Raw genomic sequence first — 144,179 nt, 5'->3', positions numbered from 1 at the left:
TATTGAATACAGTTCCCTGTGCTGTACAGGAAGACCTTATGTATCCATCCTATATCTAATAATTTGCATCAACTAATACCAAACTCCCAATCCATCCCTCTCCCCTGTCTTCCCCTTGACAACCACAAGTCTGTTTTCTATATTTGTGAGTCTGTTTTTGTTCTGTAGATAGGTTCATATGGGTCTCATTTTATAATCCACATATAAGTGATATCATATGGTATTTGTTCTCTGTCTGACTTACTTCACTTTGTATGATAATCTCTAGGTCCATCCATGTAGCTGCAAATGGCATTATTTCATTCTGTTTTATGGCTGAGTAATACTCCGTTGTATATATGTACCACATCTTCTATATCCATTCCTCTGTTGAGGGACATTCAGGTTGCTTCCATGTCTTGGCTATTGTGAATAGTGCTGCTGTGAATGCTGGGGTGCATGTATCTTTTTGAATTATAGTTTTGTCTGGATATGTGCCCAGGAGTGGGATTGCTAGGTCATATGGTAATTCTAGTTTTAGTTTTTGAGGAACCTCCATACTGTTTTCCATAGTGGCTGCATCAATTTACATTCCCACCAGTAGTGTAGTAGGGTTCCCTTTTCTCCACACCCCTTCCAGCATTTCTTTCTAGACATTTTAATGATGGCCATTCTGACCACTATGAGGTGATAACTCGCTGTAGTTTTGATTTGCGTTCTCTAATAATTAGCGATGTGGAGCATCTTTTCATGTGCCTGTTGGCTATCTGTATGTCTTTGGAGAAATGTCTGTTTAGACCTTCTGCTTATTTTTTGATTTTTTTTTCTTTTTTGAGCTGTATGAGCTGTTTGTATATTTTAGAATTAAGACCTTGTTGGTCGCATCATTTGCAGGTATTTTCTCCCAAACAGTTAGCACAGGTAGTGGAACAACTGGATACCCACATGCAGAAGAGTAAAGTTGGACCCTTACCTCCCCCCACCCCACATACAAAATCAACACAAAATGGACCAAAGGCCTAGGTGCAAGAGCCAAAATTATAAAACTCGTAGAAGAAAACATGAGAATAAATCTTCATGACCTTGGATTTGGTCATGATATCTTAGATCTACCAAAAGCACAAGCAACAAAAGACAAAATAGATGAATTAGACTTCCTCACAATGAAAAAGAGTTGTGTATAAAAGGAGCAAGGAATAAGATAATCCACTATCCAAAGTGGCACAGGATGTTTGCAAACCATGTATCTGATAAAGGACTGTATGTAGCCCACCGGCCAAGCCCCCGGTGGTCCAGTGGAGTGTCTGTGTGGCCCCTCCCGTCCTCGGTGATCAGGGAATTTCAGGCCCCACGGCACCCGAGGGGTGGTCACTGGTCATCCTCGGCACCCTCAAGGAGTGAGTGAGTGCTGGATGGTTTTGAGCCCCGATGCACTCCCATTACTGCCCTCAAAGGCTGAAGCCTTCAGCATGCCTCCAGAAGGACACAGAGTATTTGCAAGTCTTTGAGAGCCAAGAGAACAGTCTTCACTTTTCTGAAAAGGGCATCTTACTATCTCTCAGCATGACCATTTTCAATCTGGCTCTCGGGGTGCCCTCCCACCTTCCTTATTTCTCTGAGAGTGGCCATGGTGGTTTGGCTGTCCCCAGTCCCCACACCAGGTGACAAAGCCAATGGGGCCAGATCCTGGTGGTCCTTAGCTTCGTTGGAGATTAACCCAGACCCTCGGCCTGCGATTGAACGGGGATGCCCCTGCTTCTCCCCATCACCGATTCTCATCTCCTCCTCTATCTCTTTTCCTCTTGCTTTTCAGTCTCAGATTTACCTGATGGTCACCACTCACAGCTCCCGCAGAGCCCAGAGATTTCTCCTTGAAGGAAAGGTTCTGGAAAATCAGAGGGATAAATAAAGGATGCAGCTGATTCCCGCCTTGTGCTGACGCCCAAGAGGGTGAGGAGAGTGAGTGTTTTCTCATTAGAATTTTAAATCATGCAAGTAATAGATCATTGGGGGTGGGGGGTATCCAGTGTTTTCCTGCTCATTCTAATAATGTCATTCCTGAATTTTTATGTGGTAAATAATTTATATTATTTATCAGTAATTTGATTATTGATATAATCAAATTATTATCAAATTATCCTGAGGGGGATATCCATTTAAAAAATGTTAGAGGTAACTCCAAGGGATTTACAACAAACAAGGACACAGAACCCGTTCTCCAGACACTGGCTGAGAGATTCCTACCCTGAGCCGCAGTCCCCTGGAGGGCGGAGTGGCCATGACTCTCCTCCCACAGGTGAGCCTACACAGGCACATCCCACGTGGGACCACTGCATCGCAGAATCTTAGAGTGGCCAATGGCAGGCCGCTGGCCAGAGATGCGGACAAGAGAAAACTGCCCAGCAGCCTGGGACAACCCCGGGGTGAGGCCTTAGGAAGGGCCAGTGTCAGAGCCTCAGAGATAACTTGAAGAGAGTTCAGGCTGTTAAGGACATCGTCAGAGAGGCACTTAGGGACATATTCAGGGCCTTAGTTATGGACAGGATCAGGGCATTATTTAGTGACAGCTTAGACTGTAGGGGACAGCATCAGGGCCTAAGTTAGGGACAGTGTCAGTGCTTCAGTTAGAGAGAACGTGAGAGCCTTAGCTAGACACAGTTCGGGCTGTTACTTAGGGATCTCTTCAGGGCCTTAGAGCCAGCATCGTGGCCATAATTAGAACCAGTGTGAGGGCGTTAGGTAGGGCCAAAACTGTGGTGTTAGTTAGGGAAAGAGGTCATTAGTTACAGACAGTGTCAGGGTTTTAGGTAGGGACAGCGCCAAGTCCTCAGTTAAGAAGAGTGTCAGGGCCTCACTTAGGGGCAGCGTCAGGATGTTAGGGAGAGTCGGGACATGAGAATTTCAGATTCTGAGGTAGAGACAGCATCCGGGCCTTAGTTAGGAAGAGGGTCAGGGCCTTGGTGAGGGACAGGGTCAGGACAACGGTGAGGGACATCTAAGACTATTAGGGACGTCGTCAAGGCCTTAGATTGGGCCAGCATCAGGGCTGTGGTGTCGACCAGTGTCAGGGCATTAATGAGGGACAAAATGAGGGTGTTAGTTAGGAAAAGAGTCAGGTCATTAGTTACAGACAGTGTTAGGGCCTCAGGTAGAATGGGCATCAAGGCCTCAGTTAGGAAGAGCATCAGGGCCTCCGTTAGGTTCAGCATCAGGACGTTCGTTAGGGCCAGCAACAGGGCCTTAGTTAGGGACAGTGTTGTCAGGCCCTCAGAGATCACTTGAGGGCCTTCGTAAGAGACAGTTCAGGCCGTTAGTTAGGGACACTTCAGAGACTTTCTTGGGGATATATTCAGGGCCTTAGTAATAGAATCAGGGTGTTATTTTGGCACCACTTAGGCACTAAGGGACAGCATCAAAGCCTCAGGGAGGGTGTCGGCGTCCTGGGGATAGTGTTAGGGACTTTGTAAGTTATAGCTTAGGCCATTAGCTAGGGACAGTGTCAGGGGCTTATCAAGGGCAGTGTCAGAGACTTCATGAGGGACATCTTCAGGGCCTTAGTTATGGACAGGACCAGGTCCATACTTGGGACCAGTGTCAGGCCGTTACTTAGGGGCAGTGTCAGGGCCTTCTGTAGAAACAGCGTCATCCAGGTGTGAATGTCCATGTTGCCTTGCAAAGATACTTTCTAGGAATTGAAAGCAATGAGGAATGAACAAGTAGCAACAAGGTGCAGGATTTTGCCAAAGAATCATTTTTTTTAACATCTTTATTGGAGTCTGATTGCTTTACAATGGTGTGTCAGTTTCTGCTTTATAACAAAGTGAATCAGTTATACGTATACATATGTCCCCATATCTCTTCCCTCTTGCGTCTCCCTCCCTCCCACCCTCCCTATCCCACCCCTCTAGGTGGTCACAAATCACCAAGCTGATCTCCCTGTGCTACGCGGCTGCTTCCCACTAGCTATTGGTTTTTAATCCTGAGCAATCCTTAAAATCAAGATGCTGTTTACTAAGATAGGGAAGACTCAGGAGGAGCAGATTTGGGGCAAGGAAATCGAAATCAATTCTGGACATATTCATTTTGAGATATCCATTAGATCGAAAATGAAGATGTCAAATAAGTAGTTGGGTTTAAAAGTTCTGAGTTCAGAGGAGAGACCGAAAAATTTGGGACTCATCAATATATAAATGGCATTTAGCCATTTACAGCAACATGGATGGAACTAGAGATTATCATATTAAGTGAAGTAAGCCAGACAGAGAAAGACAAATATCATATGATATCACTTACATGTGAATCTTAAAAAAAAGACACAAATGAACTTGTTTCCAGAACAGAAAGAGACTCACAAACAGAGAAAACAAACTTATGGTTACCAAAGGGAAAAGCGGGGTGGAGGGGGGAGGGATACATTAGGAGACTGGGATTAATATAAACCCACTACTACATATAAAATAGATAACCAGCAATGATGTACTCTATAGCATGGGGAACTATACTTAATATTATATAATAACTATAAGGGAAAAGAATCTGAAAGAATATATATACATATAAATATATATGTGTGTGTGTGTGTGTGTGTGTGTGTGTGTGTATATGAATCGCTGTGCTGTACACCTGAAACTTACACAATATTGTAAATCAACTATACTTCAATAATAATTATATATATATGTATATATATATATATATATACACATATATATATATAGCATTTAAGCCATGGGTCTGGATGAGATAATCTAGGAAATGAGGATTCTTGAAAGGAGAGAGAGAGATTCCCAAGGCCTGGGACACTTAGATATTTAGAGATTGGGGAGATGACAGAGAGCTGACAAGGGAGTTAAGAGGTGGCCAGCGAGATAATTCCTCCGCTTAGGCAGTATCTTTCCATCAAGAGCCAGGGGCTGGTGGGAGCTTTTGAATTCTTTCGACTGGAAAGTTTCCTATCAGTTTTCCAAGGAGACTTGGCATTCTTCAAAGTGCTGGTCACGATCTGTGAGTGACTTCTATTGTGACTCCAGCCTGACATGTGTTCAAAGAACCCACCCACCATGGAGAGTGCAATGTTGTCCAGAACAGCCTCCCCAAAACAACTCCTGCTTTGCCCAACTTCCTCCTTTTTCATTCCTGTATGTGTTAAACACCTGACTCTTAGCTGTTTCCATGTGTAGCCCTTATGTAGATCCTTGCTTTGGCCTTCCTAAGTTGTTTCTAATTCTTCCCCCAAGAGGCTTGGCTTATTTTTTCCTACCATCAGTGGCTAACAATGTCTCATATTGAGTTCAGTCAGCATATTGAGTTCTGAAAACAAATGCACAATGTGAGAGTTGTGGGTTAGGTTTACTTTGGGACAAAATGAGGACTGCAGCCTGGGAGAGAGCATATCAGATAGCTCTGAGGAGCTGCTCTGAGGAGGTGGGCGGGGGGTAAATAGTACATACGATTTTAGTGAAGGGGATACATGAAATCCGCACAACACATTTTTGCAGAAAGTTGCTGCCATCTCATGAAGGTTACTGCTAGTCATGAGGACCAGCCGTCTGCATTAATGGTTTTAGTGCTTTTCTAGGTATGAGAAGATGCAAGAAGTTGGGCTCATAAAATATTCTCCTGAGAATGTCTAATATTCTCCTGAAGGCCTGTTCTGCCACTTTTTCCCAGAGCACAGAGAACCTCATTCCTGATCCCCACAGCAAACACCTTTCAGGGTGTGTTGAAGGTCAGTGACTGCAATGGCTAGTGACCTAATCCTTATAAAGGCAGAGGGCAAGTGCCAATTTTTAGTTGGCAGTTCTCTTCTCCCATGAGGGAGAGGACCCTGTTATAAAGCAGGAAGTAGGGGCAAACAGAGGCAACCAGGTAAGAATTCACATCCATCAGTGGGCACAGCCTACCCACTGGTTCTCAGAACTTACACTTTATCTAGTGGGGACCTCTTCACACATGAATGTCCAAGGTAAGCAGTGTCAAAGAAACCAAGACCAGAAGTTATGAGAAAATGGGAAACCATAGAGAATTAACTTTCAATAAAATCAAGCTATTTCCTTGCTGCCTGTTGAACTGAAAGTAAGAGTAATGTGCCTCCAGATTTATACCAAGTGGATTTCAAGACAGCAAATATCTTTGAAGATAAGGTCCTGATTCAGAAGATTACACACACCAAGTTGGACCAAATAGATGTTTATTGGAGATGAATGGCCCGCTCTGAGGACAAAAGACCATTAATCAAAAGACCAGTCCCAAACAATTCAACAAGGCAGGACACATTGTATATTAATTCTACACTAATAAATTTTTAAAATATTGATGAACTGTGATATTTAAAGTATAAATGATAATAATTAGCTAAGACATAGTAGAAACTTGAATTACATGAGAAATAATGATAGAAGACATGTTTAAAGTTTGACAGTCATATCCAAAAAATGCTCTGAACCCAGATAATTGTATTCTTTTATCCTTTCAACTCTTTAAGAAACTCTTTAAGAAAGGTGCAACCCCCATGCTCTTTAGAGAATATCTTGGATCATATACTGAGATAAAATCTACTTAATTCACTGTAGTAAGATAGGATAACTTCTCCTAGTGACATTTGAGAAATTTAACTTTTAATGTATAGGCTCCATCCTTTATGTTAATACATTTGAAATACAAATAATAGAGTGACCCAGTATCATTGAAGCAGGTTCTACTGAACAAAAGTGATATCTTTGATCACTCCCTGGGTACCTGGCATCCTAGACCCATGGGCTACATTAAGAACACAGGTGGGCCCAACTGTTACGAGGTTACTTACAGGTGGGGCTGTGCCTCCCAGAATTCTCTCCCAGTCCCACTCCCATTAGGGCTTAATCATTTTCTAGTATGTTTGTCCCTCAGTATCTACAGAAGATTGGGTCAAGGATCCCCTGTGAACACCAAAATCCATGGATGCTCAAATACCTTATATATTAACGGCATAGTATTTGTGTGTAACTTATGCACATTCTCCTATATACTTTAAATCATCTCTAGATTACTCATAACAGCTAATACAATGTAAATGCTATGTAAATAGTTGTAAACATAATGCGAATGTTATGTAAACAGTTGCTGGTGCACAACAGATTCAAGTTTTGCTTTTTGGAACTTTCTGGAGTTTTTTTTTCCCCAAGTACTTTCTATCTGCCTTTGGTTGAATCCCCAGATGCAGAACCAGTACATATGGAGGGCTGACAATAGTTGCTGACAGTAGAAAGTTTAGTATGATGATGTTAGCACAAGTTTGTGTGCCCGATGCACAGTGAAGCCAAACAAACCAAAATGTAGAAGTTTGGAGCAGAGAAAGGTTTATTGCAGGGCCATGCAAGGAGACAGGTGGCTCATGCCCCCCAAAAACCTGAGTTCCCCAAAGGGTTTCAGCAAAACATTTTTAAAAGCCAGGTGAGGGAGGGGAGTCACAGGGTATGTGATCAGCTCAGGCACAATTCTCTGATTGCCTCTGATGGTGAGGCAACAGGGTGGTGTCACAGGGGTTAACATCATCAGTCCTTAGGCTCCACGAGGTCTGGGGTTATGTGCTCATGGTCATCCAGTGGTTAACATCTTACATTTGATGGGTGGGGGGGGGGCAGTTTACATCTGTAAAACAAATCAGGAAATGTGCATCAAATATTGTTACCTAGGTACTTCAGAGTGTAGCTAAAGCAGAGGATATGGGGGAAGGACTTGTCTCGGGAAGGGGGCCTGTGCTGGGAAGGCCCCATAAGGTCCTGCTCAGTTACCATGATGGAAGGGTAAAGGGTGGGAAGGACAAGAATGCTCAGGCCACCTCAAAACCCACATCCATGGGTTACAGACTCTGGTTGTGAGACCAGGAACAATAGAGGAACTGCTGTTCACTGCCATTTTGAACTGGAAGTTGAAGCCACTGGATTTCTTGACTGAACTGACTCACCAGTACTAATCAAAGCCACTCATTTCTGGGGGCTTAGTCCTGACATCAGAGGCTGCAAGGGGGACAGGAGGTAGTAGTTCAGGTCTAAGTGTGATTTCCGTCTGGCTTACAAATCTTTCTCCCTGATCTTGTCAGGAGCCTGGCACTTCACACTTCCTTCTTATTTATGACTTGGTTGTTTTCTGAGCTCAACTTATTGAATCAGTGTTTTCACTCCCTTCCTAGTTATTTGTTACCATTTCTCCAAAGGCCATGGCTCATAACAGAATTAGAGTTGGAAATGTGTTCTCAAGCAAGAATATAACCAAGGATATCTTCTGTCAACTGCAAAATAAATATGTCTCCTGCCTGTGTCAAGATCTTTTATTTCTTAGAAAGACCCGAATTCCTGGAGAAAATGAGCCAGGTTTGAGCAGACATTTTAATTTAGCTAAGAAGAATTAACCAAAGTGCATCTTGTTTCTACAAACAAGATCTGGCAGAGATGCTAATACCTTAATAACACTCTGGATATAATCCAGAGGAAAGGGGGAGGGCTATTTATCTTGGGGACCCTGTGGTTTCTCTGACCTTTGAGGTATGATCAGGCTGCTAAATACACGAATTTGATACTTCTTAGATTAGCCTTGAGCAGGCACACAGAGCAGAGAGCAGTGTGAGTGAAGAAATCAGCAGAAGAATTTTCAACTCACTTAAGCCTAGGTATTTGCATTTCTGGTTGAAAGGGGCTGCTATGTCTGCTGTGAATGGTAAGGGAAAGCTGCCTTCTTCCCTCAGCCTCCCTGTAGCCTTCATTTGCTCTGCAGCTGGAAAACTATTCAGCATATAATCTACAGCAGCCAGTGGCTGCTTGGGTGGTCCTCCAGCCCCTGTGAGCATTTGGCAGCACTAATCAATGCTGTGCTCTTTTTTATGCAGAGAGACATCTGCACTTGATTGCCCCAGTACAGAATGACAGTGTCTTCTTGTCCTGCCACTTGTGCTCCAGGAAGCTGCTGCTCATAGACAGCACCTTGCTTATGTTTATGTACTGTCCCCTCCCTGACCCCCACCACTTTTTAGCTTTACTTTTTTTGATACCTAGAGAAAGCGCTTTTTGCTACTTGCAATCTGTAGTCAGATGCCTTTGTAATGAGACAACACAGAAGGGCTGTGCAAACTGAAAAGCTGCACCTCTGTAGGAATCAATGTTATCTCTAACAACGTGCAATCCTTACTACTGTCTTGCATTCCATCTCACCTCTTTTCCTGGCCAGACCTCTCTGTATCTAAGATGCTGGGTCTGGTAGTTCAGCTAGTCACTCTTGCTTCTTATTTGAAAGATGGTATCCCAATAAGTAAAGAAGAGATGTGGTGTGATATGGGGTAAAGCACACAAATTTTGGAAGCATCACAGTTGGACTTCAGACCTGACCCTACAATCCACTGTATAGGAACTTGGTGAAGTTATTGAACCTTTGTGAACCTCGTTTCCCCTATTTGTAAACTGGGACACAAATCCTTGCAATGCGGGGTCATTATATTAGAGGTAATCCATGTAAATTGCCTACTAAGATATGGCACTTAGTAGGTGCTTAATAAGTGATTTCTATTATCATCACCAACTGATTTGTATTATGTTCCTTTTCCGTAAAAACTGAAGTGTGAGTGTACTTTGTATAAATTGCTAAATAAATTCTAAAATATTTTCCTAATTTTTACACATAGTAGTGTCACACACATTGTAGTGTCACACACATTATGGTAGCTTTTAATCTCTCATGGCATTCTGTGTATAACCTCTTTAAAAATAATGGCAGAATTATTTAAATGATACAAGTTATAAGAAGGCTGTACATTTTGGAGGGTTATTTTGATCATTCTATTGCTAATAATAGAATTCAAGTTTATATTGCATGGTAATTTTTTTTAGTTGCAAGTGAAGGAAAATAAATTTATATATATATATATTTAGAATTCTATATAGAATACGTATGTATAATTATAAATATTCATATAAATAAAATATTGATAGATAGATAGATAGATGATAGATAGATTGGTAGATCCAGAGTTTAGCTCACAAAAATTTTGGAAGAACTATGGAAACCAGGAATGAGGGCCTCAGCATCGGAAATTGTGTACTCCACACTATGAGTATTGTCACTGTTCAGTTCTTATCTCTTCTCCATGTGGTGGGGACCATAGTTTACCAAGTCACCATCAGCAGGGAACACATTTCTCCCCATGTCTACTTGAGTCATGTGACCACACCAGAAGGAATCACTTCACTGGACAATGGGGGCTTTTGATTGGCCAGGCATTGTCTCACTGGTTGCTTTGGTGACATGGAAGCAGAAGCTCTCAACAGAAGAAAAGGAAAGTTTGTTAGGCAGATAAATGCAGCTACCATAGTCTGTTACATTCCACCTCATGGCTGCCCAGCGTTTATACTAACCTTTATTCCCATACTCACAGTACCAGAATTCCTGATGTAACAACTGTCTCATGTGAAATCACATACACATTCACCACCATCCCCTGAAAAGGAGATCACCCCAAATCACATCCAGTTCTTCATCTAGCTCTAAGACCAAAACCCCTAGGTGATGGGTATAGTCTGTTTATGGCTTCTTTTTGTCTGCCACTTTATGGCTAATTCATAAATTTAATCACCCCCAACTCAATGAATAACCAATAGTGGAGAGAAAGCAGGATAACCCTAACAGGAGCTCCCATCTATGAAGGGGGAAACAGAAAATGCATGATCTGTACCAGACTGGTTCATAACATACCCTCTCCTCCTGTGCCTATTCCCTGAACTCTCATCCTTGTGAAGTTTCCCATATATGTTTGACTTCTCGGACTATGATTAAGAAACATGGATAGAAGATTCCTCTTAAGGGAGCTGCTTCAACAGTCCCCTCACTGTTGATTTTGGAGCCTGGGATTTGTTTTAGGAATTGGGTATTATGGGCTTTTTTTCTAAGCTGGGTTTTCTTTGTCAGTTTAACTTGCCCTCATAGATCCTGGATTACTGGTCGCAGAGAAAGTTCAGCTGCATTCTAATCTCTTTCTGCTCTTATCAAATGTGTCAACTTGGACAAGAGCTTTTTTCTTGAAGGATCTTCCTGAAGGCCAGAAGTAAAATTTAATTAGTTTACCTTTAAGATCACAACTACTGTTAAAGCACTGTAAGGACCATAGCTTTAAGCCTCTTCTTAGTAGCTTTACTATCCTCCACTCTTTCCAGGCCCCTCCCCAGGAACACATATAGGACACCATGGCCAAAAACTAAAGGGTGCTGTGGGGCTCAACAGGGCTTCAGCTCCACACCCAGCATCCATTCTGATTGGTGGGCCTGGGGATACACCTGTTGTTAACCCTATCGTGAATAGTACCCTTTCTGGAAGCCACAAGAAGTAGCCAATAGCTCTTAATAATGCAACATTTTCTGCCAAGTCCCATGGAGTTTTATGTTGAGGTATATGATCTGAATCCCCAAAAATTGTTGAATCCCAGTAAACAGCTAAGAGTTTAACCATTTTTTTTTCTATAGTGCATTAAATGGATCTGAGACAGAATAGAATGAACCACGCTGCATGCTTTGAGTAATCTGGGTTTTATATTTAAGGTCATATTTTAAGGTCTGTCATATGAACTCTTATTTCAGGTTCAAAATTGTGTATTAATTAGTATTTTTTATTGTAAGTAACATAAAGCCACTCTGTCCAGTTTAGGCATAAAGCAATACTTATTGGAAAGGTGAGGATAGTTTTCAGGTACTAAAAAAATAAGAAAATGAAGTTTTTAATAACATGCCAGAAAATTTGTATTCAAAGGAATGTTGAATTTTAACACGGTCGCTTTGAAAGACTTTGTATTTATTCCAACCATGCCATCATTGCTCAGACTTTATTTTTAAACTAACCTTTAATTGCTTTCAGAATATACATCCTATTCCTTTGACTATCTGAATTATGCCAAACTTTTGTCCTTTAAAAGTTGATTTGATTTTCTTAGAAAATCATTTGAAATTGTATCTACTGAGATGACTTATCAAAGTGAGTAATACTGGTTTAAGTAAAATTTTTTTTTAAGTTTCTTTTGTGACAGAGACTGGAAAGTAGAGGAAAACTTTTCTCCCCTGAATATTGTCGCTGAAACGTCGACGTCTTACACTGGCGCTGACTAGAAATACAGAGACAGAATCTAGGAGGAAGGAAAAAGAGTGGCTTTATTTCTTCGCCACGCAAAGAGGGAACACAGCAGGCTAGTGCCTCCAAAAACGGTGTCCCCCTTGGAGAGGGTAGTGAGAAGTTTTTATAGTAATGGTTCAAGGAGTGGTCAGCTCGTGGACATTTTTCTGATTGGTTAGTGGTGAGGTAAGTGGGAGTCAGCATCATCAACCTTTAGGTTCCCACTGGTCTGGGATCTATGTGCTTGTCGGCAGCATGCCATCATTAATTGTTAACTTTTCCTACCTAGAGGTGGTTTCAGCATCTGCAAAACAACTCAAAGATATTGTTGTGTGTGTCCTTGATGGGGAACAAGGACCTTGCCTCAAGGCTAAACACTCTTTCTCTTGACTTTGTTTCTCCCTTGTCTCGTATCCCCTCCCTTCCATACTTAACAACTGCTTGAATCTGCCCTTGGAACTCAAGGAGGTCATGGAGGCTAAATGAAGGCTACTTCCTGTAATCAAAGAAATGGGGGACACAGAAAACCTTGGTGCCCAGGAGCCCCACAGGGCCCTGCTTGGTATCAATATGACCTTAATATTCTTCGTCTGGTGAATTGCTATCAGGATGATGATAATTGGTTACTAATTGTCTGACAATCACCAGCCAATTGTGGCTGGTCCAAATGAGAGAATGTGTGCCAAGGAAAAAGTGAATTTCAGAGTACAGGCTCAAATAGGCATAGTAAACTGACCCAAAAATTAGAAAAGGAAGCTATTAAGGGAAATAACTAAGGACAATAATTCTGCCTAAGACATCTGCCTAAGACATCAATTTAACCAGAAGATAGAGAAGTGGGAATGTGTTGTTTTGAGAGCATATGGTTATGACAGAAATGGCTTGGGAATAAAGTAAACCTGAATTCAAATCCTGACTTCTCCCCATTTTCCAACAGCTGCATCTGATTTCCCTGATGGCTGCTGCCTTCTCCCTGCCAGCCTCTGGGGTAGACAGGTTGACTCACTGACACTCAGCAGGGGCTTCTTTGTTCCTACGGAGTGTTAAATTGCAGATGTTGATACTGAGCAGGACCCTTTGGTGATCCCGGACACAAAACATTTCTGTGTCCCCCATTTCTTTGATTACAAGAAATAGCCTTCATTCAGCTTCCATGACCTTCCCTGAGTTCCAAGAGCAGATTCAAGCAGTTGTTAAGTATGGAAGGGAGGGGATACGAGACAAGGGAGAAACAAAGTCAAGAGAAAGAGTGTTTAGCCTTGAGGCAAGGTCCTGGTTCCCCATCAAGGACACACACAACAATATCTTTGAGTTGTTTTGCAGATGCTGAAACCACCTCTAGGTAGGAAAAGTTAACAGTTAATGATGGTGTGCTGCCCACAAGCACATAGACCCCAGACCAGTCAGCCTGAACTTCCTACTCCAAGGGATTATTTTGGGGAATGAGAAAGATAGTGTCTGAAGTCGGTTGTGACACCTCTACCAGAATCTGGGGAAGTCCCCAGGATTGCACGCCCAGCCTCCTTTGATCTTGTCCATCTGAGGAATTTTAGATTCTGTCTGGGGAACATTTGATTCCCTTTTGTGGATTCTTCATTTTGGAAATCCCGTTTGTAAGGTGCCACTTGGTCTTGGGCTTAGTGGGACTTGGAAGCGGCCACTCTGAGCTTTGTGCTGTCTGGGTTTTTTTTTTTTTTTTTTCTGGCATAAGGCTTCTGTCTGTTGGTGAGGGTTCTGGTTTGTTTTCATCCACACAGGAGTGTTTTTTCACATGTTTTTCTATCAGATATGGGAAGTGCTTCTTCAGTTCCATCTGATAGCTTCCTGGGGAAAATTAAGGCAGACTGGTCGACCTATAGCTATGAACCTAAGACGAAAAAGAATGAGATTCTACTGTAATTCTGTTTGGCCACTGTATAGTATTAAAAGTGAGGAGAGGTGTCCTTCATATGGTAGCCTAAATTATTAACTTCAGCTAGAGCTGTATTGTCACTGGAATAGAAAGACTGGGAATTCTCTCCACTCTATCTGGGCTATCCATCCTGGGCTCACTCCCTTGTGGGAACTGAGACACTCTGGGCTCCCTGAGAGCCAACTGTGAGTTTGTTTTCTTTCAGGAACTGAGCCAATCTGTTTGGAAACCTTTGTCTGGGAATAGAAATGGAATTTTTAAACTATATCTCCTCTGATTTTCTGTCTGTGCAGCCATACCTTATCTGTGTGTATTGTTTTGGGGTGAGCCACTCAGGCTTGTGCAGGGTGGGAGAATTCTACCCGTTCACTGCAAGGCACTTTGAGTCTCAGTTTGGGAGTGGAAATGAAATCTCTGGGCTACACCTTGTCCGATATTTTGTTTGTGGGACCACGTTTGTTGTTTGTATGTACATGTGTCAGTACTTACATTGGTTGACTGGTTGAGACGTCTTTGGTAAATAACAGGGCCCTGCTCAGTACCAATGTTAAGAGACTGAGCATAGTGTTCAACCTCTGACCCCTGGAATCTTCTGGTTTGTCAATTTACACTCAGATACCTTTTAATTTTTAATTCTGTTTCCTATAGCAACTAATTTGCAAATATTTACTCTTTCTGCATCTACAAATGATTTTCTTTACCTGAATTATTCTTAGGACCTTCACTTGCTAATTTTATCATATGACTATTATATTTTAGTTAACTAATGCTTTAAGAAGGAGCTACCCACAGAATTTTAGTGGGTATTGTTTAGGGAGTGCCTGGCCCAAATTCTTGAGCTTGGTCAAAAATGTCCCTAAGGAGTTCTACTGGACTGAGATGGACCATCTCCCCTCAAGTTGTAACTGAGCAGGACACTACGGGGCTTTCCTAGGACAGACCCCTCCCCAATATCCTCTGCTTTAGCTCCTCTCTGATGTACCTATCTAACAGTATCTGATGCACATTTCCTGAGTTGTTTTACAGATACTAAATCCCCCACCTATTGGAAGGCTGTTAACTATTTGATGACCATAAGCACATAGCCCCCAGGCCTAAGGACCCTAAGGATTGATAATGTTAAACCCTGAACCACCACTCAGTTACCTCACCGTCAACCAATCAGAGAATTGTGCAGAAGCTGATCACATACCCTAAGTCTCCTCTCCCTCAACTTGCCTTTTAAAAAAATAGTTACCATATGATCCAGTGATCCCACACCTGGGCATATATCTGGAGAAAACTATAATTCAAAACAGATACATGCACCCTAATGTTATTGCAACACTATTTACAATAACCAAGACATGGAAGCAACCCAAGTGTCTATCGACAGATGAATGGATAAAGAAGATGTGTGTGTGTGTGTGTGTGTGTATACACTATGTATAATATTTCATTGTGTGTGTATATATGTGTGTATATATATATATATATATATACACTATAATATCCCATTGTGTGTGTATATATGTATATATATATACTATGTATAATATTCCATTGTGTGTGTATATATATACCTTGCATATATATAGCATATATATAGTGTATATATATATAATATTCTGATACAAGTGAATATTACTCAGCCATAAAAAAGAATGAAATAATGGCATTTGCAGCAACATGGGTGAACCTAAAGGTTATCATACTAAATGAAATATGTCAGAGAAAGACAAATAACATATGATATCACATATATGTGGATCTAAAAAATGATATAAATGAAATTATTTACAAAACAGAAACAGACTCACAGACATAGAAAACAAACTTATGATTACCAAAGGGGAAAAGGGAGAGGGATAAATTAGGAGCTTGTGATTAACAAATACACACTACTATATATAAAATAGATAAACAACAAGGAGTTATTGTATAGTATAGGGAATTATATTCAATATCTTGTAATATGCTATAATGGAAAAGACTATGAAAAGGAAAATAAAATGTGTGGTGAGTGTGTGTTTGTGTGTAACTGGATCACTTTGCTGTACAACAGAAACTAACAAAACATTGTAAAACAACTATATTTCAATTTAAAAAAAATAATTAATTTAATGACTTCTCTGGTGGTGCAGTGGTTGAGAGTCCGCCTGCCGATGCAGGGGACACGAGTTCGTGCCCCAGTCTGGGAAGATCCCACATGCCGCAGAGTGGCTGGGCCCGTGAGCCACAGCAGCTGAGCCTGCGCATCAGGAGACTGTGCTCTGCAAAGGGAGAGGCCCGCGTACCGCAAAAACAAAAAAAAAAAATTAATTTAAAAAACGCTTTGCTGAAACCCTCAGCGAGTTCTGGCTTTTTGAGCACTAGATGTCCTGCTCTCCTTGTGTGTTGCGTTACAATAAACACTGCACTTTCCTTTACCAAATCCTAGTGTCAATAGATTGGCTTTACTGCATATGGGTGAATGGACCCAAGTTTGGTTCAGTAACAAAGTTATCTAAAGATGGAAAAGAGTCAGCTCTAATCTGCAGCTCTTGTTTTTATATATGTGATACACATATATTCATAGTTCCCAGGCTTTTCTGAGATGACTACATATCCCAGAAACAAGGGGAATAGTCAGTTCTCTTACCTGTGCCCTTTTATCAAAGTTGGGTCTGAATGGAGATAGACATGCTGCTGTGTGGTGGGTGCAAGGGAGGGGACTGGGCCCTGGCCCCTTAGAAGGAAGTGCCCATTGTGTGGTCAGTGGTGGGCTCCCTGGGTTTCTGTCCATCAGGGTGTATGGTGGGGATGAAGTAAGGCTGGGTATATGCAATTCAATATTGTGTTTCTCAAGCTAAAACCATTAATAAGGTAATCGTTAGAAATTCTCTAGACTATGTCATACGGATTTCTCTAACCTCCAGATTTAGTGCTTTTGCTAGATTTTCATCCTTGAAATATGTCTCCTTGGGTATTAAAATACAATGGTATCATACAGAGTGAAGAAAGTCAGAAAGAGAAAGACAAATACCGTATGCTAACACATATATATGGAATTTTAAGAAAAAATGTCATGAAGAACCTAGGGGTAAAACAGGAATAAAGACACAGACCTACTTGAGAATGGACTTGAGGATATGGGGAGGGGGAAGGGTAAGCTGTGACAAAGCGAGAGAGAGGCATGGACATATATACAATACCAAACATAAGGTAGATAGCTAGTGGGAAGCAGCTGCATAGCACAGGGGGATCAGCTCTGTGCTTTGTGACCGACTGGAGGAGTGGGATAGGGAGGGTGGGAGGGAGGGAGACGCAAGAGGGAAGGGATATGGGAACAGATGTGTATGTATAACTGATTCACTTTGTTATAAAGCAGAAACTAATAAAAAAAATTGTGAAAGAAAGCAGTATTAACCTATTACCACGTTATAATGCAAGATGTTAACTTCAAATGTGTTTCCTTTCTTTGATTTGGAGTCACTATATCTTAATTTCCTAAACATTGGTATAAAATTCAGCCAATCTGTTACCCATTTTATCTTTTAGAGCTCTCTGTTCAGAAAAGTTTTGAACTCACATCATATTTCTTTTTTTTTTTTACAACTTTATTGGAGTATGATTGCTTCACAATGGTGTGTTAGTTTCTGCTTTATAACAGAGTGAATCAGTTACACATATACATCTGTTCCCATATCCCTTCCCTCTTGCATCTCCCTCCCTCCCACCCTACCTATCCCATCCCTCCAGTCGGTCACAAAGCACCGATCTGATCTCCCTGTGCTATGCGGCTGCTTTCCACTAACTATCTACCTTACACTTGGTAGTGTATATATGCCCAGGCCTCTCTCTCGCTTTGTCACAGCTTACTCTTCCCCCACCCCATATCCTCAAGTCCATTCTCAAGTAGGTCTGTGTCTTTATTCCTGCTTTACCCCTAGGTTCTTCATGACATTATTTTTTTTTCTTAAATTCCATATATATGCGTTAGCATACAGTATTTGTCTTTCTCTTTCTGACTTACTTCAGTCTGTATAACAGACTCTAGGTCTATCCATCTCATTACAAATAGCTCAATTTTTTTTCTTTTTATGGCTGAGTAACATTCCATTGTATATATGTGCCACATCTTCTTTATCCATTCATCTGATGATGGATACTTAGGTTGTTTCCATCTTCGGGCCATTGTAAATAGAGCTGCAATGAACATTTTGGTACACGACTCATTTTGAATTATGGTTTTCTCAGGGTATATACCCAGTAGTGGGATTGCTGGGTCATATGGTAGTTCTATTTGTAGTATTTTAAGGAACCTCCATACTGTTCTCCATAGTGGCTGTACCAATTCACATTCCCACCAGCAGTGCAAGAGTGTTCCCTTTTCTCCACACCCTCTCCAGCATTTATTGTTTCTAGATTTTTTCATGATGGCCATTCTGACTGGTGTGAGATGATATCTCATTGTAGTTTTGATTTGCATTTCTCTAATGATTAAGGATGTTGAGCATTCTTTCATGTGTTTGTTGGCAGTCTGTATATCTTCTTTGGAGAAATGTCTATTTAGGTCTTCTGCCCATTTTTAGATTGGGTTGTTTGTTTTTTTGTTATTGAGCTGCATGAGCTGCTTATAAATTTTGGAGATTAATCCTTTGTCAGTTGTTTCATTTGCAAATATTTTCTCCCATTCTGAGGGTTGCCTTTTGGTCTTGTTTATGGCTTCCTTTGCTGTGCAAAAGCTTTGAAGTTTCATTAGGTCCCATGTGTTTATCTTTGTTTTTATTTCCATTTCTCTAGGAGGTGGGTCAAAAAGGATCTTGCTCTGATTTATGACATAGAGTGTTCTGCCTATGTTTTCCTCGAAGAGTTTGATAGTTTCTGGCCTTACATTTGGGTCTTTAATACATATTGAGCTTATTTTTGTGTATGGTGTTAGGGAGTGATCTAATCTCATACTTTTACATGTCCCTGTCCAGTTTTCCCAGCACCACTTATTGAAGAGGCTGTCCTTTCTCCACTGTACATTCCTGCCTCTTATATCAAAGATAAGGTGACCATATGTGCGTGGGTTTATCTCTGGGCTTTCTATCCTGTTCCATTGATCTATATTTCTGTTTTTGTGCCAGTACCATACCGTCTTGATTACTGTAACTTTGTAGGATAGTCTGAAGTCAGGGATTCTTATTCCTCCAGCTCCGCTTTTCGTTCTCATGATTGCTTTGGCTATTCAAGGTCTTTTGTGTTTCCTTACAAATTGTGAAATTTTTTGTTCTAGTTCTGTGAAAAATGCCAGTGGTAGTTTGAGAGGGATTGCATTGAATCTGTAGATTGCTTTGGGTAGTAGAGTCATTTTCACAATGTTGATTCTTCCAATACAAGAACATGGTATATCTCTCCATCTATTTGTATCATCCTTAATTTCTTTCATCAGTGTCTTATAATTTTCTGCATACAGATCTTTTGTCTCCTTAGGTAGGTTTATTCCTAGATATTTTATACTTTTTGTTGCAGTGGTAAATGGGAGTGTTTTCTTGATTTCAATTTCAGATTTTTCATCATTAGTGTATAGGAATGCCAGAGATTTCTGTGCATTAATTTTGAATCCTGCTACTTTACCAAATTCATTGATTAGCTCTAGTAGTTTTCTAGTAGTATCTTTAGGATTCTCTATGTATAGTACCATGTCATCTGCAAACAGTGACAGCTTTACTTCTTCTTTTCCAATTTGGATTCCTTTTATTTCCTTTTCTTCTCTGATTGCTGTGGCAAAAACTTCCATAACTATGTTGGATAAGAGTGGTGAGAGTGGGCAACCTTCTCTTGTTCCTGATCTTAGTGGAAATGGTTTCAGTTTTTCACCATTGAGGATGATGTTGGCTGTGGGTTTGTAATATATGGCCTTTATTATGTTGAGGAAAATTCCCCCTATGCCTACTTTCTGCAGGTTTTTTTATCATAAATGGGTGTTGAATTTTGTCGAAAGCTTTCTCTGCATTTATTGAGATGATCATATGGTTTTTCTCCTTCACTTTTTTCATATGGTGTATCATGTTGATTGATTTGCATATATTGAAGAATCCTTGCATTCCTGGAATAAACCACACTTGATAATGGTGTATGATCCTTTTAATGTGCTGTTGGATTCTCTTTGCTAGTATTCTGTTGAGGATTTTTGCATCTATTTTCATCAGTGGTATTGGCCTGTAGTTTTCTTTCTTTGTGACATGCTTGTCTGGTTTTGGTATCAAGGTGATGGTGGACTCAGAATGAGTTTGGGAGTATTCCTCCCTCTGCTATATTTTGGGAGAGTTTGAGAAGGATAGGTGTTAGCTCTTCTCTAAATGTTTGATAGAATTCACCTGTGAAGCCATCTGCTCCTGGGCTTTTGTTTGTTGGAAGATTTTTAATCACAGTTTCAATTTCAGTGCTTGTGATTGGTCTGTTCATATTTTCTATTTCTTCCTGATTCATTCTTGGCAGGTTGTGCATTTCTAAGAATTTGTCCATTTTTTCCAGGTTGTCCATTTTATTGGCATAGAGTTGCTTGTAGTAATCTCTCATGATTTTTTGTATTTCTGCAGAATCATTTGTTAATTCTCCTTTTCCATTTCTAATTCTATTGATTTGAGTCTTCTCCCTTTTTTTCTTGATGAGTCTGGCTAATGGTTTATTAATTTTGTTTATCTTCTCAAAGAACCAGCTTTTAGTTTTATTGATCTTTGCTATCATTTATCAAGGCTTGATTTGTGACCCAAGAGATGATCTATACTGGAGAATATTCAATGAGCACTTGAGAAAAATGTGTATTCTGTTGTTTTTGGATGGAATGTCCTATAAATATCAATTAAGTCCATCTTGTTTAATGTATCATTTAAAGCTTGTGTTTCCTTATTTATTTTCATGTTGGATGCTGTGTCCATCGGTGAAAGTGGGGTGTTAAAGTACTCTACTATGAATGTGTTACTGTCAATTTCCCCTTTTATGGTTCTTAGTATTTGCCTTATGTATTGAGGTGCTCCTATGTTGGGTGCATAAATAGTTACAATTGTTATATCTTCTTCTTGGATCCATCCCTTTATCATTATGTAGTGTCCTTCTTTGTCTCTTCTAATAGTCTTTATTTTAAAGTCTATTTTTTCTGATATGAGAATTGCTATTCCAGCTTTCTTTTGGTTTCCATTTGCATGGAATATCTTTTTCCATCCCCTTACTTTCAGTCTGTAAGTGTCTCTAGATCTGAGGTGGGTCTCTTGTAGGCAGCATATATATGGGTCTTGTTTTTGTATCCATTCATCAAATCTGTGTCTTTTGTGGGAGCATTTAGTCCATTTATATTTAAGGTAATTATCGATATATGTTCCTATTCCCATTTTGTTAATTGATTTGGGTTCATTATTATAAGTCTTTTCCTTCTGTTGTGTTTCTTGCCTAAAGAAGTTCCTTTAGCATTTGTTGTAAAGCTGGTTTGGTGGTGCTGAACTCTCTCAGCTTTTTCTTGTCTGCAAAGGTTTTAATTTCTCCATAAATCTGAATGAGATCCTTGCTGGGTAGAGTAATCTTGGTTGCATGTTTTCCTCCTTCATCAGTTTAAATATGTCCTGCCAGTCCTTTCTGGCTTGCAGAGTTTCTGCTGAAAGATCACCTGTTAACATTATGGGTATTCCCTTGTATTTTATTTGTGGTTTTTCCCTTGCTGTTTTTAATATGTTTTCTTTGTATTTAATTTTTGACAGTTTGATTAATATGTGTCTTGGCATATTTCTCCTTGGATTTATTCTGTATGGGACTCTCTGTGCCTCCTGGACTTGATTAACTATTTCCTTTCCCATTTTAGGGAAGTTTTCAACACTAATCTCTTCAAATATTTTCTCAGTCCCTTTTTTCTTTTCTCTCTTCTTCTTCTGGAACCCCTATAATTCAAATGTTGGTGCATTTAATGTTGTCCCAGAGGTCTCTGAGACTGTCCTCAGTTCTTTTCAGTCTTTTTTCTTTATTCTGCTCTGCAGTAGTTATTTCCACTATTTTATCTTCCATGTCACTTATCCGTTCTTATGCCACAGTTATTCTGCTATTGATTCCTTCTAGAGGATTTTTTATTGCATTTATTGTGTTTTTCATCAATGTTTGTTTGCTCTTTAGTTCTTCTAAGTCCTTGTTAAATGTTTATTGCATTTTCTCCATTCTATTTCCAAGATTTTGGATCATCTTTACTATCATTATTCTGAATTCTTTTTCAGGTAGACTGCCTATTTCCTCTTCATTTGTTAGGTCTAGTGGGTTTTTATCTTGGTCCTTCACCTGCTGTGTTTTTTTGTCCTCTCATTTTGCTTATCTTACTGTGTTTGGGGTCTCCTTTTTGCAGCCTGCAGGTTTGTACTCCTGTTGTTTTTGGTGTCTGTCCCCATTGCTTACGTTTGGTTCAGTGGCTTGTGTAGGCTTCCTGATGGAGGGGACTAGTGCCTGTGTTCTGGTAGATGAGGCTGGATCTTGTCTTTATGTTGGGCAGGTCCACGTCTGGTGGTGTGTTTTAGGGTGTCTGTGGACTTATTATGATTTTAGGCAGCCTCTCTGCTAATCGGTGGGGTTGTGTTCCTGTCTTGCTAGTTGTTTGGCATAGGGTGTCCAGCACTGTAGCTTGCTGGTCGTTGAGTGAAGCTGGGTGCTGGTGTTGAGATGGCGATCTCTGGGAGATTTTTGCCATTTGATATTATGTGGAGCTGGGAGGTCTCTTGTAGACCAGTGTCCTGAAGTTGGCTCTCCCACCTCAGAGGCACAGCACTGACTCCTGGCTGCAGCACCAAGAGCCTTTCATCCACACAGCTCAGAATAAAATGGAGAAAAAGTAGAAAGAAAGAATTAGTAGAAGTAGAAAGAAAGAAAGAAAGAAAGGAAGGAGGGTGGGAGGGAAGAAGGAGGGAAGGAAGGGGGAAGGAAGGAAAAAAGAAGATAAAGTAAAATAAAATAAAGTATGATAAAATATAACAAAGTTATTAAAATAAAAAATAATTATTAAGAAAAAAACAAAAAACGGATGGATAGAACCCTGGGACAAATTGTAGAAGCAAAGCTATACAGACAAAACCTCACACAGAAGCATACACATACACACTGACAAGAAGAGGAAAAGGGGAAAAAATCATAAATCATTCTCTCAAAGTCCACCTCCTCAATTTGGGATGATTCATGGTCTAAAGGAGGGAAGGAAGGAAAGAAAGAAACAAAGAAGATAAAGTAAAATAAAATAAAGATAAAATAAAATAAAGTTATTAAAATAAAAAATAATTATTAAGAAAAATATTTTAAAAAAACAGACGGATAGAACCTTAGGACAAATGGTGGAAGCAAAGCTGTACAGACAAAAATCTCACACAGAAACATACACACTCACAGAAAGAGGAAAAGGGGAAAAATAATAAATCTTGCTCTCAGAGTCCACCTCCTCAATTTGGGATGATTCGTTGTCTATTCAGGTATTCCACAGATGCAGGGTACATCAAGTTGATTGTGGAGCTTTAATCCACTGCTTTTGAGGCTGCTGGGAGAGATTTCCATTTCTCTTCTTTGTTCTCACATCTCCCGGGGCTCAGCTTTGGATTTGGCCCCGCCTCTGCGTGTAGGTCACCGGAGGACGTCTGTTCTTTGCTCAGACAGGACGGGGTTAAAGGAGCCGCTGATTCGGGGGCTCTGGCTCACTCAGGCCGGGGGGAGGGAGGAGCATGGAGTGCGGGGTGAGCGTGCGGCGGCAGAGGCTGGCGTGACGTTGCAACGGCGTGACGTTGCACCAGCACGAGGCGCGCCCGTGCGTTCTCCCGGGGAAGTTGTGCCTGCATCCCAGGACCCTGGCAGTGGCGGGCTGCACAGTCTCCCCAGAAGGGAAGTGTGGAGAGTGATCTGTGCTCACACACAGGCCTCTTGGTGGTGGCAGCAGCAGCCTTAGCATCTCATGCCCGTCTCTGGGGTCCGTGCTGATAGCCGCGGCTCGCGCCTGTCTCTGGAGCTCCTTTAAGCAGTGCTCTTAATCCCCTCTCCTCACGCACCAGGAAACAAAGAGGGAAGAAAACGTCTCTTGCCTCTTCGGCAGCTCCAGACTTTTCCCCGGACTCCCTCCCGGCCAGCCGTGGCGCACTAACCCCTTCAGGCTCTCTTCCCGCCGCCAGCCCCAGTCCTCTCCCTGCGCTCCGACTGAAACCCGAAACCCGAGCCTCAGCTCCCAGCCCCGCCCGCCCCGGCGGCCGAGCAGACAAGCCTCTCGGGCTGGTGAGTGCTGGTCGGCTCCGATCCTCTGTGCGGGAATCTCTCCGCTTTGCCCTCCGCACCTCGGTTGCTGCGCTCTCCTCCGTGGCTCCGAAGCTTTCCCCCTCCACCACCCACAGTCTCCGCCCGCGAAGGGGCTCCTAGTGTGTGGAAACCTTTCCTCCTTCACGGCTCCCTCCCACTAGTGCGGGTCCCGGCCCTATCCTTTTGTCTCTGTTTATTCTGTTTTCTTTTGCTCTACCCAGGTACGTGGGGAGTTTCTTGCCTTTTGGGATGTCTGAGGTCTTCTGCCAGTGTTCAGTAGGTGTTCTGTAGGAGTTGTTCCACATGTAGATGTATTTCTGGTGTATCTGTGGGGAGGAAGGTGATCTCCGTGTCTTAGTCTTCCGCCATCTTCCCCAGAAGTCTCCCAAATTTCTTTTTAAAATAAAGGTACATGTTATATATACAAGGGTATATTGTGAAAATACGGTATGTTGTTAAAATAATGGTACTATATTTATATGTTTATTTATTTATAGAAATCTTTATTTATTTATAACTGTCCATGACTCATAGACAATGACTCATGGCCACTAGACCCACCACTGGATATCTGGATATCAATATTTTAGAGCTAACTTGATCGTTTGAAAGCAGACATGCACTGGTTTATGTATGATAAAGATTTTTATTTTTCACTTGGACATTCTGCTGCCTTCTCCCTGCTAATTTCCTAGTGCCTGCCTGAGAATTAGGTACTAAATCACAGTAATTAAATATAGCCTTTGGCTCACCATGTTTGACTCTAATGTGACCCAGTTTTCAGATGTCTGAATATTTCTTAGAGATATCTCTTGTTTATACACTAAGAAATGGTTGAAAATGAGAAATTCATTATACAGAGGTTGTTCTGAATAATTACAGAGCACAGGCAGATTGGAATATTTATCAGCCATGAGGCTTTTACAATTTATCTGTTACAGCTCATTTTGGATAGAGGATTTTTAAAAGCCTTGTATCCATTTAACTCATGATAAAATGGTTCCAAGACTGTTATCACAAATTTGCTCAATTCTGTTGTCATCCATTCTTGCTTGAAACCCACATAATCCTTTTGTATGAGGTACTTTTTCTTCTGGAGTAGCTCTCTTAGATTTAATTATGTGCTAGCTCATTTATTCTCTAAGCAAAAATGAGCCAAGCATCCAAAGATCTGTCAAGCACCTTCACAATGGTCCATTAAATGAGCAAGCTCTTAGACATTAACACATCCCAGCAACAGTGTTCATGAATTAGCTCATCAAATGTCTGGCAACAGGATGAAGCCATCTGGTGAAGGATGAATTGTAATTATAACCCATACGAATGTTCCTTCTCATCAACAACACTATCATCTCCCTTATCCTTGTAATCAGTCATGAAACCCTAGAGAAGAAAAATGAAAAATAAAAGATCTGATCACCAGTGTTGTGTGTGTAAGTTGGTAGCATCCAATCACACTCAACTCTGAGATGAAGACAAATTTAACTTATGGAAATTCCCTCAGTCGTTGAAGACTAATATCTCTCAGCTCAAAGTTTTCCACATGGGATATTCCAGATCACTGTTATACCTCCCCCTCAGCAAGAAGTCCTTCAAAGATCAAGACAAGGCTGTTCAACAGTTCAACAGGAATTCCATGGAATAACCCTTCCTTAGTGCATTTGGTGACCTTCCAGACATCCTCATGCCTACAGGAAATTGCAAGAACCACAAAACCATGCTGAAATGTGAGTAACATATCAGTGATGATTTCAACAGAACTCTAATCTGATTGCTTGTACTGCCATTCCTGTGAAAACACTGCTCCAATCATATGGCTAAACAGTATGAAGATGAACCAGTGTTAGGACTGGTTGTACATTGGGATTGCTTGGTGCCTGAGTCTCACTCCCAAGGCTGTTTGGCTCTGTTGTGTAGCCAATGTTGACTCTAAGTAGAGTTAGCAGACTAGCAACAGAAGCATCATATGGGAGCTTGTTAGATGTGCAGAATCTCAGCCCTACCTCAGACCTATGGAATCAGAATCAGTTTTTACAAGATCTCCAGGGGATTTGTGGGCACATTGCTCTTTGAGAATCACAAAGATAGAGTACTTCTTCCCAAAACATGCTGTTCATCAGAATCAGTAAGGGAGCCCAGAATTATAACATCAGAATCTCCAAGGATGAAACCTGGAAATTTCTATTTATAATAAGTTTTCTAGGTGCTTTATATTCCACCAACCTGGCACAGACCTGTGGACAGCAGCATAGTACAGAGTCTCTCTAATTTCTTTGATTATTCGAATCACCTGGAAGAGGATTTTTAAATTTTTTTTAATTTCCCAGTACACTTCCCAGAGATTCTGTTTCTATTGGAACTTTGAGTGGGGCTTGGGGCACATGAGAATCTGTGCCCCCTTTCCACACACATATACACAAAAGTAATTCTTAAAAGCTGGTGTGTAACAGAATTATCTAGAACCTGGGAAAATAAATAAAGAGAACAAACAAAAGTTATTTGTTCAGAGTTTGCTATAGTAAAGAAGTTAGCCATCGTCATTTGCATTTGGCAGAAACACAAAGGCAGGCAGGGCAGTATAAAAGGTTACAGTGGAAAAAGAAAAGATTCTGGTATGCCCTGATTAAAGGTTGTTGGCACAGGGAAGTTGGAGGCCAACTAACTAGAATTGGGGCATCCTATGAGGTTAATTAGGAGAGCATATTTGGCTTTCCTGGGTTAGTACTAACTTGGAAGCAGGGACAAAAGATGTCATGGCTTGGCTTCCTGGACTAGTTGCTGCAGAGGTTGGAGGTCAGAGCTCTATTTTTATATATGGTGGCTGATGCTGATTTGCCGGTTTGTCTCTCAACATCCACACAGAATTACTAGCAGAAAACAATGATATGAGGCCTGGACATTGATATTTTAATAAGCTCCTCAGGTTCGCAAATTTTTGAACCACCCATCTAGAGATATCCTGTCTGGGAGCTAACCGTTCTAACACATTTTCTAAGGTGTCAGGAAGTCTTTGCACCAACCTTAACTCCCACATACCATTTCAGCAAGAACTTCACAGTCAGAAGTCTTCTTGGCAGCTTCTCACCATATATACACAGAACTTTAGCCCTATTAAGGGTGTTGGGCATAATGCTTGAACTCTAGGGATGTCAGACATTTTATATGGGGATGGACAGGGGAGAGAAATTATAATAAAAGCATAATGATGTCTTTCAATATACCAGATGTGGAGTTCTCCACTAGATAATCATATCAGTGTCTCCTAGACAGCTTTTGCAATTAGATGAAGTCTCCAGGAGGGGTTGGCTTCCCAGAAATGCCCATGTGGAAGGATGTGTATTTTGAAAAATGCACTCTATGATTCTGATATTCCTCTACTCCCCATTGTTGAGAACCACTGATGAAGAGAATGTAATAATTCAGGGGTTCCAACTCCAACACCTACATAGGGCATGAGGGTAACACAAATTAATATGATGGGTTGGCAACTTAAGTTTTCTTACAAATCAGATCCTTGTTTGCTTATTAAACATATGGATATTTTTCACTTGCACAAATAAACATGGTCCATTGTTTATCTTGGGGAAAAAAACAGTTCTTAGCCTGCCTTTCATTTTCCCACTCTCAAGATTTATTTTACTATTACTAAGAAAAAACAAGCACAAGCATGATGCTAAATGACAAGTGAAACTCAACTAAAGGATAGAGTTGTGAATGATGAGACTAGCACAGACTGGGGTAGACAAGTGCTACTCAGCTTTATGCAATTAGAATTTGGGGGAAATACAGGCCATTGTTTTCTTATCAAATTTTATCTTATTTTTATTTTTCAAGAAAGCTAGAAATGAGAATTTTTATATGAAATCATCTGATCTTTAAAGTGTTGGCTCAGTTTTTTTAAGACTGTGAATGTCAAACAAGCAAGTCTGATGGGCTGGACAAAGACCACAAGACACCAAGTTTGCATCCTTGGCATTACAGTATCACTGGTAAACCATCTTAGCAAGAGGACTTGATTTTTGCAGAGAACCAAAATGTTCCCCAAACAAACACACACCAAGAGCAAGACCACATCAACCCCACCCAACCCCAGCTCCATTGACAGTTTATCATAGTGATACTCAATCTTGCTCAACATGTGATCAGAAAGTAAAAATGTCAACCAGATCAACTCAATAAGACTCCATTTCAATGATGAGATAAATCTCTATTTTCTTTCCATTTTCTCCTCTTTATTTATAAAAGCCAGTGGTTAGGCAGCCTAAATAGGGACAGTATGGGAGTAAGAAGTGGCTGGTTCCTTGTCAGCACTCACTGAGGTAGCTAAATTTTTTATATCTTTTTAAAAATCTATTTATTTTGGGCTGCTTTGGGTCTTTGTTGCTGCCTGTGGGCTTTCCCTAGTTGCGGCAAGCGGGGGATACACTTTGTTGTGGTGTGTGGGCTTCTCATTGCAGTGGCTTCTCTTGTTGTGGAACATGGGCTTTAGGCGTGTGGGCTTCAGTAGTTGTGGCACTTGGGCTCAGTAGTTGTAGCTCATGGTCTCTAGAGTGCAGGCTCAGTAGTTGTGGTGCATGGGCTTAGTTGTTCTCTGGCATGTGGGATCTTCCCAGACCAGGGATCGAACCCATGTCCCCTGCATTGGCAAGTGGATTCTTAACCCCTGCATCACCAGGGAAGACCTAAATTGTTTATATATTATATTTAGTTTAAAATGGATGCAGAATCAACAGCTTCTAATTCCTCTCTGGGCTAAAGAAAAAATGTTTATATTTCCAAGAGATTTAAGCTTTATTTGGAATCAATGTACTCACACTTGGGTCAGGATCAGGAGTTGTTGATTTGGGGAACCAGAAAGAAAGGGTGGAGAAATTTTCAAATATTTTCATGAACTCTTTCTATAAGAGATGCTGAAATTGCTGAATATTTCTAGTCTTTTCAAAATCAATCAGTGTCGAGGGAGAGGGGGAAGATGGCGGAAGAGTAAGATGCGGAGATCACCCTCCTCCCCACAGATACATCAGAAAGACATCTACACGTGGAACAACTCCTACAGAACACCTGCTGAATGCTGGCAGAAGACCTCAGACATCCCAAAAGGCAAGAAACTCCCCACTTACTTGGGTAGGGCAAAAGAAAAAACAATAAACAGAGACAAAAGAATAGGAACGGGACCTGCACCAGTGGGAGGGAGCTGTGAAGGAGGAAAGGTTTCCACACACTAGGAGCCCCTTCGCGGGCGGAGACTGTGGGTGGCAGAGGGGGGAAGCTTCAGAGCCGTGGAGGAGAGCGCAGTCACAGGGGTGCGGAGGGCAAAGTGGAGAGATTCCCGCAGAGAGGATTGATGCCGACTGGCACTCACCAGCCCAAGAGGCTTGTTTTCTCACCCGCCGGGGCGGGCGGGGCTGGGAGCTGAGGCTTGGGCTTCGGTCGGATCACAGGGAGAGGACTGGGGTTGGCGGCGTGAACAGAGCCTGAAGTGGTTAGTGCACCATGGCTAGCTTGGAGGGAGTCCAGGGAAAAGTCTGGACCTGCGGAAGAGGCAAGAGACTTTTTCTTCCCTCTTTGTTTCCTGGTGTGCGAGGAGAGGGGATTAAGAGCGCTGCTTAAAGGAGCTCCAGAGACGGGCGCGAGCTGCGGCTAACAGCGCAGACCCCAGAGACGGGCATGAGATGCTAAGGCTGCTGTTGCCACCACCAAGAAACCTGTGTGCGAGCACAGGTCACTATCAACACCTCCCTTCTGTGGAGCCTGTGCAGCCCGCCACTGCCAGGGTCCTCGGATCCAGGAACAATATCCCTGGGAGAACACACGGCGTGTCTCAGGCTGGTGCAATGTCACAATGGCCTCTGCCACTGCAGGCTCACCCCGCATCGTGCCCATCCTTCTCCCTGGCCTGAGTGAGCCAGAGCCCCCGAATCAGTGGCTCCTTTAACCCCGTCCTGTCTGAGTGAAGAACAGACGGCCTCAGGCGACCTACACACAGAGGCAGGGCCAAATCCAAAACTGAGTCCCGGGAGTTGTACGAACAAAGAAGAGAAAGGGAACTCTCTCCCAGCAGCCTGATGAGCAGCAGATTAAATCTCCACAATCAACTTGATGTACCCTGCATCTGGGAAATGGTTGAATAGACACCGAATCATCCCAAATTGAGGAGGTGGACTTTGAGAGCAAGATTTATTATTTTGCCCCTTTTCCTAATTTTGTGAATTTGTATGTGTATGTTTCTGTGTGAGATTTTTGTCTGTATAGCTTTGCTTTCACCACTTGTCCTAGGGTTCTATCTGTCCTTTTTTTTTTTTTACTTAAAAAATTTCTTTTCTTAATAATTATTTTTTATTTTAATGACTTCATTTTATTTTATCTTTAGTTTCTTTTCTTTTATCCTCTTCTTTCTTTCTTTCTTTCTTTCTTTCTTTCTTTCTTTCTTTCTTTCTTTCTTTCTTTCTTCCTTTCTTTCTTCCTTTCTTTCTTATTTTTCTCCCTTTTATTCTGAGCCGTGTGGATGAAAGGCTCTTGGTGCTGCAGCCAGGAGTCAGTGCTGTGCCTCTGAGGTGGGAGAGCCAACTTCAGGACACTGGTCTACAAGAGACCTCCTAGCTCCACATAATATCAAATGGCGAAAATCTCCCAGAGATCGCCATCTCAACACCAGCACCCAGCTTAACTCAACGACCAGCAAGCTACAGTGCTGGACACACTATGCCACAAAACTAGCAAGACAGGAACACAACCCCACCGATTAGCAGAGAGACTGCCTAAAATCATAAGTCCACAGACACCCTAAAACACACCAACAAACGTGGACCTGCCCACCAGAAAGACAAGGTCCAGTCTAATCCACCAGAACACAGGTACTGGTTCCATCTACCAAGAAGCCTACACAAAACACTGAACCAACTATAGACCCTGGGGACAGACAACAAAATCAACGGGAAGTACGAACCTGCACACTGCAAAAAGGAGACCCCAAACACAGTAAGATAAGCAAAATGAGAAGACAGAAAAACACAGCAGGTGAAGGACCAAGATAAAAACCCACCATACCTAAAAAATGAAGAGTAAATAGGCAGTCTAACTGAAAAATAATTCAGAATAATGATAATAAAGATGATCCAAAATCTTGGAAATAGAATAGACAAAATGCAATAAACATTTAACAAGGGCTTAGAAGAACTAAAGATGAAACAAGCAATGATGAACAACACAACAAATGAAATGAAAAATACTCTAGAAGGGACCAGTAGCAGAGTAACCGAGGCAGAAAAACGGATAACTGACCTGGAAGATAAAATAGTGGAAATAACAACTGCAGAACAGAATAAAGAAAAAAGAATGAAAAGAACTGAAGACAGTCTCAGAGACCTCTGGGACAACATTAAATGCCCCAACATTCGAATTATAGGGGTTCCAGAAGAAGATGAGAAAAAGAAAAGTACTGAGAAAATATCTGAAGAGATTATAGTTGAAAACTTCCCTAATATGGGAAAGGAAATAGTTAATCAAATCCAGGAAGCACAGAGAGTCCCATACAGGATAAATCCAAGGAGAAACACGCCAAGACACATATTAAATTTAAAAAAGAAGAAAAATTAAATACAAAGAAAACATATTAAAAGCAGCAAGGGAAAAACAACAAATAACACACAAGGAAATCCCCATAAGGTTAAAAGCTGATCTATCAGTAGAAACTCTGCAAAACGGAAGGGACTGGCAGGACATATTTAAAGTGATGAAGGAGAAAAAAATACAACCAAGATTACTCTACGCAGCAAGGATCTCATTCAGATTTGATGCATAAATTAAAATACTTACAGACAAGCAAAAGCTGAGAGAGTTCAGCACCACCAAACCAGCTTTACAACAAATTCTAAAGGATCTTCTCTAGGCAAGAAACACAAGAGAAGGAAAAGAACTAAAATAACCAACACAAAACAATTAAGAAAATGGAAATAGGAACACACATATCAATAAGTACCTTAAATGTAAATGGATTAAATGCTCCAACCAAAAGACACAGACTGGCTGAATGGATACAAAAACAAAACCCATATATATGCTGTCTACAAGAGACCCACTTTAGACCTAGAGACACATACAGACTGAAAGTGAGGGGATGGAAAATATATTCCATGCAAATGGAAACCAAAAGAAAGATGGAGTAACAATTCTCATATCAGAGAAAATAGACTTTAAAATAAAGACTATTAGAAGAGACAAAGAAGGACACTACATAATGATCAAGGGATGGATCCAAGAAGAAGATATAACAATTGTAAATATTTATGCACCCAACATAGGAGCAACTCAATACATAAGACAAATACTAACAGCCATAAGGGGAAATCAACAGTAACACATTCATAGTAGGGAACTTTAACACCCCACTTTCACCAATGGACAGATCTTCCAAAATGAAAATAAAAAAGGAAACACAAGCTTTAAATGATACATTAAACAAGATGGACTTAATTGATATTTATAGGACATTCCATCCAAAAACAACAGGATACACATTTTTCTCAAGTGCTTATGGAACATTCTGCAGGATAGATCATATCTTGGGTCACAAATCAAGCCTTGGTAAATTTAAGAAAATTGAAATTGTATCAAGTATCTCTTCCGACCACAATGGTATGGGACTAGATATCACTTACAGGAAAAGATCTGTAGAAAATACAAACACATGGAGGCTAAACAATACACTACTTAGTAATGAAGTGATCACTGAAGATATCAAAGAGGAAATTAAAAAATACCTAGAAACAAATGACAATGGAGACACAACGACCCATAACCTATGGGATGCAGCAAAAGCAGTTCTAAGAGGGAGGTTTCTAGCAATACAATCCTACCTTATGCACCAGGAAACATCTTGAATAAACAACCTAACCTTGCACCTAAAGCAATTAGAGAAAGAAGAACAAAGAAACGCCAAAGTTAGCAGAAGGAAAGAAATCATAAAGATCAGATCAGAAATAAATGAAAAAGAAATGAAGGAAACGATAACAATGATCAATAAAACTAAAAGCTTGTTCTTTGAGAAGATAAACAAAATTGATAAACTATTAGCCAGACTCATGAGGAAAAAAAGGGAGAAGACTCAAATCAATAGAATTAGAAATGGAAAAGGAGAAGTAACAACTGACAGTGCAGAAATACAAAAGATCATGAGAGATTACTACAAGCAACTCTATGCCAATAAAATGGACAACCTGGAAGAAATGGACACATTCTTAGAAATGCACAACCTGCCAAGAATGAATCAGGAAGAAATAGAAAATATGAACAGACCAATCACAAGCACTGAAATTGAAACTGTGATTAAAAATCTTCCAACAAACAAAAGCCCAGGAGCAGATGGCTTCACAGGGGAATTCTATCAAACATTTAGAGAAGAGCTAACACCTATCACTCTCAAAATCTTCCAAAATATAGCAGAGGGAGGAACACTCCCAAACTCATTCTACGAGGCCACCATCACCCTGATACTAAAACCAGAGAAGGATGTCACAAAGAAAGAAAACTACAGGCCAATATCACTGATGAAAACAGATGCAAAATTCCTCAACAAAACACTAGCAAACAGAATCCCACAGCTCATTAAGAGGATCATACACCATGATCAAGTGTGGTTTATTCCAGGAATGCAAGGATTCTTCACTATACGCAAATCAATCAACGTGATACACCATATTAAAAAATTGAAGGAGAAAAACCATATGATCATCTCAATAGATGCAGAGAAAGGTTTTGACAAAATTCAACACCCATTTATGATTAAAAAAACCCAGAAAGTAGGCATAGAGAGAAGTTTCCTCCACATAATAAAGGCCATATATGAAAAACCCACATCCAACATTGTCCTCAATGGTGAAAAACTGAAACCATTTCCACTAAGATCAGGAACAAGAGAAGGTTGCCCACTGTCACCACTCTTATCCAACATAGTTTTGGAAGTTTTAGCCACAGCAATCAGAGAAGAAAAGGAAATAAAAGGAATTCAAATTGGAAAAGAAGAAGTAAAGCTGTCACTGTTTGCAGATGACATGGTACTATACATAGAAAATCCTAAAGATGCTACCAGAAAACTACTAGTGTTAATCAATGAATTTGGTAAAGTAGTAGGATTCAAAATTAATGCACAGAAATCTCTGGCATTCCTATACACTAATGTTGAAAAATCTGAAAGTGAAATAAAGAAAACATTCCCATTTACCATTGCAACAAAAAGAATAAAATATCTAGGAATAAACCTACCTAAGGAAACAAAAGACCTGTGCGCAGAAAATTATGACACTGATGAAAGAAACTAAAGATGATACACATAAATGGAGAGATATACCATGTTCTTGGATTGGAAGAATCAACATTGTGAAAATGATTCTATTAGCCAAAGCAATCTACAGATTCAATGGAATCCCGCTCAAACTACCACTGGCATTTTTCACAGAACTAGAACAAAAAATTTCACAATTTGTATGGAAACGCAAAAGACCCCGAATAGCAAAAGCAATCTTGAGAATGAAAAACGGAGCTGGAGGAATAAGACTCCCTGACTTCAGACTATACTAAAATGCTACAGTAATCAAGACAGTATGGTACTGGCACAAAAACAGAAATATAGATCAATGGAACAGGATAGAAAGCCCAGAGATAAACCCACGCACATATGGTCACCTTATCTTTGACATAGGAGGCAGGAATGTACAGTGGAGAAAGGACAGCCTCTTTAATAAGTGGTGCTGGGAAAACTGGACAGGTACATGTAAAAGTATGAGATTAGAATACTCCCTAACACCACGCACAAAAATAAGCTCGAAATGGATTAAAGACCCAAATGAAAGGCCAGAAACTATCAAACTCTTCGAGGAAAACATAGGCAGAACACTCTATGTCATAAATCAGAGCAAGATCCTTTTTGACCCACCTCCTAGAGAAATGGAAATAAAAACAAAAATAAACAAATGGGACCTAACGAAACTTCAAAGCTTTTGCACAGCAAAGGAAACGATAAACAAGACAAAAAGACAACCCTCAGAACGGGAGAAAATATTTGCAAATGAAGCAACTGACAAAGGATTGATCTCCAAAATTTACAAGCCGATCAAGCAGCTCAATAACCAAAAACAAACAACCCAATCCAAAAATGGGCAGAAAACCTAAATAGACATTTCTCCAAAGAAGATATACAGGTTGCCAACAAACACATGAAAGAATGCTCAACATCATTAATCATTGTAGAAATGCAAATCAAAACTACAATGAGATATCATCTCACACCTGTCAGAATGGCCATCATCAAAAAATCTAGAAACAATAAATGCTGGAGAGGGTGTGGAGAAAAGGGAAAACTCTTGCACTGCTGGAGGGAATGTGAATTCGTTCAGCCACTATGGGGAACAGTATGGAGGTTCCTTAAAATACTACAAATAGAACTACCATATGACCCAGAATCCCACTACTGGGTATATACCCTGAGAAAACCATAATTCAAAAAGAGTCATGTACCAAAATGTTCATTGCAGCTCTGTTCACTATAACCCAGAGATGGAAACAACCTAATTGTCCATCATCGGATGAATGGATAAAGAAGCTGTGGCACATATATACAATGGAATGTTACTCAGCCATAAAAGGAAGTGAAATTGAGTTATTTGTAGTGAGGTGGATGGATCTAGACTCTGTCATACAGACTGAAGTAAGTCAGAAAGAGAAAGACACATACCGTATGCTAACACATATATATGGAATCTAAGAAAAAAAATGTCATGAAGTACCTAGGGGTAAAGACAGGAATAAAGACACAGACCTACTAGAGAATGGACTTGAGGATATGGGGATGGGGAAGGGTAAGCTGTGACAAAGAGAGTGGCATGGACATAAATACACTACCAAACGTAAATTAGATAGCTTGTGGAAAGCAGCTGCATAGCACAGGGAGATCAGCTCAGTGCTTTGTGACCACCTAGATGGGTCGGATAGGGAGGGTGGGAGGGAGGGAGACGCAAGAGGGAAGAGATATGGGAACATATGTATATGTATAATTGATTCACTTTTTTATATAGCAGAAACTAACACACCATTGTAAAGCAATTATACTCCAATAAAGATGTAAAGAAAAAAAAAAAAAAGAAGCCAGTTCAGAAAGGTTATCATCCCATTGATTTGAAATATCCAGAATAGACAAATCCTTAGAGACAGAAAGCAGATTAATGTTTGCCAGGGGCTGGGATGGGTGCGGGATAGAGGGATAAAGGGGTGATAGCCAAAGACTGGGGTTTCTAGTTGGGGTGATGAAAATGTTCTAAAATGAATTGCAGGGGATGGTTATGTTACAGAGAAGAGCACACGTTACTCCATATCAGATCTGTTCCTTTAGTTCTTACCTTTGTGCTCTGTTGCCTCTGCCTAATAATGCTGGCTCTGTACCTTTGGTAAAGGAATGTTGCCTTTAGCTTGAGATACACATAGTTGCTCATTCTCAAAAAAAAAAAAAAAAAAAAAAATCAGTGTCACCAAAGGTGTGCTGGTAAAGTGGAGGTGAGTGGCTTAATGAGACTAATATTTTTGGCCGAGTATTTAATTAAAACTGATATTTTGGGCAAGAGAGTTGATTGACAAGCAATATTTTGACAGGTAATATCTTTTTAAAAAATCCGTGGTGCAAATCTGAATAATGATGTCAATTATTTCAGATTCCCAAGTAGTGAAATCTAGATTGGAATCTCTTTCTACATACCTTCATATAAAGTTTTGGAAAAGTGTTCCTCACCAGCACCTTCTCATTTGGTTTTCTATTTCTATAATGCAGTATTTAAGTTGCATGGTGCAACCCAAGGCTGCATCACTAACTCAGAGACCAAGCCAGCAGTCAGGTGAACTGCAAGTCTGAAATTGATTCATGCCTTATGTTAAGGTGATAATTTGTATTAACTAAAATCATAGTAGGCCTAATATGCAAATGACTTGCAATAAATTTCTTATTTTTTAAATACAAATGGGGTACAAAATCTTTATTAGTGGTAAATTTATCTCATCTTCATTTTAAGTAATTGAATAAATATCTGCATATAAAAAGTGCTTTGGTATGCTTCCTCAAAGTTTAATTGGTCATGGTTTCACATGATTACTCAGACACTCATGCCTGTTCATCACCAAGCACTGAAAATAGTGAGCCAGTGAAGACTAGAACGTGGTGATAAAATGACACTGTAAGATAGTTAGGGTGGACTGGAAATGCTAAAGAACAACTGAAACTGGGAAGAATCACCAAAGGTGGTGAGCTGATTCCAATGAGAACCAATAAGTTATTAACTGTAATCAACAAGAAGAGCAAACAGAAAAGTGCTGGAAGAACAAAAACTGAGGTGAACTTGGAGAATGTTTTCCTATCACATGAACTTTTCATTTCAAAATATGATACAAAAATGTTTGTTTTATTCAAAAGAACATCTTATCTGCTTAGCTTTTTCAATGATCATCAAGTCACAAAGGTAGACTTTTGAAGGAATTTGCTGAAACCTATAATTAGCTCTCTGTGGGGTTTTCAAGAGCTGTCATTGGCTTTCTTGGGAGTTGTAACTGAGGAAAAAAAGGAGGTTGAGTGTACAGTGAAATTGTATATATAAAGTTAAGTGTAATTTGTTGATATGTTATCAAGAGCTATGAAGTTCAGCCAGAATGGATTATGTTACATCCGGGTGAGCTAAAGCAGGCACATTCATTTGAAGGTGTGCCAAATTATTAGCCCACCTCAGGGACTCCATGAATTTTCTCACTGTGGTCTGGAGTTTCCTCTCAACTCCTCATTCCTTTTATTTATCTCCTTCCATCCCAGTTATACTGTCTACTGGGTTCCAAAACTTAGACCCCATTCTCTGTGTGTCTTCTCACTTCTGTGTCAGGGTTTTCCCTGAGTTCCTCACATCTCTAGCAAGCACTTAAATACCCACTAACCGAATGGCCTACTTCCTGCTTCCTGAAGCATATTCTGTTGCAGGTGGATGGGAGGGAGGAGCAAGAGGAGAAAGAAAGAGCCTTGAACCCAAATCTCTTTTGTGTCTCTGAGGAGCTCTAGGATTCAAGAGATTTGGGTACTTGCGAGATTAGGATTTTAGGTGTTTATTACTGATTTCTTATTTAAACTGATTTTTCCTTATTTGATTAAGCTCTTTTTTTTCTTACTAACGTGTGTTAGTTACCTGCAAGGATAGAATGGGAATGAAAAATATATATCAGAAAGTTTTATCAGAGATATCTTCCCATGTCTTTGTATTTAGGCAGGAGTTAAGTACAAACCCTGCAAATGATAGGGCCCCCATGTATCCCTGACCAAAGGTCACAGATATTTTATCTGTCATCTGCAGTGAAGAAAACCAGAAGCCTCTTAGATGAAGGCACTTCATGCTTACCTACAGCATTAGAGTATGCCAAAGGTAACTTGTCCACTAGCAGATAGGGATAGCAGGTCAAGTCAACACAGAACTGTTGGACATAAAAAGAAATCCTTTAAACAATAGCAATCCTTTAGGAATTAGGGTATTTAATGGTTTAATTGTTATAATGCTTTAACTCATAGCTGTCTCATGATTTTTTGTTATACAGCAAGCATGTTTCTAAGCACCTTTTGAATTTCTGAGACCCAGTTTTAAAAAAATAAAAAGGCTGATCCTTTATAGAGACTTCTTTGTTTATTATGATTACTCTTTCATATAGAAAACAACATTCAAAGTAAAACTTTTCTTTCATTTTCCTGTAGCTTCTAGATGCTTGGTATTACGTTATTTTCTATGCAAGTTTACAACATTTTCAGTAGACTAAGCTAATTTTTCAACCTTAACTAGAGCCATTAATAGTAATAAAACTCTATACTTAACTAGATTTTTTAAACATCTTTATTGGAGTATAATTGCTTTACAATGGTGTATTAGTTTCTGCTTTATAACAAAGTGAATCAGTTATACATATACATATATCCCCATATCTCTTGCATATCCCTCCCTCCCACCCTCCCTATCACACCCCTCTAGGTGGTCGCAAAGCACCGAGCTGATCTCCCTGTGCTATGCGGCTGCTTCCCACTAGCTATCTATTTTATATTTGGTAGTGTATATATGTCCATACCACTCTCTCACTTTGTCCCAGCTTACCCTTCAGGAATTGGAAAATGGATTCTAAATTTGTGTTTTGGTTCTTTGCTCTTGGTTGTACAGATGGAACCAATTATTCCCTCTAGCCCTGGGGAGGATCAAATTTGTCTTTACTCCTCAAACAATTCTCATTCAAGTTAGATTTGAAATTGCAGATTCTACTGGCTGCTGTAACTTCCAGGTCACTTTTCCATGGGGAAATAAAAGGAATAGGAATAATACAAAATGCAACCTACCTCCATGTGTCCATTTATCAGGCTTGTATTTTAGGTCTTGCCCAATTGCTGTGTTTTACTCTCGTCTCTTTCTTAGAAATTAACTACTAGGTGATATGCTTATGCTACTTCTCTGTGCTGAGGATCCTGCCCAGACCTCCTTCCTCAACAAGATCTCCCTTCTGCCCTTGGGAATATTCCAAAAAGGAAGTCTCTGATAAAGTGTTTATTTATAAGATGTTGATGCCTGAAGTCTCCCAAAACAAGAGTTCAATTTTAATAAAGATATCCTTACTCCAAAGGAATTTAGGGCCTGTTGAGGAAATACTCTTTTCAGGGAGGCAGAGAGACCCGTTATGATATCATCATTGAAAGTGTATTCCACCTACATCAATCCTTTAGTCAGTGCCCTTTCACCTAGAGTGGATACAAAGACTCCCTTGTGCATCCCTATGCACTCTTGCAGACTTCCTTCTCTGACCCTCTCTACCAATAGCCATTGGTACCATTCCTCCAATACAGAGGTGGCCCTATTCCATGTTCATTAACTGGCACACACACTCCCATTTTCTGAGCACACACTTCATGTCAGGATCATGTAAGACACTAAGAAATGGAATATAAATAAAAATAGTTCATTCTCAAGGAGCTGTGAATAAAACAAGAGTGCAAACAAATAATAATTGCAATGTAATAAGCATCATAATAAGGCTTGGACAAATGTTTGACTGAAGCTGGAGAGGTCAGAGAATTCTTCCCTGAGGAGCTTTCATTGCCTGCTTCACCATTATTGATTTTGTTTTTGACAGTGTTTCTTTCCAAGTAGATTATAAGGAGTTGTTTTGTCCCTCATAGTTCCCGGCACAACACTTCACGTGTATTAAGCACTCAATAAATCTTGGTCAACTTATTGAATAACCATAACTACACGTATCTTTCCCCAGCTATTCATTAACCACCTCATGAGAATCAAAGGGCAGCAATGAAGTGCATAGCCCAAAGGGGCAGACTCTAATTTAAACTTCCAACCCAGACTTTGCTTGTTTAGTGCTTCAGTTTGACAACTCCCTAAGCTGTGCCACATTGCTCCCACACTGTCCACCACACACAACCACAGACAATGCACTATATTTTTCTGACACGTTGGAATGTTGAAAAACCTGAAAATCAGAAATTGCATCTCAAATAAAACAATCTCTCATCAGCTCATCTTTCCCCCCTGCAATTTCCCCAGGAGGTGGCTCTCTGGCATTTGTCGTAAACAGAATGGAGATCATTAAAGCCGGGAAAAACCTAAAAACATATCTAATTATGGATTTGAAATTGCAGAACCAAGCAGTGATGACTGGGCATGCTGTGTTTAGTTACTTCTGAACATGCTTTATTGCTTTGCTTTTCGATTCCCCATAAAAAGAAATGATTTGTTGCATTGTCTCCAAAGGGGCAGTCAGTAGGATAACATCCTGAGGCAGAAACAGATTTTAAAGTTTTCTAAGTAGACTCTTTAACATAGCTGAATGGAAAGTGCAAACTTTATCAAATGAAGCAGGCAAAACGAAGCTTAAGGACATATAGAAAGAGTGACAATTTACATTTATCTCATAATTCTGTCCCTCTCTTCAAGTTCTTACAAGCCTTGAGAGAGTTGCCAATATTTCTTTAAATTTCTGGATGAAACTGAGTACTTTGGTCAGAGGAAAAAAAAAAGAATAAAATCATGGTTATGGTTTCTGTCTGTACTTTGATTCTTTAAAAAAATTATGTAAACATATATGTAAAAATATGTTTTATTCTAAGCCTTTCAAAGTATTCAGAACATGAAAATCTTATAACAATGCCTATGTTGCTGTTATCAAATATAAGATATGAAAAATTTAAAGGTCTTTAAAACATTAATAAAACAATAACATGTTGCTTAAATCAATTATACTGATATAAATGTAAAATTTGCTATTGGATTAAATGATCTTTCCTATAGTGTATATAGATTACTGGTAGATTAAAAAAAATTTTTAACCCATAAAAATAAGTCTATTTAAAAGAACTTTTTTTGTTTTATAAGCCAAATCATTTTACTAGTTTTCTTTTCAAAATGTTACTAGATACTCTTGCCCTTTTTTTTCTTCAGAAATATCTAAGTATGTACATTAAATTTCTAAAATCTCCCTTTAGAATTTCAACTGAAAAATATGGGTATAAATAAATTTGGGAAAAAATGTTAACTTTACAAAATTAAATCTTTTCGCTGTATTTTTAATTCCAAGTCTTCTTTTCTATTTTTATTTTATTTATATTCTTCCAGTTTTACTGAGATACAAATGACTTAAAGCACTGTATAAGTTTAAGATGTATAGCATAATAATTTGACTTACATACATCATAAAATGATTACCACAATAAGTTTAGTGAACTATCATCTATGTAGGCACAAAATAAAAGAAAAATAAAAAAATATAGTGTTTCCATGTGATAAGAACGCTTATAATTTACTCTCTTAACTTTCATATATAACAAACAACTGTGTTAATTATACTAATCTTGTTGTATATTACATCCCTACTACTTACTAACCTTCTAACTGGAAGCTTGTAACTTTTGACCACCTTCATCCAGTTCCCCTTTCCCCACACCACACCTCTGGTCTGATCTCCATTTCTCTGAGTTTGTTAGTTTGTTTGTTTGCTGAAGTATAATTGACCTATAACATTATGTTAGTTCTTGGTACACAACATAGTGATTCAATATTCCTATACGTTACTAAATGATAACCAGGTTAAGTCTAGTTAAAACAATGTCACCATACAAAAATACTATATTATTATTGACTATGTTCCAAATGCTGTGCATTTCATCTCCATGACTCATTTGTGTTGTAACTGGAAGTTTGTACCTCTTAATCTAGCTTACCTAATTCATTCATCCCTCTAACCCATCTCTCTAACAATACCTGTTTTTTCTCTGTGTCTTAGACTCTGTTTCTGTTTTTTTATGTTTGTTCATTTGACTTATTTTCTATATTCCACATATAAGTGAAATCATATGGTATTTGTCTTTCTCTGTCTGACTTATTACATGTAGCATAATACCCTCTATGTCCATCCATGTTGTTCCAAATGACAAGATTTCATTCTTTTTTATGGATGAGTAGTATTCTTGTTTATATCTATGTATCTATGTATATCTCACATATTCTTTATCCATTCATCTATTGATAGGCAGTTAGGTTCTTGCCATATCTTGGCTATTGTGAATGCAGTGACAAAGTGATGCATATATCATTTGGTATTAGTGTATTTGTTTCTTTGGAAAAATACACTGAAGTGGAATTGTTGGATCATATATTAGTTCTGTTTTGAATTTTTTGAGGAACTTCATGCTCTTTTCCAGAGTGGCTGTATCAATTTACATTCCTGCCAACAGTGCAGAAGGGTTCCCTTTTCTCCACATTTTCTTCAACACTTGTTATTTTTTGTCTTTTTGATAATAGCCATTCTGACAGGTTTAAGCTGATATCTTATTGTGGTTCCAGTTTACATTTCCCTGACGATTATTGATGTTGAGCATCTTATCGTGTTTCTGTTGGTCATCTGTATGTCTTCTTTGGAAAAATGTCTATTTGGGTCCTCTGCCGATTTTTTAATTGGGTTGTTCAGGTTTTTTGATGCCTGTATATTTTGGATATTAATCCCTTGTCAGACATATCATTTGAAAATATTTTCTCTCATTCACTAGTCTGCCTTTTCATTTTGTTGGCAGTCTCCTGTTCTGTGCAAAAGCTTTTTAGTTTGATGTAGTCACATTTGTTTATTTTTACTTTTGTTTCCCTTGCCTGAGGAAATATATTCAAAAAGTTATTGCTAAGACTGGTTTCAAACAGCATACTGCCTATGTTTCCTTCTAAGAGTTTTATGATTTCAGATTTTACCTTAGTTCTTTAAACCATTTTGATTTCACTTTGGTATATGGTGTAAGAAAGTAGTCCAGTTTGATTCTTTTGCATGTTGCTGTCCAGTTTCCCTACAAGCATGTATTGAAAAAGCTGTTTTTCCCCATTGTATATGCTTGCATCATTGTCATAGATTAATTGACCATGTAACTGAATTCATTTTTGAGCTCTCTATTATGTTCTATTGATCTATGTGTTTGTTTTTGTGCCAATTCTATACTGTTTTGATTACTGTAGCTTTGTAGTAGAGTTTGAAATCAGGGCTCATGATATTTTCAACTTTGTTCTTCTCTCACAAGATTGTTTTGCTCTTCAGGGTCTTGTTTTTCATGTAAATTTTAGAGTTATTTGGTTTAGTTCTGTGAGAATTCCACTGGTATTTTGAAAGGGTTTACATTAAATCTGTAGATTGCCTTGGGTAGTGTAGTCATTTTAATAATATTATTTATTTCAATCCATAAGTATATATATATATATTTCCATTCATTCTTGTCTTCTACAATTTCTTTCATTTGCGTCTTATAGCTTTCTGAGTACAGGTGTTTTACCTCCTTAGTTTTATTCTTAGGTATTTTATTATTTTTGACTTGATTGTAAATGGGATTGTTTTCTTAAATTCTCTTTCTAGTAGTTCATTATTAGTATATAGAAATGCAACAGATTTCTATATATTAATCTTGTGTCCTGCAACTTTACTACAGTCATTTATTAGTTTCAGTAGTTTCTTTTTGTATGTGTGCAGTATTTAAGGTTTTCTATATATTCTATATGTTTTCTGTAAATAGTGGCAATTTTACTTTTTCCCTTCCCACTTGGATTCTTTTTATTTCTTTTACTTGTCTGATTGCTATGGCAAAGATTTCCAATACTATGTTAAATAGAAGTGATGAGAGTTGTAATCCTTGTCTTGTTCCTAATCTTAGAGGAAAAGCTTTCAGTTTTTCACCATTGAGTAAGATGTTAGCTATGGGATTGTCTTATATAGCCTTTATTATGTTAAGGTATGTTCCCTCTAGACCCACTTTCTTGAGAGTTTTTATCATAAATGGATGTGGTGTTTTATCGAAAGCCTTTTCTTCATCTATTGAGATGATTATATGATTTTTATTCTTCATTTGTTAATGTGGTATAGCACATGAACTAATTTGTGGATATTGAATCATCCTTGCATCTATAGGATAGACCCTACTTGATCATGATGTATAATCCTCTTAATGTATTGTTAAATTCAGTTGCTAATATTTTGTTGAGGATTTTTTATCTATGTTCATCAGTGATATTGCCCTATTTAATTTTTTGTGTGGTATCTTTGTCTGATTTTTATATCAGGGTGATGTCAGTCTCACAAAATGAGTTCAGAAGTGTTCCTTATGCTTCCATTTTTTTGAATAGTTTGATTAGGGATAGGCATTAACTCTTCTTTAAATATTTGGTAGAATTCACCCATGAAAAGCTTTCTGTTCCTACACTTTGGTTTTTGGGGATTTTATTACTGATTTAATTTCATTACTGGTAATTGGCCTGTTCATATTTTATATTACTTTCTGATTCAATCTTGGGAGTTTGTACATTTCTATGAATGTATCCATTTCTTCTAGGTTGTCAATTTATTGGTGTATAATGTCTGTAACTGCTTATGATCCTTTGTATTTCTCTTCTGTTTTTCTAACTTCTTTTTCATTTATTATTTCATTTAACTCACCCACTCTTTTTCTTGATGAGTTTAGCTAGAGTTTTTTCAATTTTGTTTATCTTTCTAAAGAACCAGTTCTTAGTTTCATTGGTCTTTTCTACTTTTCTTTTTTTTATTTTTAGTCTTCATTTCATTTATTTCTGCTCTGGTTTTTATTATTTCTTCCCTTATACTAATTCTGTGTTTTGTTTGTATTCCTTTTTCTAGTTCCTTTAGGTGTAAGTTTAGATTGTTTATTTGAGATTTTTCTTGTTTCCTGAGGTAGGCTATTATAAATTTCCCTCTTGGAACTGCCTTGCTTCATCCCACAAATTTTCGATCATTATGTTTCCATTTTCATTTGTCTCCAGGTGTTTTTTAATTAAAGTATAGTTAATTTACAGTTTTATATTAGTTTCAGGTGTACAAATAGTGATTTTTATAGGTTATACTCAATTTAAAATTATTATAAAATATTGGTTATATTCCCTGTGCTGTACATTACATTTCCAGGTAGTTTTTGATTTCCACCTTGATCTCATCAGTGATTCATTGCTTGCTTATATATAGGTTAGTCTCCCTGTGTTTGTGTTTTTTGCAGTTTATTTCTTGTAGTTATTTCTAGTCCCATACCTCTGTGGTCAGAAAAGATGCTTGATACAATTTAAATCTTACTAAATATAAATATATATTTATAATAAATATATTTATAAATATTAATTTAACATTGAGATATTTTGTGGCTTATCATGTGATTTATAATAGCTAGTGTTCTATGTGCACTTGAAAAGAATGTGCATTCTTCTGTTTTTGGTTGAAATGTTCTGTATATATGTATTTATTTCATCTGGTCTAAGGTGTCATTTAATGCCAGTGTTTCCTTATTGATTTTCTCTCTGGATGTTCTGTCCATTGACGTAAGTGGGATGTTACAGTCCCCTACTATTATTGTATTGCTGTAAATTTCTCCCTCTATGTTTGTTAAATCTGCTTTATATATTTAGGTGCTCCTATGTTGGGTGCATACACATTTACAATTGTTATGTCTTCTTATTTGATTGATCCCTTTATCATTATGCAATGTCTTTCTTTGTCTCTGGTTACTCTCTTTGTTTTAAAGTTTATTTTGTCTGATACAAATATTGCTAACTCAGCTTTTCTTCATTTCTATTTCATAGAATACATTTTCCCAGCCCTTTACTTTCAGTCTGTGTGTGTGTCTTTAGTTCTGAAGTGAATCTCCTGTAGGCAGCATATATATGATTCTTGCTTTTTACCCATTCAGCCACTCTATGTCTTTTGATTGGAGTATTTAATCCATTTACACTTAAAGCACTTATTGATAGGTATGTACAATTGCCATTTTGTTAACTGGTCTTTTGTTCTTGTTTTTCTTTCGTTCTTCTTTTGCTCTCTCCCCTTGTGATTTAATGACTATCTTTAGTGTTGTTTAGATTCTTTTCTCTTTTAATGTGTGTATCTATTATAAGTTTTTGGTTTAGGGTTGCCTTGAGGTTTATTTATATATAATTCATATATAATATAAATTTGGTTTCTCTTTATATTTTCTAGCTCTTTGTTAAACTTCTCATTGTGTTCATCCATTCTTTCTTATAGTTCAATGAGCCTCTTTGATTATTATCACCTTGAACTCTGTATCAGGTAGATTGCTTATCTCCCATTCATATAGTATTTTTTTCTGATGTTTTGTCTTGTTCATTATTTTGGAGCTTGTTATTATGTCTCCTCACTTTGCCAAATTCCCTGTGTTTGTATCTTTTTGACCTACATAAACATTGGTTAGTTACAATTCCTGATTTTGGAGAAGTCAGCTTATGAAGGAGACATCCTATGGGGCAGAGCATTACATTTTACTCTGGTCACTAAAGTTGTATGCTTTAGGGGTGTCTCCTATGTCGGCTGCATGGGCCTTTCTGATGTGGATGGCTGACTATGGTGTGTGCACTGGTGGGCCTGGCTAGCCCCTAGTTTGGTAGGCTTCCAGATCCTGCTTCACATGGTGACTGTTAGCCTTCTGGTTGGTGGAGCTGGGTCCCAGCACAGCTGGCTGTGCAACCTGAGGGACCCAGTACTGGTGCTGATGTACTGGTGGTCAGGGATGGGTCCTGGAATTGTTGGCTGTGTGATCCAGGGTCCCTGGGGCTAGTTCTGGCATGCTGGTGGGTGGGGCCTAGTCTTGGCATGGCTGGCTGCTTGACATTTTGGACTCCAGGACTGGTGCTGACCTGCAGGTGGGAAGTTGAGACCCTGGCATGAATAAGCTAGAAGGAGAACTCCAAAATGGTGCTTTCCATCACTGTTGTCCTCGTCAAAGAACAAGCTCCTAAAAATGGCTGCTGCCAGCATCTATGTCCTTAAGGGGAATTTCAGTTACCTCCTTACTCTCTGGGAGGCTCTCTAAGATCAATAAGTGCCTCTGGCCCAGGCTTCTTTCAAATTACTGACTTTGTGCTGGGACTCAGAGTGTGGGAGATTTTGTGCATGCCCTTTAAGAACAGAGTCTGTTTTCTACAGCTCCAGTTCTTCTGTATACAAGCTGCACTTGTCTTGAAAACCACACATTTTGGGGACTTGTCTTCCCAATGCAGGACGCATAGGATGGGGAGCCTGATGTGGGGCTTGGATCACTCACTCCTTGGTGAGATCATCTGGAATTATGATTATACTTCCCCTTTTGGTTTGCCTACCAAGGGGGTGTGGTTCTTGACTGTACTGTGTCTCCACCCCTTCTACCCATCTCATTGTGGACCTTTCTTTATGTCTTTAGTTGAGGAAAATCTGTTCTGCTGGTCTTCATATCATGCTCATTGATAGATGGAAAATATTTTCTGTTAATCTTCAGGTTGTTCTGATTGGTAGGCTCTCTGTAAGGGGTTGTAATTTTTGTGTACCAATGGGAGGAGGTGAGCTCAGTGTCTTCCTACTTTGACATCTTGGTCACTTCCCCTCTAATTCCAAATCTTTTTGTGTTTTGTTCTTTAGCCTTATTCATACAAGTTTTAACTATGTTTATTTCTAAGTATTATGATTTTTCATATTTGAATTATTTTTAACTTAATAACTCAATAATCAGTCTACTAGTATACTGCCAGCATTGCATAGGAGAAACACTAATCATGGTTTATAAATTATTGTTGATCTTCACTTGGGACCACACCATAGATGACCATGTGAGAAGCAGTTTGACCAAAAATTAAGGTTTGCAGTTCAGAAAGTTTCTGATTTGAAATACTTATTGTAAACCACAGTTTGACATTTTTTCCTGTGAGGGTTGGGGGTGGCATATTATTCTCTATCCCTACTATCCATTTTTTCCTACCTTGACATTCATATGTGGCTCCCAAACCTTTGTTTTGTCTTTTGTAAAACTAGTGCTCATCTCTTTGAGATGCTTCTTGGGATACCCAAACAAATGTTTATGGTCTGTAACCTCTTTAAAATCAGACAACACAAACATGGCCTCTGAATTAGTGGAAATCCAGCCACCCATTTTCATTAGATATAATCATAAACACATTATACTTATATATTTATTTAAGATACAACCATATGTGTTTTGTTTGTGATTTTCTTTTTTGCCACCTATATAAATATCTTAGATAAAACCTGCTTCTTTATATAGACTGCATACATTGCTGTCATTTTCTGAACACTGAAACAATTCCTGTAGTGTGGCTGATACTAAACCCTTGGAAGTTTGAAATTACACTTATTAGAAGTTGCCTAAATGCTGTATTTTGACACATATTTCAAATCTTTTCTGCTTATTCATTCAATTTGTTGAGTGTCTGCTCTCTGCCAGAAACCATACTTGGTATATTTGGTTTTCTCTTATTTTTTATTCAATTTGGAGTAATTATCTTGTCCTGGGGTTTCATCAATTTCATCGAGCTATTCTAATTAGTTGAAGTGAATAATCTTGTAATTTTTTAGTATCTTTTAATTTCAGTTTTATAATTCTTTTGCTTTTTGATTAAATTGTCATATTTGTTTACTCTTGTTTATATCTATTTAAAAAATTTGTTCAGAATATCTCAATTCTTCTTTTTCCCCCTATTTTATTAGCTTTTTACATCATTATTTACATTTTCTTGTATCTTTAGACTTTTTTCTAATTTGGTAATAATCCACATTAAATCTTTTAATAATAAAATATGGCATTGAATTTATCTGTCAGAACTGAGCTGGATTCATTTTTGTATAAAACATTTTATGTTTTTATTTTACAAAAAGTCTGCAATTGTTTTTTCTTATATTTTTGTTACAAATTTAATATATATTCATTTTACATTCTCAAATGAAACAGTCATGTTTAAGGAAGCAAAAAACTTTATGCAGAACCTGTGAGTCTTCTGTCATTGAATAACAATAGTCATAATTCAAATATTTTAAAACATTAAAATTGAGATATAGATATTTAGCAATGGAATAAATCCAACCTAAATATCATTTTTCAAAATTCTATCCTCTTGCATTGATTTATCTTGTCTAATTGTGTAATCTGTTAGTGAGGTTTAAGGACATGCTACCCCAAAATATGGCACTTTGGCATATTGAACATTTTAAGCTGAAGGAGCTTGAGAAAACAACAGAAGCAGGAAGATTACTCTGACCTTCCCTACACACACACCCCTAAAGTAGGTCATAAAACTATCATGTGAGAGGTGTCCTCCCTATAGTGGGAAGAAAGGAGCATCCTTATCTCTGAAGACATCTGAAAAAATAGACACTGCTAAGTTTTTTTCAGTTTACTACACTTACTTATACTTTGACCTATCATAGACTGTTCACTCCTCACCAAACCTGGTATTAATACTCAGGTTTAACTGTTTCTTCAGGTCTTCATTTCCTTATGAAACCTCCTGTGTCATGTAAAACTTATATTAAATCAAATTGTATAATTTTTTTCTGTTACTTTGTCTCTGACAGTTTAATTTTCAGACCCAGCCAGGGGCCCTAAGAGGGCTGAGAAAAATGTTTTCTTCCCCTATACTATGAAAGCAAAAAATTAAGCTTTATTTATCGTTTTTATTCTCCAAGACTTGCATAGTTACAGGCACATAAATTTACATAAAATTTTAATTAAACACAAAAAAACAACCAATAGACAAGTCAACTTCAGAAACCTGTGTAACCTTTGGAAAACTCTTTCTCTAGTAGTTGCTGTTACAAGTAATCAAAACTCAAATTAGTTTGAGAAAATAGAATGAGGTTAGGGGTAGGGTCTGCGGGTTGAACAGGTCATCTGCAGCCATGCCAGGATCACAAAAAATGTTATCAGGATCCTTTCATTTTCATTCCATATTTTAAGTCTTCTTTCTTGTGCATTGGCTTTGTTCTTCTTAAGGATCTCTCCCCGTACTGGGAAATACAGCTATGGCAACTATAATCATAGGTGACCTACCAGTCAGCAATCCCAGTAAATTAAGGCTTATCTCTCCAAGTAAAGCCACCAGAAGGGCTCAAATCAACCCATTTGTGATTCAGTTCCTGAGGATGGGAAGATGAGATGTTCTGAGATTCCACTCCAAAGGCATGTTCACACCTCATTAACAAGGTAAATATGGAGCAGCTGCCTTTCACCATCACCAAGTTTTGTGCTCAACAGGTTGTAGAGTCTGTCTTAGAAGAAAAGGGAATAAATATTGGGTCAGGCAAAAGGTAAGATAGATTTGCTAAATCTTTTCTTTTATAGTTTGAATGTTCTATAATTTGTTGTGACATGGTTGCCTGATGTTAGCCCACAGCTCTGAGCTCCCTGGACAGCTCTTTACTCTTTCTTTAGTCATGGCTTTAGCCAAACTTCAGCTCAAGTCCTATAGCTTCTCAGAATGGGGCAGGAGGGGGATACATTCCGCTCCAGACAGCTTGGGGAAAATTAGAAGAAAAAGACCGATCTGAAATGCTGTCTGACAGTCTATTTTTAATAGAGGAGAGCAATTTTCCCCTCTCAGAGGATGGCTCTTCACATGAAGAGCCAGAAACAAATACCAGAGCATGGTATTCGTTTTTGAGGTGATTGCTGATTAATTACTCACATTTACATAAAATTGATCTCTTTGCTAACAATTTAGCCAGCTTCCAGCTGTTTCCGTTTTCCCTCCCCATCAGTCTGGCACAACACTCTTTATCTTAAAAGGAACAGAACTACTGTACTAATGCATGGATTCTGAAAATATTTACTTAAAACAGAATCAAGGTCTTATGCAAATCTATAAATCATTATTTTTGTGATAATTTTATAATTGAAAAGTTCAAGACCAAATATCAAATGAAACTATAAATGTGACCAGTAGTTGACAAAACAACCCAAAACCCCAGATCAACGAAACACTTCTGTAACCACTACAAAATGAGCTCCCATACCCATTCAACTGCTCATGCAGTCTATAAAAAGAGCCCCAGTGTGCCACAAAGTGTGTACTGAGTTTCCAGACTGCATAAGAAGATAAATCATTATACTTAAAATTAATGTATGAGTTAGAAAAAACTTGAAACACATAATTGACCATAATTTTGTTTTCCTTCTTAGAATTTAAAAGGGCAACTTGTGTATGATTTGATGGCATAGGCCTCTTAAGAAAGCCTTCTAGTTAACTTGGATTGATACTGCCTTTGTCTTTGTTCAGGAGTGGAATTGCTGGATTGTATGGGACTTCTGTTTTTAATTTTTTGAGGAAGATCCGTACTATTTTATATAGCGGCTGTACCAGTTTAAAGCCCCACCAACTGTGCACGAGGGTTCCGTTTTCTCCACATCCTTACCAACACTCATAATTTCTTGCCTGTTTGATAATGGCCATTCTGACGGCGTGAGGTGATAGCTCCCTGTGTTTCTGCTTTGGATTTCCCTGATGATTAGTGATGTCGAGCATCTTTTCATGTGCCTGTTGGTCATCTACATGTGTCTTCTTTGGGAAAATGCCTATCCAAGTCCTCTGCCTATTTTTAATCCATTAGTTTGTTCGTTTGATATTGAGTTGTACGAGTTTGTTATATATTTTGGATATTAACCTCTGACTGAGCATATTGTTTGCACATATTTTCAACTATTCAGTAGGTTGCCTTTTCATTCTGTTGGTGGTCTCCTACTCTCTGCAAAAGCTTTTAGCTTTAAGTGCCAGTTGTATATTTTTACATTTGCTTCCATTGCTTGAAGAGACAGATACAAAAAATATTGCCTAGACCAGTGTCAAAGGGCATATGCAAATGCTTTCTTCTAGGAGTTTTATGGTTTCAGGTCTTACATTTAGGTTCTTAATTCATTTTGACTTTATTTTTTGTATACAGTATGGGAAAATGTTCTAGTTTTATTCTTTTACATGTAGCTGTTCAGTTTTCCCAACACTATTTACTTTAAAGACGCTCTTTTTTGCATTAGGTATTCTGGCTTCCTTTATTGTAGATTAATAGACCATATATGCATGTGTTTATTTCTGGCCTCTCTATTCTAGTCCATTGATCTATGTGTCTGCCTTTGTGCCATTACCATACTGTTTTGATTATTGTAGCTTTGTGGTATAATCTGAAATCAGATAATATGGCTCCAGCTTGGTTCTCTTTTGTAAAGATACCTGTGGCTTTTCAGTGTCTTTTTTGGTTCCATACACATTTTAAGATTATTTCTATTTCTGTGAAAAATGTTATAGTTATTTTGATAGAGATTGCACTGAATCTTTAAATGCTTTGGGTAGTGTGGATATTTAAACAATATTAATTTTCCAATCCACAAACATGGATTATCTTCAGTTTCCTTCATCAGTGTCTTATAATTTTCTTATAATTTTCACCTAGTTGCTTAAATTAATTCCTAGGTATTTTATTCTTTTTTATTTGATTATAAATTGGATTGGTGGTTCTCTTTATGAAACTTTGTTCTTAGTGTATAGAAATACAACAGATTTCTGTATATTAATCTTGTATCCTGCAACTTTACTGAATTCATTTATTAGTTCAAATAGTACTTTTTTAAAAACATCTTTATTGGGGCTTCCCTGGTGGCGCAGTGGTTGAGAGTCTGCCTACCGATGCGGGGGATGCGGGTTCGTGCCCCGGTCCAGGAGGATCCCGCATGCCGCGGAGCGGCTGGGCCCATGGGCCATGGCCACTGGGCCTGCGTGTCCGGAGCCTGTGCTCCGCAGCGGGAGGGGCCACAGTGGTGAGGGGCCTGCGTATCGCCAAAAAAAAAAAAAAAAGTTAAAAAAAGGGCTTCCCTGGTGGCGCAGTGGTTGGGAGTCCGTCTGCCGATGCAGGGGACGTGGGTTCATGCCCCGGTCCGGGAAGATCCCACATGCCGTGGAGTGGCTAGGCCCGTGAGCCATGGCCGCTGAGCCTACGCATCCGGAGCCTGTGCTCTGCAACAGGAGAGGCCACAGCAGTGAGAGGCCCGCGTACCGCAAAAAGAAAAAAAAAACATCTTTATTGGAGTATAATTGCTTTACAATGGTGTGATCATTTCTACTTTATAACAAAGTGAATCAGCTATACATATATCCCCATATCTTCAAATAGTACTTTGGTTGACTCTTTAGGACTTTCTATATACAGTATCATGTCATCTGCAAACAATAACAATTTTACTTCTTACCTTCAAATTTGGATGCCTTTTATTTCTCATTCTTGTCTGATTGCTGTGGCTAGGACTTCCAATAGTATGTTATATAGAAAAGAAATGGTAAGAGTGGGCATTTTTATCTTACATCTGATCTTAGAGGAAAAGCTTTCAGCTTTTCACCATTGAGTATGATGTTCACTATGGGCTTTTCATAAGGGCTTTATTATGTTAAGGTATATTCCTCCATATAAACTCTGTTGAGAGTTTTTATCATGAATGGATGTTGAATTTTGTCAAATTCTTTCCCAGCATTTATTGAGAAGATCATGTGTGTTTTTTTTTTTTAATTTATTAATTAATTTATTTATGGCTGTGTTGGGTCTTCGTTTCTGTGCGAGGGCTTTCTCTAGTTGTGGCAAGCTGGGGCCACTCTTCATCGCAGTCTGCAGGCCTCTCACTGTCGCGGCCTCTCTTGTTGTGGAGCACAGGCTCCAGACACGCAGGCTCAGTAATTGTGGCTCACGGGCCCAGTTGCTCTGCAGCATGTGGGATCTTCCCAGACCAGGGCTCGAACCCGTGTCCCCTGCATTGGCAGGTAGATTCTCAATCACTGCGCCACCAGGGAAGCCCAGATCATGTGTTTTTCATCCTTCTTTTTGTTAACATGATGTGTATCACATGAATTTTTGTGTGGAAATTGAACCATCCTTGCATCCCTGGAATAAATCCCATTTGATCATGATGTATGATCCTTTTTGTACTGTTGAATTTTGCTTGATAATATTTTGTTGAGGATTTTTGCATCTATATTTATGAGAGATTTCTGGTGTGTAGCTTTCTTTTTTTATAGTGTCCTTGTCTGGTTTTAGTATCATGGTAATGCTGGCCTAATAGAATGCATTTGGAAGTGATCCCTTCTCTTCAATATTTTTTGGAATAGTTGGAGAACAATAGATGTTAACTCCTCTTTAAATGTTTAGTAACATTCTTCTGTGAAGCCTCCTCATCATGGACTTTCGTTTGTTGAGAGATTTTAACTTACTAATTCAATTTCAATACTAGTAATTAGTCTGTTCAGATATTCTATTTCTCCCTGATTCAGTCTGGATATATTTTATGTTTCTTGGAATTTGTGCATTTCCCCTAGTTTGTCCAATTTGTTGGCATGTAACCATCTGTAGTATTCTCTTATGATAATTTGTATTTCTGGAATATTTGTTGTAACCTTCTCTTTCCTTTTTTTTTTTTTTTTTTTTTTTTTTTGTGGTACACAGGCCTCTCACTGTTGTGGCCTCTCCCGTTGCAGAGCACAGGCTCCAGACGTGCAGGCTCAGCGGCCATGGCTCACGGGCCCAGCTGCTCTGTGACATGCGGGATCTTCCTGGACCGGGGCATGAACCCGCATCCCCTGCATCGGCAGGCAGACTCTCAACCACTGCGACACCAGGGAAGCCCCTTCTCTTTCCTTTTTGATTTTGTTTATTTGAGCCCTCTCTCTTTTTTGCTTAGTGAGCCTGCCTAAATGTTTATCAATTTTGCTTATCTTTTTATAAAACCAGCTCTTTGTTTCATTGATCTTTTTTCCTTTGGTCTCTAGTCTATTTCCACTCTGGATTTCAGTATTTTCTTCCTTCTGCTAACCTTGGGCTTTGGTTGTTCTTCTTTTTCAAAACCTTTAGATGCAAATTAGGTTGTATTTTGAGTATTTATCTTTTCCTTGAAGTAGGCCTGTATCACTATAAACTTCCCTCTTAGAAATATTGTTTCTGCATTACTAGATTTTGGAAAGTTGCATTTCTTTTTTGTTCATCTCAAGGCTTTTTTAAAAAAAATTCTTCTTCGATGTTTTTATTGATCCACTGGAGTTTTTAGCAGCACGTTGTTTAGTCTCCACATGTTTGTGGTTTTTTACAGTTTTATTTCTGTAATTGGTTTCTATTTCATGTCAATGTGGTCAGAAAAGATGCTTGATATGGTTTCTATCTTCTTAAATCTATTGAGGTTTGTTTTGTGAACCAATATGTGATCTATCCTGGAGAAATTTCCAAGATTACATGAAAACAATGTGTGTTCTGCTGTTTTTAGATGAGATGTCTCATAGATATCAAGTAAATCCATCTGATCTACTGTGTCATTTAAGGCAGGGGTCCCCAACCCCTGGGCCATGGACCTGTCTGGGATGTGGCCTGTTAGGAACTGGGCTGCACAACAGGAGGTGAGCAGTGGACAAGCGAGTGAAGTTTCATCTGTATTTACAGCTGCTCCCCATTTCTTGCATTACTGCCTGAGTGCTGCTTCCTATCAGATCAGTGGCAGCATTGGATTCTCGTAAGAGTTTGAATCCTGCTGTGAGCTGTGCATGCAAGGGATCTAGGTTGTGCACTCCTTATGAGAATCTAATGCCTGATGATCTGAGGTGGAGCTGAGGCAGTGGTGCTAGCAATGGGGAGGGGCTGCAAATAAAGATTATCATTAGCAGAGAGTTTTGACTGAACAGAGACCATAATAAATCAATTGATTGCAGGCTCATATCAAAACCGTTTCAGTGAGTGGCAAGTGACAATTAAGCTGCATCTAGTGAAAGGCTTTAAGTCAGAATCCAACTTATTTTAGTCCGTGTGTGGCCTGCCCATTATTTTATTTACCACTTCCGTCTGTGCCTCTTTCCCGCACTATGCACTTGTTTTGGTAAGTCACAGTTTTGGTAAGCCCACAAGCTAACCCTAGCCAAAATGAGTAAAAAACAAACATAGCTGGAGAGCTTCTTTGAAAAGGGGGAAAGACCCAATAATGAGAGAGCAGAAGACTCTAAGACTGCCAGCAAAAAGAAAGCTGCATTTAAAAGAAAATACCAAGAGTCCTACTTAAATTATGGGTTCATTGCAAGAGGTGATTCACATCTCCAAGCCTGCTTTGTATAATATGTAGCAACTGGCTATCCAACAAAGCCATGAAACCTTCAAAACTGCTCCGCCACATGGAGACCAAGCACCCTGCATTAAAAGAAGCCTTTGGAGTTTTTCAAAAGAAAAAATAAAACGTGAACACGAAGAACAGAAGCAATTAATGAAGACCACCACTTCATCAAATGTGTCACCGAAGAGCATCCTTCTTAGTGGCTAATTGTATTGCTAAAGCTAAGAAGCCCTTTACTATTGGTGAGAGTTGATCCTGCCTTCTGCTAAGGACATTTGTCATGAACTTTTAGGAGAGGCTGCAGTTCAAATGGTGGCACATGTTCTTCTTTCGGCTTAGCACCATAACTTGACGAATTGATAAAATAGCAGAGGACATTGAGGCACAATTTTTAGAAATGATTTATGAATCACCTTTGTATGCAATACAGGTTGACGAGTCTACTGATGTTAACATCAAGGCAACAATGCTTGTTTTTATGTGATATATTTTTCAGGAGGATGTGTATGAGGTTATGTTATGTGAACTTTTGTTGTCAACACCACAGCTGCAGAACTATTCAAGTTTTTGAATGATTATATATCAGGAAAACTGAACTAGTCATTTTATGTCAGTATATGCATGGACAGAGCAGCTGCCATGACTGACGGCTTTCTGGTTTCACTACTTAGGTCAAAGAGGTAATTTCTGAATGTGAGTCTATGCACTGTTTCATCCATAGAAAAATGCTGGCTAGCCAAAAAATGTCACCTGAATTTAACAACGTTTTGTAGGATGTGATTAAAATTATCACCACATTAAAGTCCATGCCCTTAACTCATGTCTGTTCACTCAGCTCTTTGAGGAGATGGACGCAGAGCACACACGTCTTCTCTTATACACAGAAGTGAGATGGCTTTCTAAAGGTAGATCACTGACCTGAGTTTCTGAGTTATGAGAGCTGCTCTAGAGATTTCTTTTCAAAAAACAGTAACCGCTGGCAGCACGTTTCAGTGACACAGAATGGGTCGCACAACTTGCTTACCTGTGTGACGTGTTCCACCTGCTCAACGAGCTCAATCTGTCACTTCAGGGGAGGACGACAACTGTGTTCAAGTCGGCAGATAAAGTGGCTGCATTCAACGCCAAACTGGAATTATGGGGGCAACAATTGAGCATTGGGATTTTTGACATATTTCAAACATTAGCAAGGGATTTTGAAAGAGACTGAGCCAAGGCCTTCTTTCTCCCAGCTGGTGCATAATCACATATCTCAGCTTTCAAAAGAGTTTGAGCATTATTTCCCAACTACAAAAGACCTCCAAACTGGGAAGGCATGGACCCACGACCCATTTGTGAGTAAGCCAGGTGAATCAACTTTGTCTGTGCTAAAGAGGATCAACTGCTTGAGACTGCAAATAATGGTGGCCTTAAAAGTATGTTTGAGACAACTTCAAATCTCCATGTCTGGATTAAAGTCAAGGCAGAATATCCTGAGATTGCATTGCACAAAAGCACTGAAAAGTCTTCTTTCATTTTGAATATTTTATCTTTGTGAAGCAGGGTTTTCTGCAATGACAGCAACCAAAATGAGATTATGGAGTAGACTAGACATAAGGAACACGCTTTGGGTGTCACTGTCTCCCATCACCCCCTGATGGAACCATCTAGTTGAAGGAAAACAAGCTCAGGGCTCCCACTGATTCTGCATTATGGTGAGCTGTACAATTATTTCATTATATATTACAATGTAATAATAATAGAAATAAAGTGCACAATAAATGTAATGCACTTCAGTCATCCCCAAACCATATCCCCCCCACCCCACCCCTGGTCTATGGAAAAATTGTCTTCCACGAAACTGGTCCCTGGTGCCAAAACGCTTGGGGACCATTGATTTAAGGTCATTGTTTCCTCATTGATTTTCTCTCTGAATGATCTATCCATTGATGTAAGTAGGGTAATAAAGTCCCATTCTATAATTGTACTATGTCAATTTCTCCATTTTGTCTGTTAATATTTGCTTTATATATTTATGTGCTCCTAAATTAGGTGCATACATGTTTATGAATGTTATATTGTCTTCTTGGATTGACTCCGTTATCATTAATATAATGCTCTTCATTATCTTTTATTATAGACTTTATTTTACAGTCAATTTTGTCTGATATGAGTATTGTTATCCCCGCTTTCTTTTATTTATCTTTGCATGAAAGGTATCTTTATCTTTTTTTCCATCACTTCACTTTCATTCTGTGAGTGTCTTTAGCTCTGAAGTGAGTCTCTTTTAGGCAGCATGTGGATGAGTCTTTTTCATTATTCAATCAGCCACCCTGTGTGTCTAAAATAAAAATTGGAGCAGTTAGTCCATTTACATTTTCTTTTAATTGAAGAATACTTGATTTACAACATTGTGTTAGTTTCAGGTATATAGCAAAATGATTCAGTTATACATATATTACATACATACATGTATATATTCTTTTACAGATTCTTTTCCATTATAGGTTATAACAAGATATTGAATATAGTTCCCTATGTTATACAGCAACTCCTTGTTGTTTAACTATATTATATATAGTAGTGTGTATCTGTTATTCCCCAAATTCTAATTTATTCCCTCCCTTCACCTTTAGTACCATAACATTGTTTCTATGCCTGTAAGTCTCTTTCTGTTTATTAAGTAATTTCATTTGAATCCTTTTAAAGATTCCACAAATAAGTGATATGATATTTGTCTTCTCTGTCTGACTTACTTCACTTAGTATGATAACCTCTAGGTCCACCTATGTTGCTTCAAATAGCAACATATTATGGCTGAGTAATATTCCATTGTATATAAATACAAAATCTTTATGCATTCATAATTTGATAGACATTTAGGTTTTTTCCATGTCTTGGCTGTTGTAAATAGTGCTGCTATGAACATTGGAGTGCGTGTACCTTTTTGAATTAGAGATTTTGTGTAATGTCTCCAGCATTTATTATTTGCAGACATTTTGATGATGGCAATTCTGACACGTGTGAGGTGATACCTCGCTGTAGTTTTGATTTGCATTTCTCCAAAATTTAGTGATGTGGAGCATCTTTTCGTGTGCCTGTTGGCCATCTGTATGTCTTCTTTGGAGAAATGTCTAATTAGGTCTTCTGCCCATTTACTGATTTATTGATTGGGTTGTTTGTTTTTTGATCTTTAGTTGTATGAGCTGTTTGCATATTTTGGAAATTAAGCCCTTTTCAGTCTCATCATTTGTAAATATTTTCTCCCAGTCTGTAACTTGTCTCTTCATTTTGTTTATGGTTTCCTTTGCTGTGCAAAAGCTTATAAGTTTGATCAGGTCCCATTCGTTTATTTTTGCTTTAATTTATTTTACCTCGGGAAGCTGACCTATTGCTATGATTTATATCAGAAGATGTTTTGCCTATGCCTTTTGCCTATGTTTTGCCTTCTAGGAGTTTTATGGTGTCTTGTCATATTTAGGTCTTTAAGCCATTTTAAGTTTATTTTTGTGCATGGTGTGAGGGAGTGTTATAACTTCATTGATTTACATGCAGCTGTCCAGATTCATCAGCACCAGTTGCTGAAGAGACTGTTTTTCTCTGTTATATATTCTTGATTCCTGTGTCGTGGATGAATAGACCATAGGTGTGTGGTTTATTTCTTAGCTCTCTATTCTGTTCCATTGATCCGTATGTCTATTTTTGTGCCAATACCACACTGTTTTAATTACTGTAGCTTTGTAGTATTGTCTGAAGTCTGGAGAGCTGTGCCTCCAGTTTTGTTCTTTTTCTTCAGGATTGCTGGGCAATTCTAGGTCTTTTGGGGTTCCATATAAATTTTAGGATTATTTCTCTAGTTCAGTGAAAATTGTCATCGGTAATTGGATAGTGATTGCATTAAATCTGTAGATTGCTTTGGGGAGTATGGCCATTTTTACAATTTTAAGTCTCCCAATACAAGAGTATGGAATATCTTTCCATTTTTTGAATCATCTCAAAATACCTTTATCAATGCTTTATAGTTTTCAGCAAATAAGTAATTCAGCTCCTTGGTCAGATTTATTCCTAGGTTATTTTATTTTAGATTCAATTATAAATGGAATTGTTTTCTTATTTTCTCTTTCTGATATTTCATTGTTAGTTAATGAAATACAAGAGATTTCTGTATGTTAATCTTGTATCCTGCTATCTTGCTGAATTTTCCTCAGTTCTAATAGTTTTTGTGTGGAGTCTTTAGTGTTTTCCATATAGAGTATTTCATCTGCATTTAATGACAATTTTAACTCTTCCCTTCCAAACTGGATATATTTTATTTCATTTTCTTGTCTGATTGCTGTGGTTAGGACTTCCAGCACTATGTTAAATAAAAGTGGAGAGAGTGGGCATCCTAGTCTTATTCCAGATTTTAGTAGGAAAGCTTTCAGCTTTTCACTGTTGAGTATTATTTTGTTTGAAGCTTTGTCATAGATGGCTTTTAATGTGGAGATATGATCTCTCTGTACCCTCCTTAGTGAGAGCTTTTATCATGAATCAAAGTTGAATTTTATCAAATGTTTTTTCTGCTTCTATTGAGATGATCATGCAGTTTTTGTGTTTTCATTTGTTGATGTGGTGTATCACACTGATTCATTTGCGTATGTTGAACCATCCTTGTCCCATGGCCTGAATCCAACCTGATCATGGTGTGATCCCTTTTATGTGTTGTTGGATTCGGTGCATTAGTATTTTGCTGAAGATTTTTGCATCTAAATTCATCAAAGTTATTGACTTGTACTTTTCTGTTTCTGTAGTGTCTTTGGTTTTGGTAATAGGGTGACATTTGCTTCCTAGGATGCCTTTGGGGGTATTCCATACACTTTAATTTTTGGAAGTGTTTGAGAAGAATCAGTAAAGGTTCTTCTTTGTAATGTTTGGTCACGTTTCTCAGTGAAGCTATCCAATCGTGGACTTTTGTTTGCAAGGAGTGTTTTTCTTTTTCTTTCTTTTTTTAAAAAATATATTTATTGGAGTATAATTGCTTTACAATGGTGTGTTAGTTTCTGCTTTATAACAAAGTGAATCAGCTATACATATACACATATCCCCATATTGTCTCCTTCTTGTGTCTCCCTCTCACCATCCCTATCCCACCATTCTAGGTGGTCACAAAGCACCGAGCTGATCTCCCTGTGCTATGTGGCTGCTTCCCAGTAGCTATCTATTTTACATTTGGTAGTATATATAACTCCAAGCCACTCTCTCACTTCATCCCAGCTTACCCTTTCCCTTCCCTGTGTCCTCAAGTCCATTGTCTACACAACTACTGAAGCCCACGCACCTAGAGCCCATGCTCCACAGCAAGAGAAGCCAACACAATGAGAAGCCCGCACACTGCAACCAAGAGTAGCCCTCGCTAGCCGCAACTAGACAAAGCCCGTGCACAGCAATGAAGACCCAGTGTAGCCAAAAAAATACATACATAAAATAAATAAGTTTGAAAACTAAATAAATGAGTATAAATTTAAAAAGAACACCTAATGCAGGTGGGAAGGGGGGAGGGACACTGTAAAGGTCATCTATGCTACATGTACAAGAACTCCGAGAGCATACCAATAGGTACCACATTTTTCACTGCTGTAGCCGATCATTCCCCCGTACTACCACACTGTATCACTGCCTTCCCTGATCTACTGCTAGAGTCTCTTTGGAAGGTGTTTCAGAACTCTTGTTATGATAGTGCCAGTTTAACTGTCCTCACTTCCTTAATTTATACCAGGATTTAAGACCTGGTGGTCCGAGATCCTGTCCAGAGCAAGCAGGCCAAGACTCTGTCTTTGTTTATCTATTTCATCAGCGAGGGCTCTACTCCCTCTCCTAGTTCATGGTGTGAAGAGTTCTTCGCCTCTCAGGAAAGTGGGGAGAATTGAAAGGACTCTATATGAGAATGCTAGGCTTTGTAAAACATCTCACTTTTTAAAAATAACACTCACTTTTATTTGACTTATAACAATCCTATGAAATACAAAGAAAGCCAAGAATCAGTGACATGAAATGATCACCAGTAAGAATTACAACAGTCACCGCTTATCTCATAGCATAGGGCACTGTCCATGATCCTTAAGAAGAGTTAGTAGAAATGCCTTGCCCATCTTGCCCCCAAACACCATGTACCTTGAAAGGTACATGACTGCTGTGTTGGTGTTTAGGGGGAGCATCTCACTTACCAGGGACGACTTCTACCTTGATTCCTTGGTACGGATGGAGACTTCCCTGGTGATGAAAAACTCCCTGGGATTGCAACCTTCAAGCCAGATATCTTGTGTGACACAAACTCAAGAACTCCCCAAGTCCTGCAGGGTCAGAAATATTCAGACACTTGAGAGTAACCCACCACCTGAACTTGGGGACATTTCAGGGACAGCTCCAGTCCGGAGTGCCAGTAGTCTCCTGGCCCTGCCTCCAGCTTCAAACCAGGGACAAATAGAGTAAGAACTTGGAAGATATTAAAACCAAGCTTTCAAAGCCTCTGGATGCCTACCAGATCCCAAGAGAAAACCAAGAGCCTCCACTACTCCCTTCAGAAATCACTGATATTCACCAGCTCCTGGGCTGCACTGACCCTGTCAGCCAAGAGGAGCAGCCTGGTTCTGAAAACGCTGATCTGGGAAAGAACAGCCTGAGTCTTGAGGACCTAGGGACACTTGAAAATGGGATGGAATCCAGCAGTGGTTTTGCAGACATTACTGCACTGGCGGAGGATATTCACCTTCCCCAGCTCTTTAATTCTTTGAAAGATCTTGATCAATCCAAAGGTCCCAACGTGATCAAAGCCAAAGACACCAGAGCCATTAAGGTGAATCAGGTGCAGGAAAAGCCAAGTGTCATAAAGGTTCCCTCTGATCAACCTAGGAAGAACAAACATAAAACCTCTGAGCCTATCAGTGGTGCTCCCAAGGCCAAAATCCAGCCAAAGAATCCGGAGTGCCCGTTAGGGGGAGAAGTGGTTCTATGCAATGCTGCAGTCAGTGACAGGGCTCCTGTGAACACGGCCAAGCAGTCTAAAGGCCAACCTCAGAAAGCTGCATCCAGAAAGATCAGCAAAACTAAGAGCCACGGGCAGGAAAGGACCACAAGGACCAGATGAAGAAAGAAGGCTGAAGAGAATAAGCAGTCAGGGAACAAAGTCAAGGCAGAAGAGAAGCCAACAATTCCCCAGACGAAGCGAAAGGAACACCAAACTGACCTTATCCAAGAGAGCTTTAAAAAGCCTCGAACCTCCCTAGGCATGCGCATGCTGGAGTCTGTGAAGGTTTTTCATGCACTGCGAGAGAAGAATGATAAGAAAACTGGGCTCTCTTCCTGTCGGGTCTTGGGAAATTCAAGAAACCCTAAAGACCCCCAGACACCCCCCAGCTATCCAGCCATGGTGGCATACCCCACGTGCGGGTAAGAGTCCTGAGAAAACTCAAGTCGAAGCCCAGAAACCAGACAGCAGTGCTGAAAAAGAGTGTCCATCTCCATCCCAGTATGAGCTGCCTCCACCTGAGAAGGTCAAGTTGATACCTCTGCCTTTTTCTGCCTGGGACAAGCCTCAAGCTCTACCTGCTCCTCGGAGGCCACAGTCTCTGGCCTCACATTGGCCTGCTGTGGTGGACCGTGCCCAGCCTGCTTCTACTAACTCAGCTCAACCTGCTGCAGCCAGTTCATCCCAGCTAGCTCCTGCCTCTTTGCCAGGTCCTGCCAAACCAGCTCAGCCAACTGTGACCAACCCAACCCATCCGGGTTGGACCGACTATACCCAGCCTAGCGTCCCTCAGTCTGCTGCTCCTAGGCCTGCACCCTACAAAACTTCATCTTGCGCTTCTCTCCAGCGGGAGCCTGTTCCCCCTGCTGTGACTAAGCGCCAGTCCCCACCCAAGCTCCAAACCCCATTTCTACTCCAAGACTTCAGCAAGTAACGAATTCCATGGAGGGAACCCAATGTTTCTGAGCCAGTCATGTCAAAGCCCATCGAACAAAAGCAGAGGCCAGAGTGGGAGGCCATGAAGAGGCGGGCTCTACAGGAATGTGAGAATGCTGCCAAATACACCTCTTTGGGGAAACTGCAATTTTTCATTGAGAGGGAAAAAGAAATGGAAATTGCTGACTACTACGGATATTTATAGTAAGAGCTGCTAGGATTTTTGGTGCCACCTTGGGTACCAACTGCTCTTCCATATATAAATAAGATAGGTATAAATTTCTCTATTTATTTTGATATATTTTAAAACAATAAAACTGAATAAATAAATGTAATAGAATAGATGAGTAATAAACCTTTTGAATTTTGAGATGCTGCTAACGGTGGCGTGTTTTAGTTCTTTCTGTTCTGTTTTTGATGGGGTTGGAATCAAAGTCTGCATGAGAAAGGAAGGACTGAAAGTTGGATTGGAGAATGAAGGAAAGGGGTAAAAACTGAGGAAAGAGGAAGGAACTTGGCCCAGGTCTAGGAAGGTCGAAAGAGATTTATGGATTTCTGAAAGGAAGCAGGAGTGAGGATGAAATGGCAGAAGTAAAAAGCAGGGTCAGAGGTCAGGGTTGACGGGCTTCCCCGGTGGCGGAGTGGTTGAGAGTCCGCCTGCCAATGCAGGGGACACGGGTTCATGCCCTGGTCTGGGAAGATCCCACATGCCGCGGAGCGGCTGGGCCCGTGAGCCATGGCTGCTGAGCCTGCGCATCCAGAGCCTGTGCTCCGCAACGGGAGAGGCCACAACAGTGAGAGGCCCGCGTACTGCAAAAAAAAAAAAAAAAAAGAGGTCAGGGTTGAAAGAACAAAATGCGAGTAGAGCTGAAGATGACGGAAGGTGAGCCTAGGTTTACTAGAAGAAATAGAAAAAGTCTCTTGGGGAGGTTGGCCTTAAGTCTCAACCACCACATAGGTATTTAAGAAAACAAGGGGTTCCAGACACATCTCTGAAAGGTTTGAGTTGCCTTATGCAGGTGTGATTATAGTGGGGGAATAGGGAAACCTACCAGAGAGGTGGCTAGGGCTCAGAGTTATCCTAGGGGCAGCTGACGACAGGGGCAGAGCCAAGGGAAGTGCTGCCTCAGGAGGCCCACGAATAGGGCCTGGTATGCAAATCACCATGTACTCAACACCTAAGCACCAGGGCAGCTAATGCACTATTCACTTAATCCTGGCAACGACAGGCAAGACCAGTATTCCTGTGCCACTTCACTTAGAGAGGTGCAGCAAAGGGCTGAGGTCACATCGCATGTGGAGGTGCAAGGCCTCAATTTGAGGCCCAAATGCCTCTGAAGTCCTCAGTATTTGCAAGTGCCTGCAGGCGTCCAACCTGGCTTTCAGAGCACAGCATCCTGAGGTTACTGGTGGACGAGCCCAAACTTCTGGACAGGCCTAAATATTAACTTGAGGGGCTTCCTCCACTGACCAGGGTGCGTGCCACCCTCTCTAAACATCACCATCAACTGAAATGCACGAGAAAAATCCGACGGAAGCGTCCACTGTTGCCGGAGTCCATCTCCAGCAAGTCCAGGGATACCCGAGGGATGGATAGCGTCGGCGAAGGAAATAAATCTATTACACTTCTTAAAGTATCAGCATTGCATGTTTCTCTCTCTTCTTTATTGTTTACAATCACAGATTTATATATTGTAGTTGATTACATTACCAGGTACGTGACCAAACAATCTTAGCACAATCAAACCTCAAAATGTTCTATAAAGATTTAAAAAAAAAAAAATCCCCTAGTTTCTAGATGTCCTATTAAAATATTTCCCCAAGTTCCCATTAATCACAGGTTATTTCCTAGTAATCAAGCCAAGCAGTTATATGATTATTTTAATTGTAAAAGTTGGAGCTACTTGATCCTATTTCTCTTCTTGCATGGGCAACCTTTTACAATGGTTCCATGAAAATATTTACAATATAACCTGCATGCACTTTCTAGTTGTTTCCTTCCACTGAGACAGTGTTTTCTCCCTATCCTAGCAACCAATTCTGCTCCAGGCATTTGCTTTTCTATAATTAATCTTCCTTTATAATAGAACCATAAATTTCCTATGTCATCAGGAATTCCGGCCCATGGCCATAACTCCATACTAGAGGGTGTTTTTCATAAAAACATCCCCTTAGTTCCAGGCTCTTAATTCTTTACCCATTTCCCCGGGGCTTTAGTGGGTACTTCCCATTCTGTGGTAGTTTCAGGAGGGGAAGTCCTAGAGGAATTTTTCTTTCAAGTGGAGCAACATCCCCCCAAAATTGCCCCTATATTTAAATTTATTATCATAAAACATAACAACAGAGCTGTAGTCCACCTTCCTGGCACGGCGCTGCCTTGCAGTTTCGCCTTCCGTTGCTTCATGACTTTGTCATGGTGCAATGGCTCCAGGATGGCTTCCAACACACTGTCACGGGCATGCACACTGGGCAGCTGCTCCAACAGCCACAGGACGCAGGCGCCCAGCGGTTCAGGGGCTCCCTGGGAGGCCTCGTGGGGCAGCTCGAGGGAGTGAGGATGGGAGAAAGCTGCAGGGGTGGGCGTCAAAAGGAATGACGTGGGGAGAAGGGAGAGATGGAGGCAGTGGATAGGGAAAATGGGAAAACTGGCAATTTTCATTTTCAAAATTATTTTTTGAGATGTCATTCACATGCCATAAAATTCACCTTCTGAGACTCCAAATTCAGTGTCATTTCGTACATTCTCAAGCCTATGCAACCATCACCATCATCTAACCCATCATGTTTTCATCACCCCAAAAAGAAGCCCCGTAACCATCAGCAGGCCCTCTTCATCCCCTCCTCCTTCAGTCCGTGCAACCATTCATTTCCTTTCAGTCGCTATGGTTTTGCCTTTTCTGGACATTTCATGAAATAATACAACTGTGACCACTGTGTGGGGCTTCTTTCACTTAGCATAATGTTTACAAGTTCGTCCATGTCATAGCATGTGTCAGTACTTCATTGCTTTTTATGACTGTGTAATATTTCACATATACACCACATTTAAAATATCCATTCATCCATTGATGGGTATTTCGGTTTTTTACACTAATAATCTCCAGTTATTGACAGTTGATTCTGTGCCAGGCAGCACCAGGCTAAGTTACTGACCTTAAGATTTCACAGATAAAGAGGCTTGGAGAGTGTGAAGAGTTTGCCCAAGATTAAGAGCTAGTAATTTGCAGAACTGGGGTTTGAACTCAGGCGAACTTCAGAGGTAATAAATTCACATGACAGAACATTAGAAAAGGTACACGAGGGTATTCAATGAAAAGTCACCCTTTTCCCCATGTTCCTCAGCCGCACATTTCCCTCCTCAGAGGCATCTGCTTTTGCCGTGCCGTGGATCCTTCCAGAGAACTATCTATACCTCAACATGCATGTATCACAATTTATTGACTCATCTGTCCCACGGATTTGAAATGTCACTTTTATGGTATAATAGATTCTTATACGTACTTATATTACTCTTTTCAGAGCTGTCCTGACTCTTTTTTGCCTATCTTTTATGTTTGCCATTTCTCTAAAATTCTTTCTATCTTCTTTTTGATTTAAAAAACTTTTTCCTCTTCTTGTTTATTTCTCTTAAGGCATTATCCATTATGTTCATTCACTCGTATTATTTTATTTAATTTATTTATTTTTGGCAGTGTCGGGTATTAGTTGCAGCACGTGGGCTCTTCGTTGCAGCGCGTGGGCTCTTCCCTGTGGCTCGTGGGCTTTCCCTTGTGGCTCGTGGGCTCTCTAGTTGTGGCGCATAGGCTCCACAGCACGTAGGCTCAGTAGTTGCGGCGTGTGGGCTTAGTTGCCCTGCGGCATGTGGGATCTCAGTTCCTCAACCAGGGATCGAACCTGAATCCCTTGCATTGGAAGGCAGATTCTTAACCACTGGACTACCAGGGAAGTCACCACTCTTGTATTATTTTAAATTTAGTCCTCATTTCTGAATTTTTTTTCTTTTATTTTGAATTCTGTCCTGAGTTCTATCATCTTACCTAATTCTGGTTTATGCTGTTTGTTCATCTTTTTTTTATTACAGTAAAATACACATAAAACAAAATTTAGTATTTCAACCATTTTCAAGTATACAATTCAGTGACGTTAAATACATTCACAATGCTGTGCAACCATCAGCACTACCCAAATTCAAAATAATTATGTCAAAAGACGGAGCAGGACCTCAGAAAGATGGAGGCAGCAGCATAGTTTCTGAATCTCTCCAAACCCTTTCATGGAAGAAGATCAGCTAAAACCAAACACCCACAGGTGGCATTTATCAGCATTGACCATTTCCAGAACTTTTGCACCATCCCAAAGAGAGACTCTATAGCCATTAAACAATGACTTCCCATTCCCTCCTCGATCCACGTTCTTTCATCTTTTCCATTGTTTTTCCTAACATCATTTAGCCCACTTTGAAATAATGTTACAGTTTTGATCTGTTTTGTGGACCTGTCTTTTCCAACTTGATTTTACTGTCTGAAGAGATGCTATTCTGCTTCTTATTCTCCTTTTTCTTACACTACCTCTGTACGGGATTTGATCCCAATCCTTTTCTGTTATTGATTTTTGGATGAAAAATGTTTTAAAAGCGTTTTGAAAAGGAGGTACGAGGCCATATGGAAACATATTCTTCATGGCTGTTTCATCAGTGCTTCACTTATACTGTTTTGAAATAACTGTTTTCCAGGAGGTATAAACCAGTGGGTTTTATCATTGGACAGAGTGCAGAGAAAGGACCCCACGAACGCTGATCCCCTTAGCAAAAATGATTTAGTTATGATTTCACCCAAGACTGGTCACAACCCAGCCTGGGAAACTCAATGAACCAGAGACAAGGTATCATGCCATCTTTCCTTGTCTCTGCCTCAGCTCTCCAGGATTGGTCACCTACACGTTATTAGTAATTATTAGTTGGTTTCTGTTCATAATTACTATCAGAAGACACAGCACTTATGGGCCTAATGACACTGCCCAGCTACGCACCATTCTTCGTTTTGGCTTCCCGTCCACCAGCAGGAACCTCATTTATTTTTGTTCTCCCTTCACCACAGCCCAGTGATGTTTGTGAGTGACTCTCAGTCTCACCAGAATCTGTATCTCTCACTCAGCCCCAACATCCCACCCGATCTTCTGCTCCCTGAAGTGTACTCTAGAAATTTAGGTAACCTGGATATTTTACCACTGTTCACCATCTCTTATGAAACCGGAAGAAGAGCAGCTTTCTTATGGGATGACGGAGAACTTGTAAAGATAAAACACCAGTCTGCAGGAGAAAGGGAAAAAGAGAATGATGGAAATAGTTTCTGGAAAACTATTTTTACATTAGGTTTTGTTTGTTCCTGGTAAATAAATTGAAATCTTCTAAACATTAAAAAAAAATCTAAACCACTAAATTCAATAATACAGGAATATAACTTTTAAAAAAAATTTCTTTGGCTGAGCAACATGTGGGATCTTAGCTCCCCAACTAGGGATTGAACCCACGCCTGCTGCATTGGAAGCACACAGTCTTAACCACTGGACCACCAGGGAAGTCCCAGGAATATAACTTTTAGAGGAGAAGTTATTAACCCCTTGGTTATATGAACTGCAGATTTTTAGTAAGAAGTCATATATATATATATATATATATATATTTTTTTTTTTTTTTTTTTTTTCTTTTTGCGGTATGCGGGCCTCTCACTGTTGTGGCCTCTCCCGTTGCGGAGCACAGGCTCCGGACGCGCAGGCCCAGAGGCCATGGCTCACGGGCCCAGCCGCTCCGCAGCATATGGGATCCTCCCAGACCGGGGCACGAACCCGTATCCCCTGCATCGGCAGACGGACTCTCAACCACTGCGCCACCAGGGAGGCCCAGAAGTCATATATTTTAAATGACATGGAGCTTTAAAGAAGGAAGGAAGGAAGGAAGGAAGGAAGGAAGGAAGGAAGGAAGGAAGGAAGAAAGAAAAAGGACTTCCTTGGTGGTGCAGTGGATATAATATCAAAAACAAATAAATTAATTAAATAAATTTAAAAAAGAAAAAAATGCTGAAATCCACTGACTAATTATTCAGGCTGTTATATCTCGCTATTTCCAGATGCATCCCTTTAAAAACTTTTGGGAAAAGGTTATCTTATGTCAGAACAAATGAATTACAAACTTTTCTCTTTTTCCAAAATTTGAGAAATTCCCCTACACTTCTACCTTCAAATTTTATAAAAAGGGAAAAGTAGTGACAACCCTTATACTTACATCCAATTGCATCACCTGGCCACATGCCTTCTACATCAATCAAATATCTACAAAACAACAAAATCCGAGTCATTTGTAAATAAAAGGAAAAGTAAATCAAGTTTTTGCAAAAGAGGTCCAATTTCGCTTTACAAATATAGATATAAAAATCCTAAGAAAATATCAGCACATCTAATCAATAATTATTAAAGAATGATATATACCATGACTACAAAAAGGCGTTATTCCAAGGATGCAAGGGTAACGCAACTGTAGAAAATCTATTAATATAATTATTTATATTAATACAACAATTTAATTAATAAATGAAAGAGAATAAAATACAGGACCAAACTGGCAGATGTTAAAAAGTTTTCTGATAGTATGCAACAGTCAGTTTCGGTGAAAATTCTCTGTACACTATAAACAGGAGACTTAATATGACAGAGTATTCATAAATAACCAAAATAACAAATGACAAATTAGGATAAATATTAACATCATATCTAAAAAACCCTATCTAACCAACCATAGGAGCCAGAATCTTAGGAATCACCATCACTGACAGCTATTCCTCCCTCACCCTCATCCTCAACCCACCAGCAGTGCTAACAATGATACTGCTTACATACCTCTAGAATCTGTCCACATCTTTCCACCAAAATGACCACCATACCCTGGTCCAAGCCACCATTATGCCCAATTTCTACAAAAGTCTCCTAACTTGTTTCCTCGCTTCCACTCTTTCTCCCTGCAGTGTATTCTCCACTCGGTAGCAAAATGATAGGTTGAAAATGCAATTGGGTATGTTCCACACACTCACCTTCAACAAAAAAAGTTCAATGGTTTTCTATTACTCTTATTAAAGTCTGAAACCTTAAACATAAGCCTGCACGATCGAGCTCCTACCCACACTTGTAGTTCCATTATAATCACATGCTCCCCCAACAGCCCCACCTTCCTGGCCAGTTCCTCCAACACAGCATATGCTTTCCTCTTATAGGGTCTTTTGTTATTCCTTATGCTTAGAAATCTCTCCCCAACGTCCCTATCTGGTTAATACCTACTCATCCTTCAGATATCAGCTGAAACATCCCTAAATAAACCTTCTCTAATCTCCAGGATGAGATCAAATCCTCCCTAAAATATGCTCTCATGGTACCATGTTCCTCTCCTTGGCCCTTGTCAGAGTTGTAATTCTACATGCAGAGTATGATCCTTGAATATCTATTCCCTCTCTGGACTGTTAGAGTTCACAAAGGGCAGGTCAAGTCTCTTCACTCACAAAATTTCACAAGTCTTTCTGCTAGCACCCAGCACAGTGCTTAAACATAACACGTGCTCAATAAGTATTTCCTGCATGAACAACCATAAACTGGTACAGTGTAGCAATATCCACAGAAACATAAGGGCATAAACTCTTTGATGCAGAAGTCCCATTCTGAGTGAAGTTAACTGAGACAAAGCATATATATTCATAGGTGTTCACACAGGAATGTTCATTACTTTGACGTTTTATAATATCAAAAACTTTGACTTTTATATGTTCATCACTAAGCAAAGGAACAATGCAGCCTTAAAAACAAATAAACAAATGGGACCTAATGAAACTTAAAAGCTTTTGCACAGCAAAGGAAACTATAAAAAAGATGAAAAGACAACCCTCAGAATGGGAAAAAATATTTGCAAATGAATCAACAGACAAAGGATTAATCTCCAAAATCTATAAATAAGTCATGCAGCTCACTATTAAAAAAACAAACAACCCAAATCAAAAAATGGGCAGAAGGCCTAAATAGACATTTCTCCAAAGAAGACATACAGATGGCCAAGAGGCACATGAAAAGCTGCTCAACATCACTAATTATTAAACAAATGCAAATCAAAACTACAATGAAGTATCACCTCACACCGGTTAGAATGGGCATCATCAGAAAATCTACAAACAACAAATGCCGGAGAGGGTGTGAAGAAAGGGAACCCTCTTGCACTGCTGGTGGGAATGTAAACTGATACAGCCACTATGGAGAACAGTATGGAGGTTCCTTAAAAACTAAAAATAGAATTACCATATGACCCAGCAATCCCACTACTGGGCATATAACCAGAGACAACCATAGTTCAAAAAGACATATGCACCCCAATGTTCAATGCAGCACTATTCACAATAGCTAGGTCATGGAAGCAACCTAAATGCCCATCGACAGATGAAAGGACAAAGAAGATGTGGTATGTATATACAATGGAATATTACTCAGAGATAAAAAAGAACGAAATTGGGTCATTTGTAGAGATGTGGATGGACCTAGAGGCTGTCATACAGAGTGAAGTAAGTCAGAAAGAGAAAAACAAATATTGTATATTAATGCATATATGTGGAATCTAGAAAAATGGTACAGATGAACCGGTCTGTAAGGCAGAAATAGAGACACAGATGTAGAGAACAAACGTATGGACACCAAGGGGGGAAAGCGGGGCAGGGCAGGGGTCGGTGGTGGTGAGATGAATTGGAAGATTGGGATTGACATATATACATCAATATGTATAAAATAGATAACTAGTAAGAACCTGCTGTATAAAAAATAAATTTTAAAAATTCAAAAATAAATAAAAATAATAAATTAATCAATTAATTAAAAGTTAAAAAAAAGAATGAGGTTGGAAGACTGTCAAAACAGCACACAGATCACACACTCAAGCTCCGGAAGATGGGGAAGTGGCTTAAGTCCCCCACTTAAGTCCCCCAGCGTCTACTGTTTGCAGCATTTTTGCTCTTGACCATTCTGACTGGTGTGAGCTGTTGGGTTTTTGTAATTTGTGTTTGGCATGTCTTTAAAAATTCCTAAAACTCATCATTTTTCCACGCCTTTTTCTTTTCTGTTAAAAAAAGAAAGAAAAAAGTGTGAGTACAATATACCTCTTGAAATTGTCCTCTTGGAAGGCTGCCCTCCTTTGAAATTTTTGGTCGATTTTCGACCCCAGGACTTTTTTGGAGGGCAGGTGTCATTTACAGAACTGCAAGTCTGGTGAATAATTTCGTGACCTTTAGCAATGGGATTAAAGCTGCTGTTGTGGGAAACGGCCACAAGGAGGCAGCATTTCTCCATTCCCAAATCTGGGTACTAGGGCAGCAGAGCCTTTCTGGAAGTCGTGTTCCTAGGTTGTTAATTATAATGGAATGTGCCAGGAGAAACCACCATAAGTTTATGTCTCATTACCTTTTGTTTGTTTTTTTAAATTTTTTTAATCTTGGTAATGATTAGAAAATTGTTTGTCCTAGGTGTACACAATCTGGTTCATTTGTACATTATATATGTCTATTCATGTACAGATCCTCTTCCCATGTAAACTATTACAGAGTGTTCTGTAGACCTCCCTTGTTATACGGTGGGTCCTTTTGATATATGTATATAATATGTATATAATATGTATTGGTATACATGTAGTAACACTAATCTTAATTTATCCATTCCCCCCACCTTTACTTTTAGATGAGCACAGTTTCTTTTCTAAGTCTGTGAGTATCTTTCTCTGTGGAAATATGTTCATTTGTGTCAGTTGTTAGATAACGCCTATAAGTGATATCACAGGATATAGGTCTTCTGCTTTCCGACTAACCTCATGTTTTCTGACTACCTCCAGGCTCATGTATGGTGCCTCATACATGGTGCCTCCTCCTCAAGGAGCAGTGTTTCATTGTTTTCCATGGCTAATATTCCACTGTGTACATGGACCACCTCTTCTTTATCCATTCACCTGTCGATGGACATTTTGGTTGCTTCACTGTCTTGGCTATTGTGAGTAAGGCTGCACTGCAGCTTTTGCAGCCTGTGTCTTCTTGGTTCTGGGCTTCTCAGGTGAGAGGCCCAGTGGTGCGCCTGCTGGATTGAATGGTACCACAATTTTTACTTTTAAACGCAGCTCCTTTCTGTTCTCATTATTTGCCGTTACCACTTTACATTTCACCAGCAGGTACAGGGTACACAGTTCTCTAAAACCCCTTCAGCATTTATTGTTTGTAGACGTTCTGCTGATGGTCACTCGACTGGTGTGAGTTGAAACCTTTTTGTAGATTAGATTTGCAGGAGTCTAATAATTCATGAGGTTGAGCTTTTTGACATTTCCCCCTTTTTTTTAAAAGACCTAGGAGAAACAACATTTTTATCAAATTTGCTCTGATAATTAATAAAAATTAAATTTAAAAAAGAACAAGTAAGGAGATATAAGCTCTTGGGCGTTTGCGCTGGCACATTCCACTCTAATTTGCAGCCTACTAAAACGATTTCCAGGAAAGGTCTGTTGCCCAAAAACTCACAGTTGGAAATGTAGAAATGCTGCCACCTTGTGGTAGATTCCCGCAAGAGCGGCTTTAAACCCACAACTACTGGTCACTTAACATTCACAAGGACCCAGGGCTGTAAAGGACACCTGCCCTCAAAAACTGTGCTGAGGCAGGGAATGGCCAAAAATATTCAAAACAGGCAAAATTTTCAAGAAGATAGTATGAAAGGTGAGTTTTACTCACTGTCTTCTAAAAAAAGGGAAAATGATACGCAAACTTTGTCTTTCTTTCTTTTTGTTTGTTGAAAGAAAAAGAGGCATGGTAAAATGCTCAACATCAGGAATTAATAAAGCCATTCAAATCCAATCTACAGAAACGTTCACCTCACAGCTGTCAGAATGATCATCAGCAAAAAGTTTACAAAGAATAAATGCTGAAGAGCTTTCAGAGAAATGTATACCCTCTAGTTGTTGGGGGGATGTAAACTGCTAACAGCCAGTAGCGAGAACAGAATGGATGTGTGTTTAAACGAAAAACTTGAGGTACTATGTGATCTTGTAGGCCCTTTGATGGGCCTATCACCTGACCAGAGCAGAATCAAAAAGACACAGGCTGGCAATCATGCACTGCAGGAACATTTACCATAGCCAAGACTTGGAAGACACTGAAATGTCCATCAACAGAACAACACACAAAGAAGAAGAGGCCAACGTATACAATGGAATATTAGCCATGGAAAAGAATGAAACAGTGCCGTTTGCACCACCATAGAAGGACCTTAAGATTATCACTCAACTTGAAGTAAGAAAGAAACCAAAAGACAAATATCCTATGACATCACTTCTAGCTACTACCTAAAAACTGATACCCAAGAACTTATTTCCAAGAGAAGGACAGGCATGGATTAACAAAAGAAAATTATGTTTAAGCAAATGGAAAGGTGTAAGGAATGGATGAATTAGGATATGGGGGTTAACAGACATGTACTAATACATATGAAATATATAATCACAAAATACCTATGGAATACCAAGAGAGGTCTACTCAACACTCTTTAATAACCTACATGGGAAAGGATCCAAAGATGAATAGATAGATAGATACATAGACATAACTAAACTCTGTACACCTAGAAAAACACATTTTTATCTAATTTGCTTTGATAATAAATAAAAATTAAATTTAAAAAACAAACAAGAAATAAGGAGATATAAGCTCTTCGGGATTTGCCCTGGCACATTCTACTCTAATTTTCAGCCTCCTAACACGATTTCCAAGAAGGCTCTGTTGCCCAAAAACCCAGAGTTCGAAATGTAGAAATGCTGTTGACTTGTGGCCATTTCCCACAAGAGGGGTTTAAGCCCACAGCTAATGGTCACTTAACATTCACAAGGTCTAAGGGCTGTAAAGGACACCTGCCCTCAAAAACTATCCTGACCTAGGGAATGGCCAAAAAAATTCAAAACAGGCAAATTTTTCAAGGAGATAGTATGAAGAGGTAAGTTTTACTCTTTTTTTTAAAAAAACAGGAAAATCGACAAAAGCTCAACATCAGGAATTATTAGACTCATGCAAATCTTTTCTACAAAATGGATTCAACTCACACTAGTCGACTGACCTTCAGCAAAAAGTCTACGAACAATAAATGCTGAAGGGGTTTTAGAGAACTGTGTACCCTCTAGCTGCTGGTGAGATGTAAAGTGGTAACATCCAATAATGAGAACAGAAAGGAGTTGCGTTTAAAAGTGAAAATTGAGCCACCATTCGATGCAGCAGGCCCACCACTGGGCCTCTCACCCGAGAAGACCAGAATCGAGAAGACACAGGCTGCAGCAGCTGCACTGCAGCCATATTTACAATAGCCAAGGCATGAAAACAACCAAAATGTCCACCAACAGATGAATGGATAAAGAGGAAGTGGTCCATGTACACAGTGGAATATTAGCCACGGAACAGTGAAACACTACTCTTTGAGGCACCACAGATGAGCCTAGAGATAATCACAGAACATGAGGTATGTTAGAAAGCTAACGGCATATATCCTATGATATCATTTATAGGTGTTATCTAACAACTGACACAAATGAACATATTTCCACAGAGAAAGACACTCACAGACTTAGAAAACAAACTGTGCTCATCTAAAAGGAAAGGTGGGGGAATGGATAAATTAAGATTAATTTTACCATACGTATACAAATACCTATTAACTACATATAACAAAACGACCGACCATATAGCAAGGGAGGTGTACAGAACACTCTGTAATAATTTACATGGGAAGAGGTTCTGTACACGACTAGACATATATAATGTCTAAATGAACCAGATTGTGTACACCTAGGACAAACAATATTCTAATCATTACCCCGATTAAAAAAATTAAAATAATGAACAAGAAGTAATCAAGACATAAACTTATGGGGGTTTTTCCTGGCACATTCCATTCTAATTTACAAACTAGGAACACGACTTCCAGAAAGGCTCTGCTACCCTAATAACCAGATTTGGGAATGGAGAAATGCTGCCGCCTTGTGGCCGTTTCCCTCAACAGCAGCTTTAAACGCAGTGCTAATGGTCACCAAATATTCACAATCATTGCAGGCCTGTAAATGACACCTGCTCTCAAAAAAGTCCTGGGGTCAAAAATCGACCAAAAAATTCAAAAGAAGGCAACATTCCAAGAAGACAATTTCAAGAGGTATATTGGTTGGACTCACACATTTTTTCTTCTCTTTTTTTTTAAAGAAAAGGAAAAGGCCTGGAAAAATGCTGAACATTAGTAATTATTAAAGACCAGCAAATGCAAATTACAAAAATTTATCATCTCACACCAGTCAGAATGGCTATTAGCATAAGTTCTGGAAACAATGAATGATGAAGGGGTTGTGGAGAAAGGTGTACACTCGGTTGTATGTTGGACGTGGTAAGAGCCACTAATGAAAACAGAATTCGGATGCCTTGAAAAGGTAAACATTGAGCTACCATTCCATCTAGCATACACACTGCTGGGCTTATCACCTGAGAAGATGAGAATCAAAAAGACACAGGCTGGCAATCCTGCCCTCCAGCAATATTTACCATAGCCAACACATGGAAGCAATGAAAATGTCCATCAACTGAGGAATGCACAAAGAAGAAGTGGTCCATGTACACAATGGAGTATTACTACAATGAAAAATATAGATTAAATTTAAAAAACAACATAAGTATGGAGACATCAGCATTTGGGGGTTTATCCGGGCACATTCTACTCTAATTTATAACTGATGAACACCGCTGGCAGGAAGGTCTGTTTCCCTAGTTACCAGAGTCGGAAATGTAGAAAAGCTGTCGCCCTCTTGCCGTTACCTGCAACAGAAGCTTTAAAACCTGTGCTAATGATCGCTTCATATGCACAAGTACTGCAGGGCTGAATATGAAACCTGCCCTCAAAATGTCTTGAGGGAAGTAATGGCCAAGAAATTTCAAAATGTGGCACATACTCAAGAAAAGAATTTGAAGAGGTAAGCTCTATTCACAGTTTGAAAAAGAAAGGACATGCCTTAAAGCTAAATTTCAATGGATTATTAGGCGCATGCAAATCCAACCACAAAGAGATATTAGCTCACACCAGTCAGAATAACCATCAGCAAGGAAACTACAAACAATAAATGCTGAAGGTGTTGTGGAGAAATGCATACCCTCCACTTTAAGTGGGACGTAACCTGGAAAGAGCCACTAATGAGAACAGAATGGTGGTGCCTTTAAAAGGTAAACACTGAGTTACCATATGAGATACAGCAGGCCCGATCCTGGGCCTATAACATAAGAAGACAGAATTGGAAAGACACAGGCAGGCAAATCTGCATTGCAGTAGTATTACAATAGCCAAGACATGGAGGCAACCAAAAAGTCCATCAAGAGGTGGTGAGTGGACAAAGAAGAACTGGTACATGTACAGATGGAATATTAGCTAGGGGAAAAAAATGAAACCATGCCATTTGCAGCACTGTAGATGATTCTAGAGGTAATCTGGCAAATTGTACTAAGTCAGAAAGCAAAAGACACATATTCTATAATATCACTTACAGGTGTTAGCTAAAAATTGATACCAATGAAGATATTTCCACAAAGAAAGGCAATCACAGATTCATTAAACAAACTTATGGTTCACCAAATGGAAACGTGTGAGGATTGGATAGATTAGGATATTGGAGTTAACACAGATATAGAAACACATGTGATATATATCATCACCAAAGACCCACGGAAAACTGAGAGAAGACTACTCAACATTGTGTCATAACCTACATGGGAAAATGATCCGAAGAAGTATAGATACATGTATATTTGTAAAAGAACCACATGTTGCACACCTAGAATAAACAAAACATTTTAATCAAATTTGCTCTGATAAAAAAAATTAAATTAAAAAAAGAACAAGAGGGGCTTCCCTGGTGGTGCAGTGGTTGGGAGTCTGCCTGCGAATGCAGGGGACACGGGTTCGAGCCCTGGTCTGGGAAGATCCCACACGCCGCGGAGCAACTAAGCCCGTGTGCCACAACTACTGAGCCTGTGCGTCTGGAGCCTGTGCTCCGCAACGGGAGAGGCCACGACAGTGAGAGGCCCGTGCACCACGATGAAGAGTGGCCCCCGCTTGCCGCAATTGGAGAAAGCCCTCGCACAGAAACGAAGACTCAACACAGCCAAAAATAAATAAATAAATTAAAAAAAACCAAAAAAACGAGGGCTTCCCTGGTGGCGCAGTGGTTGAGAGTCCGCCTGCTGATGCAGGGGACACGGGTTCGTGCCCCGGTCTGGGAAGATCCCACATGCTGCGGAGCAGCTGGGCCCGTGAGCCATGGCCGCTGAGCCTGTGCGTCCAGAGCCTGTGCTCCGCAATGGGAGAGGCCACAACAGTGAGAGGCCCGCGTAAAGCAAAAAAAAAAAAAAAAAAAAAAAAAAAAAAAAACGAACAAGAAGTAATGAGACCTAAACTTAAGGGGCTTTTTGCTGGCACAGTGCATTCTAATTTACAACCAGAACACGACTTCCATTAAGGCTCTGTCATCACTAATAAAGCAGCTTTATAAGCAATGTTGAAGGTAGCTTAAAAGAAATCTGACTAACTATTGATAGTAACAAGAAAACAAACAAAAGTAAAAATCTCACTGCAAAAATTACACATAGAGTAAGGGTAGTAGATCTAACACTTATTAAGCTTCTGTAAAGAAAAAAAGACAACAGTAGTATGTTTTTTTAAAAATCGAGGTCCAAAATAAATCAGAAATGAAAGAGATGATGTTACAACAGACACCACAGAAATACAGAGTATCCTAAGATATACACAGGGAAACTCAGAGCTCAGACTGGACAGAGCCCACTCTCCATTCCCCTGTACATGACTTACAGGAGCCTCAGGAACTGAGGAGGGGGTCCCTGAGGGGAGGCACAGTATAGAATATGTTAGGTATTAACATGACTGCATTCATCTTAAACGTGCCTGAACTACAGTAACACGAGATGATTTTGTCCTGTATGTACATCGGCACCTCTAGTCAGAACTGCAGATCTTTGGCTTCACCATCACTACTGACATCATTAGCTTCACCTGCTTTGGACCATCTCCTATAGGATTCCTAGAACCACAAAGCATTGAAGCTTCACAGGACCCAGAGTCTGTGTGACTCCACTCAGAGTCTCAGAGTCTCAACTCCACTCAGAGACTCAGATTCTCAACAGAGACTCCACTCTTGGAGGGCACACACAAAGTAGCGTGCATATCAAGACCCAGGGGAAGGAGCAGTGACCCCATAGGAGACTGACCAGACCTACCTGCTGGTTTTAGAGGGTCTCCTGCAGAGGCGGGGTGTGGCTATGGCTCATCGTGGGGACGACAACACTGGCAGTAGAAGTTCTGGGAAATACTCCTTGGCAAGAGCCCTCCTAGTGTAGCCTTTAGCCCCACCCAGAGCAAGGTAGGCTCCAGTGCTAGGTTGCCTCAGGCCAAACAACCAACAGGGAGGGAACCCAGTCCCATTCATCAGCAGACAAGTGGATTAAAGTTTTATTGAGCTCTGCCCACCAGAGCAACACCCAGCTCTACCCACCACCAGTCCCTCCCATCAGGAAGCTTGCACAAGCCTCTAAGCTAGACTCAGCCACCGGAGGGCAGACAGCAGAAGCAAGAAGGACTACAATTCTGCAGCCTGTGGAAGGAAAACCACATTCACAGAAAGATAGACAAAATGAAAAGGCAGAGGACTTTATAACAGATCAAGGAACAAGATAAAACCCCAGACAAAAGATGAAATGAGGTGGAGATAGGCAACCTTCCAGAAAAAGAATTCGGAATAATGATAGTGAAGATGATCCAAGACCTTGGAAAAAGAATGGAGGCAAAGATCAAGAAGATGCAAGAAATGCTTAACAAAGACCTAGAAGAATTAAGGAACAAACACCTAGAAGAATTAAAGAACAAACAGAGATGAACAATACAATAACTCAAATAAAAAATACACTAGAAGGAATCAGTGGCAGAATAACTGTGGCAGAAGAACGGATCAGTGACCTGGAAGACAGAAAGGTGGAAATCACTGCCATGGAACAGAATAAAGAAAAAGAATGTAAATAAATGAAGACACCTTAAGAGACCTCTGGGACAACGTTAAACGCAACAACATTCACATTTTAGGGGTCCCAGAAGGAGAAGAGAGAGAGAAAGGACCCGAGAAAATATTTGAAGAGATTATAGTCGAAAACTTCCCTAGCATGGGAAAGGAAATAGCCACCCAAGTCCAGGAAGCACAGAGAGTGCCGGGCAGGATAAACCAAAGGAGAAAAATGCCGATACACATAGTAATCAAATTGACAAAAATTAAAGACAATGAAAAATGATTGAAAGCAACAAGGGAAAAATGACAAATAACACACAAGGGAACTCCCATAAGGTTAACAGCTGATTTCTCAGCAGAAACTCTAGAAGCCAAAAGGGAGTGGCATGATATACTTAAAGTGATGAAAGGGAATAACCTACAGTCAAGATTACTCTACCCAGCAAGGATCTCATTCAGATTTGATGGAGAAATCAAAAGCTTTACAGACAAGCAAAAGCTGAGAGAATTCAGCACCACGAAACCAGCTCTATAACAAAAGCTAAAGGAACCTCTCTAAGTGGGAAACAGAAGAGAAGAAAAGGACTCACCAAGGCAAACCCATAACAATTAAGAAAATAGTAATAGAAACATACATATCGATAATTAACTTAAACGTGAATGGATTAAATGCTCCAACCAAAAGATACAGGTTCGCCGAATGGATGCAAAAACAAGACCCATATATATACTGCCTACAAGAGACTCATTTCAGACCTAGGGACACATACAGAGTGAAAGTGAAAGTATGGAAAAATATATTCCATGCAAATGAAAATCAAAAGAAATCTGAAGTAGCAATACTCATATCAGATAAAATAGACTTTAAAATAAAGAATGTTACAAAACACAAGGAAAAACACTACATCATGATCAAGGGTTCAATCCAAGAAGAAGATATAACAATTATAAATATATATGGGGCTTCCCTGGTGGCGCAGTGGTTGAGGGTCCACCTGCCAATGTAGGGAACGTGGGTTCGTGCCCTGGCCTGGGAGGATCCCACGTGCTGCAGAGGGGCTGGGCCCGTGAGCCATGCCCGCTTAGCCTGCGCTTCCGGAGCCTGTGCTCCACAGCGGGAGGGGCTGCAGCGGTGAGAGGCCCGCGTACTGGAAAAAAAAATATACATGTGTGTGTGTGTATATATATATATATATATATATATATATATTCCCAACATAGGAGCACCTCAATACATAAGCAACTGCTAACAGCTATAAAAGAGGAAATCGACAGTAACAAAATAATAGCGGGGGACTTTAACACCTCACTTACACCAGTGGTGATCATCCAGACAGAAAATTAATAAGGAAACATAAGCTTTAAATGACAGAAGAGACCAGATAAATTTAATTGATATTTATAGGACATTCCATCCCAAAACATCAGATTACACATTCTTCTCAACTGCACACAGAACATTCTCCAGGATAGATCACAAATAAAGCCTCAGTAAATTTAAGAAAACTGAAATCACATCAAGCAGCTGTGCCAACCACAATGCTATGAGATTAGAAATCAGTTACAGGGAAAAAAACGTAAAAAGCACAAACACATGGAGGCTGAACAATACGTTACTAAATACAAGAGATCACTGAAGAAATAAAAGAGGAAATCAAAAACTACTTAGAGACAAATGACAACAAAAACACGATGATCCAAAACCTATGGGATGCAGCAAAAGCAGTTCTAAGAGGGAAGTTTATAGCAATACAAGCCTACATCAAAAAACAAGAAAAATCTCAAATAAACAATCTAACCTTACACCTAGAGAAACTAAAGAAGAACAAAACCCAAAGTTAGTAGAAGGAAAGAAATCATAAAGATCAGAGCAGAAATAATTGAAATAGAAACAAAGAATACAATAGCAAAGATCAATAAAGCTAAAAGCTGGTTCTTTGAGAAGATAAACAAAACTGATAAACTTTTAGCCAGACTCAGGAAAAACAGAGAGAGGACTCAAATCAATAAAATTAGAAATGAAAAAGGAGAAGTTACAACAGACACTACAGAAATACAAACCATCATAAGAGACTATTACAAGCAACTCTATGCCAATAAAATGGACAACCTGGAAGAAATGGACAAATTCTAAGAATTCTTAGTCAGTTCCAAGACTGAACCAGGAAGAAATATAAAATATGAACAGACCAATCACAAGTAATGAAATTGAAACTGTGATTAAAAATCTGCCAACAAAAGCCCAGAACCAGATGGCATCACAGGTGAATTCTATCAAACATTTAGGGAAGAGCTAACACCGAACCTTCTCAAACTCTTCAAAAAAATTTCAGGGCAAGGAACCCTCCAAAACTCATTCTATAATGCCAACATCACCCTAATACAAAAACCAGACAAAGATACTACAAGAAAAGAAAATTATAGACGAATATCACTGATGAATATAAATGTAAAAATCCTCAACAAAATACTAGCAAACAGAATCGAACAACACATTAAAAGGATCATACACCATGATTAAGTGGGGTTTATCCCAGGGATGCAAGGATTCTTCAATATACACAAATCAATCAATGTGATACACCATATTAACAAACTGTAGAATAAAAACCATATAATCATTCAATAGATGCAGGAAAAGCTTTTGAGAAAATTCAACTCCCATTTATGATAAAAACTCTCCAGAAAGTGGGCATAGAGGGAACCTACCTCAACATAATAAAGCCCATATATGGCAAACTGACAGCAAACGTCATTCTCAATGGTGAAAAACTGAAAGCATTTCCTCTAAGATCAGGAACAAGATGAGGATGTCCACTCTCGCCACTATTATTCAACATCGTTTTGGAAGTCCTAGCTGCAGCAATCAGAGAAGAAAAAGAAATAAAAGGAATACAAATTGGAAAAGAAGAAGTAAAATTGTCACTGTTTGCAGATGACATAATACCATAGATAGAGAAGCCTAAAGATGCCACCAGAAAACTAATAGAGCTAATCAATGAATTTGGTAAAGTTGCAGGATACAAAATTAATGCACAGAAATCTCTTTCATTCCTTTACACTAACAATGAAAGATCAGAAAGAGAAATTAAGGAAAAAATCCCGTTACCATTGCAACAAAAAAATAAAATACATAGGAATAAACCTGTCTAGGGAAGTAAAAGACCTGTACTCAGAAAACTATAAGACACTGGTGAAAGAAATCAAATATGATATAAACAGATGGAGACATATACAATGTTCCTGGATTAGAAGAATCAATATTGTGAAAATGACTACACTACCCAAAGCAAATTACAGATTCAATGCAATCCCTATCAAATTACCGGGGCATTTTCTACAGAACTAGAACAAAAAATCTTAAAATTTGTAGGGAGACACAAAAGACCCCGGATAGCCAAAGCAGTCCTGAGGGGAAAAAAAAGAGCTGGAGGAATCAGACTTCCTGACTTCAGACTATACTACAAAGCTAAAGTAATCAAGAAAATATGGTACTGGCACAGAAACAGAAATACAGATCAATAGAACAGGACATAAAGCCCAGAGATAAACCCACGTACCTATGGTTAACTAATCTATGACAAAGGAGGCAAGGATATACAATGGGGAAAAGACAGTGTCTTCAATAAGTGGTGCTGGGAAAACTGGACAGCTACATGTAAAAGAATGAAATTAGAACACTCCTTAACACCATACACAAAAATAAACTCAAAATGGATTAGAGACCTAAATGTAAGACCAGACACTGTAAAATCTTATAGGAAAACATAAGCAGAACAATCTATGACATCAATCACAGCAAGATCCTTTTTGACCCACCTCCTAGAGAAATGGAAATAAAAACAAAAATTTAAAAACGGGACCTAATGAAACTTAAAATCTTTTGCATAGCAAGGGAAAGGAAAAGGCAACCCTCAGAATGGTAGAAAATTTTTTCAAATGAAGCAAATGACTAAGTATTAATGTCCAAAATTTACAAGCAACTCCTGTAGCTCAATAGCACAAAAACAAAAAACCCAATCCAAAAATGGGCAGGAGACCTATACAGACATTTCTCCAAAGAAGATATACAGGTTGCCAACAAACACATGAAAGGATGCTGAACATCACTAATCATTAGAGAAATGCAAATCAAAACTACAGTGAGGTATCACCTCACACCAGTCAGAATGGCCATCATTCAAAAAATCTACAAACAATAAATGCTGGAGAGGCATTTATTGGAGAAAAGGGAACCCTCTTGCACTGCTGGTGGGAATGTAGATTGATATAGCCACTAGGGAGAATGGTATGGAGGTTCCTTAGAAACTAAAAGTGGAACTACCATAGGACCCAGCAATCCCACTGCTGGGCATTTATCCTGAGAAAACCATAATTTAAAAAGAGTCATGTACCACAATGTGCACTGTAGCTCTATTTACAATACCCAGGACATGGAAGCAACCTAGGTGTCCATCGACAGATGAATGGATAAAGAAGATGTGGCACATATATACCATGGAATATTACTCAGCCATAAAAAGAAAGGAAATTGAGTTATTTGTAGTGAGGTGGATGGATCTAGAGTCTGTCCTACAGAGTGAAGTAAGTCAGAAAGAGAAAAGCAAATACCGTATGCTAACACATATATATGCAATCTAAAAAAAAACTTTATGAAGAAACTAGGGGCAGGAAAGGATGAAGGACACAGACGTAGAGAAAGCACTTGATGACACAGGGAGGGTGAAGGGAAAGCTGGGACAAAGTGAGAGAGTGGCATGAATATATATACACTGCCAAATGTAAAATCGATAGCTACTGGGAAGCAGCCACATAGCACAGGGAGATCAGCTCGGTGTTTTGTGACCACCTAAAGGGTTGGGATAAGGGGATGAGAGGCAGGTGCAAGAAGGAGGAGATATGGTGTTATATGTATACATAGAGCTGATTCACTTTTTTATACAGCAGAAACTAACACACCATTGTAAAGCAATTATACTCCAATAAAAGTGTAAAAGAAAAAAAATAAAGAAAGCCCAGAAATAAACCTACACACCTATGGTCCACTAATCTATGACAAAGGAGGCAAGGATATAAAATGGAGAAAAGACAGTCTCTTCAGTAAGTGGTGCTGGGAAAAATGGACAGCTACATGTAAAAGAATGAAATTAGAACACTCCTTAACACCATACACAAAAATAAACTCAAAATGCATTAGAGACCGAAATGTAAGACCAGACACTATAAAACTCTTAGAGGAAAACATAGGAAGAATACTCTTTGACATAAACCACAGCAAGATCTTTTTTGATCCACCTCCTAAAGTAATGGAATAAAAAACAAAAATAAACAAATGGGACCAGATGAAATTGAAAAGCTTTTGCAAAGCAAAAGAAACTACAAACAAGACAAAAAGACAACCCTCAGAATGGGAGAAAATACTTGCAAACGAATCAACAAAGGATTAATCTCCAATATATGTAAACAGCACATGCAGCTCAACAGTAAAAAAACAAACCACCCAATCCAAAAATGGGCAGATGACCTAAATAGACATTTGTCCCAAGAAGACACACAGATAGCCAAGAAGCACATGAAAAGCTGCTCCACATCATTAATTGTTAGAGAAATATAAACCAAAACTACAATGAGGTATCACCTCACACCAGTTAGAATGGGCATCATCAGAAAATCTACAAACAACAAATGCTGGAGACGGTGTGGAGAAAAGGGAACCCTCGTGCACTATTTGTGGGAATGTAAATTGATACAGTCACCTTGGAGAACAGTATGGAGGTTCCTTAGAAAACTAAAAATAGAATTACCATATGATCCAGCAATCCCACTAATGGGCATATACCCAGAGAAAACCATAATTCAAAAAGACACATTCACCACAATATTCATTGCAGCACTATTTACAATAGCCAGGTCATGAAAGCAAATAAAATGCCCACAGACAGACGAATGGATAAAGATGTGGTACATATATAAAATGGAATATTACTCAGCCATAAAAAGGCATGAAATTGGGTCATTTGTAGAGACGTGGATAGATCTAGAGACTGTCATACAGCGTGAAGTAAGTCAGAAGGAGCAAAACAAATATCGTGTATTAATGCATACATCTGTAACCTAGAAAAATGGTACAGATGAACTGGTTTGCAAGGCAGAAATAGAGACACAAATGTAGAGAACAAATGTATGGACACCAAGGGGGGAAACTGGCAGGGTGGTGATGGTGGGATGAATTGGGAGACTGGGATTGACATATACATACTTATATGTATAAAACAGATAACCAATAAGAACCTGCTGTATAAAAAAATAAAATAGGGCTTCCCTGGTGGCGCAGTGGTTGAGAGTCCGCCTGCCGATGCAGGGGACACGGGTTCGTGCCCCTATCCCGGAAGATCCCACATGCCGCGGAGCGGCTGGGCCCGCGAGCCATGGCCGCGGAGCCTGTGTGTCCGGAGCCTGTGCTCCGCAACGGGAGAGGCCACAGCAGTGAGAGGCCCGCGTACAGCAAAAAAAAAAAAAATAAATAAAATAAAATAAAATTCCAAGTTAAAAAAATAATATTAAAAAAATAAAACAGAAAAAAATTCTTTCATTCACATAGACGTATTTATATGAATGGATTATTTCCATGCTTGTATCTATAAATACAAAAAGAGGAATACAACCTACCTTGAACCAAAAAAGAAGAAAAAAAAAAAACAGAACCCACCAGTCATACAGAGGAAAACCCTATCAGGGCACTTGCTCCAGTGATAAACAATTCTGAAGTTGGTCAGAGGTGGGGAATCATCTCCCATGCAGCCAGCAGCCCACCCCCCACGCAAGGAGCGTCCTCATTGCAAAGCTGGGGGACCGTGCCGAGGCATCTGTGAGTAAACGTGAGCTGAGCCCCAGGCCAGCTGCTGCTGAACTGTTCCCACCCTTCCCAGGTAAAACACCTGAATATGTACAAGGGCTTGAAAGCCTAGAGGAAGGGCCGTGGAGCCACACCAGCGACAGCACGCAGGCCAACTTGGTGCCTGCAGGCCAGCCAGGATGGTCCTGGCCCTGGGTGCTCTTCTGGAAGCTTTCCACTTCCCTGCCTGAGGTACCCCTCCTGTCCCGGCCCCCACTGCTTTTTCCCTTCCTACCTCTGCCCGGGGAGAAATTCCAGCGACAGGTACGGGTGACACATCCTCTTCTTTAGCAGGTGGCAGCCTGGAAACTCCTGCGGAAAGTCCAGAAGAACCCCACTCACACCGGGCCACCCACAAAGCCATGGGCCCTCACTCCCTCCCACCAGCCCAGCCCCGACACTGCTGACGGGGCAGAGAATATGGCGTCAGGCACAGCTGCAGGGGCTCTTGCTGCCTGGAGGGATGTTTATATTGACCTCAACCCAGGCACACCTGGGGAGGGCTAGCCGGCAGGGTCAGCCTGCCCAGGTCAGCCAATCCTCGCCCCTCAGGGGCTCACGGTTGCAGGAAATGGGGCTTGCTGTACCGGCCAGGTCCAAAGAACAGGTGTGGGCTCCTGAGACTCAGGAGAGACAAGAGGCTGCAGCCCTAGCTTGTTTTCTAATCATTTTATCTGGCCCATGAGTGGGAGACAACTTCAATAAGACCCTCTATTAATGAGAGGAACCCAGGAGTCAGGGAGAGGAGGGGTGATGGGTGGAGACAGAGGCCTGGTGCCCTGGCTGCAGTGGAAGCCTCTGGAAGACCAGGCGGAGGGAGGCCGCACAGAGTGAAGCCCAGGGTCACAGACCTGTAGGAGGTACTGTTTGTTAGGTAAAGTACTGCTCTGAGGTGCCCTGGGTCAGCTCAACCGACAGGTGGGCTGGCGGTGCTCTGCAGTGACGTCTATGTGCACGGTTCCTGTGTGCCCAGCCCTGCTGGGGTAACTGCCCAGGGGGGCTCCGTATCCAGGGAGGGGCCTGACCACGAGAGCCCCGTGGGCTGCTGGTGACGTGGTAAAGGACTTCAGGACAGTCAATGAATCCACCGAGGATATACATCCAGTAGTTCCTAATTCCTACACCCTGCTGGTCATTCTACCATCCACCAGGACATGGTATTCTGTATTAGACTTCAATGATGCCTTCTTCTGTATTCCATTACTGCCAGAGTCACAAGAAATTTTGGCTGTGAGTGGCAGGACTCAACATACAACAAAATCAATACTGCTGGGCCGTCCTGCCCCAAGGGTTCAAAAATTCCCACACCATCTTTGGGGAAACGTTAGCTAAAGACCTAAAAGTTCTACCTCTGGAGAAGGGAACCCTCCTTCAATATGCAGATGACATTCTGATCACCAGCCCTACTAAGGAGGCCTCTCAACTACCTAGCCAATAAAGATAGAAGGTGTCCAAGAAAAAGGCTCAAATATCACAGGCTAAGGTGATCTGCCTGGGCTTCATTCTCACAGAAGGTCGGAGAAGCCCATCCCAGGAAAGGGAAGAAGCCATTTGCAGCCTTACCCCTTCTAAAACTAGAAGACAGCTTAGGGGTTCCTGGGGAGGCCGGGGTTTGCTGCATCTGGATCCCTAACTACAGTCTAATAGCTGGGCCTCTATATGAAACACTGACACGAAAAGATGATGATCCTTTTGAGTAGAATCCAGAAGCAGCCTTTCAAGAATGGAAAGAGCCGTCAATTCAGACCCTTGCCCAGGAACTCCCTAATTTAGCTGAACCCTTTGACCTTTACATTCCCGGTCGAAGGTGAATCGCCCTTTTAGTATTAGTGCAAAAACTGGGATCACTTGAAATGGAACAACGAAAGAATGCCCTTCAGGTAGGATAAACTATGGTCACCAAGGGCTTTGCCCACCGCCCCATGAGGCCAGGATACTGGGGGTATCTAAAAACCTGGAAATCAGCAGCCTGCAAGGCCAACTCCCTCCTAAGGGAAAAGGACCCCACGTGGTGATCCTAACCACCCACCATGCCCTGAAGTTGCAGGGGTCGCTCCGGGGACACACAGACCTCGAGAGAGGAGGCCCTCCAACTCCAACCTCCAGAGAGACAACCGGGGGCAACAGGCCCCAATGACGACTCGTGTGACCATCACTTGACCTGGAGTTTCTCTCAGAAAACAAGAGTGTGCCCCGAAAGAGCAGACTACTGCTTGCAGGACTTACTGCACCCAGAGGGGAGCTAATAAGCTTGGCGTGGGAACCGTATATCACGCTGTCACCATAGAAAAACCTACAGACACCGTGGTGATGGTGGCCAGTGAGACCGGCTGGACTCCTGGCTACTTCAAAAGGCCGTTGACTCAGTGGCCGTCATGGTCGTGGATCACCACCGGCCCTGGACTGTCTGGGAGCTGAGCAGGCAGGGCTCTGACACCGGGTGCTGTTTGTACGTTAATTGAGGGGCCTAATTGAAGAAAGCACAGACTACTGGTCAGAGCATCTAGGCTGGCAGGAACCGTCAGCTTAAGGTGGCCGAACAACTGTGGGGTGGGGTAAAACCTCCCCCCCCCCCAGCGTCTCTGCGCATCTCTTTCCTGGACCCTTAGAGGTCATTAGAATCTATAACACTTCCAATGCTGGTGCTCAGGCGGACGAGCAGTGAGGCAGGAGGCCTGGGGACAATCAACCTCACCTGGAGGCTGCTGGGGAGAAGTTCTGCCCCTCCCCCCCGGGTATGAGGACTCCCAACTCAGCACGAAGCAGTTACAGAAGAGGGGTCTGCACCCTCAGCACCCCAAGAATGAGGTACGGGACAAAAAGCAGAGGAGGTGTTTTTCTCCGGCAAAGCCCATTCAAAATTCCTGGGAGATAAAGTTAGTATCTGGTCAATAAAATAAAGTCTAACCTTTTTTTCCTTTGTGCTTTGTCTAATTTCACTTGCTCCTAGGTTTCCACATGCAGAGGTCCCACACCCAGCACTTCAGACGCGATTTCCTAGTGCAGAATGGCTGGGCCGACACCTCAGCTTGCGGGGCCCCTGCAGACTCCGCGACATAGAGCCTGAGCTCCAGGCAACCCGGCCCTCGAGAGCTCCGCCCCCTCCCTCCCGCTGCCGGGATCCCTACACAGCAGCCCCGCCCACAGCCCGCGGGGGAGCGCACGCTCTCACCTCTCCATTCTCTGATCAAAATATAACGTTTCCTTTGCTTCTGAACCAAACTCAGTCTCGTTCTTTTGCCTCCAACGACACTGGGCAGGGGGACCCTTGTTGGGGTCCACTCTGGAGGATCAGTAACAGAAATTGAGAACATTGTAACTTCAGTGAACAGATGTGTGAGCCAAACTGTAATTAACATAGAGCAGTGTATAAGGCTCGGGTAAAATAAGATGTTTCTAAGACGTCCATTAGATATTTCCATCACTTTATTATAAGCAAGTTCAGTAGAGGGGTTTGTCTTATTTGTCAGGTCAATATTAGAGAAATGACGTGATATCTTTCCAAGGATGGTCATCTAATAATCTTGGCTGAAGCTTCAATCTTGTTTTGAATGCTTTTCCACTGAAAATGAGACCTCTCTTTCAGCTCCCCCATTTCCGAGAAGTATAAAACCTTATACCGTATTATTACCAAACGGAAAACGCGGGAGGAGGGATAAATTAACAGTTTGGGATTAACACATACACACTGCTATGTATAAAATAGATCATCAACAAGGAACTTCTGTATAACACAGGGAACAACATTCAATATTCTGTAATAACCTATAAGGGGAAATCATCTGAAAAAGAATACATATCTATAACTATATCATGTATCAACGACAGATAAAATGTAACCTAAGGGAGGCCGATGGTGAGCGCTTCTGACCCTGAAGATTTCAATCAACTAAAGCTCGGACTCTGACTACTGCCTAAGGCCCTTAATGAACATACGTGTACCCATAGCTTAAAAATTTCCCAGTTTGGGGTTCGGGGAGACACTGATTTGGAAAAATCCCTGGTGTCCTCCTTACATGAAAAGGACTCTACCTACAGCTAAAACATGCCTGACACCCAGAGGATGGTACACTGTTTTGACCCGGAAGAGTTTGGAAAAGGCACCTCATCTCCTCATCTCCTGGTAGTCGGGTTCACCCCTCCAGCCTCTTTTCTAACAAGCTCCCCACTTGCAGAATCAGCAGCTTTAACCTCCTGTTTCGTACAGTTAGAAATTTGTCCGGAGGATGAACGGGAAGAGGGGGAACCAATGAGAGACCAGCCCTAGGTGTTTGGACAGGCACATGTCACTCTAATTTCCAAGCAGGAAGAACAACTAACTAAAGTCTCAGCCTGCACCCTGGAACAAGAATAGGGCCTGAAGCAATCCTGGGGTTTTGTGGCCAGTGCTCAAAAAAGGGACTTAAAAAATGGAGCTCAGGGGCACTGCAATTGACAAACCTGCAGGGTTATAAATGATAACAATCTTCCAAAAATATATTGAGGTAAGGCAACGAAAAGGATTTGAGAGCAAGGCAGAATTGCAGGAAACAGTTTTCAAGAGATAGTTTGGAGTCGCCTTTAAAGCACATGAAAAGCGGCAGAACTTCGACAATGCTGCAGTTAGCCAAAAAGGGCCTATGCGTTTTTCCTGAATATATTTAGTAAAAAACGCAGATGCCCTTTTTGGCCAACCAAGCAAGCGGGCAATGCAAATCAGCACTACAAAGAAGTCTCACTCGCATCTGTCAAAAGGGCCATCCTGGAAAAGTGTAAAAACCAGAAATGCAGCACAAGCCATGGAGAAAAGGGAGCCTTGTTACGCTGATGGGCGGGATGTAAAATGCCAACGGCCACTCTGGAGAAGTGTATGGTGTTTCCTAAAACATCTAAAAAACAGAGCTACAGTGCATAGGGCACTTCCACTCATGGGCGTATATATTCGGAAAACCAAAAATCAACAGGACACAGGCACCCCAAAGTTTAGGGCTGCTCGGTTTACAAGGACCTTGACTCGGGTACACCTTAAATATCCCAGGAAACAAAAAAATGGGTAAACAAATTGTGGTATTTATGTACAATGGAATATCACTCAGCCATGAAATCAACGTCCTAAGGCTAGTAGCAGCATAATGAGTGATTTAGGTATGATGATACTAAGAGAAATAAGTCACACAGGTAACGAAACTTCTATCACCTATAGACGGAAAGTAAAAATCTCTACACGTAAACTGAATTACAAAACAGAACGGAGTCACACATTTAGAAAACACACTATGGCTGCTTACGGGGAAAGATGAGGTGGGGTGATGCAAAAAACAAGAGTTTGAAATTAGCAGATACCGTTCCATCAACCAAATATATAATAGACAAGACCTACTCATTGCTCAGTGAGCAGGACTCAACACACCCTATTCACCGCAGAAGAATATATCTGCGTAGTAGGAATCTTAAAAAAAGTATTTATTGATATTTCTCGGTAAGTGAATATAGTGGGTGTAAAGGGGCACAAACACAGCATTGAAAATCAGCTAAACCCCATTATAAATATAAATTACAAAAAAAAAAAAAAGATAGTGAAAGAGAAATTCTTACAAAATTCGTTCAGGAGCTGTGATGCAACCTGGATTGACCACATGTAGACCCACATCTGGAAGAGACATAAGGCTGGACACTCTTGGGTCCGACAGGATTGGTGAGGTTGGGTGAGCAAATGCAGACCCTTTAAAGTAATACTGCGTGCTACCCATTCCATGGGTCCCAAATCTCCAGGTTCAAGGGAATCTTCCTACAGCTAAAACATGCATGGGAAACCCAGAGGATGGTACACCCAGTGATCGGGAAAGGTTTCTAAAACGCACGTTATTTTTCATCTCCTGGTGCTCGGGTTTGCCATTCCAGCCGCTTTACTATCAATCTCCCCACTTGGAGAATCAGCACCTTTAACCTCCTGTTTCGTACAGTTTGCAAATTGTCCAGAGGATGAACGGGGAGAGGGGGAACCAATGAGAGACCAGCTCTAGGTGTTTGGACAGGCACATGTCACTCTAATTTCCAATCAAGAATAAGAATTAACCAAAGGCTCAGCCTGCCCCCCGGAACCAGAATAGGGCCTGAAGCAATCCTGCGGTTTTGCAGCCAGCTCACGAAAAAGCGAGTTGAAAGATGGAGCTCAGGGGCACTGCAATTCACAAACCTGTAGAGTTATAAAGGACAACTATCGTCCAAAAATATATTGAGGGAAGGCAACGAAGAGGATTTGAAAGCAAGGCAGAATTGTAGGAAACAGTTTTTAAGAGGTAGATTGGAGTCGCCTTTAAAGCAAGTGAAAAGAGACAGAACTTCGACAATGATGCAGTTGACCAAAAAGGGCGTATGTTTTTTTTTCCTGAATATAGTCAAGACTGAGTCCCCAGAAGGGCCTTCCTACTGCCAGGCACAGCCCAGTTTGGGTCCCTCCTCTTGCATCAGGGAGTTGCAGGTGTAGACGGTTCGAAAGAACCTCTTTCTAGGCTCTTGTAGCAAAGTCATGGCCACCAGTCAGACTGCCTCCTGGCCATCCGGCAGGGCACAGAGCACAGCAAAAGGTATCCACCCCTTCTACAGCAATGTCAGTCGGCTCACTGGCTTGGCAAGGTAAGTACCCGGGTTCCATACCCTGCCCCACATGAATGTACAGCCCCGCCTGTTCCCTACAGATAAGTGCACACAAGATAAATGCAGCCCTGATGCCCTCTCCCCATCCTGTCCCTGTAGAAGGTGGTGGCAGAAATGAACCGCCTGGGCATGATGGTGGACTTGTCCCATGTCTCGGATGCTGTGGCACGGCAAGCCCTAGAAGTGTCACAGGCACCTGTCATCTTCTCCCACTCAGTGGCCTGGGGGGTGTGCAAGAACTCTCGGAATGTTCCTGATGATATCCTGCAGCTTCTCGTGAGAGACTGCCCTGGCCCTAATCCCTAAAGCAAGAGGTTCAAACCAGGAGCCCTTGAACCTGAGCCTCTTCTCCCTCCATTTCCTCAAACGCCAGGTTAAATATCTTCTGCCCCCAAAACCCACGGTCCACAGCCCCTGAACTCTTGAGCCCTAGGTGGGGGTCTAGGTGGTAAGATACTCCTCCAAACCCGGAAACCCAGGGCCAAGACACCACCCAGACCAGGGCTGCGGCTCTTCTATTCACACAAACCCAGAGAGGAGACGACTCTGACCTCAAAGCCAGGGCTGAACACCTTCCTCACAGGGGCCGAGAGAGTGAACAGGCAGGTGGCTGTGCTGGGAGCCAAGCTGACTGTCCACCGGTCCGCCCCTGCAGAAGAACGGTGGCATCGTGATGGTGTCCTTGTCCGTGCGGGTGCTGCAGTGCAACCCGTTAGCCAACATGTCTACTGGGGCAGGTGAGCCCCACCCTGGGCTCTCTGAAAACTCTGATTTGGAGCTGAAGCTGGGTCCAAATTTGGAGAGGACTTCAGAAGAGCCCCAGTGGTTTGACGCACCTGTTGGCAATAGGTACAGCTCCCAAAAACCCAATAATGGACGGTACACAGCACCTTGGTGCCATGTGGAACTGGAGCCATGGAATCAAAACTGTGATAATGATGGGTATCAGGGAGGCTGTCAGACACAGAGCCCGGGTGCTGCCCATCTGTGCCTCTGCAGGGGCTCCTAAAGCACACTGCCCCTACCTCTGGCCAAGGGACTGGACAGCTCCTTAGGTCTCTGGGGCCTTCATCAGTTGTACTCTTGTTGCTCTCTCATCCTCCACACCCGGGGAAAGGAGCCCCCACAGGTTCTCAAGGAGACTGGGAGGCAGGGTGAATCTTGGGTGGGAAATGGCCCAAACTGGGGGCTCTGGGGTCCACTCCAAATCTGAAGTCCAGTTCTAGAGCCAGCTGGGATCACTTCAGATCAAACCTCAGGGCCCTCTAGTTGGTACTCTCGGTGCCAGGCCACGAAGGAACTGGCCTGTTTGGCCTACAGGCTGCAAAAAGGGGAATCAACAGAGGTCAGTCATCACCCCACCCCTGCCCTGGAAGCCCCACGCTGCTGACTTTCCATTCTTCAGATCACTTCGACCACATCAGGGCAGTCATTGGATGCAAGTTCATCGGGATTGGCGGAGATTATGACGGGGCTGGCCGGTGGGTGCTTCCCCGTGGCTTGTCTCGGGCTGGCTGGGCAGCAGTGGGGCTTTCACAGCCACCGTGCCCACCACACTGTGGTCCTCATGGCCTTGACCATAGCCTCAGGTGTGCTGGCCCAACTGGTATCTCCCCTCTCCCAGGGTCTGCTTCCTGGGCTCTCCTGTCTGTTTGACCCTACTCTAGGCCCTCATATTTGTCTAAAACACCACACAGAGCTCATCTGCCCAGCATCTGCGCCCATCCAGTGCCAGCAGACCAGACCCATGGCCTCTGAGCAGACTCTTAGCAAGGTCTGGGCTGGGCTGACCATCTTCTCTGCCTGCAGTTGGGTATGTGCATGCAGGGGGCTCAACCCAGTTCTTAAAAAGCTTTTCTTCTCTTTATAAATGGTGGCAAAAAGTGCATTCAGTGAAAGGCATAGATCTTAACAGTACAACTCAATGACTTTTGATGAATAGTCGAGGCGCTTTTGGGGTCTTCCTCTGAAGGATGAAGAGCAGGAGTGAATCATTTACTCTCTCCAAGTCTCCACCTTCCATATCTGACCAGGGCTGGGGTTCAGTGGACCCTGGACACATAGGGCTTTGGTTCTGACTCAGGACCAGGGAACAGGTCTGAGGCCCAAGAGCTGGCTGGCTGGCGGCCACAAAGGTTCCCACAGGGGCTGGAGGACGTGTCCATATACCCGGTACTGATAGAGGAGTTGCTGGGGCATGGCTGGAGTGAGAAAGAGCTCTGGGGTGTGCTTCGAGGAAACGTGTGGTGGGTCTTCAGACAGGTGGAACAGGTATGCTGGGCTGGGCAAAAGAGTAGCTCTGAGCAGGCGGTCTGAGCAGGTGTACGTGGGGGTGCTGTGAGAGGAGCTGCCCGCTGACTGCCGCCTCCAGGTACGGGAGGAGAACAAGGGACAGAGTCGCTTGGAGGATGAGTTCCCAGATGAGCAGCTGGGCAGCTGGGCAGCTCTTGCTGCTCCGTCCTCCCACGTCTGCATCAGAGAGAGGATCTGGCTCCAGACCAGAAACTAACCAGAGCTGCGGTTCGTGGGAATCCCATGTTGTCACCTAAGTGGTCATTCTCAAAATCTTGCCCCCACATGGGCCCAGGCCTCACAGTTATTGTCGCCTTCCCAGTCCTCATTGTTTGGCTCTGGTGATCCAGTTAATCCTGCCAGATGTCACTTTGGCAGCCACAGATACCCCACAAAGTTTCCTTGCATACGAGCACAAACATTTCCTGAAAATAACTGTTTTAGAAATGGAATCAGCATGAGTGTCCATCTCCGTGGTGGGGTCTGTGGTGCAGGCTCCCAATACTGGGGTTTGGTGGGGGACCCTGCAGTTTAGACACCGGATACTAAAGGAAGACCTGTTGGCAGTGGCCTGAGGAAACCCAGGTGGCTTGCCTCAGCACTGGAAGAAGACAGTGAGTGGCTCTGGTTGCGGGAGGGTGGACCTTACTCGGTTCCCTCTGTGTAGCTCACCTCCATCCACATCCTGACCCACTGAGTACCACCTGGGGATCTTTCAGGGAATTCTGGTTCAGATGCCCAAGAAGAGAACATGCCTAGATCACAAATGATCTTTGTACCTATTTGGACAGAGCCCAGAATCTCAGGCTACTTAATGAGCCATGGACCTCCAATGGCTAGACTGCTCTGGATGTGGACACACCTCCTCCCCTGTTCCTCAGGGACTTCCTCTCTAGTCGGTTCAGGCTACTTAGACAACCACCCGATCTTCCCCCAGTTCATTAATGATAATAGAAACTGCACTAATTATAGCCAAAATTGAGTTAATACATTGAGTTAATAATGAGAGGTAGGGCTTCCCTGGGGGCGCAGTGGTTAAGAATCCACCTGCCAGTGCCGGGGACACGGGTTTGAGCCCTGCTCCGGGAAGATCCAACATGCCGAGGAGCAACTATGCCCGTGCGGCACAACTACTGAGCCTGCGCTCTACAGCCCGTGCGCCACAACTACTGAGGCCACGTGCCGCAACGACTGAGCTCACGTGCCGCAACTACTGAAGCCCACGCGCCTAGAGCCGGTGCTCCGCAACAAGAGAAGCCACCACAATGAGAAGCCTGCGCACCGCAACGAGGAGGAGCCCCCGCTCACCGCAACTAGAGAGCCCACGTGCAGCAACGAAGACCCAACACAGCCAAAAATAAACAAACAAATAAATAAATAAAATGAAAAGAGAAAAAAGATACAATACAGTATTGTTAACCATAGTTGCCATGCTGTACATTACATCCCAGAATGTATCTGTCTTGTAACTGGAAGTTTGTATCCTCTGAGCACCTTCACCCATTTCCCCCCCACCTCATCCCCATAGGTTAAAATTTTAAATAGAGAAGCCCAGGTAAGCTTCAATGAGAAGATGACATCTGAGCAGAGATTTGAGTTAGCCAAGTTGGTATCTAGTGGAAGAGTGCACAGGAGAGGAAAGGGCCAGTGCAAAGACCCTGGGGCAGGAGCTTGTCTGGCGTGGTAGAAGAACAGGAAGGAGGCCACTGTGGTTGCAGCACAGAAAGGAGAAGAGGGTAACGGAAGTCAGATACACAATGGATGGAGAGCAGCGAGCAGGTAGGACACAGCGGTCGGACCCCAAATGGCCTTGTCGGACGCTCTGCGGGCTGTGTTAGCTCTTCACGGTAGGAGCCAGTGAAGGATTTTAAGGAGAGGAGTGGCATGGCTGATCACATTCCCCATGATCACGCCGACGGCTGTAGGAAAAAGAGACTGTGGGGGCCACGGTAGACACTGGCAGGTCATCAGAAGGCTCTTCTGCCACCGATGTCAGAGATGATGGTGGCTCCGGACGGAGAGATAGTAGGGGAGGTGGTGAGAAGTGGTCACATTCTGAAAATATTTTGAAGGTAGAGCAACGGGAGTAAAACGAAGAAAATCAAAATCCCGTGGCCCAGAGATAACCGTTAATTTATTTATTCTAAGCAAACTCGGTCCCTCCTAAAAACCACAAAGCTTGCCAAGGATGCTCTTCTCAGAGGTCCTACCTTTGTACTACTCAGCCCACTCCGGCATGCCCTCCCCCTCTGCCACTCTCCCAAAACTGCTCTGATTCAAGTCACCAATTACCTCGAAGTGGCTCAGTCTACGAGACACTGACCTGTCCTCAATCTTGTTCTACTAGCAGCATGTGGCACGGTGAAGCCTCCCCTCTTGCTTGATCTCTCTCCTCCCTGGGTTCATCGACCGCACACTCTCCCAGTTTTCCTCTCTACCCCTGCTTTGCAGTCTCTTTTGCTGGTTTCACCTCCTGCCCTCACATGTTGAGGTTGCTCCTCAGTCGTGGGCCCTCTTCCCTTCTAATTTCACACATCCTCCCTCACAAATTTATTCACTCCCATGGTTTAAAATATTGGCCATGATCATCTCCAAAGGCATCCCAACCTCACACCAACTGCTCAAAACACATCCCCACTCGGATGTCGTAAGGGCACCTCCTAGTCCACATGTAGAAAACAAAGCCTTGATCTCCCCTCCTAAGCCTTGTCCTCTGCCTCCAATTATTTATTCAGAAGACACTTACTGAGCCCCTAAGATATGCCAAGCACTGGTAGGCACTAGAGATAAAATGATGAGGCAGGAGGGAAAGGTTCAATAGAACAGAGGGTTATAGAAAGGGAACTTACAAATATGTGTGGAATTAAAACTGTGCGTGGTGCTATGACGGAGCAGTTACGTAAGGCTGTGGGAGTCTAGGTCAGCAGGGAAGAGACTGATGGGGGGTGAGGAGGGCCTCCCTTAAGAAATAATCTCTGGCGACTTCCCTGGTGGCGCAATGGCTCAGAATCCGCCAGCCAGCACTATTTACAATAGCCAGGATGTGGAAGCAACCTAAGTGTCCATCGACAGACGAATAGTAAAGAAGATGTTGCACATACATACAATGGAATATTACTCAGCCATAAAAAGAAACGAAATTGAGTTACTTGTAGTGAGGTGGATAGACCTAGAGTCTGTCATACAGAGTGAAGTAAGTCAGAAAGAGAAAGGCAAATACCATATAATATCATTTACATGTGGAATCGAAAACAGGACACAAATGAACATGTCAGCAAAACAGAAACAAACACACAGATATAGAAAACAGAGTTGTGGTTGCCAAGGAGAGAGTGATGGAAAGGTTGGGAGTTTCGGAATAGCAGAAGCAAACTATTCTCCATAGGATGGACAAGCCACAAAGACCTACTGTACAGCAGAGGAAACTATATTCAGTATCCTGTGATAAACCATAATGGAAAAGTATATATATATATATATATATATACATATATATATATATGACTGAATCACTTTGCTGCACAGCAGAAATTAATACAATAATGTATAAAGGCTGCAGAGGGTGTGGAGAAAAGGTAACCCTCCTGCACTGTTGGTGGGAATGTAAACTGATACAGCCACTATGGAGAACAATATGGAGATTCCTTAAAAGCTAAAAATAGAACTACCATATGACCCAGCAATCCCACTACTGGGCATATACCCGGAGAAAACCATAATTCAAAAAGATACATGTACCACAATGTTCACTGTAGCACTATCTACAATAGCCAGGACATAGAAGCAACCTAAATGTCCATCGACAGAAGAATACAGAAAGAAGATGTGGCCTATATATAAAATGGAGTATTACTCAGCCATAAAAAGGAACAAAACTGAGTTATTTGTAGTGAGGTGGTTGGACCTAGAGTCTGTCATACAGAGTGAAGTACGTCAGAAAGAGAAAAACAAATACCGTATGTGAACACATATATATGGAATTCAGAAAAATGGTACTGACGAACCTAGTGACAGGGCAGGAATAAAGACACAGATGTAGAGAACGGACTTCAGGACACAGGGCTGAAGGGGAGACAGGGACGTAGTGAGAGAGTAGCACTGACATGTATACACTACCAAATGGAAAAGAGCTAGTGGTAAGCTGCCGCATAGCACAGGGAGATCAGCTCGGTGCTTTATGTCCCCCACAGGGGTGGGATAGGGAGTCTGGGAGGGAGCCTCAAGACGGGGGGATATGGGGATATATGTATACATACAGGGGATTCACTTTGTTGTAAAGCAGAAACTAATACAGTGTTATAAAGCAATTATACTCTAATAAACATGTATTTTAAAATACCACAACGTTGTAAATCAACTACACTAGAAAATATTTCTTAAGTGAAAAAGAGTTTTTGAATGTAAGTTTTATAGTGTGTGTGTACCACAGGTTCAATACATATGAATTATGTCAAATTGATTACATTGTTTTTCAAAATAAAGAGTTTTTGATATTCTACATCAGCTGCATAATATAAATGAAGAAAAACTATATTATTTTTTTCTAAAGTTCAGAAATACCCATTTTGCTCAATCGGTATACTATAAACCACTAACTGTTAAAAAGGGATTCGTGACCTCTTCCTTCCAAAGAAATATTTCTGCACTCACACAAGTTTAATAGAATGTTCCGCCATGAACTGGCTTCCCACCTTAGAGACACGAGATTTGCATCCTGAAATCTCTTTCTTGCAAAAATGTCCAATTAGTATCCTAGCATTACAGAAAAGAAATGTTTTCCAGATCTCAAATTACATACAACTTTATCAAGACATCATGTATGTTTTCTTTTTTCCACACACACAGACTGCATTTTATTTTTACAAGAGACAAATCAACTGACACCAAGCTTTGTAAATGGATGACCACAACAAAAGCAACAATGACTGTAATTCCCAAACACGAAACACACTCATACTATTGTCATAATATTGGCATTCAGTCCAGGAATCCTCCACCGTAACAGCTCCTTTATTTTGCAGTGAAAGACATCATGGTTTTGTTTTGTTTTTTTGCGGTACGCGGGCCTACCACTGTTGTGGGCTCTCCCGTTGTGGAGCATAGGCTCCGGACGTGCAGGCTCAGCGGCCATGGCTCACGGGCCTAGCCGCTTCATGGCATGTGGGATCTTCCCGGACCGGGGCACGAACCCGTGTCCCCTGCATCGGCAGGCGGACTCTCAACCACTGCACCACCAGGGAAGCCCGACATCTATATACTGAAATTATCAGCACTCACCTGAGATCTTCAAAAATCAACAAAAACATAATTTTGTGCTTTCATTTATTCTGGTTCTAAGTGGTCATTTCTAAAGGAAAGTATTTAAGCATGTTAACGTCATCTTATAACATCATATTTCAAATGACTACCGTCTCTCCAAAGATGCAATATGAGGAACTCATAAGTAGGCTCTCCAAAGTTTTACTCTCTGAATCTGTATTACACTTCTGCTGAAATTCACACTGTTCATTATTCTCTGAGAATATTCTTTTTCTTGTATGCCCATCTCACATGCTCTTTCATTTCATGAAGTTTTTTCCTACAATTTTATGCCTAGTTTATTTCTGAGAAAATGCATTATTCCAGATTGATATTTATAGACACAAAGACTTCTATATAATTCCCTGAGAGTTTCAAGAACTCCTTATTCTTTTTTTTTAAATACCTAGATTCTGAAGCTCTCCACAAGGCATTTCTAAAATTGTATTTACATAAGTATCTACATATTAATCACACATTAATGCGTTTACAATTGTATTATGCTTTATTGCTAATTTTGGAGCATAAACGTAGCTTATTTACCACCCTCTTGGAAATCACTTTAACATTTGCACTTAGGACTTGAAAGAGAATGGGTAAATAAAAACCTGAAGAATATGCAAATACAATTTATATATTTCTCATAAAATTAGGTGATTATCTAACCTTTATCCAGAAAAAAGAAGAGCCCACATACTCTGCAGTCATGATACTCGAGAATGTGTGGTCTTCCAGCAGGAAAACATGCAGTAATCCACGTGGCAGAGTTTACCTGTGAGCAGCTGGGGTTAGTGTCCTATGTATTCCTTACATGCAACATATCAGGAGTGGCCAAAGGGAATTTGTCAGTTGTGGCAATAAGTATAATGAAGATTTGTAGCAGGTCATGCTCATATATTCAGCACAGGTACAATCAACATTTTGCTCAATTCTGGTAGATCTAAATCTGTATCTGTTACCTTGTTTTTAACGAGGAAATATCAGAACTGACTTACAAAAAAAAAGTGTTTTGTTTGTTTGTTTTAATTAGTCACGGTGAGTAAGACATAGCTCAGAACAGCTAATGTGACTTAGTGATTCTCTCATCAGGAAATACAGTTTCTACTTCCGTTTATTCTCCACATCCTGTAGTAAGTTAAGTTTCAGTGAAAGATAAATCTACAGGGCGAAAAGAAAACTTACATGTGTTGATAAGATCATTCTGACAGGTTTTACCATGTATGTCAGTGTTTCTGGTGATGGACACAAGTCAGAGCTCCATGCTCTGACATTTTCACTGATGTCATTCCCCTTCATCCTCAATTTGAAAGTGGATAAAAATGTTTTCTATGTTTTCTTCTTTAAGAAATTAAATAAAGAATGCTTTCTAGACATGATGCTCTAATGACTTTCAGTCAGTGATCATCAAGAGAGGAAAAGCACAGAATCTCATCCCCACAGAAGGGTGACATTCAGTGAGGTAAGAAAATTCTCCCCAAAATCAGAGCTTCATCTTTAACACTCAATCAAAGGCTTTCACAGGTTCTTCATCGCTCTGCACTCAGCCTTACCATATGGGATTGGCCCTGAGAATCTCACACCAGATGACTGACAAACATGTCATAGTGCACTGATCTCGTACCGGATCCTGCCTCTCTTAATGATCTCCCTCAGGGACATTGCAATATTCTAGGATATTTCCTGGAGCCCTCTACTGTATACAGGTACACTTCCAAGTACAAACAGAAGCTTTGATTCTCCCTGGGACCCCTGCTCTGTCCAACCAACCTCTCTAGAAATATGATGTTCTAATCTCTCCTGATTAGAACATTGCACGGTCTCTCCCTGTGCTAATTTAGTAAAGGTAAAAGAGAAACAAGAAAGGGCAAACTATGCAGGGAGCAACATATAAGATTCCTTTACTTAATGCATTTATCTGATATACACAAACATTGAGAAATATACATTCATTTCATAATGGTCAAGAAAAGAGGAGGAGGAACCTCCATGCCAACAGTATATATAAAGTGGAATCAATCTTGCAAAAGCTCCAGCTAAAGCTTAGCTACGAGGTACTAACTCTTCTCATAAAGAAGCAATAGTTCTCCATCATTTGAAGCACACTGAGGACTCAGACAGCTGGACGCTGAGGGTGTAGTCTCCTCACTCGAATTCTGTACCTGCATCACAGAGCAATGAAATATTCCCAAAGAATTATTAAGGATGAGGTGGGGAGCCAAAATAAAAAAGATGAATCCACAGTCTGCCCTACCATCCGTTCTGCTGGATATCACCACCATCTTGGCCCAGTATGACCTTCCCACTTTTCTCTGGGCCTCCCTACTTCCCACCTCCATCCTCTCATTATATCTTACCTACACTTGGAAATGACTCTAGTTTTTCCACTGATCTTCATCAACAAGCAATCCAAATAGCAACTGTGTATATAACTCCTTAGAAACCTCAGGTCTGACTCAGTAATACATGACCTTCGAAGTCAAAAGTTTTCCTAATTCCCTTTATTATTATTTTTTCCAATTTCCATGTACTTACACTCTCAGGACCTCCACTGTTCTCAGGTTCGTCCTCCCTGCAAAATCTGTCAACCTAGACATAGACTTAAGTACCACCCTCTAATTATCTCCTAGGGAATCCAGTTTTTAAAAAAGCCTCAGCAAGCCTTATGGACTTTATTAAAGACTCTTAAAGATAACCCATGGGAGATAGCAGTACACCCACAGATATCTATTTAATACACCCTCAGAGTAATTTTTTTTTCTTTTTTATAAAGTCTCTTCTGGCCAGTGAAGACTCTCGCCTCTTCTTCAACATATGCAGTGTCTCACCCTTCTGATTACTCTCTGCTCTATCCCAGGTCCACTCCCTTTCCTGATATTACATTCTTTCCCAATTTTGTATATTGGTAAAATCAAATAACATAAAATATAACATGTTAGTTATTATAAAGTGCACCGTTCAGTGATATTAAATACATTCATATTATTGGGCGATCAACATCGCCATTTATCTTTCTAATTCTTTTCTACGTTTTAAAACTGTAACTCTATATCCTTTAAACATAACTTTCCTTTTTGTTCCATAACCACCTGAAAAGCATCATTACCCTCCCAATTTCTATGGTTTTGACTACACTAAGTACCCCATATAATTGAAATAAGTAGTTGCATTGTTATGACTCGCTAAAAGTCACAAAAATGGCATATTTGGTAGCTAAATTTCCTCAGGATTCATCCATGTTGTAGCATATTCCTAGATCTTTTCCTTCTTAACACTGAATAATATTGTATTATATGGGTATACCACACTTTGCTTATCCAGGAACTAGTGGATGAACACTTAGGTTGCTTTCATATTTTAGCTACTGTGATTATTACTGCTCTAAACACTGGAGTACAAATATTACTTTAAGACCCTGATTTCAATTCCTTTGGGTATACCTCATAGTACAATTCCTGGATCATGTAGTAATTCTATTTTTCAATATCTGGAAAATTGCCATACTCTTTTGCAAAGCAGCTGTATCATTCTACATTCCCACTGACAGAGCACAATGCTTCCAACTCCCTCACATCCTCACCAATACTTGTTTTCTGCTTGTGTATGTGTGTGTGCTTGTGTGTGTATGCATGCACACAAATACAAAAACATGCATTTAGTGATATGGAGCATCTATTCAAGTGCTTAGTCATTTGTACCTCTTTTTGAGGAACCATCTATTCAAGTCTTTTATCCATTTTTGAATCAGGGTGTTTGCTTCTTGTTGAGTTGTAGGAGTTCTCTGTATATTCTGAATAGAAATCTCTTGTCAGATAGATGGCTTTCAAATATTTTCTCCCATCTTGTGGGTTGCCATTTTATTCTGTTTACATTCCTTTGATACACATTTTTTTAAATTATGTACTGCAAATTGTTTATTTTTTTGTTAGCTGTACTTTTGTTGTTCCTTCGTTTCATGTTGAGGAAATCACTGCCAAATAAAATGTCATGAAGTTCTTGTCCTGTGTCTTCTTTTAAGACTTTTTATTTTATTAGGTCTTATATTTAGTTTTTTGATATATTTTCATTAATTTTTGCATATGATGTTAGGTAAGGGTCCATCTTCCTTCTTTTGCATGTTGACAACAAGACTTCTCAGCATCATTTGTTGAAAATACTATCCTTTCTACTTTGAAAAGACTTGGCAACTTGTCAAAAACCATTTGGCCATATATCAGGGTTTATTTCTGGGTGTTCTATTCTATTCTATTGGTCTTGAATAAGGGAGAAAATAGTATAACCTATCCAGGTTGATGAAGAACATAAAGAAAGACCAGGACTGAGAATTAGGAGGGCAATATAAAAAAGCAGGGAGTAAAAGACAGTGTGAGAGAAGATCTTGTACTTGCAAGTTCATGGAAATATGATCATGTTAAATCACTAAACGCCTGACTTTGAACAATACCGTAAATGTGCTAGCAAGAAACGTAACACTTACCCATCTCTGGGAAATATAGTATGGGCATAAAGATAAACTACACACAACTATATTAAAAAGGGAAGGGTTTTCATGGTGTGAGAATATTGTGGGATTTGAAATACAATTTACTTTTGTTCTACCATTGTCTCTAAAATTTATCAAAGTGTATATACAAGCAATTCCAATTCTGGTAATGTGCTTGACAGGTTTAATATGAACTTCAGCAGACCAGTAAATGTACATTCATAGTAGGACTCTTCCCTAATCCAAAAAACAAAACACAAAAACTGGAAAGACTAGAGTTCACTTTGTCAACACACATACAGATGCAGCGATGGTTAACGGTCCAAAAAAAGAAGGTGAGCATGGGTGCAAGAGGTTAATCCCCAGGCTGGTGTGGGGTGCAGAGTTTGAGGGTAACACAGGTAGAAAAGGCTTTTGTCCTATCCTTGATTTTTGAGGTATGGAAATTCACAGGTCACTAGCTTCATTTCAAAATGAATGAATGCACTATTCAATTTTTTTAAAACAGGAAAAGTAAACATGAGTGATAATAAATTTCAAACTGTCACCAGTCAAATAAGATACTAAGAAAAATTAAATTATGATTTAAGAATGAAGTGGAGAGATTGTCCAAGATGGTAGCATTCAAAGACCCAGAGCTTGATGCCTCTCGTGGGCACACCAAAGTCACAACTGTTTACAGAACAGCAATTGATGAAAAAGGCCGGGACCAACCATAAAAGATGTTTTAGAGCTAAAGATATAAGGAAGGCACCTCGGCAAGACAGGGAGGAAAGGCAAAATCTCAACAGAGTCAAGACCCAAACCCCCAGGTGGGTGGCCCACAAATGGGAGAATAATTACAATTTCTGAGGTGCACCCAGGTGGCAAGGGGTATGAACCCAACATCAGGCTCTCAAGCCCAGGGACCCTGTGCTGGAAAGAAGAGTTCCTAGAAAGTTGGGCTTTGAAGACCAGTGGTGCTTACTTTCCAGAGAGCCAGAGAGTTGTGGGAAATAGAGATTCCACACTTAAAAGATGCTCACAGGGCTTCCCTGGTGGCGCACTGGTTAAGAGTCCACTTGCCGATGCAGGGGACACAGGTTCGTGCCCCGTTCCGGGAAGATCCCACATGCCGCGGAGCGGGTGGGCCCGTGAGCCATGGCCGCTGAGCCTGCGCATCCGGAGCCTGTGCTCCGCAACGGGAGAGGCCACAACAGTGAGAGGCCCGCGTACCGCAAAAAAAAAAAAAAAAAAAAAATGCTCACAAAATCCCACATGACCCAAGAATCAGAACGGAAGCAGTCATTTAAACGGATCCTAGGTCACACCTACCTCCTGATCTTGGAGAGTCTCCCAGAGAGTCCAGAGGCAACTACAGCACAGCCTCAGGGACATAGACACTGGCAGCAGCCATATGGGGGAGCTCCTTCTACCTCGTGGCCACTGGTACCAGCAAGCATAATTTCAGAATCCTCCCTCTATCTTTTTAGCCTCAGGGCCTAGCCCTACCCATTTCCACCAGACTATAGACACAAGTACTAGGATGCTGCAGGCCAAGCAAGTAACTGAGCAGGGGCATAGCCCCATCCACCAGCAAACAGGCTGCCTTCAGACCCGCTCAATGCACAGCTGCCACTGGACATGGGCCCAGCCACCAAAAGTCCCAGGACCAGCCTCCACACCTAAGTGGAGAGGCACCAGCCCCAGAGTCCTTGGCCCCTCTGACAAGTGAGCCTGCTCTGGACTTGAAATCAGTCTCACCGTCGGCAGGTGATTACTGCACAGGGACTGGATGGAGCTTGGACCTACCCAACAGCAAATCTGCCCTAGCAGTGGGATCAGCCTCATACACCAACAAGCACACACCAGCTCCAGGAATACCACAGCCCAGCAGCCTGTGTGACCAGAACACTCACTTGCAGGCCACAAGCAGCCATGCACTCACTTGGGTCTTGACCCTGCCCATCAGAATGACAGCACAAGATTAGGGATACCCCAGACCCTGCAGAGAGCTGTGTCAGGAACAGCGATCCAACACCAACTCTGAGACTCCTGGGCCCTGCAGCCAGAACTCAGGACCTGTGTCTTCCTCCCAGTAGCCAGCATCACCGCAGTGACTGGGCACTAGCCCAGATATCACCTGGACTGCAATTCTACCCATAAGTGAACGAGCACTAGATTTGGTGTCCCACAGAGTCGTGCAGCCAACTGCCTTATGATTTAGCCTCACCAAGCAGCACAGACAGCCTCCATACAAGGCAGAGTCTGTCAAACAAGCAGTCTGGGGGCAGCCAAGCCTACCAGACCACCCACAGTAGTCAGCCCACCACAATAGAAGAGCCCAAGTAGCCAACATAGGGGGTACACCTAGAATATATAGTTCTAGTGACCAGGGGACAGTGGGCTTCTGGGACACATAGAACCTCTCCTACAAAAGGCCACTTCTAGAAGGTCAGGAAATGTAACGAACATACTACATACATAGCAATAAAAACAGCAAGTTAAGAAAAATGAGGTGACACTGAAACACGATCCAAATGAAGGAACAAGATAAGAACTCAGAAGAAGATCTAAGTGAAGTGGAGGTAACCAATCTCCTCAAAAAACAGTTCAAGGTAATGACTATAAAGATGATCAAAGAACTCAGGAGAAGAATGGACGACCAGAGCAAGAAGGTAGAATTTTTTAAAAAAGAGTTAGAGCATTAAAGAACAACAAAACAGAGATGAGGAATACAATAACTGAAATGAAAAATACACTAAAAGGAAACTACTGTAGACTAAATGACACAGAGGAATGAATCAGAAAACTGAAGGAGAGTGTACTGGCAATCACTGAAGATGAACTGTAAAACAATAGATTAAAATGAAATGAAGAAAGTTGAACAGACATGTGAAACATCAAGTGTACTAATATTTGCATTATACTGGTCCCAGAAGCAAAAAGGAAAGAGAAAGCAGTGTAGAGCATACCTGAAGACATAAGAGCTGAAAACTTCCATAACCTGGGAAAGAAAACAGACATCCAAGTCCAGTAAACACAGTAAGGCCAAAACAGGATCAACCCAAAGAGGACCACACCAAGACTCATTGTAATTAAAATGGCAAAAAAATAAAGATAAAAAGACACTATTAAAAGGAGCAAAGGAAAAGCAACAAGTTACAAACATGGAACTTGCATTAAGTTATCAGCTGACTTTTCAGGATAACCTCTGCATGCCAGAAGGGAGTGGCATGGTATATTTAAAGTCATGAAAGCGAAAAGCCTATAACCAAAAATACTCTACCCAGCAAGGCTCTCCTTCAGATTTGATGGTGAGATCTAAAGTTTTACAGAGAAGCAAAACTAAAAGAGCACAGCATCGCCAAACCAGCTTTATGAGAAATCTTAAAGGGGCTTTTCTCAGTGAAAAAGAAAAGGCCATGACTGAAACATAAAAATTAGAAAAGGAAACTTACTAACCGAAAAACCTCATTGGATAAGGCAAATATTCAACAAAGGCAGTAAATCAACCACGTACACAGCTAATAGGAAGGATGAAAGAAAACAGTAATAAAATCATCTATATTCATAATAAGAAGTTAAGGGACACACAAAACAAGTAGATGTAAAATATAAGGTCAAATTCAGTAACTGTGGGGGAGCAGAGTAACAATGCAGGGTTGTTAGTGTCCACGTGAAACTAAGAGCTCAGCAACTGAAATAATCACACACACACACACACACAACTGAAAGAAATCCAAACATCATATTAAAGAGAGTCCTCACATCACAGGTGAATAAAAGGGGAAGAAAGGAACAGTGAAGAAATTAAAGAGGGATTCTAAAAATACCCAAGAGAAATGAAAATGAACACACAGTGATCCAAAATCTATGGGACACAGCCAACACAGTTCACAGGGGGAAGTTATAGTGATACAAGCTTATTCTTAGGAAACAAGAAAAATATCAAATAAACAACCTAACATTACACCTGAAGGAATTAGAAAAAGAAGAAAAAAACAAAACTCAAAGCTGTCAGAAAGAAAAAAATTAAGAAAACAATACCATATGCAATCACACTAAAAATAATAAGATACCTAAGAACAAACACACCTAAGCAGATAAAAGACACGTACTCAGAAATGTATCAGCCATTGGTGAAAGAAGTTGAAGGCAACAGAAAAAGATGAGAAAATATACCAGGTGCATGGACTGGAAGAATTAATACTGTTAAAATAACCATACTGCCAAAGACAATCTACAGATTTAATGCAATCCCTATCAGAATACCAAAGCATTTTCATAGAACTTGAAAAAGTAATTTTAAAATTTGTATAGAAACACAAAGACCCCAAATAGCCAAACAATCTTGAGAAAGAACAGAGCTGGAGGCATCACGCACCTTGACTTCAGATTATACTGCAAAGCGACAGTAATCAAAGAGAATCTGACCGGAGCAAAAACAGACACAAAGATCACTGGAATAGAATAGAGATCCCAGAAATAAGCCCACACACGTATATTTAATTGATTTGTGACAAAGCAGGCAATATGGAGAAAGAACTGTCTCTTCAATAAGTGGTACTAGGAAAACTGGTCAGCTACATGGAAAAGAATAAAATTAGAGTATTTTAGCACACCGTATATAAAATTAACGCAAAACTGAATAAAGACCTAAATGTGGGACCATAAAACCCCGAGAGGAAAATACAGAACATTCTTCAACATAAATGATAGCAACAGTTTTGCGTTCAGTCTACTAAGGCAAATGAAACAAAAGCAAAAATAAACAAATGGGACTTCACTATACTTAAAAGATTTTGCACAGCAAAGGAAACCAAAGACAAAATGAAAAGACAACCTGCTGAAGGAGACAATATTTGCACATGATAAGAGGTTAACACCAAAAAGGTGACCAAGCAAGGGTTCACATCTAAACTACAGAAACAGCACATACAACTCAATATCAGAACTGCACCCAAACTATTTTTTTAAAAAATGAGAAGACTTAAATAGACATTTTTCCAAGGAAAAAATACAGATAGACAGCCAGAATGCACAAAGATGCTAAACATAGCTAATCAGCAATAAAATGCAAATCAAAACTATGAGATATATCACCTCAGTCTTGTCAGAATGGCTGTCATCAAAAAGGTCACAAATAACAAAGGTTAGTGAGGATGTGGAGAAAGGGAAACTCTTGTAAACTCTTGATGTCAATGTGAAGTAGTGCAGCTACTGTGGAAAGAAGAATGGAGGTTCCACAAAAAACTAAAAATAGAACTACCATAATATCCAGCAATTTCCCTCTTGGGTATATCAGAAGAAAACAAAAACACTATTTAAAAAAAAATAACTGCACACCAATGTTCATAACAGTGTTATTTGCCATAGCCAAGATATAGAGTCAAACTAAGTGTTCATCAATAGGTTAGGGGATAAAAAATGATATTTATGATGACTTCAGCAAAAAGTGAAATGTTGCTATTTGCAAGAACATGGATGGACTTGGAGGGTATTATGCTTAGTAAAATAAGCCGCAGAGAAAACAAGCCTGGTAGGTTATCACTTACACGTGGCATCTAAAACATTGAATACAACAACAACAACAATGAAACAGACTCACAGATTAAAGAACAGACTAGTGGTTACCAGCAGGGAGAGACAGGGTGGAGGAGCAAAATAGTGGTAGGAGATTCTGAGGAAGAATCCACTATGTATAAAATCAATAATCTACAGTGACGTTCTGTATAGCATGGGGAATAGAGCCACTCTTTTATAATAAGTATAAATGGAGAAGAACCTAAACATTTATGAGTCACTATGTTGTACCTCTGAAACTAATATAATAATGTAAATTAACTATAGATCAATAAAATATAAAGTAAGAAACAATAAAGGAGAGACAGATTATTAGATAGAAATCAATTAAATAAACACAAGTTTTGGAAATCAAGGAATTAAAAAACAACATGTAAGACAACACTGGCCTTTAAAGTGTACGATCTATTCATTTAAAAGAAATCATTTAAGTGGTGAAAAATGGTACCCATTCTCACAATTTTGTATATCTAGGATCAATTATTATCTACAAAAATATGTTACAAATGTTCACTCAAAAACAAAGAGAAAATTTGGATTAACCCACTTTAGTATACAAATTTAATATCAAAGTCTCTATGTAACATTGATGTGAATAAGTTCTGTTAGCCACTTCTAGTTTCCTTGTGATGTAAAATCTTTCAAAGCATAAAAATCAGCCTTTCTACATCATTCCATTAGACATGCATAGAAGTTAAAAGAAATGAGAAGACAGAAAAATCAACCAGGAAGGTCAATTTACTGAGAAACAGCCATTAGTTCTCCCTCCTCCTTTGCTTTTCCTCCTTTTCCAGGTCTCTTTCGGTTCCAATCAAGAGAAGTCTTGAGAATTCTGAGGATATTTCTTTGAGGGCTTCAAACCACCATACCTACGTCCTCTGCCACAACTACACACACGGGAACAAAAATAAACCTCTGCTATCTGCTCGTGTAGGAGAGATTCATGCAAAGTAAACTCCTACATGGAGACCAACAGGTGGGTTTTCTACCTGTTCTTTATAATGTCCTTCCATTATAGTAAATCCCACACGTTATGAGGCAGAAGGGGTTATGTGAGCTCCTCCTTGAAGTCAAAAACCTTGCATTCATTTCAAGTACCTGGTGATCATAGGGTACAGGCAGGGAAGGTGCCATCACCCTCGGTGGGGGGCGGTGAATGGGCTTCCGCAACCATGCACCTCCTGATGAACAGATTCTGAAGAAACAAAGGGCGGTCACACCGCAGCCAGCCTGTCAGACTGTCAGGCCACTGGGCAACCCCACCAGTCTGGAAGTGCCCCATAAGTTGCTCAAAGCAAAACTCTGCCCCCCCCATGAAGCCAGGCAATTTGGGCCAGAGAGTCAGAGGAGACCGGTAATCAACTCCTCCTCTCTGCTCACCTCCTTGGGGTTACAGCAACCCCATCTCCAAACCCAACTCTGATCCTGGAGTGCCAAGGTGGGAGCACAGGTGGGCTCTGCCGGTGCTTCAGCGCCTTCTGGGAAGCCCCCTAGTTTGAATATGATTTGAGTTTGATCCTGAGAAACCATCAGAACTTCCCACCAGAGATAAATGAGGAGATTCTGGCCTTTATTAGTGCGCAGGGTGAACCCGGTTGTCCTGGCTGTACTTGCCAACCCTCCTATTTTACGCACCTATGTTTATCCACCTTCCTCCCTGTGAGTACCTTTGACTAACCCTGAGCTCAGACTCCTGACCTATTACAGTGACTTTTTCAGTCTTTCTTTAAAAATGTACAGGTAGGGCTTCTCTGGTGGCGCAGTGGTTGAGAGTCCGCCTGCAATGCGGGGGACACAGATTCATGCCCCAGTACGGGAGGATCCCACATGCCGCGGAGCGGCTAGGCCTATGAGCCATGGCCGCTGAGCCTGTGCGTCCGGAGCCTGTGCTCCACGACGAGAGAAACCACAACAGTGAGCGGCCTGCGTACCGCAAAAAAAAAAAAAAAAAAAAAAGGACAGGTAATAAAATGAATTTAACCTAGAAGCAGCAGCTCAGTAAGGGAAATAAAATCATCAGAAGTTATCTAATCACAGCCACAGCCATCCAGGGCCCTGTCTTATCTGCTGGGGCATAAGAATGGGACCTTCCTAAACTTGAAGGGCATCCAATCAGATAAGTTGATTACGCTCACCTCTGGCTCTTGGAGGGACTGCTAGGCAGTCTACCCAGTGTATACTGACTGCAAAACACGGTCATGGTTTTGAAACACCTATGCTCCAGAAAAGATTTTTGCGGTGCATGGGGAAGGTTTCTTTTTGACATCAAGCAAAAAATAAGTCACCAAGCCCTTTGAGCACAGGGCTTCTTAAGAGGGAAGTAGAAGGAAGGAATGGGCAGAAAACATGATCTCCTCGGAAGTGCAGGGCGTTTTTCCAAAAGAGTAGGATTTACTCTCAGCTTAAGGAGAACACCTTTAAATAGCTGGGACAGCTCCAAACTGCAGTTTAGGGAACGAGTGCTCCAAAAGAACAGTGCTTTACAAGTCCTGGCCAGGCAGCAAGAGGATGAAGAGTTGGTTTTGCATAGTTTTGAATGCAGGAGTAAAGAAACCGAGGCATCTCTGACTAAAAGGGCCTGAGATCCTATGGCATCAGTGGGTCAGTCAGTTGCAGGGAGCAGGGGGTGTGGGGGGCGATATTTCTCTCTCAACATCTCCCAGGGCAGCCACCCCTCCCAACCCCACCCCCCTACTCCCTTCACCCTTCCTCCCTCCACTGTTGGGTCCCCAGGGACAGCACTTCTTAAGCTGGAGCGCTCAAGCACCATCTCTGCAGTCTGGATTCTTCTGGAGCCTGGCAAGTTCTGGGACAGGAAGCCAGGTCTGCAAGGCCGCTGGGGTGCAGTCAGCCCTGGAGGTCTGGAGGGGAAATGGAGCCCTGAAGCCCACCCACGTCCTTGAAGCCGAGGGAGGAACACATCCTTCTAACAGTACTTCTCAGGGGTCAGCATGCTCCCCACCCAACAGTGATCCATACTCACTTGAGGCAACAAGGACTGCCTCTAACTGGCCCCCTCGATTGTGCCTTAAGGGTCCTCGCACATGTGTGACAGCGCTGGCCCTGGATCTCTTTAGTCAGCCTAGGCCAGTGCTGCCGGGGTCCCTCCAGTCCCATCCCCCAGCCCCTCCCTCTGGGACTGTATCTAATAGAAGAAAGAGCACAGAGGAATTGGCTAAATCAAGGGACCTGGGAGCCTGGGTATGAGTTTGAAGACCGAGAACCTAAGGCACAATTACATATTATTGGAGACTCTTGTGGGGTGTGTGGGGTGAGGTTAGGAGGCTGAGAGGCTGAGTCGACCTGGTGAGTCCAGCCCCAGGACACCACACAGCCCCGTCCCCCCTTCCCTGCCATCAGACAAGGGGTGCTGCAACTCCAGCCGGGACTCTGCACTTCCCCCTCCCTGATTCTCCTCCAGAAGAGCAGGTGGTCCCGCTCTGAGGGCAGCGGCAAGACAACGGACCAAGTCCCCCCCCCGCACTAAGGCACTACTGGAAGCTCTTCCTGCACAGCAGTGCTGGCTTGGAGCAAACCCGAGCAGCGCCAAAGTTGGTCTCGTCCTGCAGCGGAGGGACGCAGGGTTTAAGTCAGCTGCCCTGGCTTTAAAGCAATCAGCCCACCCTTTAAGTCAGGTGACCCGACTTTAAATCACTGTGTGCCCCTCAAGCCTGCAACTTCAAAAGTTGGGAACTTCACTTTGATCCCAGCACCTCACATAGCTGAAGGCACACTAGTCACCCCCAAGCCTGGCTTAGAGGCAGGATATAAGGTAAGGGGATGGGCGTGCACTCATGGTGATGAGGGTGTACTTCATGTACCAGAAGGGTCTAGGCACTCTGGGGTACAGCTAGCAGTGCACGATACAGCAGTTCCCTGGCAAAGCTGGTGAGGCCCAGGGAGAGCAGGCACACCCATGCGTGCAGAGGTTCCAGGACGGGAGCTGGGGCACAGCCAGCCAGGAGGGTGTGAAAGTGGAGGATCTGAGCCTTTTGTGAAAGGCAGACACAGAGGATGGATGAGAAACAAAGACCAGATGAAATATGGATTTGAAAAACACACCCTGCTCTTGAAATTGGGGTGGGGGGCACCCCAGACTTGAGACTTCTTACTCCCCAGTACCTAGTGCTTTGGCCTTTGCCCAATTACTTATAAAATTTACTGATAATATCTAACCCATAGAATACTGCATTTGTAGTGGTATTGCATGTTAATGTTTCTATAGTGGAAAAATCTTTCCTACAAGAAACATGTACACTATCTGAAATCAATTAAAACCCCTCTTTATAAAGTACTATATTGGACTTCCCTGGTGGCGCAGTGGTTAAGAATATGCCTGCCAACGCAGGGGACATGGGTTCGAGTCCTGGTCAGGGAAGATCTCACATGCTGCGGAGCAGCTATGCCCATGCGCCACAACTAGTGAACCTGCAGGCCACAACTACTGAAGCCCGTGTGCCTAGAGCCGGTGTTCCACAACAAGCGCAGCAAGAGAAGCCACTGCAATGAGAAGCCCGCGCACCACAACAAAGAGTAGCCCCCGCTCGCCGCAACTGCAGAAAGCCCGCGCACAGCAACGAAGACCCAACACAGCCAAAAATTAATTAATTAATTAATTAATTTTAAAAAGTACTATATCCTTCTGTACAACTTCTCTGGGAAGAACAGAGATGGCGTGGGAGAGTGAGAAAGACCAATATTTAGTGCACATCTCTCATGCAGGTGCTCTGCTGGCTCAGATACATTTATCCCCACTTTACAAAGGAGGAAATAAGCTCAGAGAGGTTTAGTAATTTTCCCAAAGCCAAACAGCTATTGAGTGGCAGAACCAAGATCTGAACCAAGTCTGTTGCCTCCAAAGCCTAAGTCCTCATCACAACAAAACTCAATTAATATTTACATTTATCGAATTACATTGCAGCCTGGGGAGTTCTTGGCACAATCCTGAATAAGAGTGAGAAAGAAAGAAATAGCATTGTTCCTACAGTCAACCAAAATTTTTGGAGCAGCAGCTAGATGCCTGGTCCTTTTTGGGGTTCAGCAGTGATCACGACAGGAAAAGTCGTGCTTTCATGAACCATGTAGTGGGGAGGAGAGACGGGTGCAACTTGGGTGAGGGATTTCACCTTGCTGGGCCTCTGTTTGCTCATCTGGAAAATGGGATGGGTGTTCCTCATTTTCTGGGATTGTCCGGCTGGACATTCTCTGATTCCGTAAGAAGCATTTGTTTTCCTGTTTCTTTAAAATTCATTCAAGCCATGAGCCGTGATGCATGTTGTTAGCTGCTCCCCAAATCACTCTTCCCCACCCTTTTCCTGTGATCAGGTCTTTCCCGAAACATGACTCACAATCAGTCAAGTCACAGAACCTAAGGGGCACCCAGCAGAAAAATTCCAACCCTTGCTTCTCTGTGGTCTACCTGCCAGGTAAACTTAACTCACCTGGGACAAGGTGGCCATCCCTGGTTTCACATCAACATGATCTCAGGCACAAACCTCCTTCTTTTCCATTTGGTCTTTAAGTTACTTGTTGAAACAACTGTACAAATATGACAAAGGTATAAAATCAGGCATCTTCTGCCCCCAGCGCCTACTAATACATGATGTTCTGCCACTTTAAGGATAAAGATAGAACATTTCAACATTCTGCTGCCCTCATCATTTGTCATTTTTGTTGATATTTCTATTGAATACATCTTTCAATATTTTAACAATGGAACATTTATTTAGGTTGCTCCAGACCCAGCCTTTAGTGGTAAGGGGTTTGTTGTTATATTTCTATTATGTTTCCTTTAAAAACCATTATCCTATTTAAATGGATTAAGTCAGTTCTATAGGCATTTATCTTATGATATTCATGAAGTTAATACATAGAGGGCAGTGGTACAAGTTGATCGCACTTGAGAACCTCTAGTAGCACAGTTAAGTGTAAATATTATCTATGTGTAAACCAAAGTACATACCGAGTGAGATTCTCCTACCCTTTTCACTCTGTGCCCCTCAAGCCTGTGAGAAATGGAATATTTCTTGGCATCTCAGTAAACAAAGGATATCACAGTCATCAGCCCTTGCAGCCCTCCAGTGTGAGCCGCGAGCCCTGAGGATCTCAGGATATGCAAATACAAAATGCAGGCCCCAGAGCGCTGAGGTGCATATGAAAGGAAGGAATTCAGGGAGCCCAGACTCTGGCACCTTCGCATAGAAAGAAAAGCGCTGCATTCCTCACGTGGGGAGAGCCGGTTTTCCTTAGTTAACAATCACCTGCTGATGGTCCCCATTACCTGCGCCAGTGCCCTGCCCTGTCCCCTCCCCCCGGTCCTTTAGCTCAGGGAGGAAGGAGCGCAGAGGGACTCCGCTGAATAAGGGGCCTGCGAGCCTCGGGAGGAGTTTTTAGCCGCTTTCCCCGCAGTCGGGGGGAGGCGCGCTGACGCTGTAGCCGGGCCCTGCGCCTCCCTTGCCCCGTTTCCCCTCAGGACACTCAGGCCGACCCCCTCCCCACGCCCCCCAGGCCCCGCGTGCCAGGCCGAGGGCAGGGGCGAGAGGAGGGACCGAAGTTCCCGGGACCAGACGCTGGGAGCCGCCCTTTCTGCACAGCAGCGGCGGGTGGCAGCGAACCCCTGCCCCTCAGAAGCTGGTCTTGCCCTGCCGCCCGGGCACCGTACCAGGCGGAGGGTCGGCGCCCACTTACCCGGCCCGCCGTCCGCACGACTGTCGCGGCTTCGGCCTCCGGGGCCCCTCCAGAGCCGGCAGCGTCAGTGAGGCCGCCCTCGCCGCGGGCTCCGGGGCAGTTCCGTGAAGGCGGAGGGAAGAGACCCCGAGCCGGGAGCTCCAGCTCTGCGGAAACGCGGGCTCCGTTCTGGGCGCAGCGGTTGGAACCGCTCTGCCCCGAGGCCTTCTGGGAGGGACGGAGGCGCCGGGGGAGGGAGCCGCCAGGAGCGCAGGGCCCCGTCGCGCGTCCTGGAGGGGCGGCCCGACCTGAGGGCCCCGCCCACTGTGACCGCAGCCCAGGCATTTTTCCTGGAGTCCTACACTACAAAGTTAGAAAGATACACGGTCTATGGTAAATATTCACAAATGATTGTTGCTGCTGTGCTTTCTATCCTATTAAAGGTGTAAAATCCATAAAACACTTTAAGTTCAAAATTAAATATGAATTTTTACCTTTCTAATTATGTCTCTGCTATTCACAATTGTCGTTAATGAATCAGAGACTGTGGCATCACTAGTTAAAAGTGAGCTTGTTAAAAAAATAGAACTCAGGCCCACCGGACCTACTGAATCACAATCTGAACTTTTACAATCTCCCCAGTGTCCTTGTGTACCCATGAATAATTGAGAGGTACATTTCTACCTCGACACGTCTTTTCTGTCTGAGAAATACACACATTTTATCCAATTTGATATAAATAAAACACTCAAAAATGCATATGCCTGTGTTGAAACCATCATTTTATCATTTCTTTTCCAGATAAGTATAGTCTCTATACTGGTTTTGTGGATCACATGCCACACTCTTTTCTTGTAGTTAGAAATAAGATAGAGAAACTTACTTTGTAAAAAAAAAATATATATATATATATATATATATATATATATATATATATTAGTGGATAATTGAAGACACTCTTCTAAATTAAAACCAGTTCTCTTAACTTGCTCTTTTCTTCTTGGGTCACATTATGAACTCTTCCCGTGGCCACACGGTATGTGTACTTTTAATTTCAGAGACCGCTGACATTCCAGGATATGGCCATAGTTTTCTCTCAAGAGGACAGGCAATGCCTGGACCAAGATCAGTGGGAACTATCCAGGTATGTGATGTTAGACAAGTATAGGAACCTGCTCTCCTCGGTTGAGGATACCTTCCTTCCAGAATTCCTTATCCAACCACAGGGTTTAGAGTCCTTCATTTGTAGAATGTCTCCTGGAATCTTCTGCTTCCTACAATAGGGTTCCAGATTGCAACGTTTCAGGAAAGATTGGGAGTTTGTGGGTATAATTTATCTTATTCTTTTAACATTGCAGCCTCCCTCAGCCACATAGCACAGGGAGACCAGCTCGGTGCTTTGTGACCACCTAGAGGAGTGGGATAGGGAGGGTGGGAGGGAGGGAGATGCAAGAGGGAAGAAATATGGGAGCATATGCTTATGTATAACTGACTCACTTTGTTATAAAGCAGAAAATAACACATCATTGTAAAGGAATTATACTCCAATAAAGATGTTAAAAAATAATAAAAATAATAAAATAAAATTGCAGCCTCCCTTTTAATATACTTTGTAACTGCTTGGGCTGTGTCTATATGAACTGTGTACTATATGCTTCTGTTACAGTCCTTACAATATTTTATTGTCTTATTTTCTGTAACAATTCTCCATGGATTCTTTGGGCTTAAGGTATACTAAAAGGGAGACTGCGATTCTGGGACTTCCCTGGTGATGAAGTGGTTAAGAATTCGCCTGCCAATGCAGGGGACACGGGTTCGATCCCTGGTCTGGGAAGATCCCACTTGCCACGGAGCAACTAAGCCAGTGGGCTACAACTACTGAGCCTGTGCACCACAACTACTGAAGCCCGTGCACCTTGAGCCCATGTGCCATTTATTTTTTGGAGAAGCAACCACCTCTGAGTGATCAAAATTTAGACCAACTAGTCAAAATGCTTTATCACCTGTTCTAAAACACTGATCAACAGAACAAGTTTTACTAGGGATAACAGTGTAATTGTATTCTGGAGTTCATAGCGGCAATAAGGTTTATGACCTTGATGCTGGATCACGACATTTCAATGGTATAACTGCTCTTAATTGTTCAACGATTAAAGTCTCACGTGACCTGAGTTCAGACTGGAGTCATCCTGGTTGCTTTCTGTCTATTGCAGATTTCTGCCAGTAGGAAAGGACAAGAGCATTATGGCTTACTTTACAAAATGTCTGGAAACTAAATGATGATATACTCTACATTCAATTAATTTATACATACCCTACTGTAGAACCATGTTTGTTAAGGTGGCAGAGCCCGGTAATTATGTAAAACTGAAACCTTTATCTGCACTGGTTCAAGTCCTCTTCCTAAGAATATGTTTATAATCAACATTCTTTCACAAATGACCCAATTTAATTCACCATAGCATTCCTCATATTAATTAAATGGAAAATCCTAGGCTATATACAAATCCAGAAAGGGCCAACAATCCTCAGCCCCCATGGATGATTACAAACCATTGCTGAGGCATACAAATTACTTATTAAAGAACCACTATGTCCATCAACATCTTCAATTTATATATTATTGCCCCAATGCTAGCCTTAACCCTGGCTCTCACAACATGAATTCCTCTTCCCGTATCTTATCCACTAATTAATATAAATGTTGGCATATTATATATATTAGCCATATCACACCTAGCCATTTATTCCATTCTCAGATCTGGATGAGCTTCACATTCAAAATACTCACTCACTGGAGCCCTAGGGACAGTAGCACACACAATCCCATATGAAGTAATGTAGCAGTTATTCTGTTCTCAGTCGTACTGATAAATGGATCATTTACACTTTCAACAGTAATTATTACACGAGAACGCCTATGGCTAGTTTTCTCCTGACCCCTACCCAGGATTTGATTATCTCCGCGGTAGCAGAAATCCAATGAAGCCCCACTTGAGTTAACAGAAGTAGAATCAAAACCTGTATATGTCTTCAATGTAGAAAATGTAGCAGGCCCATTCACCCCGTCCTTCCTAGAGAATATATCAATTTCCTTATAATAAACGTTTCCACAACAATCTATTTTTAGGAGCATTTGACAATCCTTAGGTGCCAGAATTATAGATTCTTTCATCTTGTGAATATAGTTTTTTCAAAAAAATAATTTTTTATAGTTTTACTGCCTTTAAACAAAATGTACTCCATTGCTGTGGAATATTCCTTCATAGGAGCGTGCATGGTTCATTTCTGCATCCGCTTGTGATGGTCTTCAGGTTCTTTCAGGTTTGGCTCCTGTGGCTGCAGAGTCCATGTCCGTGTGTCCTGGTGCAGGGCTGGGGGGGTTGTGTTCAGCTGGGAGGAACACTGTGGGTCTGTGTGCATGGACTTCGCTCTCTGAGGCCCGATTGTTTCAGAAGTGGTTGCACCCTCCGCTGCGCACCAGGCTTTCCATTGCTCCACATCCTGCTGATATTTGATACTGTGTCTTCATGTCTGCCATTCTGGTAGGTGTGTGCACAGTAGTTTTCTTACGGTTTTAATCCCTCGGTTGTTAGTGAAGTTGTGCATCTTCTGTTATTCACGGACTACTTCCTGTTGTTTTCTTTTAAAAGTTTAAAAAATTGTGGTCCAATACACAAAACATAAACTTTACTATCTTAACCGTTTTTAAGTGCACATTTCAGGGTCCAGAAGTAATTCGCACTGTTGTGCAAACCTGACCGCCATCGTCCTCCAGAATTTTTTCATCCTGCAAAATTGAAACAGTCCCCATTAAACACTCAGTCGCCATTGTCCCTCCCTCATCCCCTGGCACTCACCATCCTACATTCTGTCTCTATGTTTCCGACTGCTCTAGGGGCCTTGTATGAATGGATCAAGCACTGTTTGTTTGTTTGTGTCTAGCTTACATCACTGAGCATTAATGCCCTCAAGGTTCATCCCTGCTGCAGCCTGTGTCAGAATTGCCTTCCCTTTTAGGCTGAATAACATTCCCTTGTATTGATGGACCATGTTTTTCTTCTCCATTCATCCATTAGTGGACACATGTACTATCTACATTCATTTCTCCTGTCATAATATTTGTGGAATAACGTCAGAAAGTCCTATGAATCAAAAGTCATTTGCCATTAACTTTTTCCTTAAACTTTTTATTGTGAAAAACATCAAAGCTAAGAAAAGGGAAAAATACATGTCAGCTTCACTTGTGTTCAGGACTTAATGCTTTACGGACTCACTTTATGGATTCACTTTATTTCCTGTGTGCTATGTACATGCGTGTGCATGTGCCTGTTTGCATACCTATGCTGTGCATGTGCATAGGTATGTGCACTTGCACACGTTCGTTAGTGTGCACTTGCTCACGTTAGTGTGTGCATGGGCATATGCGTGCATGTGTGTTCATATGCTAGTGTGTGAATATATTTGTGCTGTGCACCTACATATGTTTGTGTGTGTGTGCTGTGCCCGCCTGTGTGCACAACTGTGTGTTTGCTGGAACCACTTGCAGATATATCCACATGCAGCTGCTCTAACAATCCTGCGTAGCCACGTAAAGGTCACAGATCTCAGGGATTTAAATGGATGGAGCAGGATGTCCTGACACAGAGTCTGTCTTCCAATGACTGTCATGGTCTCAGTAACATCCTTCACACCTTCCTTAAGCCCCATTCAGGGTCCAGTTTAGACACCCATTACATTCAGTCACCTGGCCCAGGTCCCCTAAAGCTACAATGTCACAGTTGGAGAGCCCGGCAAAGGCTGGGGATGCCCCTCCTGTTGGCCTGGCCTCCAGGCCCTGCACTTGGCTCCTGTGTTCCCATCTCTCAGCCAGGCCCCGACTTGGATGGGGCCGCCACCTCTTTCCTCACGGTGTCCCATCGCCCAGTCAAGGGGGTTCATTCTCCCAAAGTCAGCATCAGGAGTGGGGGCGTGACAGTCCCCACTGGGTCTCCTTCATGTGAGACCTTGTCCTTTTGAAAGAGCAGGCGCCCTGCCCTCGGGGGTGGGGGCTGGGGGGTGACATGCGGCCCACGATGGGCAGGCGGGTCACCAGGTGGGGCGAGCCAGTGTGCAAGGAGCTCCGCGGTGGGTTCTCCTCTCCAACAGCTTCTGTGCCCCTACCTCTCCCCGTGACTCCCCTCGAAGACAGCGCGGTGCCCGGGACGGGAGCCATGGGAGCCGTCAGCCACCGTCCCCTCTACACACACCCACACGCACACGCACACACACACGCACATGCACTTGCACACGCTGCAGGGAAGCAGGACCTGAGTGCAGGGCTCTCAGCGGCCCTGAGCGCCCCGCCCGGAATTGGCCAGTGGAATGGACAGACCGGATCTCCCGGCCCGGACCATGCAGGACTGTCCTGCCTGGGTTCCAGTGCGGCCGCCTCCTTCTGGAAGCCTGGGAGGCTGGAATCAGGCCACTTCTTGTCTGTCCTGGCAGCAGACGGGGCTGCACTCTCAGAAGTTCATGGCTCACCCATGGATCCTGACCATCAGGTGGCCAGAGAAACTGGTAACATTTCTGTTTTGCCTGTTGAAATGTTTAATGACAAAGATTTTGTTCAGTTTCCTGATGTGGGTGTCCAAAGACGAGAGACCCATGTGTGTGATCTGTACCTCCTATGAGATCAGCCCTAAGCTAGTTTAAACATGGTCAAGTTCTGTCTACACGGTAGATTTAGACCTCTGCATGTCCTTTCTACTGATTATGTTCAGAGCTGACCATGTGTTGTCTATAAGAAGAAGATTTAGGCCTGACCATGTTCTGTGTACGCTAGGACTATGGGAACCTGGGTAGAAACCCGGCCTGGCCTCAGGACTGGGAAGCTCCGTGCCTGCATCTGAAGGTGAGTGCTTAAATGTCTGGGGTCTGGAACTGAGGTGGGCTTCTCTAAGTAACAGCCTCTCTTCTGAGTGTGGTTACTTGGTCCTCCCAAGGGTCAGTGCTGTGATCGGGGCCTTAGTCTTAATCGCTGTAAGGTTCACCTTCCCTGGGGCTCATGGAGAATCCACAGGAGGGCTACCTGGCAATAATTCCAATTCACCAGCACGTGCATGGTGCGTAGGGAGGCAGGTTTAGCTGCTGAATTGATTGCAGGGCACGCAGATCGGGCAAAAGCCCGATGGGTAACAGCTGAGGCTGCTGCTGAGCTCTCCTTCCATTCTACCGTCCCTACTCAGAAGCGTCCAGAGCTGCCCCTCTGCTTTCAGCCCTGCTGTCCTGTGAGTTATCTCAACAAGCATGTGAGACAAGAAAGGACTGAGCCTGCCAGAACCAAGTAGTGTGTTCAACTTTAGCATGAAAGCTTTAAAAACAGGTAAAATCAACAGAATCAAACTGAAAAGAGGAGGACTTCTCTGGGACAATTGTGGGGAGAGGAGACCCACCTGCCACATTTTCCCATCCCAGGAGGCCCCAGGAACACAGCTTGTTTCCACATGAGGGGATCCACCAGCAGAGCCATGGTGTCCTGACCAAGGGGACATGTCACCCCAGGTGCAGGGTCTGGGGAGGTGAGGTCACCCTGGAGACTGTGCACGTGTGACCCCAGTTGGGGGAGTCTGGGGAGGGCGGTTCACCCTGGGACTGTGGACATGTGACTCAGGTGGAGAGGTCTGGGTAGGAGGGGTCACCTGTTGAGAGAGAATGTGTGACTTTAGGTGCAGGGTCTAGGGAGGTGGGGTCACCGTGGTGAGTGTGGACGTGCGACCCCAGGTAAAGGGTGTGGGGACTGTGTGGCTCTCACCACATCTGCATGGGTCAGGATCACATGTACGGGGAGAGCCCATATGTGCTCTTTGCCTGCAGTGTGTCTTTTCCCCTTTGAGATTTCCAACCTCTGCATTAAGGGTGTTGACCTGATTAACCTGTGGTACCTTTTCTTCTCTTAGTCTTCTTACATTCATGTGAGGTCAGGCATGTTTGAGTGGGTTGCTGCTCTGTGTTCTGGTGAGTGACAATGCTTGGTGGTATCATATTAATAACATATCATATCATATGTCTAATCTATGGGGGTCACCACTGCCTGGGTCGCCCTGGACAGAGGTCAGGTGAGCACAGACTAGCCCCCCCTAAGAATGGTCTCCCATGTGCCATGTGAGGGTACCGTGATGGCCCCTAAGGTAGTGGACTGTGTCTGGGCCTCCGACATCTGTGATGAAGGGGAGTCGAAATGGAATCACAGTGAACAAGACATTATTTTAAGAATTTATTTTAAGTGAAATAAAACACACGTCACATACCCTTTACCATCTTCACCATTTTAAGTGCACGTTTCTGAGGCATCAGATCTATTCACTTTCTCGTGGAGCCATCACCACCATTCCTAGGACTTTTCATCTTGCAAAACCAAAATTCCACAACCACGAACGTCTCACTCCCCATTCTCTCCCACTGCCCCTGGCACCGATATCCACTTCAGTCCCTGAGTTGTGGACTCCAGGGCACCCACTGGAGTGGAGTCCTGCAGTGTTTGCTGAGGGGTCACTTTGGAAGAGCTGACTTTCAGCCTGAAGCTCTGCCTGTTTGCATGTGAAGAATCTGCATTTAAGGAGAGGGTGTATGAGGAAGGGGCTGTATGAGGGACAAAGGTGTCTGAGGTACAGATGAGCCAGGACCTGACCAGCTGCCTTTTGGGTCCTCTGGATCCATCTCTTGGTCTGTGCCTCATCTGCATCATCACTGTTCCCGCTGGCACCCCTGGGGTGTTGTCTGAGTGAGATTCCCCTGGTGCCCCTGCTCTCCTCCCCTCCTCCTGCTGGTTGGGGAGGAAACTGCTTGCTGTGGGGTCTGTACTCCTGAGGCACGAAGGACCCTGCAGCGTGGACCTGCAGAGTGTGGGTGTGGTCCCAAGAGCATGGGACCCACATAGGACACAGCATTGGGGCGTGACAAGTGCTAGGGCTGCCTCATCACTGACAGGGAATGTTGCCAAGATCCTGCTCGGGAGGGCGTGGCGGGTGGCCTGGGACCCCAGAGGCCCCATTCCTATCCTGGAGCTTGGAGGGTGCATCCCCATGGGCTCCAGATTCACCCCATATCTCAGCCATATCTCTCTGTCCTGTCTTTGACCTCAGGAAAACGACCTCTACTGATCATTGTCCACAACATAGGCCTGGTCCTGTCCGTATTAGGATTCTTTAATTTAGGCGTCCTGGGATAGCAGCTCTTTTTTAGGCCTGAGAAGGAACAGCTCAGGAGTGTACAACAATTTCAGGTGAAACTAATCTTCAATGACTGTCTCTATAGTGCTCGGTTGTTGACTTCTATTAATCACTATTCTCCTGGTTTTAGCTCTGATGTGGGGATTATAGAGCAGTCAACATTTAAATCTTCTTAAACTGTGTATTTGTAGCATCAGTATCATTACTGACCCATAGTTTTTATGCTTTGGGAAGAGTTATTGATTTCATGTATCATGTAAAGGATTCACAATGATGATAGAGCAGCTAAGATTACAATAATGGCTGGTAAAATGTTCAAATTTTCTCTACCTGTGCATCTATTGTACATATATGAGTTAGTTTAATTGTCAATATTAGTGAAATAATATAGAGGACTAGAGAACTTCTTTTAAAAATCACTATTAATGTGTGTGATGAAAATGTAAAAATTCTTCCGTAATCGGTGATGTTGTATCTTGAGAGCTTAGATGAAATTGATATGCCTTCGTGATATACACTATTTTAGCCTATAATTTCACTTTGAAAATTTTACATCACTTTTTACTTTTATCTCATTTATTGAGAAAGACATAATTGTTATGCTGTTGGCTTCAAACTGCTTGAAAAGGACTTGAGTCCTACCTTATTTTACATTTACATAGGTAGGACTTCAAATATAGGATATGGTGGAGGGCATCCGTGCAACCATTCTAGGTTAGGAGCAGCAGTTTCCACTGCTGAGACTTCTCGTTTGGACACAAATGGTTTTCACAGTATGAAGATTATTAGCATTACTGCTGCTACTGAGACGAATGAGCCTAAAGACAAAATATTTCATGTTGTGTGTGCCTCAGAGGAATGTAGTAACCTCCCTGAGAGGCCAAGAAAGTGCTGCAGGAAGTCATATTTACTACTACAAATATACCTGTGAAGTGAGTTTTGCTACTGCTGAGTTAACTGTGTAACCTGAGAATAGTGGGAATCAGTGTAGGAAGCCTCCTATAATAGTGAAGACTGCTCCCATGGACACTACGTCATGGAAGTGTGCTACTACATAGTATGTATCCTGGAGGACAATGTCTGGGGATGAGTTGGCTAAGATGATTCCTGTCAAACCACCTACTGTAAAAAGGAAAATAAAGCCTAAAACTCATAATAGAGTGGGATCTCATATAATATTACCTCCGTGAAGAGTTGCTAATCAGGGACTTCCCTGGTGATGCAGTGGTAAAGAATTGGCCTGCCAATATAGGTGAAACGGGTTTGATCCCCGGTCCAGGAAGATTCCACATGCTGCGGAGCAAAAAGCCCGTGCGCCACAACTACTGAGCCTGCCCTCTAGAGCCCGTGAGCCACAACTACTGAAGGCCACATGCCTAGAGCCTGTGCTCTGCAACAAGAGAAGCCACCGCCATGAGAAGCCTGCGCATGGCAACGAAGAGTAGCTCCCGCTCATCGCAACCAGAGAAAGCCGGTGCGCAGCAACGAAGACCCAACGCAGCCAAAAATTAAAAAATAAAAAAATTAAATAAAGAGTTTCTAGTCGGCTAGATACTTTTACTCCTGTAGGGATAGAAGTAATTATGGTAGCTGATGCAAAGTGTGCTCCTGAGTCGACAGCTACCCTTATGGTAAATATGAGATGGGCCCACGAGAGAAATCCTGAAAGGCCAGTGGACATGACTCTTAATACTCCCAAATAGCTGAAAGGCAGTTTTTGTCCTAAATCGTACGTAATGATATGTGAAATTATAACAAACCCTGGTAGGCCATGAATACACACTTCAGGGTGACCAAAGAATCAAACTAGATGTTGCTATAGGATTCGGTTTCCTCCTGCAGGGTCAAAGAATGTAGTGTTGAGATTTCTATCTCTTAACAGTGTGGCAATTCTGGCTGCTTGGACTGAGAGTGGCAATTATAGTAATATGGCTATAGTTAGGGAAGACTAAACAAATAATGGTGTTTGGTATTGGGATTTGACCGCTGGTTTTGGATTAAAGACTATAGTAATACAAGAAATAGCATGAAGAATTGAAGAAACACCTGCTAAAGGTAAGGAGGAAATGGTTAGGTCGACAGAGGCTCCTGCGTGGGCCAGATTGCAGGCTAGAGCTGAATATACAGTTCCACTTTTACCAGAACCAGCTTCTACTATTGGTAATATGAGTAGGAGTAAGAATGAAGGGGGAAGTAGTCAAAAGTTTACATGATTTATTTGGGGAAATGCTACCTCAGGTGTCCCAGTTATTAGTGGCCCAAGTCAGTTTCTGAACCCTGCAGTATAATGGGTACAACTATAAAGAAAATTATTACAAGTGCAGGGACTGTTATGACTACGTTAAAGATTTGGGCATCTCCAAGTAGCGCTCCAGGTTAGCATAGCTCAGCCAGGATTAATATACTCAAGGCGCTGCCTGCTACTCCAGCTCAAGCACCAAATAGTAAATATAAAACACCGATATCTTTGTGATTTGTTAAAAATAATCAGCAGTGTATGAACAGAGGTAAAATGACCTGAGCTCGCATTAGACTGTAAATGTAAAGACAGAGATTGAGCCCTCTGCTCTTGTCCCGTTTCACTGTAGATCTAGATGGGGTCAATGCAGGTTTCATCACAGCCCCTGAACGAATTTTGTAACAGTTTCTCCTTGTTTTTTTTTTTTTTTGTAATTTATTTTTACAGTGGGGTATAGCTGATTTTCAATGCTGTCTTTCTTGCTGCTGCACATCCACTTGATTCACTTACAGAGAGACATCCATAAATTCTTTTTCAGATTCTTACCAGTCGTATATATTCTTTTATGGTGACTAGAGTGTGCCCAGTCCAGTTCTTTGAGCTATAGAGTAGGTCTTGTAGATTACCTATTTGGTCTTTGGAACCCTATCTGTGCTAATTTCAACCCTCTGGTTTATGCCTCACCCCACCCCACCTTTCCCCTTTAGCAACCATAAGTTTGTTTTCTAAATGTGTGACTCTTTTGTAATTTAGTTCATGTGTAGCCATTTTTAGATTCCACCTATAAGTGATATCTTATGCTAAGTGTCTTTTTGTGTCTGACTTATGTCACTTAGAATGATCGTACCTAAGTTCACCTGAGTTGCTGCAACTGGCCTTATTTCATTGATTTCATGGCCGAGTAATATTCCATTGTACATAAGTACCATATCTTCTTTATCCATTTTTTCCTTCCAAGGACATTTATATTGTTTCCAAGTCGAGGCTCCTGCAAAAGGGCTGCACTAATAGTTGAAGTGCCTGTGTCCTATGGATTTATGGTTATCCCGAGATATACACCCAGGAGTGGAAGTGCTGTATGCTCTGTAGCTCTATTTTTTTTAATTAATTAATTTTTTTATGCCTGTGTTGGGTCTTTGTTATTGCACGTGGGCTTTCTGTAGTTGCAGCAAGTTGGGGCTACTCTTTGTTGAAGTGCGTGGGCTTCTCATTGCAGTGGCTTCTCTTCTTGCAGAGCATGGGCTCTAGGCGTCGGGCTTCAGTAGTTGTGGCTCACGGGCTCTAGAGCACAGGCTCAGTAGTTGTGGTGCACGGGCTCTAGAGCACAGGCTCAGTAGTTGTGGTGCACGGGCTTAGTTGCTCTGCAGCATGTGTTATCTTTCCAGACCAGGGCTCGAACCCGTGTCCTCTGCATTGGCAGTTGGATTCTCAACCACTGCGCCACCAGGCAAGTCCCTATAACTCTGTCTGTATTTCTGGCGTGGTATGACATGGTTGTTTTGATAAGTACTTTATTTTCTAGTAAATTTCAAGTGTATAAAAAACTTTAAATAGCAGTATAAAGTTTTCCACATTCACAAAATACTCCAGATTGTTTTACCCTGTGAGAGTGGGAGGGCCACTCTCCCAGGGAACGAGCACATAACCCCAAAGTGAGGAATAAATATGGTTTCCACATTATAATCCTATCCACAGACCTGCTTCAACTTTCACCAGCTGCCCCAGCTTCGTGGAAATGTATTTTTCTATTCGAATCCAGTTTTCTTTTCTTGGAACCATCACTGGGGCTTTTCCTCACTTAAAAAACCTTGCTGGAGCCATGGCGATGGGTGGTGGCGGCGGCAGCAGCAGCAGCGGCGGTGTCCCAGAGCCGGAAGACTCGGCGCTGTTCCGGCGCGGCATAGGCCAGAGTGATGATTCTGACATTTGGGATGATACAGCATTGATAAAAGCTTATGATAAAGCTGTGGCTTCATTTAAGCACGCTCTAAAGAACGGTGACAGTTCCAAAGTTTCAGAAAAACCAAAAGGCACACCTAAAAGGAAACCTGCTAAGAAAAATAAAAGCCAAAGAAAGAATACCACAACTCCCTTGAAGCAGTGGAAAGTTCTTGAAAAACGTGCTGCCGTTTGGTCAGAAGATGGCTGTGTTTACTCAGCTACCATTGCTTCGATTGACTTTAAGAGAGAAACCTGTGTTGTCATTTACACTGGATATGGAAACAGAGAGGAGCAAAATCTGTCTGATCTACTTTCCACAACCTCTGAAGTAGCTAATAATATAGAACAGGATGCTCAGGAGAATGAAAATGAAAGTCAAATTTCAACAGATGAAAGTGAGAACTCCTCCAGGTCTCCTGTAAATAAACCAAATAACATCAAGTCAAAAGCTGCTCCATGGAACTCTTTTCTCCCTCCACCACCCCATATGCCAGGATCAGGTCTGGGACCAGGAAAGCCAGGTCTAAAATTCAGTGGCCCACCACCGCCACCCTTCCCGTCATGCTGGCTGCCTCCATTTCCTTCTGGACCACCAATAATTCCCCCATCACCTCCTATATGTCCAGATTCTCTGGATGATGCTGATGCTTTGGGAAGTATGTTAATCTCTTGGTACATGAGTGGTTATCATACTGGTTACTATATGGGTTTCAAACAAAGTCAAAAAGAAAGAACGTGCTCACATTTCAATTAAGGAGTAATTTGTATAATGTTTTATAATAGATTCAGGTGCAGCTCTCTCCCAAGGAGGATGGTATATTGATGTGCCCTGGTCGATGTGAACAGAAGTTTCATCATTTTCTTCATGAACACTTGGATGGGTGCATGTCATCTTCATTTCCCCTTGTTGCATGTGACTCATGCTTAAATAACCAGTTAGCTATTTTGAGGAAATAATCAGTTTGAATAACTGAACAATGGAAATATGAGTGATTAAAAGAAATTCAAGGTCACACACAGTGCAGAAAGTCAATCTGTCAAAATCACAGCTGAACCCATTTGTATATTGTAACTTTCTTAGTAAGTATGTTAAGATTTTTATCAATGCCTTTAAAAATAAATAACTTTTTTAAAAAACAAAAAACAAACAAAAAAAACCTTGCTGGGTTTAAAGTGTACAAGATGAGCGTGGTCTGGGTGGTTTTTCTGTATGGCTTCTTTCAGTTAGGATGTTTTCAGTGTTTTTCCACATTGTAACATTGATCATTATTTCATTCATTTTTTCCATTGTGATTAAAAACATATAACATTTACTATTTAAACCATTTTTTAACACCTTTTAAAAAATTATTTGATTTTATTTTCTATTTTTTGGCTGTGTCAGGTCTTTGTTGCTGCATACAGGCTTTCTCTAATTGCGGCGAGCGGAGCTACTCTTTGTTGCCATGTGCAGGCTTCTCATTGCAGTGGCTTCTCTTGTTATGGAGCACGGGCTCTAGGCGCACAGGTTTCAGTAGTTGTGGCACGAGGGCTCAGTAGCTGTGGCTCACGGGCTTAGTTGCTCTGCAGCATGCGGGATCTTCCAGGACCAGCGCTTGAACCCGTGTCCCCTGCATTGGCAGGCGGATTCTTAACCACTGTGCCATGAGGAAAGCCCCATTTAAACCATTTATAAGTACACAGTTCTGTGGCATTAACTGCATTCACATTGCTGTAAAAATATCCTCACCATCCATCTCCAGAGCTTTATTTTCCCCATGTGAAACCGTAGCCATTAAACACTAACTCACCTCAACCCCTGGCACCCTTATTCTACTTTGTCTTTGAGTTTGACTACTCTGGATACCTCATACTAGTGGAATCATAGAACGTTTGTCCTTTTTGTGTCTGGCTGGTTTCACTTAGCATAATGACTTCAAGGTTCATCCACATTGTAGCATGTGTGAGAATTACCTTAGTTTTAAAGGTTGAATCATATTCCATTGTGTATATGCTACACTGTACTTATCCATTCATCTGTTGAAGGATGTGTTGTGTTGCTTCCACCTTTTGGCTATTGTGAATAATGTTGCTATGAATATGGGGTACAAATGTCTGTTCCAGTCCTTGCTTTCTAATATTCTGGGTGTACACCCTGGAGTGGAATCAAGGGATCACACATTTTCCATGTTTTTGAGGAGCCACCATACAGTTTTCCACAGCGGCTGTATAATTTTACTTTATTCCTTTATATGACAGAATAATGTAGCTTATGGATCTACCTTATTTTGCTTATCCGTTTACCTGCTGATGGACATTTAAATCTTTTCTACCCTGGGCTATTGTGAACAGTGCTGCTATGAATAATTGGTGTACAAGTTTTTGTTTGAACGCCTGTTTTCCATTTTTTTGGTATATATCTAGGAGTGGAGTTGTTGAACCACATGGTAATTATATTTTATAATTTTGAGTAAATGGTAAAGGTTTGTACACATAGACTGCACCATTGTGCATCTCCACAAGTAACTTTTAAGGGTTCCAATTTCTCTGCATTGTTGCCAACATTTGTTATTTTTATTTATGTATTTTAAAATTGATTTTAAAGTTTATTTTTATTCTAGTGTGTGTGAAAGGGCATCACACTGTGGCTTTAATTTGCATTTTCATCATGACTACTGATGTTTGACATCATTTCATGTCCTTGTTGACCATTTGTATGTCTTGCCTGGAGAGCAGTCCATGCAAGCCATTTGTCTGTTTCAAAAATTTTATTGTTTGTCTTTTTTTGATGAGTTGTAGAAGTCCTGGGTATATTCTAGGTAAGGAGTCTTATCAGATATATAATGTGCCAATATTGTCTTCCATTCTGTGGGCTGTCTTCTTCCTTTCTGGATAGCCTCTTTTGATGCACAAAGGTTTGTAATTTTGAGGAAATCCAATTTATCTATTTTTTTCTTTCATTTCTTATGCTTTACTGTCAAATCTAAGAAACCATTGCTAAATTTGTGGTCAGGAAGATTTAATTCCTTGGTTTATTTGAGAGTTCATACAGTCATCCCTCGGTACCCACTAGGCCAGGCTTTAGGCCTAGGTTGGAGTCAGTGTGAGGGTTCAGGGGTCACAGTTTTGGGTTAGGGGTCATTGTTGGAGCGTCCTGGTAGACGGCTGTGGCTAAAGGGTCGGGGGTTAGAGTTTAGGGGTCAGGGGCAAGGGTCTAGGTGTCTGGGGTTAGGGTTGTTAGGGGGTTACGGTTAGAGGTTAGGGTTCTTAGGGTAAAGGTTAGAGTTAGGCTTAAGCACAATTGGCCCTCATTGCCCTCCCCTCTCTTTCTCTCTGAAGCCTCCAGAATGGATAGGACTTGCCCAGGGTCAAACAGGAATCAGGGAGCTGAGGTCAATAACTGTTTTTCTGGCCTTTCTTCCCCCAGTCCTGGGCTCTGAGAGAAGAATGAAATGTCTGTTCTTGTCTCGGACTGTTTCTTATCCAAGTCAACCTCTGTCAAGGATTGGGGAGGGTGTCAGAAGTCATGCATGGTTTCCTTCTGCCCTCCTACCTGGGAAGGGTGATGCTGGCCCTACTCTGTCTGGGTAGCCCCAGGTTCCAGCACAGCCAAGACAGGAGGGAACTCAGCGGACACGTGTGGATTTATACAGGACCGGGTGCAGTGACCTGCCAGCCCCCAGGTGCTGCCTTCTTAAGGGCTGGTGGGACCCTCCTGGCCCTGGAGGCATCCTTTGTTCCATCTGAGTGGGCATGAATAGTTGATCAAGTCTCAGGCAGGACAGCCCTTGTCCTCTGACTATGCAGGCAGGCATCTGTGGTCCTCTAGCTCAGTCCAGCCTGGGCATTGTCAGGCCCTCATGTACAGTTACGGAGCTGACCATGATGCTGGGCAATTCAAGAGCTACCTGGGCAGTGTAGACATTCCTTTGAGAAGTTTCAACTACCAACATGCATGTGGCTGAGAAAAAGGCCTCCCGCTCACAGCCTCATAGGCTGCCAAGAGAAGTAATAATCCTCTAAACATTGGAGTGTGTCCCTGACACAACACCCATACAGCAGACCATGGCCCTGCAATCCTTTGTCCTTTCAGTCGTTAGAAACTTTTGACATGCATATTCATTAAGAATCAAAGATATGGGATCACCTGGACCGCCCAGTGGGAGGTTTACACCGACACTGCCATTGTCTTGGAGAGTCATATGCATCCATGTGGCCTCTGGAAGACTGCCAATTATGGGTTCCATGGCATGGAATAATTCTTGAGCCTCCCGTTACTTCATTGCACAAGAGTTTCCTTACCACCCTAGCATTTGGTTTCTTCCCTTAGAAAAGGAGAGAGAAGAAACTGGAAAAGGAGCAGTATTGTTTCTCAGGGATGGGTAGTTAATATGGCCAGGGAGATGGCATAACTCACGGGCACCCACATCTCAGGGGCAGGAATGAGGTCTGTGGGTCTTCTGAGGGCACATGGGCTGTTCTGGGCCAGCCTCTGAGATGTGAGGACCTGATGCCCAAGGAAAGAGACTTGAGTTTACCACCACCAATGATCCTGACTTTTCAGCAAGTGAAAGAACTTCTTGCAGTCTTGGGAGGGACAGTAAGAGCACTGGATACATAGCTGCAGCCCCTGACCCTAAGTGAACCCCTTTTTTCCTTTTGTGTCAGATTCTGTGCTGTGCAGTGAGCTGTCATTGACTTAGAATCTGTTGCTTTCTCCCAGTGAACATCTGTTCTCAGGCCCAAGTGCCTCAGTTTTCCTTTGGGAATTACATCTCATTTGCTTCCAGTCCAAACAGTTGCAGAAGGATGACCCCATGGTCCACCCAGCTCGAAGAAGGGTTTACAACCCACATCTAGCCAGTCCCATTTTCCATCTTCTGGTGTTGGGTCAAGGATGAGAATGCAACCCAAGCCAGATCAAAGGCATTTAAAACCATGACTTTTTGGAATCCAAGAAAAGGAGAAACTCTTTCTCGGAAAATGGATGGTGAGTTGTTGTCAGCCTAGGACTGCTGTTGGCCCAAGGGCAGGGAGAGAGCCTGTGCCTGGTAATGGGGTCCCCCAAAGGCACTGAGCAGGACAAAGATTTGGAGAGAAGCAAGATCACACTGAGACAGTGTGAGCCGCTGGACCTGCCAGGTCCAAACCCATTCTTCAACTTGTCACTTGCAAGTGTTAATGTATTTCTACCCTTACAATAAATACTAATTTATTTTACTTCCGTAGTGTGTCCAGTCACTGGGAAAAGAAAAAGTCCTGGTTGATACATCTGAGTCAATAATCCCTGATCCTTCCTCAGGTGTCCTCACTGGGTAGGCGTGGCTGGGGGAGGTGAAGACACTGGGTGGGGTCATATACTAGGGGAGCTGCCAGACATCTCTGTCCCTGCTCCTTCCCTGTCCCAGGAGGGGGAAACCCTGGAAGAGTGATAGGATAACCAGTAGAGGAAGAGGTTCCTCAGTGATTAATTGGCCTTTGTGTGTTTTCCTTAATTTAGGGACCATTTTGGTAATGTGTTTTTACAAAGAAATCCCCCTTTTCCTCTAGGTTTCCAGTTTGTTACAGTAGGTTTCTCTTATTTGATGTTTACTTTTTCCTGTCTAATTTTCTACAGAATCATGACAAATAATGAACAAATACTGATACTTTACTATTAACTGAAGTCCTTATTCACGTTCCTTTGTTATACCTTTCCTTGTTCCAGTGTCTCAAAGGACATGGGGTCATCATGTCTGTTTAGTCTCTTCTGGGCTTTGACAGTTGCTCAGACTCTCCTTGTTTCCATGACCTTGACAGTGTGGAGGAGGACTGGTCAGGTATTTTATAGACTGCCGGGCACTGGGATTTGCTTGGTGTTTTTGTCGTGGTTAGACTTGGCTTTGAAAAAGCAGATCACAGAGGTGAAGTGCTTCCTCTTCACTATATATCAAGAGGACAGGCTCTTAAGGAAACTTCTCACTTATATTCTTAACTTTGGTCACCTAGCTGAAGTAGTGTTTGTCAAGTTTTCCCACAGGTTAATTTTTTTCCCATGTCCATCCTGTGTGTCTTATTTAGGAGGAAGTCATAATGCAGAAGCCACCCTTGAGGAGAGAGGGGTTAGCTTCACATCCTTGATGGACAGCTGAGTGTCTATATGAATTATTTAGAAGCTTTGTGCATAGGAGATTTCTATTTAACACCATTCATCGAAAACTATGTAATTTATTTTTACCAGTTTGGACACGTGAATGATTATTGTAAACTTACGGTTATAATCCAGCACTACATTATTAGACTGCTTAGTTCATTCTTGCTTTGGCTGTTGAGAGCTTTTTCCATTTGCTCCTGTTTTCATTTTACATAATTTTTCTTTTGTGGGTTTTTAAAATTTTGGGTACTTCTTTACTTTCTGATATTTTAAGATTATGCTGCTTCATATATTTACTGTCTCAGTCCTAGCATCAGCCCTTTCTTCAAAGAGCCCTTGTTCCTTTTATTAAAGAATGGTATTAAAAACTTACATGTGGGAGGTAAGTATGCTCAGCTGACAGTACATAGAAATACATGCATGTATCCCAGCCGATGCATATACACATAATTATAAAGATATCCATATGGAACTATGTGTAGGCTAAAGATAGTTTATACCGATGTCTCCAACCGGATCTGTTATGACATGGATATTGTAACCTTTTCCCTTTGTTTGACTGTAACATCCCACTCCAGTGGTAAGAAACCTGGCTTCCACCATTTGTCATTTATTAAATTCAGTGCTTGTTCCATTCGATTACTGATATAGTAGTTTCAGTACTGTTAGCTACTACCCATCATGGGAAAGAACTTAGAGTCCACTGTGTATGCATGGCACATTTTGTCTTTGGCCTACAGATACTGTACATTTCCAAAGTTAACTTAGGTCAGCCCATTTGTCCCACTACCAACAGTGAGTTTTTCCATACATTTCTGAAACAGTTCGATTCTTTGTTACATTCTGTATTCCAGTCTTTGACACTCCCATATCCTAAGTAGCTAAGTTTGAATAGACTGTAAATTACTTGTTGTGTTGTAAAAATCTGTGGGTGTAGACAAATGCATAGTGACAGGTATTCACCACTAATGTATCATATGGACTATTTCAACCACATATTCCTTAAACTGTTTACCAGTGTCAGTTTTACCTTTTCTAGAATGTCATATAAATGAGGTCATACAGTGTGTAGCACTTCAGACTGGATTCTTTCACTTAGCAATGTAAGTGTTAGTTGCATCTATATCTATCTATATATATTTGCATGGGTTGATGATCCATTCCTTTATATCTCTGAATACTATTGCACTGCATGTATATGAGAGGAAAAATAATTTTCCCTCTACACTTCTATGTTCTTTATTGAGATCTCCCTTGTAATGAAAAAGAGACGAACTGGAGAAAACAATCAGAAGTTTAATATATACCATGCGTACCTCCTGTATACTTGAAAGATACCCAGGAAAACTGAGTCACTCCCTGAAATGGCCCAAGCCATTACCTTAAATGCTATCTTCTCCTGAGAACAAAAGAAAGATGTTAGGGAATGGAGGAAGCCATTTAAGGGATGTTATTAGTCAAAGCCCAGTAAACAAGGGTATGGTTGTTACACAGATTTACATCCAGGCCTATTTCATTGACAAGCTTTTTTTTTTTTTTTTTAAACATTTATTTATTTGGCTGCACTGGGTCTTAGTTGCAGCCTGTGTAATCTTTTATTTTTTATTTTTTTAATTTAATTTAATTTTTTTTTTATTAGTTTCTGCTTTATAACAAAGTGAATCAGTCATACATATACATCTGTTCCCACATCCCTTCCCTCATGCATCTCCCTCCCTCCCACCCTCCCCATCCCACCCCTCCAGGCGGTCACAAAGCACTGAGCTGATCTCCCTGTGCTCTGCGGCTGCTTCCCACTATCTATCTACCTTACGTTTGGTAGTGTATATATGTCCATGCCTCTCTTTCGCTTTGTCACAGCTTACCCTTCCCCCTCCCCATATCCACAAGTCCATTCTCAAGTAGGTCTGTGTCTTTATTCCCGTTTTACCCCTAGGTTCTTCATGATATTTTTTTTTTAAATTCCGTATATATGTGTTAGCATACGGTATTTGTCTTTCTCTTTCTGACTAACTTCACTCTGTATGACAGACTCTAGGTCTATCCACCTCATTACAAATAGCTCAGTTTCGTTTCTTTTTATGGCTGAGTAATATTCCATTGTATATATGTGCCACATCTTCTTTATCCATTCATCCGATGATGGACACTTAGGTTGTTTCCATCTCTGGGCTATTGTGAATAGAGCTGCAATGAACATTTTGGTACATGTCTCTTTTTGAATTATGGTTTTCTCAGGGTATATGCCTAGTAGTGGGATTGCTGGGTCATATGGTAGTTCTATTTTTAGTTTTTTAAGGAATCTCCATACTGTTCTCCATAGTGGCTGTACCAATTCACATTCCCACCAGCAGTGCAAGAGTGTTCCCTTTTCTCCACACCCTCTCCAGCATTTACTGTTTCTAGATTTCTTGATGATGGCCATTCTGACTGGTGTGAGATGATATCTCATTGTAGTTTTGATTTGCATTTCTCTAATGATTAATGATGTTGAGCATTCTTTCATGTGTTTGTTGGCAGTCTGTATATCTTCTTTGGAGAAATGCCTATTTAAGTCTTCTGCCCATTTTTGGATTGGGTTGTTTGTTTTTTTGCTATTGAGCTGCATGAGCTGTTTATAAATTATGGAGATTAATCCTTTGTCAGTTGCTTCATTTGCAAATATTTTCTCCCATTCTGAGGGTTGTCTTTTGGTCTTGTTTATGGTTTCCTTTGCTGTGCAAAAGCTTTGAAGTTTCATTAGGTCCCATTTGTTTATCTTTGTTTTTATTTCCATTTCTCTAGGAGGTGGGTCCAAAAGGATCTTGCTGTGATTTATGTCATAGAGTGTTCTACCTATGTTTTCCTCTAAGAGTTTGATAGTTTCTGGCCTTACATTTAAGTCTTTAATCCATTTTGAGCTTATTTTTGTGTATGGTGTTAGGGAATGATCTAATCTCAAACTTTTACATGTCCCTGTCCAGTTTTCCCAGCACCACTTATTGAAGAGGCTGTCCTTTCTCCACTGTACATTCCTGCCTCCTTTATCAAAGATAAGTTGGCCATATGTGCGTGGGTTTATCTCTGGGCTTTCTATCCTGATCCACTGATCTATCTTTCTGTTTTTATGCCAGTACCACACTGTCTTGATTACTGTAGCTTTGTAGTATAGTCTGAAGTCAGGGAGCCTGATTCCTCCAGCTCCGTTTTTCGTTCTCAAGATTGCTTTGGCTATTCGGGGCCTTTTGTTTTTCCAAACAAATTTTGAAATTTTTTGTTCTAGTTCTGTGAAAAATGCCAGTGGTAGTTTGATAGGGATTGCATTGAATCTGTAGATTGCTTTGGGTAGTAGAGTCATTTTCACAATATTGATTCTTCCATTCCAGGAGCATGGTATATCTCTCCATCTATTTGTATCATCTTTAATTTCTTTCATCAGTGTCTTATAATTTTCTGCATACAGGTCTTTTTTCTCCTTAGGTAGGTTTATTCCTAGATATTTTATTCTTTTTGTTGCAATGGTAAATGGGAGTGTTTTCTTGATTTCATTTTCAGATTTTTCATCATTAGTGTACAGGAATGCCAGAGATTTCTGTACATTAATTTTGTATCCTGCTACTTTACCAAATTCATTGATTAGCTCTAGTAGTTTTTCAGTAGCATCTTTAGGATTCTCTATGTATAGTATCATGTCATCTGCAAACAGTGACAGCTTTACTTCTTCTTTTCCAATTTGGATTCCTTTTATTTCCTTTTCTTCTCTGATTGCTGTGGCTAAAACTTCCAAAACTATGTTGAATAAGAGTGGTGAGAGTGGGCAGCCTTGTCTTGTTCCTGATCTTAGTGGAAATGGTTTCAGTTTTTCACCATTGAGGACAATGTTGGCTGTGGGTTTGTCATATATGGCCTTTATTATGTTGAGGAAAGTTCCCTCTATGCCTACTTTCTGGAGGGTTTTTATCATATATGGGTGTTGAATTTTGTCGAAAGCTTTCTCTGCATCTATTGAGATGATCATATGGTTTTTCTCCTTCAACTTGTTAATATGGTGTATCACATTGATTGATTTGCGTATATTGAAGAATCCTTGCATTCCTGGAATAAACCCCACTTGATCATGGTGTATGATCCTTTTATGTGCTGTTGGATTCTGTTTGCTAGTATTTTGTTGAGGATTTTTGTATCTATGTTCATCAGTGATATTGGCCTGTAGTTTTCTTTCTTTGTGACATCCTTGCCTGGTTTTGGTATCAAGGTGATGGTGGCCTCGTAGAATGAGTTTGGGAGTGTTCCTTCCTCTGATATTGTTTGGAAGAGTTTGAGAAGGATGGGTGTTAGCTCTTCTCTAAATGTTTGATAGAATTCGCCTGTGAAGCCATCTGGTCCTGGGCTTTTGTTTGATGGAAGATTTTTAATCAGTTTCAATTTCAGTGCTTGTGATTGGTCTATTCATATTTTCTATTTCTTCCTGAGTCAGTCTTGGCAGGTTGTGCATTTCTAAGAATTTGTCCATCTCTTCCAGGTTGTCCATTTTATGGGCATAGAGTTGCTTATAGTAATCTCTCATGATCTTTTGTATTTCTGCAGTGTCAGTTGTTACTTCTCCTTTTTCATTTCTAATTCTATTGATTTGAGTCTTCTCCCTTCTTTTCTTGATGAGTCTGGCTAATGGTTTATCAATTTTGTTTATCTTCTCAAAGAACCAGCTTTTAGTTTTATTGATCTTTGCTATCGTTTCCTTCATTTCTTTTTCATTTATTTCTGATCTGATCTTTATGATTTCTTTCCTTCTGCTAACTTTGGGATGTTTTTGTTCTTCTTTCTCTAATTGCTTTAGGTGCAAGGTTAGGTTGTTTATTCGAGATGTTTCCTGTTTCTTAAGGTGGGATTGTATTGCTATAAACTTCCCTCTTAGAACTGCTTTTGCTGCATCCCATAGTTTTTGGGTCATCGTGCCTCCATTGTCATTTGTTTCTAGGTATTTTTTAATTTCCTCTTTGATTTCTTCAGTGATCACTTCGTTATTAAGTAGTGTATTGTTTAGCCTCCATGTGTTTGTATTTTTTACAGCTCTTTTCCTGTAATTGATATCTAGTTTCATAGCATTGTGGTCAGAAAAGATACTTGATACAATTTCAATTTTCTTAAATTTACCAAGGCTTGATTTGTGACCCAAGATATGATCTATCCTGGAGAATGTTCCATGAGCACTTGAGAAAAATGTGTATTCTGTTGTTTTTGGATGGAATGTCCTATAAATATCAATTAAGTCCATCTTGTTTAATGTATCATTTAAAGCTTGTGTTTCCTTATTTATTTTCATTTTGGAAGATCTGTCCATTGGTGAAAGTGGGGTGTTAAAGTCCCCTACTATGATTGTGTTACTGTCGATTTCTCCTTTTATGGCTGTTAGTATTTGCCTTATGTATTGAGGTGCTCCTATGTTGGGTGCATAAATATTTACAATTGTTATATCTTCTTCTTGGATCGATCCCTTGATCATTATGTAGTGTCCTTCTTTGTCTCTTCTAGTAGTCTTTATTTTAAAGTCTATTTTGTCTGATATGAGAATTGGTACTCCAGCTTTCTTTTGGTTTCCATTTGCATGGAATATCTTTTTCCATCCCCTTACTTTCAGTCTGTATGTGTCTCTAGATCTGAAGTGGGTCTCTTGTAGACAGCATATATATGGGTCTTGTTTTTGTATCCATTCAGCCAATCTGTGTCTTTTAGTGGGAGCATTTAGTCCATTTACATTTAAGGTAATTATCGATGTGTATGTTCCTATTCCCATTTTCTTAATTGTTTTGGGTTCGTTATTGTAGGTCTTTTCCTTCTGTTGTGTTTCTTGCCTAGAGAAGTTCCTTTAGCATTTGTTGTAAAGCTGGTTTGGTGGTGCTGAACTCTCTCAGCTTTTGCTTGTCTGTAAACGTTTTAATTTCTCCATCAAATCTGAATGAGATCCTTGCTGGGTAGAGTAATCTTGGTTGCAGGTTTTTCTCCTTCATCACTTTAATTATGTCCTGCCACTCCCTTCTGGCTTGTAGAGTTTCTGCTGAGAGATCAGCTGTTATCC

General features: G+C 41.3%; 2 protein-coding genes and 2 pseudogenes across 4 annotated transcripts; 3 read left to right on the top strand and 1 right to left on the bottom strand.

Moving 5' to 3' along the window:
* Positions 1-29,441: 29,441 nt before the first annotated feature.
* On the bottom strand, positions 29,442-123,390 carry LOC308628029 (uncharacterized protein; the record flags this gene model as incomplete). The annotated part of the gene is made up of 5 exons (XM_081254586.1): positions 29,442-29,790; positions 70,949-70,980; positions 88,921-88,997; positions 119,644-119,850; positions 123,385-123,390. 5 exons carry the CDS (start codon positions 123,388-123,390, stop codon positions 29,618-29,620), a joined length of 495 nt encoding a protein of 164 aa, XP_081110712.1. The 3' UTR covers positions 29,442-29,617.
* LOC308628001 (uncharacterized protein C2orf78-like) lies at positions 63,060-64,651 on the top strand (annotated as a pseudogene). Its single transcript has one exon. The product of its transcript is annotated as an uncharacterized protein C2orf78-like (transcript).
* On the top strand, positions 95,194-97,969 carry LOC308627689 (dipeptidase 2-like; annotated as a pseudogene). Its single transcript has 6 exons — positions 95,194-95,300; positions 95,421-95,597; positions 95,977-96,058; positions 96,727-96,802; positions 97,457-97,592; positions 97,693-97,969. The product of its transcript is annotated as a dipeptidase 2-like (transcript).
* Positions 123,391-131,890: 8,500 nt separating the features above from the next.
* LOC308627904 (survival motor neuron protein-like) lies at positions 131,891-133,116 on the top strand (the record flags this gene model as incomplete). Its single annotated transcript, XM_081254396.1, has 1 exon — positions 131,891-133,116. One exon carries the CDS (start codon positions 131,891-131,893, stop codon positions 132,764-132,766), a length of 876 nt encoding a protein of 291 aa, XP_081110522.1. The 3' UTR covers positions 132,767-133,116.
* Positions 133,117-144,179: the final 11,063 nt, after the last annotated feature.

This window comes from Mesoplodon bidens, assembly GCF_964165515.1.
Source record: "Mesoplodon bidens genome assembly, chromosome: 14".
NCBI lineage: Eukaryota > Metazoa > Chordata > Mammalia > Artiodactyla > Ziphiidae > Mesoplodon > Mesoplodon bidens.
The sequence above is the reverse complement of the archived record's forward strand: the minus strand, read 5'-3'. Positions and strand labels throughout refer to the sequence as shown.